The 143,530-nt window shown below is 45.9% G+C and overlaps 4 protein-coding genes, 2 long non-coding RNA genes and 1 other non-coding gene across 8 annotated transcripts; 3 read left to right on the forward strand and 4 right to left on the reverse strand.

Moving 5' to 3' along the window:
- Positions 1-29,419: 29,419 nt before the first annotated feature.
- On the reverse strand, positions 29,420-52,782 carry LOC135545453 (elongation factor 1-gamma-like). Its single transcript, XM_064973081.1, is given in 11 exon segments — positions 29,420-29,776; positions 30,313-30,437; positions 30,761-30,933; positions 34,698-34,908; positions 35,405-35,534; positions 37,280-37,423; positions 41,214-41,368; positions 50,499-50,562; positions 50,987-51,067; positions 51,368-51,445; positions 52,740-52,782. Coding segments are annotated over 11 exon segments (1,332 nt in total). The 5' UTR covers positions 52,752-52,782; the 3' UTR covers positions 29,420-29,617.
- On the reverse strand, positions 50,836-50,910 carry LOC135546762 (small nucleolar RNA SNORD36). Its single transcript, XR_010456623.1, has one exon. It is a non-coding gene; the product is annotated as a small nucleolar RNA SNORD36 (small nucleolar RNA).
- A 320-nt stretch (positions 52,783-53,102) lies between the features above and the next one.
- On the reverse strand, positions 53,103-56,042 carry LOC135545456 (DNA-directed RNA polymerase II subunit RPB7). Its single transcript, XM_064973083.1, has 8 exons — positions 55,876-56,042; positions 55,415-55,524; positions 54,999-55,158; positions 54,065-54,115; positions 53,914-53,979; positions 53,711-53,782; positions 53,531-53,564; positions 53,103-53,444 (listed from the first exon to the last, which is right to left on the reverse strand). The coding sequence occupies exons 1-8, from the start codon at positions 55,885-55,887 to the stop codon at positions 53,431-53,433; spliced, it is 519 nt and encodes a 172-aa protein (XP_064829155.1). The 5' UTR covers positions 55,888-56,042; the 3' UTR covers positions 53,103-53,430.
- Positions 56,043-56,175: 133 nt separating this feature from the next.
- LOC135545394 (uncharacterized) lies at positions 56,176-67,194 on the reverse strand. The gene is made up of 12 exons (XM_064973001.1): positions 66,859-67,194; positions 65,321-65,431; positions 63,602-64,669; positions 63,061-63,249; positions 60,077-60,097; positions 59,642-59,756; positions 58,963-59,090; positions 58,540-58,743; positions 57,867-58,006; positions 57,471-57,636; positions 57,192-57,291; positions 56,176-56,975 (listed from the first exon to the last, which is right to left on the reverse strand). The coding sequence occupies exons 1-12, from the start codon at positions 66,943-66,945 to the stop codon at positions 56,782-56,784; spliced, it is 2,523 nt and encodes an 840-aa protein (XP_064829073.1). The 5' UTR covers positions 66,946-67,194; the 3' UTR covers positions 56,176-56,781.
- Positions 67,195-67,336: 142 nt separating this feature from the next.
- LOC135545455 (dynactin subunit 4-like) lies at positions 67,337-91,229 on the forward strand. Its single transcript, XM_064973082.1, is given in 15 exon segments — positions 67,337-67,566; positions 68,271-68,341; positions 69,452-69,630; positions 70,095-70,138; positions 70,950-71,057; positions 72,321-72,341; positions 73,023-73,096; positions 76,283-76,395; positions 82,340-82,449; positions 82,568-82,641; positions 82,760-82,814; positions 87,573-87,591; positions 87,594-87,673; positions 89,148-89,245; positions 90,613-91,229. Coding segments are annotated over 15 exon segments (1,398 nt in total). The 5' UTR covers positions 67,337-67,431; the 3' UTR covers positions 90,830-91,229.
- Positions 91,230-91,841: 612 nt separating this feature from the next.
- Positions 91,842-93,016, forward strand: LOC135545145 (uncharacterized). 2 transcript variants are annotated; one of them, XR_010456408.1, is made up of 4 exons: positions 91,842-92,149; positions 92,307-92,348; positions 92,467-92,552; positions 92,948-93,016. It is a non-coding gene; the product is annotated as an uncharacterized LOC135545145 (long non-coding RNA). The 2 variants fall into 2 exon arrangements; XR_010456409.1 differs by having other exon boundaries at positions 91,842-92,042.
- Positions 93,017-93,098: 82 nt separating this feature from the next.
- On the forward strand, positions 93,099-94,723 carry LOC135545457 (uncharacterized). The gene is made up of 3 exons (XR_010456466.1): positions 93,099-93,151; positions 93,187-93,449; positions 93,706-94,723. It is a non-coding gene; the product is annotated as an uncharacterized LOC135545457 (long non-coding RNA).
- The last annotated feature ends 48,807 nt before the right edge of the window (positions 94,724-143,530 follow it).

A 143,530-nucleotide genomic window follows, 5' to 3' on the forward strand; every position in this document is an offset into this window, starting at 1 on the left:
TTGTGTTGTCTTCAGTGCAACTTAGTATGTGTTGTTGTCTTCAGTGTAACTTAGTATGTGTTGTTGTCTTCAGTGTAACTTAGTATGTTGTGTTGTTGTCTTCAGTGTAACTTAGTATGTGTTGTTGTCTTCAGTGTAACTTAGTATGTGTTGTTGTCTTCAGTGTAACTTAGTATGTTGTGTTGTCTTCAGTGTAATTTAGTATGTTGTGTTGTTGTCTTCAGTGTAACTTAGTATGTAGCGTTATCTTCAGTATTACCTTAGTATGTTGTGTTGTTGTCTTCAGTATAACCTTAGTATGTTGTTCTTGTCTTCAGTGTAATTTAGTTTGTTGTCTTCAGTGTAACTTAGCATGTTGTGTTGTTGTCTTCAGTGTAACTTAGTATGTTGTGTTATCTTCAGTATAACCTTAGTATTTTGTGTTGTTGTCTTCAGTGTAACTTAGTATGTTGTGTTGTCTTCAGTGTAACTTAGTATGTGTTGTTGTCTTCAGTGTAACTTAGTATGTGTTGTTGTGTTCAGTGTAACTTAGTATGTTGCGTTATCTTCAGTATTACCTTAGTATGTTGTGTTGTTGTCTTCAGTGTAACTTAGTATGTCGTGTTGTTGTTTTCAGTGTAACTTAGTATGTTGTGTTGTTGTCTTCAGTGAAACTTAGTATGTTGTGTGGTTGTCTTCAGTGTAACCTTAGAATGTTGTGTTGTTGTTTTCAGTGTAACTTAGTATGTTGTGTTGTCTTCAGTGTAACCTTAGTATGTTGTGTTGTTGTCTTCATTGTAACTTAGTATGTTGTGTTGTCTTCAGTGTTACTTAGTATGTTGTGTTGTTGTTTTCAGTGTAACTTAGTATGTTGTGTTGTTGTTTTCAGTGTAACTTAGTGTGTTGTCTTCAGTGTAACTTAGTATGTAGTGTTGTTGTCCTCAGTGTAATTTAGTATGTTGTGTTGTCTTCAGTGTAACTTAGTATGTTGGGTTGTTGTCTTCAGTGTAACTTAGTATGTTGTGTTATCTTCAGTATAACCTTAGTATGTTGTGTTGTTTTCTTCAGTGTAACTTAGTATGTTGTGTTGTTGTCTTCAGTGTAACTTAGTATGTTGTGTTATCTTCAGTATAACCTTAGTATGTTGTGTTGTTTTCTTCAGTGTAACTTAGTATGTTGTGTTGTTGTCTCCAGTGTAACTTAGTATGTTGTGTTGTTGTCTTCAGTATAACTAAGTATGTGTTGTTGTCTTCAGTGTAACTTAGTATGTTGTGTTGTTGTTTTCAGTGTAACTTAGTATGTTGTGTTGTTGTTTTCAGTGTAACTTAGTATGTTGTGTTGTTGTTTTCAGTGTAACTTAGTATGTTGGGTTGTTGTCTTCAGTGTAACTTAGTATGTTGTGTTGTTGTTTTCAGTGTAACTTAGTATGTTGTGTTGTTGTTTTCAGTGTAACTTAGTATGTTGGGTTGTTGTTTTCAGTGTAACTTAGTATGTTGGGTTGTGGTCTTCAGTAGAACCTCAGTATGTTGTGCTGTTGTCTCCAGTGTAACTTAGTATGTTGTGTTGTTGTCTCCAGTGTAACTAAGTATGTGTTGTTGTCTCCAGTGTAACTAAGTATGTGTTGTTGTCTCCAGTGTAACTAAGTATGTGTTGTTGTCTTCAGTGTAACCTTATGATTTTGTGTTGGTATTTGTCCTCCAGATATGGAATGAACTCCACGGTAGACTTAAAGTAGGAAAATGTAGTCTCCTACAGTCATATTCAGATTTTAATAGGAACATGGTACAACATGTATATTTATGTATCTCCTATTTTGTATATAGAGCTTTTTTTGTATCCAAGGCTCACTTCTAAAAGATACTTGGGTCTGTTGATTTCCATGTCAAAATAAATGTTCAATAAAAAAATAAAAAAGTCTGGTCTCACATTTCGGAGCTATTAAAGTCATCTTTTAAAAGCAAACTTTTGGGACATTTTGCTTTCATTGAAACTTTAGTTCTAAATGTCTTATTCTCAATGACCAGGGAACCGTGGGTTAACTGCCTTGTTCAGGGGCAGAACGACAGATTTTTACCTTGTCAGCTCAGGGATTCAATCTTGCAACCTTTTGGTAACTAGTCTAACGCTCTAATCACTAGGCTATCTGCCACCTCAACTACTAGGCCACCTGCCACCCCAACTACTAGGCCACCTGCCGCCCCAACTACTAGGCCACCTGCCCCCCCCCCAACCACTAGGCACCTGCCCCCCCAACCACTAGGCCACCTGCCCCCCCCCAACCACTAGACCACCTGCCCCCCAACCATAGGCCACCTGCCCCCCCAACCACTAGGCCACCCGCCCCCCAACCACTAGGCCACCTGCCCCCCCCCCCCCCCCAACCACTCGGCCACCTGCCCCCCCCCAACCACTAGGCCACCTGCCCCCCAACCACTCGGCCGCCTGCCCCCCCCAACCACTAGGCCGCCTGCCCCCCCAACCACTAAGCCACCTGCCCCCCCAACCACTCGGTCACCTGCCCCCCCAACCACTAGGCCACCTGCCCCCCAACCACTCGGCCGCCTGCCCCCCCCCAACCACTAGGCCACCTGCCCCCCCCAACCACTAGGCCACCTGCCCCCCCCCCAACCACTCGGTCACCTTCCCCCCCCCCCCAACTACTAGGCCACCTGCCCCCCCAACCACTCGGCATGAAAACAATGTAAACCATATGCCATGGCCGTCTCAGTCACCAGATCTCAACCTAATTTAATCAGAGCCCTATGGTACCTGGTCAAAACTAGTGCACTTTATATGGAATAGGGTGCCATTTGGGTCACAACCCATGGTAATCATGATATGGGACAAGCAACAGTTACTGTAGGTCAGGACAGCAGTGTTATCAGACACCAAAATATCTCCACGGTTACCACTGACCATGTAGTGTAAAAACTAAACAGACAAACCAGCGAAGACAGCAGGAAATATCTAAGCATCTTGCAACACGCATATCATACAAATCATAACAACAGCCTGATTTCCGTGGTTGCCATAGTTGGGATTTCCCCACCACGCTCTCACATGATTGAGAAAAGTCGGGCAAGCCTTCCCCAGAGCCTCCCCACCCCTATCCCTTCTTCTGATAGGCTACAGAGAAGAGAAGGAAGAAACATGAAAGCAGGGAATGAGAGACAGATTCAATTGTGGTTTACACTGCAAAGTTGTGAGTCACGAACATGGGGGGGGGGGGGGGACAGAGAGGAGGCTGAAAAAAAGAAAAATACTATTCTGGGATGGTTGGTTGCTATAGCAACATAATAAGCAAGGGGGCAGGTTATTGCAGGGATGTTTCCATAGCAATGCCCCGTGTGTACATATAAATATTGGATGCAGAAATGTAGTCGTAAGTGCTGTGACAAAAAATGCAGAAATGAATAGGTAGTCACAAACAGTTTATTTACATTATCATCGCATGGTGAATCGATCATTCGTCTATAGAAGTAAGAATATGTCCCCTACTTTGGGCTTTTTCTGGGATTACCTTCTCACGGCTAACAGCGTTGGCATGTTATGCACTGAACAAATCAAACACTTAGGAAAATAGCGTTACCTCAACACTTTGCTCAACGTGCGTAACCCTCCACCTACAGGTTTCAAACGGCAAGCGCAAAAAAACAAAAAAGTTGATAAACCCCTTCATGTTCTACTTGAAGAATAAAGACAATGATAGTTTGAACTTTATCGGAAGGTGTCATCATCAAGTACGACCTCCTTCCATTCACAGATAACCTGCTTCTCAAATGTGGATGCCCGAGCCATTGTTCTTCGTGTCAGAGGGTTTTCAATAACATTGACCCAGTGTGCGTGTGTTTGAAAGAGTTTGGTGAAGCCCTCGTCGACCCTCCGTTATGTTTTTATTCAGACAAATACCTTCCTGTGAGTTAGTATATTAGTTGGCCGTGTTCCAGGAGTCTAACACACTGCAGTGTGGCAACGAATCGCAGTGAATTCTGCTAAAAGCAGAAGGTGACGATGCATTAAAATCTGTTGAATGAGTGTGTTAAACCAGACTGAGCCGCCGTTATCTAAGCCGAATACCAAAGGAGTCATTTGGACACTACCCCCTTGGTAGCTAGACTCACCTTAAACAAACAAGTCCCAAATACACCAAGAAGGTAACCTGGTTTAACTTGAGTCTGTCTTGAGTGTATTTGGGTTCAATAGTGTGCTCACTACTACTCCTCCTCTCTGCACTCCCTCAGAACTCACCAGAGAAACCTGTATTTTTTATTTTACCTTTATTTAACTAAGCAAGTCAGTTAAGAACAAATTCTTATTTTCAATGACGGCCTAGGAACAGTGGGTTAACTGCTTGTTCAGGGGCAGAACAACAGATTTGTACCTTGTCAGCTTGGGGATTTGAAATTGCAACCTTCCAGTTTCTAGTCCAACGCTCTAACCACTAGGCTACCCTGCGGACCCTACACTCTAACTACTAGGCTACCATGCGGACCCTACACTCTAACCACTAGGCTACCCTGCGGACCCTACACTCTAACCACTAGGCTACCCTGCGGACCCTACAGTCTAACTACTAGGCTACCCTGCGGTCCCTACACTCTAACTACTAGGCTACCATGCGGACCCTACACTCTAACCACTAGGCTACCCTGCGGACCCTACACTCTAACCACTAGGCTACCCTGCGGACCCTACACTCTAACCACTAGGCTACCCTGCGGACCCTACACTCTAACCACTAGGCTACCCTGCGGACCCTACACTCTAACCACTAGGCTACCCTGCGGACCCTACACTCTAACCACTAGGCTACCATGCGGACCCTACACTCTAACCACTAGGCTACCCTGCGGACCCTACACTCTAACTACTAGGCTACCCTGCCACCTCTACACTCTAACCACTAGGCTACCCTGCCACCTCTACACTCTAACCACTAGGCTACCCTGCGGACCCTACACTCTAACCACGAGGCTACCCTGCGGACCCTACACTCTAACCACTATGCTACCCTGCCACCTCTACACTCTAACCACTAGGCTACCCTGCCACCTCTACACTCTAACCACTAGGCTACCCTGCCACCTCTACACTCTAACCACTAGGCTACCCTGCGGACCCTACACTCTAACCACTAGGCTACCCTGCGGACCCTACACTCTAACCACTAGGCTACCCTGCGGACCCTACACTCTAACCACTAGGCTACCCTGCGGACCCTACACTCTAACCACTAGGCTACCCTGCGGACCCTACACTCTAACCACTAGGACCCTACACCTAACCACTAGGCTACCCTGCGGACCACTCTAACCACGACTCTAACCAACCACTAGGCTACCCTGCGGACCCTACACTCTAACCACTAGGCTACCCTGCGGACCCTACACTCTAACCACTAGGCTACCATGGCTACCCTGGGACCCTACACTCTAACCACTAGGCTACCCTGCGGACCCTACACTCTAACTACTAGGCTACCCTGCCACCTCTACACTCTAACCACTAGGCTACCCTGCCACCTCTACACTCTAACCACTAGGCTACCCTGCGGACCCTACACTCTAACCACGAGGCTACCCTGCGGACCCTACACTCTAACCACTATGCTACCCTGCCACCTCTACACTCTAACCACTAGGCTACCCTGCCACCTCTACACTCTAACCACTAGGCTACCCTGCCACCTCTACACTCTAACCACTAGGCTACCCACATCCGGGCCACATCCGGCCCGCGAGAAGGTTTTTTACGGCCCCTGGGATGATCTTGATTTATTATTAGAACCGGCCCGCAGACCGCAGCAAGCCGGCAGCCCGCAGATCTTTTACACGCACCAATACTACATTTCCCACAATGCAACGGTGACGCACCGAGCAGTAGGCTGCTTCATTTCAATATTTATTGGCACAGCAGTCGTCAGCATCACAGTAAAATTAACTTTCAGATACCCATCAAAAATGGCAAAACGGAAGGTGGACACTGAGAACCGGGGTTTCAAACAAGGTGGGAGTCGGAGTATATGTTCACGGAGGTAGCTGGAAAACCTGTGTGTCTTCTGTGTGGAGAAAGTGTGGCGGTACTGAAAGAGTATAATCTGAGACGACATTATGAAACGAAACACGCGGACAAAAACAAGAATATGGACATGGAACAAAGGCTACAAAAGGCAGAGGAATTAAAACGAGGCCAGGCTGCTGTCAAGGCCAGTTTTATTTTGGCAGAAGAGATCGCTAAATCAGCCCGGCCATTTACGGAGGGGGATTTCATCAAAAACTGCATGATTAAAGTTTGTGACCATTTGCCCAGAAAAAAGGCAACTCTTTTTAAATGTGAGTCTGAGCAGAAACACCATTGCCGAGAGAGTAGACCAGTTGTCCATCAATCTAAAAGAGCAGCTTGTGAAAAAGGGAAAAGATTTCATTGCATATTCCTTGGCTGTGGATGAGAGCACCGACATTTCTGACATTGCCCAGTTGTCAATTTTCATCCGCGGAGTGGACTCCAGCCCTAAGCGTGACAGAGGAGTTTTTGGCTTTACGTCCTATGCATGGCACAACTACGGGGCATGATTTGTATGAAGAGGTGTCAAGATGTGTAAATGAGATGGAGCTGCCTTGGGAAAAACTCGTGGGTTTGACAACCGACGGAGCACCTGCGATGTGTGGACACAGGAGCGGACTGGTGGCGAAGATACGGGAAAAGATGCAAGAGGAAAACGCGACAGGTGAGCTGACAGCTTATCATTGTATCATACACCAGGAAGCGTTGTGCGGTAAAGCCTTGAAAATGGAGCATGTAATGAGCATCATCACGCGCACAGTTAACTTTATCAGAGCCAAAGGTTTGAATCACCGCCAGTTCAAGGCATTTCTGACGGAGTTAGAAACGGAGCATGGTGATTTGCCTTATCACACAGAGGTGCGATGGCTAAGCCAGGGAAAGGTGCTTCAAAGATGTTTCGAGCTTCGTGAGGAGATTTGTCTGTTCTTGGACAGCAAAGGGAAAGACACAACACAACTCCGAGACGAAATGTTTCTGTGTGAAATGGCTTTTCTGTGTGACATTACGAGTCATCTGAATGCAATGAACTTGCAGCTGCAGGGTCGGGATCATGTCATCTCTGATATGTACAGTACAGTGAAGGCATTTAAAACCAAACTGACTCTGTGGGAGACGCAGATGCGGAAAGAAAATTTGAGCCACTTTCCCAGCTGCCAGACCATGAAAGAGAAGCTCTCTACCAGTGCGTTCCCGAGCGCACAGTTGGCTGATAAAATAGGTATGCTTGCCGCTGACTTTCGACGCCGATTTGCTGACTTTGAAGCACAAAAAAGCAGGTTGGAACTGCTCGGTAACCCATTTGCTGTTGACGTGGAAAGCTCACCACCAAACCTCCAAATGGAGTTGATTGACCTCCAATGCAATGATGCACTGAGGGCAAAATATGCGGCAGTGGGTGCTGCGGAGTTCGCCCGTTTCCTCCCCGACACAATGCCCCAGCTGCGCATCCAGGCTGCTCAAACGTTGTCTATGTTTGGCAGCACATACCTGTGTGAACAACTTTTTCTTTGATGAACCTGAACAAAACATCACACAGAAGTCGACTTACTGCTGAACACCTCCACTCAATTCTGAGGATTTCCTCAGCTCAGAGCCTTACCCCGAACATTGATGAACTTGTGGAAAAGATGGGACACCACCAAGTATCACCCTCAACCTCAAACAAGTGAACATTACTGTGCAATCACATATTTAGAGTTTTTACTCAGTTCAAGTTTAAAAGTTAAAGTTTAATATTTGTTTTCACTGCATGTTACTTCTCCTTAAACAAAGTGTTGTTTTTGATTAATAGATTTTTGCACTTTATTTTATTGTATTTCAATCCAATTATATTTTAAAAATATTTCAGTTGAGTGGATGATAGAAAATTGCTATTATTGTTTTTTTCTTTGAAGTAAATTTAGCCCACTTTTGCTAAAATAGAAAATATAGGCTACTGATGGTGCCTTGAATACCGGTTTCTTTCATTTAATGTTCATGTTATGGGGATTTTTATATAAAGGAAATTTGTCTTTTGTGTCTGTTGAAAATTAAAGATTACTGACAGAGCCATAAGAAAATATTGCTTTATTTATCTGATCATATTGGAATATATTTGTTAGGTTTTCAGTAGGTTCAATTAGGTTCACTAGACTATATGCGTCATTTAAAAATTTTTCAATGAACATTCGAACAGTCCGGCCCTCGGCTTGTAGCTAAATTTTTTATTTGGCCCTCCGTCCATTTGACTTTGACACCCCTGCTCTAACCACTAGGCTACCCTGCGGACCCTACACTCTAACCACTAGGCTACCCTGCGGACCCTACACTCTAACCACGAGGCTACCCTGCGGACCCTACACTCTAACCACTAGGCTACCCTGCGGACCCTACACTCTAACCACTAGGCTACCCTGCGGACCCTACACTCTAACCACTAGGCTACCCTGCGGACCCTACACTCTAACCACTAGGCTACCCTGCGGACCCTACACTCTAACCACTAGGCTACCCTGCGGACCCTACACTCTAACCACTAGGCTACCCTGCCACCGTATTGAGAAGTATTTAAGTCATTCTATACCTTTGCAGAATGTAAGCTATGGTATTTATCTATATCAAAACAGACACTGAGACACACATGCTATTTGACTGTTGCTAGTGTAACGGATGTGAAACGGCTAGCTTAGTTAGCGGTGGTGCGAGCTCCATAGCGTTTCAATCGGTGACGTCACTTGCTCTGAGACCTTGAAGTAGTAGTTCCCCTTGCTCAGCAAGGGCCGCAGCTTTTGTGGAGCGATGGGTAACGATGCTTCGTGGGTGACTATTGTTGATGTGTGCAGAGGGTCCCTGGTTCGTGCCCGGGTATGGGCGAGGGGACGGTCTAAGGTTATACTGTTACACTCGTTATTTGAGCAATATCAAATCAGAGAGATCTTGTAGATTATCAGAAAACAAGTTTTTATTTATTTTATTTCACCTTTATTTAACCAGGTTAAGAACAAGTTCTCATTTACAACTGCGACCTGGCCAAGATAAAACAAAGCAGTGCGACAACAAACTACAACACAGAGTTACACATGGAGTAAACAACAACACAGAGTTACACATGAAATAAACAACAACACAGAGTTACACATGAATAAACGTACAGTCAAATAACACAATAGTGCCTGTGACTTTAGTGAGCATTGTAGTTATGCTTTGGAAGATGATATGAAGTACAATGCCACACCTCCCAACTTGGGGAAACATGAGCCTCAGGAACTTTGGGGTCTTAAATCCAAAAATGCAGGAGCTGCCTGTCTGTTTCTCTACTCTGTCCCTTTCTCTCTCCCTCTCCCTTTAACTCTCCACATCTCTCCTCTCTCTCTCTCCTTTCCCTCTCTCTCTCCTCAATCCCTCTCTCTCCTTTCCCACTGTCTCTCTCTTCTCCCTCTCCCACTGTCTCTCTCTTCTCCCTCTCTCTCCCTCTCCTCTCCCACGGTCTCTCTCTTCACCCTCTCTCTCCTTTTCCTCTCTCTCCTCTCCCACGGTCTCTCTCTTCTCCTTCTTCCTGGTATGTAGCGATGACATGCAGTGTTCTCTCTTCTGTTCTCTTCTCTTCTCTCTTACACAGTCCTACAGAGCATCTAGAATGATATATGCAGGCTACCAAGAAATTAAATTAAACATTGTTTATGTACAAAATATTTTTGACTATGTTGCCTTGGCTCCCATGCCTGGTGAGTGTTGATGTCAGACAGTGCATCCCAAATGGCACCCTATTCCCTATATAGTGCCCTACTTTTGACCAAAGTCCTTTGAACATGCTCTATTTCCCTGGTCAAAAGTAGGGCACTATATAAAAAACATTGTCTATGCAGACACTGTCTTCTTCCCCAGCCCCATTCAGCTAGTTTACCCATGCCACAGTCATAACCCTTGACCTCTGACCCTCACCATTTCATTCTGATGCAAAACAACTCTGCTGCTGCATTTTAACGCCACGGTAAAACAACACCATATACCCCGTTAAGTGTACCAGCTGACTGGAGGCTGCAGAGAGGGAGACACCAACACTCACCCACCCAGGATTTTGTTTTGTAAAAACAAAAGATTGCAAAATGGAATTTGAAAGGTTAAATTCATATCCCACGGTGGACTAAGTAGGAAACTTAAAAACAACAGTTTGTTAATTTTGCTATTTTTGTTGTTGTTGTTGTTATAAAGCAAAATAAGAGGATTAATGTTGATCAACATTGTATTTATTTTTTAGATAATGTAAAACAATTCTAGAAGAATGTCAATATGTTAGTATATCCTTACCACTGTCTACCACACTAAATATTATCTTCTGTCTCCCATGCAAAATAGTAACATTGGTACTTTTGCAAGATGTGGCCAAAGATAAATATGCAATATATTACTGGGTTGTAGTTCGCTGTCTAATTTCTAAAACTATCTGGTATTAACAATGAAACCAGTATTTCTGGCATGAATATATCAAGACAGAGAAGATCCTAATTTAGACAAAATGTGTCTAAACCCACTTCCTCTAAAGATTCTGATATACATCGGTTGGTCATTCAACCAATGACACACAGCGTTGTGGAGATCCTCCCCCCCCCCCCAAAAAAACTAGAGTAACGGAACTGGCACTCTACCATAGTAACGACACAAACAATAGAACATGTATGACAGTGAAATAAAGTGCGTGAGTTGAAGTGAAAGATTTAGAAAACAGGGAAGTAGAGATTGGGGTGAGGTTGGTTTCTACTTCTGCTGTGTTTGTTCTCTCCAGACCAAACCCAAAACCTTGACTACAACCATCCCACTCTCTCCAGATGAGTGGACAGAAACAGATGCCGAGCACATGCTTACCATGCCTAAACATTCACAAGGGATTGACAGAGAGAAAGAAAAAAACAATGCAGAGCTATTGTTATTTTTCTATTTGTGCCAAAATTTCTTCTTTTACAGCTGCTTTGCAATAGTTTTTTGGGAAAAAAATCCCATAAAGTACAGAAGAAGTTGTAAATGGGGGGGGGTGTTGCTGTTGGCATAAAACAGAGTATTGTCTGTATTGTACAGCCTGGGGAGACGAGGCTTGTACTAGGGAGACCAGGATGGTTCTGGATAGACTAGGATTGTTCTGGGGAGACTAGGCTTGTTCTGGATAGACTGGGCTTGTTCTGTGGAGACTAGGCTTGTTCTGGATACACTAGGCTTGTTCTGGTGAGACTAGGCTTGTTCTGGGGAGACTAGGCTTGTTCTGGGGAGACTAGGCTTGTTCTGGTGAGACTAGGCTTGTTCTGGGGAGACTAGGCTTGTTCTGGGGAGACTAGGCTTGTTCTGGGGAGACTAGGCTTGTTCTGGATAGACTAGGATTGTTCTGGGGAGACTAGGCTTGTTCTGGATAGACTGGGCTTGTTCTGTGGAGACTAGGCTTGTTCTGGATACACTAGGCTTGTTCTGGTGAGACTAGGCTTGTTCTGGGGAGACTAGGCTTGTTCTGGGGAGACTAGGCTTGTTCTGGTGAGACTAGGCTTGTTCTGGGGAGACTAGGCTTGTTCTGGGGAGACTAGGCTTGTTCTGGGGAGACCAGGATGGTTCTGGAGAGACTAGGCTTGTTCTGGATAGACTAGGCTTGTTCTGGAGAGACTAGGCTTGTTCTGGGGAGACTAGGCTTGTTCTGGATAGACTAGGCTTGTTCTGGGGAGACTAGGCTTGTTCTGGATAGACTAGGCTTGTTCTGGATAGACTAGGCTTGTTCTGGAGAGACTAGGCTTGTTCTGGGGAGACCAGGATGGTTCTGGAGAGACTAGGCTTGTTCTGGATAGACTAGGCTTGTTCTGGGGAGACTGGGCTTGTTCTGGGGAGACTAGGCTTGTTCTGGATAGACTAGGCTTGTTCTGGGGAGACTAGGCTTGTTCTGGGGAGACTGGGCTTGTTCTGGGGAGACTAGGCTTGTTCTGGATAGACTAGGCTTGTTCTGGGGAGACTAGGCTTGTTCTGGAGAGACTAGGCTTGTTCTGGAGAGACTAGGCTTGTTCTGGGGTGACTAGGCTTGTTCTGGGGAGACTAGGCTTGTTCTGGAGAGACTAGGCTTGTTCTGGGGAGACTGGGCTTGTTCTGGGGAGACTAGGAGTGTTCTGGGGAGACTAGGCTTGTTCTGGAGAGACTAGGCTTGTTCTGGGGAGACTAGGCTTGTTCTGGAGAGACTAGGCTTGTTCTGGGGAGACTAGGCTTGTTCTGGATAGACTAGGCTTGTTCTGGAGAGACTAGGCTTGTTCTGGAGAGACTAGGCTTGTTCTGGGGAGACTAGGCTTGTTCTGGGGAGACTAGGCTTGTTCTGGGGAGATTAGGAGTGTTCTGGGGAGACTAGGCTTGTTCTGGGGAGACTAGGCTTGTTCTGGAGAGACTAGGCTTGTTCTGGAGAGACTAGGCTTGTTTTGGGGAGACTAGGCTTGTTCTGGAGAGACTAGGCTTGTTCTGGGGAGACTAGGCTTGTTCTGGGGAGACTAGGCTTGTTCTGGGGAGACTAGGCTTGTTCTGGGGAGACTAGGCTTGTTCTGTGGAGACTAGGCTTGTTCTGGGGAGACTAGGCTTGTTCTGGGGAGACTAGGCTTGTTCTGGAGAGACTAGGCTTGTTCTGGGGAGACTAGGCTTGTTCTGTGGAGACTAGGCTTGTTCTGGGGAGACTAGGCTTGTTCTGGGGAGACTAGGCTTGTTCTGTGGAGACTAGGCTTGTTCTGGAGAGACTGGGCTTGTTCTGGATAGACTAGGCTTGTTCTGGGGAGACTAGGCTTGTTCTGGGGAGACTAGGCTTGTTCTGGAGAGACTAGGCTTGTTCTGGGGAGACTAGGCTTGTTCTGGGGAGACTAGGCTTGTTCTGGATAGACTAGGCTTGTTCTTGGGAGACTAGGCTTGTTCTGGAGAGACTGGGCTTGTTCTGGAGAGACTGGGCTTGTTCTGGGGAGACTAGGCTTGTTCTGGGGAGACTAGGAGTGTTCTGGTCTGTGGTGTAGCTTGGTGACTGGCCCAAATAGCACCCTACTCCCTATATAGTGGAACTACTATGGGTCCTGGTCTAAAGTAGTGCACTATATAGGGAACAGCATGCCGTTTGGAATGCGTGCAGTGTTGGAAACTTTGCCATGTCTCAACCCTTAATAGAAATACTGTCTGTTTGTACTCTACAATAAACTGGTTGAACTGTTTTTGTTGTACTTCTTCAGTCCAACGCTCCCTGTAGGTGAGTAGTGAGACATTGTTCTAACTCAAAATATGTGTTTTTCTCATAAATAGAGCGAGGGAGCGGTTCAACAATGCCGGGACTTTTACTGAAGGAATTGAAGAGGTTAGGAATGTGTCTACTTATACTACTCTATTCAAGTCATAATTCCCTGTAGGTCTATGGCTCTACATACCAATATGCTTTATACACAGTTAGAGCAAGGGAGGTGTTCAGTTCAACAATACCAGTCCTTATTGCAGGAACGGGATCAAGGAATAGGTAAGCATGTCGTCTATGTAGGGAACACCCAAATAATTGTTGCTACGGTGACTATCACAATGAATTTGGTGTGAGTAAACAACTTCTTATGTTACTGTAGGCTTTAGCCGGGATGAGTGAGTCATTCATCCGCTGTAGGACTCAGGTCTGGCACCACTGTCATACTCTGTGTGTGTGTGTGTGTGTGTGTGTGTGTGTGTGTGTGTGTGTGTGTGTGTGTGTGTGTGTGTGTGTGTGTGTGTGTGTGTGTGTGTGTGTGTGTGTGTGTGTGTGTGTGTGTGTGTGTGTGTGTGTGTGTGTGTGTGTGTGTGTCACAAGCCACACATCACGTGGGTCTCAGCACACAAGTCAAGTTGAAAAGATTCTAGCATGTTAAACTTGCCTTTTGGGATATTTAACCTTTGGGATATTTAACCTTTGGGATATGTAACCTTTGGGATGTTTAACCTTTGGGATATTTAACCTTTGGGATATTTTCCTTGAGTGTGCATCTACACTCCACTACATATTTATTAGGACGAGTGAAGCTAAAACTTTTAATATGTCTCTATACTTGGGGGGGGCTTTTAGATCAAATGTTTGATCTAAAAATGTTACCTTTTATTTGAGGGTGTTTTCATATATAAATCTGCTTTACTGTTTAGAAATGAAAGCACTATATGTATTTAGTCCCCTCCCCCACCCCCCACCCCCCCCATTTGAAGGTGCCATATATTTGTGAAAAAAACAACCTTTTAATGTTCCATGAACACAACCAGTCATGATGTTTCGATCTGACTGTCAAACAAATAACTCAAATAATAGTCTACCTGAGCATGTTCGGCCACTACAAATGAATTGCAGCATCCAAACAGTGTGCACCCGCCATTTGGTGAAGGGAAAGAGATATCCGTTATAAAACACCCTTTACTCATGAAATATCACATTTACATAATTATTCAGACTCTTTACTCGGTACTTTGTTGAAGCATCTTTGGCATCGATTACAGCCTTGAGTCTTCTTGGGTATGACGCTACAAGCTTGGCACATCTGTATGTTGGGGAGTTTCTGACATTCTTCTCTGCAGATCATATCAAGCTCTGTCAGGTTGGATGGGGAGCGTCGCTGCACAACTATTTTCAGATGTTGTCTTAGCTGTGTGCTTAGGGATGTTGTCCTGTTGGAACGTGAACCTTCGCCCCAGTCTAAGGTCCTGAGTGCTCTGGAGCAGGTTTTCATCAAGGATCTCTCTGTATTTTGCTCCGTTCATCTTTCCCTCGATCTCTTAGTCCCTGCTGGTGAAAAACATCCCCAAGGCATGCTGTTGACACCACCATGCTTCACCGTAGCGGTGGCATTGGTCAGGTGAACATCGGTGGTTGGTTTCCTCCAGACGTGATGCTTGGCATTCAGACCAAGAAGTTCAATCTTGGTTTCGTCAGACCAAAGAATCTTGTTTCTCATTGTCTGAGAGTCCTTTAGGTGCCATTTGGCAAACTCCAAGCGGGCTGTCATGTGCCTTTTACTAAGGAGAGGCTTCCATAAAGGCCTGATTGGTGGATCCTAAGGACCATTCCTTTGACCATTCCTTTGACCTCATGGATTGGTTTTTGCACTGTCAACTGTGGGATCCACCAATCAGGCCTTTGTGGGATCAACTGTGAAATATTAAAAAAAAATAATTATTTAACCAGGTAGGCAAGTTGAGAACAAGTTCTCATTTACAATTGTGACCTGGCCAAGATAAAGCAAAGCAGTTCGACACATACAACGACACAGAGTTACACATGGAGTAAAACAAACATACAGTCAATAATACAGTAGAAACAAGCCTATATACGATGTGAGCAAATGAGGTGAGATAAGGGAGGTAAAGGCCAAAAAAGGCCATGGTGGCAAAGTAAATACAATATAGCAAGTAAAACACTGGAATGGTAGATCTGCAGTGGAATAATGTGCAAAGTAGAAATAAAAATAATGGGGTGCAAAGGAGCTAAATAAAAAAATAAAAATATCCAATCAATTGAATTTACCACAGGTGGACACCAATCAAGTTGGAGAAACATCTCAATGATGATCAACGGAAACATGATACACCTGAGTCTCATAGCAAAGGGTTCTGAAAACTTGTGAAATAAGGTATTTCTATTTTTTAACCTTGAATAAATTTGCAAAAATGTCACTTTGTCATTATGGGGTATTGTGTGTAGATTGATGAGGGAAACAATTTATTTAATACATTTTAGAATGAAGCTGTAACGTCACAACATTTGGAAATAGTCAAAAGGGTCTGAATACCTTCTGAATGCAAAATGGTTGCCAAGATGGGGAGGGGTCTATCCATAATTAAGAGATGCTCTGCTTTTCCAGTGCTGCAAGGAAAGACCTCGTTAAGCTGCAGCTGGCTCAGAACGTTCTGCTCTTCATTGAGGAGAGACTGACTGCACCACTTCTTCTCTTCATAAGAAACAATGTGTTGAAAATTACAAATTGTTTGCATAGTTAACTTATACTCAGCACTGACACACACACACTTATCCTATCAGACATGCCACCAGGGGTCTTTTCACAGTCCCCAAATCCAGAACAAAGTCAAGAAAATGTAGAGTATTATACAGTGCTCTGAAAAAGTATTTGCCCCCTTCCTGATTTCTTCTTTTTTGCACATTTGTCACACTTAAATGTTTCAGATCATCAAACAAATGTTAATATTACACAAAGATAACCCAAGTCAATACAAAACACCATTTTTAAGTGATGATTTGATTTATTACGAGGAGAAAGAAGCTATCTTAACCTTCATGGCCCTATGTGAAAAAGTAATTGCCCCCTAAACCTAATAACTGGTTGTGCCAACCTCAGCAGCAACAACTGCAATCAAGCGTTTGAGATAACTGGAAATGAGTCTTTCACGTCGCTGTGGAGGAATTTTGGCCCACTCTTCTTTGCAGAATTGTTTTAATTCAGCCACATTCGAGCATGAACCGCCTTTTTAAGGTCACACCACAGCATCTCAATTGGATTCAAGTCCGGACATTGACTAGGCCACTCCAAAAGCTTCATTTAGTTTTTTAAAGCCATTCAGAGGTGGACTTGCTGGTGTGTTTTGGATCGTCCTGCTGCAAAACCCAAGTGCGCTTCAGCTTGAGGTCAGGAACTGATGGCCGGACATTCTCCTTCAGGTTTTTTTGGTAGAGAGCAGAATTCACGCTTCAGCTTTGGTAGAGAGCAGAATTCACGCTTCAGCTTGAGGTCACGAACTGATGGCCGGACATTCTCCTTCAGGATATTTTGGTAGAGAGCAGAATTCCTGGTTCCATCGATCACAACAAGTTGTCCAGGTCCTGAAGCAGCAAAGCAGCCCCAGACCATCACACCACCACCATATTGGACTGTTGGTATGATGTTATTTTTCTGAAATGCTGTGTTACTTTTACGCCAGATGTAACGGGACGCACATCTTCCAAAAAGTTCAACTTTTGTCTCGTCAGTCCACAGAATATTTTGCCAAAAGTGAGACAAGCCTTTATGTTATTTTTGGTCAGCAGTGGTTTTCGCCTTGGAACTCTGCCATGGATACCATTTTTTGCCCAGTCTCTTTCTTATGGTTGAGTCATGAACACTGACCTTAACTGAGGCAAGTGAGAACTGCAGTTCTTTAGATGTTGTTGTGGGTTCTTTTGTGACCTCTTGGATGAGTCGTCGCTGCGCTCTTGAGGTAATTTTGGTCGGCCGGCCACTCCTGGGAAGGTTCACCACTGTTCCAAATTTTCTCCATTTGTGGATAATGTATAGAGCCATTATTGCATGGAACCCCCTTCCATCTCATATCGCTCAAATAAACAGCCAACCTGGTTTCAAAAAACAGATAAAGCAACACCTCACAGCAAAACGCCTCTCCCATATTTGCCCAAGATAGTTAGTGTGTATGTATTGATAAAGTTGTAGTCCGAAGTTAATATACACCTTAGCCAAATACATTTAAACTCTAGTTTTTCACAATTCCTGACATTTAAACCTAGTAAAAATGCCCTGTCTTAGGTCAGTTTGGATCACCACTTTATTTTAAGAATATGAAATGTCAGAATAATAGTAGAGAGAATTATTTATTTCAGCTTTTATTTCTTTCATCACATTCCCAGTGGGTCAGAAGTTCACATACACTCAATTAGTATTTGGTAGCATTGCCTTTAAATTGTTTAACTTGGGTCAAACATTTTGGGAAGCCTTCCAAAAGCTTCCCACAATAAGTTGGGTGAATTTTGGCCCATTCCTCCTGACAGAGCTGGTGTAACCAAGTTAGGCTTGTAGGCCTCTTTGCTCGCACATGTTTTTTCAGATCTGCCCATACATTTTCTATAGGATTGAGGTCAGGGCTTTGTGTTGGCCACTCCAATACCTTGACTTTGTTGTCCTTAAGCCATTTTGCCACAACTTTGGAAATATGCTTGGGGTCATTGTCCATTTGGAGACCCATTTGTGACCAAGCTTTAACTTCCTGACTGATGTCTTGAGATGTTGCTTCAATATATACACATAATTTTCCTACCTCATGATGCCATCTATTGTGTGAAGTGCACCAATCCCTTCTGCAGCAAAGCACTCCCACAACATAATGCTGCCACCCCGTGCTTCATGGTTGGGATGGTGTTCTTCAGCTTGCAAGCCTCCCCCTTTTTCCTCCAAACATAATGATGGTCAAAAGTTATATTTTTGTTTCTTCAGACCAGAGGACATTTCTCCAAAAAGTACGATCTTTGTCCCCATGTGCAGTTGCAAACCATAGTCTGTTTTTTTATGGCGGTTTTGGAGCAGTGGCTTCATTGCTGAGCGGCCTTTCAGGTTATGTCGATATAGGACTCGTTTTACTGTTGATATAGATTATTTTGTTCCTGTTTCCTCCAACATCTTTACAAGTTCCTTTGCTGTTGTTCTGGGATTGTTTTGCACTTTTCGCACCAAAGTACGTTCATCTCTAGGAGACAGAACACGTCCCCTTCCTGAGCGGTATGACGACTGCGTGGTCCCATTGTGTTTATACTTGCGTACTATTGTTTGTCCAGATGAATGTGGTACCTTCAGGTGTTTGGAAATTGCTCCCAAGGATGAACCAGACAATTTTTTTTACGAGGTCTTGGCTGATTTCTTTAGATTTTCCCATGATGTCAGGCAAAGAGGCACTGAGTTTGAAGGTAGGCCTTGAAATAGATCCACAGGTACACCTCCAATTGACTCAAATGATGTCAATTAACCTATCAGAAGCTTCTAAAGCCATGATATTTTCTGGAATTTTCCAAGCTGTTTAAAGGCACAGTCAACTTAGTGTATGTAATCATTCTGACCCACTGGTATTGTGATCCTGTGAATTATAAGTGAAATAATCTGTCTGTAAGCAATTGTTGGAAAAATGACTTGTGTCATGCACAAAGTAGATGTCCTAACAGACTTGCCAAAACTATAGTTTGATAGCAAGAAATTTGAGAAGTGGTTGGAAAACGAGTTTTAATGACTCAAACCTAAGTGTATGTAAACTTCCGACTTCAACTGTATGTACGCTGTGTGTGTCATATTTAAATGTATGTAGTTCTGTCCTTGAGCGGATCTTGTCTATAAATGGTCTGTATTATGTCATGTTTCGTGTTTTTGTGTGGAAGAGTAGCTGCTGCTTTCACAGCAGCTAATGAGGATCCTAATAAAATACCCCCCCCCCAAAAAAAAATGTTAGATTTGATCTCAAATCAGCTAATGGGGATCCTAATAAAATACCAACATAGATATACAGTATAATACTAGAGTGGTTATGTGAGTGCCATAGATATACAGTATAATACCAGAGTGGTTATGTGAGTGCCATAGATATACAGTATAATACTAGAGTGGTTATGTGAGTGCCATAGATATACAGTATAATACTAGAGTGGTTATGTGACTGCCATAGATATACAGTATAATAGTGGTTATGTGAGTGCCATAGATATACAGTATAATACTAGAGTGGTTATGTGACTGCCATAGATATACAGTATAATACTAGAGTGGTTATGTGACTGCCATAGATATACAGTATAATACTAGAGTGGTTATGTGACTGCCATAGATATACAGTATAATACTAGAGTGGTTATGTGAGTGCCATAGATATACAGTGTAATACTAGAGTGGTTATGTTTCTATGATGGCTGTTCCCTCTTAATATCGAATAGGGGAAGATAGATATGCTATTTGCTTTAATCTGCATGTAATTCCCTTTACAGTGGGGCAAAAAAGTATTTAGTCAGCCACCAATTGTGCAAGTTCTCCCACTTAAAAAGATGAGAGAGGCCTGTAATTTTCATAATAGGTACACTTCAATTATTATTTTTTTATTTTATTTTACTAGGAAAGTCAGTAAAGAACAAATTCTTATTTTCAATGATGGCCTAGGAACAGTGGGTTAACTGCCTGTTCAGGGGAAGAACGACAGATCTGTACCTTGTCAGCTCGGGGATTCGAACTTGCAACCTTTTGGTTACTAGTCCAATGCTCTAACCACTAGGCTACCCTGCCGCCCCATTATGATAGACAAAATTAGAAAAAAAATTCCAGAAGATCACATTGTAGGATTTTTTATGAATTTATTTGCAAATTATGGTGGAAAATAAATATTAGTTTCCACCCCCATGCTTCACAGTAGGTATGGTGTTCTTTAGATGCAACTCAGCATTCTTTGTCCGCCAAAAACGACGAGTTGAGTTTTTACCAAAAAGTTCTATTTTGGTTTCATCTGACCATATGACACTCTCCCAATCTTCTTCTGGATCATCCAAATGCTCTCTAGCAAACTTCAGATGGGCCTGGACATGTACTGGCTTAAGCAGGGGGACACGTCTGGCACTGCAAGATTTGAATCCCTGGCGTAGTAGTGTGTTACTGATGGTAGGCTTTGTTACTTTGGTCACAGCTCTCTGCAGGTCATTCACTAGGCCCCCTTGTGGTTCTGGGATTTTTGCTCACTGTTCTTGTGATCATTTTGACCCCACGGGGTGAGATCTTGCGTGGAGCCCCAGATTGAGGGAGATTATCAGTGGTCTTGTATGTCTTCCATTTCCTAATAATTGCTCCCATAGTTGATTTCTTCAAACCAACCTGCTTACCTATTGCAGATTCAGTCTTCCCAGCCTGGTGCAGGTCTACAATTTTGTTTCTGGTGTCCTTTGACAGCTCTTTGGTCTTGGCCATAGTGGAGTTTGGAGTGTGATTGTTTGAGGTTGTGGACAGGTGTCTTTTATACTGATAACAAGTTCAAACAGGTGCCATTAATACAGGTAACGAGTGGAGGACAGAGGAGCCTCTTAAAGAAGAAGTTACAGGTCTGTGAGAGCCAGAAATCTTGCTTGTTTGTAGGTGACCAGATACTTATTTTCCACCATAATTTGCAAATAAATTCATTAAAAATCCTACAATGTGATTTTCTGGATTTTTTTTTCTAATTTTGTCTGTCATAGTTGAAGTGTACCTATGATGAAAATTAGAGGCCTCTCTCATCTTTTTAAGTGGGAGAACTTGCACAATTGTATGCAGGCACTGAACTGTTAGCCTACAATTCAGTCCTGTCTTATTCACATTCATTTGTATGATTATTAATTATCTTCGGGGAATAAAGACATTCAATCAATTTAAATCAACATGGATTTGTATAGCTCTTTGCACAGCAATCAATCAATCGCCAAATGTAACCAAGCATAACCCACTACACTGCTAAACGGAACCAGGCATTACCCACTACACTGCCAAACGGAACCAGGCATTACCCACTAAACTGCCAAATGGAACCAGGCATTACCCACTACACTGCCAAACGGTACCAGGCATTACCCACTACACTGCCAAATGTAACCAGGCATTACCCACTACACTGCCAAACGGAACCAGGCATTACCCACTACACTTCATAAAGTGTCAGTCAGTTGTCCTTTGCCGTCCTCAATATAAACTCAGTTCATTCTTCACGGTCCCATTGGGAATTGGGAATTACATTAATGTCAACAGTAGTTTAACTCGCCTCCGAGTCACCAGCCTATTGTAATGAAAGGGGTAAAAGAACTACGGTGGGCCAGTAAGGTTCTGGTCAAAAGGAGTACACTATAACGGGTGTAGGGAGCCATTGGAGACGCAGAATGATTATTGGAGGGGAACTTAATGTGGCTGAGGTTGGCACACAGGACAGAGGTTGCATCAAAGCATCAAAGCAAAGGCAGGTTTGGGCGTGGTGGGGCTCAGAGCCTGTAGCAGGCAGGTATAAGAGCCAGGTTCGGGCAGGGTTCATGTAGTCAACCTGGGTGGTATTCACTAGGCACCAAACTGAGGAAAACAGACAAACGGGGAGGGACTAAGACTAACTTTTTTTGTTGCAAGAGGTTTGCTGTGCACTAATGTATAAGACCCAGGTCAGGTGGAGATCTTGTTTCCTACCAGTACTACCCATTTGGATCCCCATTAGCTTTTGCAGAGGCAGCAGCTATTCATCCTGGAGTCCAAAAAACAAAAAACAAAACATAAAACATGACAAGTAACAAACCGCTGGTACACAGATTTTTATGCAAATATTCTAAAATCCACATAACAAAAAACTGTAAGTGCATTTTCTAAAAAGAGAGGTTTCTGTCAAATTGTCTTGCTGCAGATATAAGGCTGTGCGTGATGACATATACACATACATGATTGTTTTTGTGTGTGTGTGGAGGGGTAAATCCCCATGTACCGAACGAACAATACAAGTTCAATGGGTTTCCATGGTATTTTCAACTCTACTGATGGTAGAATGTTGCGTTATGTAGCGACTGTGCTCTCTGGCATTGGAACCTGTGTTCCAGCAAGCAGTTGGCCAGAACACAGCTATAGCCTACATGATTAGATTATTGTGGATAAGAGCGAGATTATTTACGTCAGTAAAATTAATTATGTGACAAATGGCGGTGGAAACACCTCTATGAGCAAATATTGATATAATGACCATATCCCCAGGACCATGCTTCAGGACTACCTGGCCTGGTGACTCCTTGCTGTCCCCAGTCCACCTGGCCGTGCTGCTGCTCCAGTTTCAACTGTTCTGCCTGCGGCTATGGAATCCTGACCTGTTCACCGGACGTGCTGCCTTGTCCCAGACCTGCTGTTTTCAACTCTCTAGAGACAGCAGGAGAGGTAGAGATACTCTGAATGATCGGCTATGAAAAACCAACTCCCTAGAGACAGCAGGAGAGGTAGAGATACTCTTAATGATCGGCTATGAAAAACCAACTTTCTAGAGACAGCAGGAGAGGTAGAGATACTCTGAATGATCGGCTACCAACTCTCTAGAGACAGCAGGAGAGGTGATACTCTGAATGATCGGCTATGAAAAACCAACTTTCTAGAGACAGCAGGAGAGGTAGAGATACTCTGAATGATCGGCTATGAAAAACCAACTGACATTTACTCCTGAGGTGCTGACTTGCTGCACCCTCGACAACTACTGTGATTATTATTATTTTACCATGCTGGTCATCTATGAGCATTTGAACATCTCGGCCATGTTCTGTTATAATCTCCATCCGGCACGGCCAGAAGAGGACTGGCCATCCCTCATAGCCTGGTTCCTCTATAGGTTTCTTCCTAGGTTTTGGCCTTTAAAGGGAGTTTTTCCTAGCCACCGTGCTTCTACACCTGCATTGCTTGCTTAGATATTTTTTTTGTCCGATGTTACTATGGAATACAAGCATTTCATAAGTGTAAAAGGCAATTATATGAAGTTGATGCAAAGAGTCATTATTTGCAGTGTTGACACTTCTTTTTCAAGACCTCTGCAATCCCCCCTCACATGCTGTCAATTAACTTCTGGGACACACAGCCCATTCTTACATAATCAATGCTTGGAGTTTGTTAGAATTTGTGGATTTTTGTTTGTCCACCTGCCTCTTGAGGATTGACCACATGGGATTAAGGTCTGGGGAGTTTCCTGGCCATGGACCTGGATGGTTGGGAGAAGTTGCTCTCGGAGGATGTGTTGGTACCATTCTTTATTCATGGCTGTGTTCTTAGGCAAAATTGTGAGTGAGCCCACTCTCTTGGCTGAGAAGCAACCCAACACATGAATGGTCTCAGGATGCTTTACTGTTGGCATGACATAGGACTGATGGTAGCGCTCACCTTGTCTTCTCCGGACAAGCTTTTTTACGGATGCCCCAAACAATCGGAAAGGGGATTAATCAGAGAAAATTACTTTAACCCAGTCCTCAGCAGTCCAATCACTGTACCTTTTGCAGAATATCAGTCTGTCCCTGATGTTTTTCTAGGAGAGAAGTGGCTTCTTTGCTGCCCTTCTTGACACCAGGCCCTCCTCCAAAAGTCTTTGCCTCACTGTGTGTGCAAGATGCACTCACACCTGCCTGCTGCCAATCATGAGCAAGCTCTGTACTGGTGGTGCCCCGATCCTGCAGCTGAATCAACTTTAGGAGATGGTCCTGGCACTTGCTGAACTTACTTGAGCACCCTGAAGCTTTCTTCACAACAATTGAACCGCTCTCCTTGAAGTTCTTGATGATCCAATAAATGGTTGATTTAGGTGCAGTCTTACTGGCAGCAATATCCTTGCCTGTGAAGCCCTTTTTGTGCAATGCAATGATGAAGGCACATGTTTCCTTGCAGGTAACCATGGTTGACAGAGGAAGAACAATGATTCCAAGCATCACCCTCCTTTTGAAGCTTCTGGGCTGTTATTTGAATTCAATCAGCCTGACAGAGTGATATGTAGCCGTGTCCACATCAACACTCACACCTGTGTTAATGAGAGAATCGCTGACATGATGTCAGCTGGTCCTTTTGTGGCAGGGCTGAAATGCAGTGGAAATGTTTTTGGGGGATTCAGTTCATTTGCATGGCAAAGAGGGACTTTGCAATTAATTGAAATTCATCTGATCACTCATTATAACATTCTGGAGTACATTCAAATTGCCATCATACAAACTGAGGCAGCAGACTTTGTGAAAGTTAATATTCCGGTCATTTTCAAAAAATTTGGCCACGACTTTGTGCGAGATGTTGGCTACAGCGCACGTGCCAAGACCAGAGTTAAATCAAATTGTATTGGTCACATACACGCGTTTAGAAGATGTTATGGCAGGTGTAACGAAATGCTTGTTTCTAGCTCAGACAGTGCAATAATATCTAAAGTAATCTAACAATTTCACAATATAAACCTAATATACACAAATCTAAGTAAAGGAATGGAATTAAGAATATATCAAATGTATGGACGAGCAATGTCAGAGCGGCAAAACATTCGCTATATAACGCAACAGTTTGAGACAAAACCACCAGTAGAGTTGAAAGTGCGATGGAAACCCAAGTAACTTCTATTTTTCATTCGGTACATGGGAATTTAACCGCAAAAGTTATTGTTATATGCACTACCTCATCACACACAACCTTTGAATCGCCATAAATCAGTTTGATGGAAACACATTTCTGGTTGGAAAATGCGCATATTGTTTTAGAATATCTGCATAAAAATCTGTCCCAAATTGGATGTAAAACCTAGCTAGCGATAGAAAAGGACAGTCACATAAATGTAAAATGCAACAATGTACAAACAATAATGTGTCTGTGCCCTTCTGTCTGTTTGTTTAGCTTGAATAATTGGAGACAGGAGGGAGTTCCTTGCGTTCATGGCTCTGCGTAATACTGTGTGTTGCGGTGAATTCGGGGAAACTGTGGCGACACCGCTGGTGGCATGTCTTGCTGGGTATGTATGTGTAACAGTATAACTTTAAACCGTCCCCTCGCGAACCAGGGACCCTCTGCACACATCAACAACAGTCACCCTCGAAGCATCGCTACCCATCGCTCCACAAAAGCCACGGCCCTTGCTGAGCAAGCGGAACCACTACTTCAAGGTCTCAGAGCAAGTGACGTCACCGATTGAAACGCTATTTAGCGCGCACCGCTAACTCAGCCAGCCGTTTCACATCCGTTACATATGGGTGTCTGCGCTGAATGATATTTAATTATGCAGACTATCTGGAATTTTCATTACAGTAATACTTCTCATAATAACTCGAAGAGCAGTTCAGCTATCAAAAAGGAAAAACTGTCGTTCACTGCCGGTGAAGCCTGAGGTCTTGACAATATGCAACATATGCAAATGATGTTTTGCGTGTTCCTCTTTTCGTGGCCATGTTATAGGAAGCTGGTTAACTAATCAGTGAGTGGTCTGGTTGTGAAGTGGTTATACTTGAGTGTTGACTGATTAACGAAAAAGCCCCCCCCCCCCCATGGACAACAGATACTGTATGCTCAGATGATTGAACGACATGCCTGAGGAATTTGACTGTAGACTATGAGCAGTTAATGCAATAGAGTAGGAAAAAAGCCCCCCCTCCCCCAGTTTAAATGATTTATGCCCCTCTCCCCGGGGGGAATAGGCCATTGATGACTCCTCTCCCTCGCACTCTGTCTTCTCAATCTCGTTCCATCCCATGCTGGTTCTTCTGGTTGCTGCTTTCATCTCCCGTTCTTTGTCATAGTAAACTATTTACATTCAATGTCAGTGACGCGATGGCAGGTAGCCTAGTGGTTAGAGTGTCGGGGTCAATAACCGAAAAGTTGCAAGATCGAATCCCCGAGCTAACGAAGTAAAAATCTGTCGTTCTGCCCCTGAACAGGGCAGTTAACCCACTGTGCCTAGGCCGTCGTTGTAAATAAGAATTTGTTCTTAACTGACTTGCCAAGTTAAAATAAAAGGTCTAGAATACATTCTGAATTACCAAAAGCATTGTTCCTTTCTTCTGGGGAGTTTTTCCTGGCCACTAAGATTTTATTGCTCTTTTGCGTTTGACAACTGTCGATTGTAAAATACAATTGGGAATGTAAACCATAACCCATTTGAGAGCTGGTTTCTCAAACATATTTAAGAAACACTTCCCATGGAGAATCTTCATTGAACATTATTTTTTAGTATAGGACTAGGCTTAAACTGTACCTTGTAAACAGGCCCTGGGTGAAAACATTATCCCATTTGTTGCATGTCTTTGTTTCCTGGAGAACACGAGTCTTTTCCATTCCACCCCTGTTCAGAAATACTGTATCTAATCCAAGGGTGTGTACGTCCCCTGGAGGACAAAGAAAATACTGCACCATCACCATATTCCCCCCCCCCCCCAAAAAAAATAATAATATATTTCTCATTGAAATACCAAAGCTGCCATTTTGTAGGCTTTGTTTTGAAACTAGCTCCAGACTTTACTTGTTCTTATGTTACTCACTAAGAAAATTATTTAACATGGCAAAATCAAAATATTTTACCATTTCATAGAGCACATAAAACGTATACAAATGAAATCATATGCAAATATTCTCATTCATTATGAAAAAGGCTGTTCTAGAGCCCCAAAGTGGGGGTGTCATACCCATAAAACCTAGTGGTCAAACAGGTAAATTGTTCCACTCGTTTTCACCCCACAGGACAGGCTTACCCTGGCGTGATGTTTTGATGGCCGTGTAAATCTCTCGGACAAGCTGATTTATCAATATAATTGGCTCTATTTACACACGGGTTAGAAAATGCTAATTAGCATCAAAAAGTAGACACGTAAAACTACAAATCCCTGCAAGCTCCTTGTACGTCATCTCTAGCGGACACCTTTGCTATCAGATAGTGTCAATTTAAAACTTACGCAAGACAGTTCACAGAATTGTCCATTTATAGACGATGTAACCAATTTATTCATTAGTTAATCCAGAAATTCTTAGTTTTGCCTCAATGGCGACAGTCTCGTCCAGATGAGGCATTGTAGTTCATGACAGCTACCAGAGCAGATAATTGGCATGTCCTTATTGAGAGGGGGGGGGGTAAATATATTGATTACAGTCACCTTGTCTGAGATTTACACGGACATCAAAATGTCACATCAGGGTAAGCCCACAAGAAGCACAGCCCTTAATGTTTTAAATATCCACTATAGGAAAAATGACTGGTGGAAAGACTATTGGAACCATTTCCGTTTGACCGCTAGGTTTTATGGGTATTATGACTCGTACGGTGGTACTCTTATTTACTATGATTATATACAGGACACAATTTACTCACCTTTTAAACGGAATAGTGTACCATTTGGGACACAAGACACTGTATGCACTGACTGAGGGGCGGGGCGCGAGGCTGAGGGAGGGGCGGGAGGGAGGGCAGCGAGGCTGAGGGGAGGCTGGAGGGCAGCGAGGCTGAGGGGGAGGGCAGCGAGGCTGAGGGAGGGCAGCGAGGCTGAGGGAGGGGCGGGAGGGCAGCGAGGCTGAGGGAGGGGCGGGAGGGCAGCGAGGCTGAGGGAGGGGCGGGAGGGCAGCGAGGCTGAGGGAGGGGCGGGAGGGCAGCGAGGCTGAGGGAGGGGCGGGAGGGCAGCGAGGCTGAGGGAGGGGCTGGAGGGAGGGGCGGGAGCAAGGCTGAGGGAGGAGGCGGGGAGGGGCAGCGCGAGGCTGAGGGAGGGGTCTGAAGGGAGGGAGGGGCGGGAGTCGCGAGGCTGAGGGAGGGGCGGGAGGGCAGCGAGGCTGAGGGAGGGGCGGGAGGGCAGCGAGGCTGAGGGAGGGGCGGGAGGGCAGCGAGGCTGAGGGAGGGGCGGGAGAGTCTGAAGGCTGAGGGAGGGGCGGGAGGGCAGCGAGGCTGAGGGAGGGGCTGGAGAGTCGCAAGGCTGAGGGAGGGAGGGGCGGGAGGGCAGCGAGGCTGAGGGAGGGGGGGCGGGAGGGGGGCGAGACTGAGGGAGGGGCTGGAGAGCAGCGAGGCTGAGGGAGGGGCTGGAGAGGCTGGAGGGAGGGGCGGCAAGGCTGAGGGAGGGGCGGGGGCAGAGGGAGGGGCGCAAGGCTGAGGGAGGGGCGGGGGTGGGCAGCGAGGCTGAGGGAGGGGCTGGAGGGCAGCGAGGCTGAGAGTCGCAAGGCTGAGGGAGGGGCGGGAGGGCAGCGAGGCTGAGGGAGGGGGGGCGGGAGAGTCGCAAGGCTGAGGGAGGGGCGGGAGGGCAGCGAGCCTGAGGGAGGGGCGGGGGAGGGCAGCAAGGCTGAGGGAGGGGCGGGAGGGCAGCGAGGCTGAGGGAGGGGGAGGGGCGGGAGGGCAGCGAGGCTGAGGGAGGGGTGGGAGGGGGCAGCGAGACTGAGGGAGAGGGCGCTGGAGGGAGGGGCAGCGAGGCTGAGGGAGGGGGGGCTGGAGGGCAGTCGCAAGGCTGAGGGAGGGGCGGGAGAGTCTGAAGGCTGAGGGAGGGGCGGGAGGGCAGCGAGGCTGAGGGAGGGGCGGGAGGGCAGCGAGGCTGAGGGAGGGGCGGGAGGGCCGCGAGGCTGAGGGAGGGGCGGGAGGGCAGCGAGGCTGAGGGAGGGGCTGGAGGGGAGGGAGGGGCGGGAGGGCAGCGAGGCTGAGGGAGGGGCGGGAGGGCAGCGAGGCTGAGGGAGGGGCTGGAGAGTCGCAAGGCTGAGGGAGGGCAGCAAGGCTGAGGGACTGGAAACTGTAGATGTTTAGACTGTCGATGTTAAATGTATTTATTTTTCACCACATTAAGGCTATAATGTACACAACCAATTATTTAATGGGCAGCCATTTAATTATTTTTTACTCCATGTCCAGATTTCAGCTCCATGATAGATACACCGAAACAATAAAATTACTGAATATTTTAACCGAATTAGCCTGGTCCCAGATCTGTTAGTGCCAATTCCATTGCTCATTGTTCAATCCAAACATGACAATGACTGACAAGGTAGTGGCTCAAACAGACTGGCACTCTGAACTGAGAAGAGATTCAGGCTCAAGAGGTGTGGGGACACAACTCAAGGCCACAAAACAACAAAAAGAGTCATGAAATCTATCACTACATTTTTTTTGGCGGGAATTCTATCACCAAAAACACCCCCCCCCATCCCAAAAAAATTTTGCATTGTGGAAAACATGTTTATTTGTCAACTCAAAACAAGTACTTTTTGTTGAACCATTGCGACACAATCCACTCCAACTGAAGATCAGTCAGAGAAGGTCCAAAGTGCAGTTTTAAGGTGTTTGAATGTCCTTTAGGTTAAGGTGTTGATGTGTAGCGTCGGACGTATAGGGGTCATGGTGCCATCATCCTCCACGCTGCTCACTTGAAGCACTTGCCCTGGCTAAAGGGTTTTCCCACGTGTTTGAACTCTCCCTCCCAAGCAAAGTACTCCTTGACCATGGTCTTGGTTTCGTCGCTGTCGGGGTCCAGTTTGCGCCAGGCGTACGACTCGTAATCAATCTGCCAGTCATCAGACAGCTACACAGGAGGGAGAGATGATAGGTGGTCAACTAAACGCAAGCACACAATCATTGAATTAACAATATCCCCAATATTGGGAAAGAAGAAGCAACGTGTAGGGTTTATCAATGCTTGGTGAGACTATAACAAGATCAACCAAGTCACTCGTATGTATGTATGTATATGTAGTACACACAAAAAAAAATAAAAAAAAATAAAATAAAAATTATATATATATATATATATATATATATATAGACTTGAAAATGTGCTCTTTGAGATCTGTGTGTGTGTGTGCATACAGATCTCCAAGAGCACATTTTCAATTCAACCACAAGGACCAGTTTCCCCAGACACATTAAGTTTAGTCCAGAACTAAAATATATTTTTTGTTGTTGTCCTGGACTATACTTAATCTATGTCTGGGAAACCAGTCCCCCAGTGTCTCTCCAAAAGTGCTCAGTTTAGTCAACTTTATTATCCCCAGGGCGAATAACAGACCAGAATGGCCTAGTAAAAATGTCCTTCCACCCCAAGGGGAAAGAGAAACTCACAGTGAAAGCCAAGTCCTGTCCCCTGAAGATCCAGATTCCAGAAATGCTACTGTCGTTGTTCCCTCCGAACAGGATCACGCTGGCAAAGCCGTTCTTGCGGAGTTTGTCGAGTCGCTGGAACATTCCTGAAAGATGAAGCCGCTCTCAGAACATCGCCATTTTTACACCCTCAAGACTCCAGACATTCAGTTTTTTTTTTTGGGACAATGATCGATACATGTGGAATCCCTGACTCTAAAAACATGGCCGTCACGCTGCGTGTTAATTGAGATGGACTTGAAATTTGCTGTCGAGTCGTCGTCTACATAACTGTACCTTAACAGTATGAAGTACACGTGTCACTACTTTCTAAATTATTAATTTGGGAGTCTGGTGCGTGTGAAGCCTATGGACGGCTGTGTGGATCTGTGGGTGTAGAGCCTATGGACGGCTGTGGTAGCTATCTCACCCATGATGAGGTTGCAGCTCATGAAGGTCATGGTAAGCTCCTCGGGGAATTTGTACTCGCCGTACCAGATGGAGTAGCCCTCCTTGTCAAAGTGTTCCCAGAAGTGGGGCAGGGCTACAGTCAGCGTGTCCTCGTTAGAGTACTTCCTCTTGAACTCATCCATGACAAATGCACTGCAGGAAGAGGAGGAGAGAGAGAAAAAGCAGGAAGAGGAGGAGGAGAGAAAGCAGGAAGAGGAGGAGGAGAGAGAAAGCAGGAAGAGGAGGAGGAGAGAGAAAGCAGGAAGAGGAGGAGGAGAGAGAAAGCAGGAAGAGGAGGAGGAGAGAGAAAGCAGGAAAAGGAGGAGGAGAAAGCAGGAAGAGGAGGAGAAAAGCAGGAAGAGGAGGAGAGAGAAAGCAGGAAGAGGAGGAGGAGGAGGAGGAGGAAGAGGAGGAGGAGAGAGAGGAAGCAAGAAGAGGAGGAGAATAGAGAGGAAGCAGGAAGAGGAGGAGAGAGAAAGCAGGAAGAGGAGGAGGAGAGAGAAAGCAGGAAGAGGAGGAGGAGAGAGAAAAAGCAGGAAGAGGAGGAGGAGAGAGAAAGCAGGAAGAGGAGGAGAGAGAAAGCAGGAAGAGGAGGAGGAGAGAGAAGGCAGGAAGAGGAGGAGAGAGAAAGCAGGAAGAGGAGGAGAGAGAGGAAGCAGGAAGAGAGAGAGAGGAAGCAGGAAGAGGAGAGAGAGGAAGCAGGACACGAGGAGACTGAGTTATTAGATGGTTATGTAGAGTACAGAGGTTGATATAGACTTTGGACCGGTATAGTGAATGAGAGGTATGAGAAGAGAAGATTGCGTTATTAGACCACAATCCGACCACATACACAATAAAATTGACCAGTAGAGAAAAGAGAAGATTGAGTTATGAGCAGATCATGTACAGGACAAAATATACTGGAAAAAATAAATAAAATAAAAACACAACTTCAGAGATTTTACTGAGTTACAGCTCAAAAGGAAATCAGTCAGTCAAAGTGAATAAATTAATTCATGAGGCCCTAATCTATGGATTTCACATGACTGGTCACAGATATATATATATATAAATATAAAAGAGGCGTGGATCAGAAAACCAGTCAGTATCTGGTGTGACCATTTGCCTCATGCAGTGCAACACATCTCCTTCACATAGAGTTGATCAGGCTGTGGAATGTTGTCCCACTTCTCTTCAATGACTGTGTGAAGTTGTTGAATATTGGTGGAAACTGGATCACGCTGCCGTACACACCGATCCAGAGCATCCCAAACATGCTCAACGGGTGACATGTCTGGTGAGTATAAAGGCCATGGAACAACTGGGACATTTTCAGCTTCCAGGAATTGTGTCCAGATCCTTGTGACATGGGGCTGTGAATTATCATGCTGAAACATGAGGTGATGAACGTGGATGAATGGTACGACAAGTGGCCTCAGGATATAATTACGGTATCATTACGTTTTCATTGTCCGTAGTTTATGCCCATACCATAACCCCAACCTGTTGACATCAGAAAACCGCAAGCCCACACACAACGCCACACACGTGGTCTGTGGTTGTGAGACCGATTGGACGTACTGCCAAACTCTTGTCAACAGCTCTGGTAGACATTCCCCGCAGCCAGCATACCAGTTTCTAGCTCCCTCAAAACTCAATCTCTGCCTTTTGGGATACTTTCCAAATGATACTGGGTTCCTTACAACTTCTGACCAGTGCCCTAGGGAGCCATTTGGGACAGCTTGAGTCTCTACACATACGGTTAAATAGTCAAGACAGAATCTTAAGCTCGCCCCTCTCTCCTCTGAAGCCAATTATACACGGAAGAAAAACAAACAAAAAACACAACATGTAAACATTTTGGTCCCATGTTTCACGAGCTGATATAAAATATCACAGAAATGCTTCCATACACAAAAAAAAAACATCTCTACATTGTTATGCACAAATCTGTTTACATCCCATGTCAGTGAGCATTTCTCATTTGCCAAGATAATCCATCCACCTGACCAGGTGTGGCATATCAAGAAGCTGATTAAACAGCACGATCATGACACAGGTGCACCTTGTGCTGGGGACAATAAATGGCACCTAAAAAAAAAAGGTGCAGTTTTGTCACACAACACAACGCCACAGATGTCTCAAGTTTTGAGTGAGCGTGCAATTGGCATGCTGACTGAAGTAATGTCCACCAGAGCTGTTGCCAGGGAATTGGATGTTTAACCTGTCAGGTGGCTTATTATCTTGGCAAAGGAGAAATGCTTACTAACGGGAAGAGAAATAATATGCTTGTGCATCTGGAACATTTCTGTTGCTCTTTTATTTCAGCTCATGAAACACGAGACCAAAACATTCACACGTTACGTTTAGATTTTTGTTCAGTGTACAGTGCATTCGAGAAAGTATTCAGACCCCTTGAATTTTCACATTTCGTTACAGCCTTATCCTAAAATTGATTAACGAAAATGTTTCCTCAATCTACACACAATTCCCCATAATGATGAATCAAAAAACAGGTTTTTAAATTGTTTTGCAAATATAAAACAGAAATACCTTAAATTTAAAAAAAAGTATTCAGACCCTTTGCCCAAGAGACTGGAAATTGAGCTCAGATGGACCCTGTTTCTAATGATCATCCTTGAGAAGTTTCTACAACTTGGACTCCACCTGTGGTACATTCAATTGCTCGGACATGATTTGGAAAGGCACACACCTGTCTAGATAAGGTCCCACAGTTGATAGTGCACGTCAGAGCAAAAACCAAGCCATAAGGTCGAAGGAATTGGCCGTAGAGCTCTGAGACAGGATTGTGTCGAGGCACAGATCTGCGAAGGGTAACCAAAACATGTCTGCAGCATTGAAGGTCCCCAAGAACACAGTGGCGCCTTCATCATTCTTAAAAGGAAGAAGTTTGGAACCACTTAAACACTTCCTAGAGCTGGCCACCCGGCCAAACTGAGCAATAGGAGAAGGGCCTTGGTCAGGGACACGATGGTCACTGACAGAGCTCCAGAGTTCCTCTGTGGAGATGGGAGAACCTTCCAGAAGGACAACCATTTCTGCGGCACTCCACCAATCAGGCCGTTATGGTAGAGTGGCCAGACGGAAGCCGCTGCTCAGTAGAAGGCACATGACAGGTCGATGGGAGTTTTCCAAAAAGGCACCCAAAGGACTGCCTGGTCTGAATAAACCGAGACTGAAGTCTTTGGCCTGAACGCCAAGCATCACACCAGGAAGACATCCGGCACCATCCCTACTGTGAAGCATGGCGATTGGCAGCATGACGCGGTGGGGATGTTTTTCAACAGGCAGGGACTGGGAGACTAGTCAGGATCGAGGTAAAGATGAACGGAGCAAAGTACAGAGATCCTTAATGAAAACCTGCTCTATAGCACTCACGACTGGGGCAAAGGTTTTACCATCCCTATGCACACAGCCAAGACAACACAGGAGTGGCTTTGGGACAAGTCTCTGAATGTCTTTAAGTTGCCCAGCCAGAGCCAGGAATTATACCCAATCGAAGGTCTCCGGGGAGACTTGAAAATAGCACTTGAGAAGATCTGCAGAGAAGAATGGGAGAAACTTCCCAAATTCAAGTGTGCCAAGCTTGGAGTGTCATACCCAAGAAGACTCAACGCTGTAATCGCTTCCAAAGGTGCTTCAACAAAGTACTGAGTAAAGGGTCTGAATACTTATGTAAATGTAATTTCAGTGCAAAGATGTCTGAAAATCTGTTTCCAGACATCTGAAACACACTCAAGAAACACACTCAAGAGTATGTTATTGGTTGTTTCAATAAATTACACCAAGAAAATGTCAAGCTCATCTTCCAAACAAATTAAAATCACAATATTTAGACAAGTTAGTTTGCTAACGCATTGATCCAGATTGCCAGTATAACCCTCAGGTCTGACGTAGGTGGAGATATGATGTACCTCTTTGGCAGATGAGCGAAGGGGTCCTTTGTTTTGGGTTCTGAAGCCAGAGCTGCTTCACACTCGTCCATTTCCTCCTCGGCAGGGGCAGTTTCCTTCTTCTTCTTCTCCTGAGGTTTGCCTCCCTCCTTTCCAGCTTTCTCTTTCTTGGGGGGAGCGTCTTTCTTGGAAGGGCAGTCTTTCTTTGGCTGCATGTCAGAGAACTTCTTGGCTGGAGAATAAAGACATTTCAATAACCATTCCAGTGTAGTGTACCACACTCAGTGTATCCTCGCGTTTGCATCTTTTAACATCAAAATGAAATGCTATTACCATTTGACAACATTAGCACACATCAGTGCTTTAAGTGGAGCGTACCGGCACATCTCATAATATAGTAACTATTGTCCCAGGTCTTCAAGTCAGATTATTGTAGATTGGGTCTACTTTAACCTGTGCCAAAGTCCTGCGTTATTCTCCCAAGGATTAGATTTCACAACGAGGTGGATGCCTCTGTCATGATAGTACGGTCTTGGGTGGGTGACAAATTACTTCATAGAAACACCTTTCAATCTTCTCCATGAAAACAAACTCAAAATATTTGTCATTTAGAAAATCTATCAAAACGTATAAAATGTGCAGAAAATACAACACTATGCTTCACAGAAAACATAATTTTTTGGATCATGGAACAAGAACTTATGCTTAATGCTAAGGTAGGTTCTTACGATCAAACTGAGCCATCTTGTCGCAGAGCTTGACCTCTCCGAGCACGGTCTTGAACTGGGGCTGGTTGACGCAGGTCTGGAACCAGCGGGTCACGTTGGGGAAAGGTTGGCGGAAGGAAGGTTCAAGGACCTACAGGAGGAGGAGAGGGACATTTAAAACCACCGTGGCCACCTCTACTAGCCCAAACCAACCACCGTGGCCACCTCTACTAGCCCAAACCAACCACCGCGGCCACCTCTACTAGCCCAAACCAACCACCGCGGCCACCTCCACTAGCCCAAACCAACCACCGTGGCCAGCTCTACTACCCCAAACCAACCACCGTGGCCAGCTCTACTACCCCAAACCAACCACCGTGGCCAGCTCTACTACCCCAAACCAACCACCGTGGCCAGCTCTACTACCCCAAACCAACCACCGTGGCCAGCTCTACTACCCCAAACCAACCACCGTGGCCACCTCTACTAGCCCAAACCAACCACCGTGGCCACCTCTACTAGCCCAAACCAACCACCGTGGCCACCTCTACTACCCCAAACCAACCACCGTGGCCAGCTCTACTACCCCAAACCAACCACCGTGGCCAGCTCTACTACCCCAAACCAACCACCGTGGCCAGCTCTACTATCCCAAACCAACCACCGTGGCCAGCGCTACTACCCCAAACCAACCACCGTGGCCAGCTCTACTACCCCAAACCAACCACCGTGGCCAGCTCTACTACCCCAAACCAACCACCGTGGCCAGCTCTACTACCCCAAACCAACCACCGTGGCCAGTGTTTCCCAATCCACCGAGCACGTTTGTATCTAGAGCTGATATGTGCAGTCCGAGGAGGTACTCCCTCGAGGAATGGACAGAGAAATACTGACCTCGGCATAGGACATCAAAGCGATATCGTCAGGTTTCCCAGACCCAGATTAAGTCCTGGATTCCAAATCCACCAATGGACTTTCCAATCTCTATTGAAAGTGTGTTGTAGTCCATCACTATGGTTACCGTCTCTGGTAAACCACCCTAAATGGAAGACTAGTGTGTTGTAGTCCATCACTATGGCTACTGTCTCGTAAATCGTCCCTGTGTTGTAGTCCATCACTATGGTTACTGTCTCGTAAATCATCCCTGTGTTGTAGTCCATCACTATGGTTACTGTCTCGTAAATCGTCCCTGTGTTGTAGTCCATCACTATGGTTACTGTCTCGTAAATCGTCCCTGTGTTGTAGTCCATCACTATGGTTACTGTCTCGTAAATCATCCCTGTGTTTTAGTCCATCACTATGGTTACTGTCTCGTTGTCCGTGTTGTAGTCCATCACTATGGTTACTGTCTCGTAAATCATCCCTGTGTTGTAGTCCATCACTATGGTTACTGTCTCGTAAATCGTCCCTGTGTTGTAGTCCATCACTATGGTTACTGTCTCGTAAATCGTCCCTGTGTTGTAGTCCATCACTATGGTTACTGTCTCGTAAATCATCCCTGTGGTTACTGTCTCGTAAATCATCCCTGTGTTGTAGTCCATCACTATGGTTACTGTCTCGTAAATCATCCGTGTTTTAGTCAATCACTATGGTTACTGTCTCGTAAATCATCCCTGTGTTTTAGTCCATCACTATGGTTACGGTCTCGTAAATCGTGCCTGTGTTTTAGTCCCAAAGTGCACTTAATAGGGAGCCAATTTGAGACACATCCTGTTTGTTAATAAACACACAAGGTTCCCCGATTCAACAAACCACTGATCAGTTAACTCAAGCAAAGTGTGTACAGTCCAACAGGTACTTTGAGGAACGCATAGGGAAACACCCACCTAGACTAAGTCAGAGACATGAAGCCCCTAGGCTATTCGCTGTCATAACAGTGAAAGAGAAAAATCAAACCTGTTTATAGAGCCAGATCATGCTACAGGCCACGCTGATATCAGCCAGGCTGACTCTCTCTCCAACCAGGAAGGTCCTGGTGTTGAGGTGATGGTTGAGGACAGACAGGACCTTCTTCATCTCCTCCTTGGCCTGCTCTGTTGCCTGGAGGGAGGGGTGGATGCAATGCATTACAATTACCAATGGATACATTACATTGTACAAGACTAGAGGCTACGGAGCAAGAGACATATGGCATCCAAATTGATCCGAGTAGCAGTTAACTAGAACTGATGAGGTAGCTCCTAAGACACTTCACCACCAAACCGCATTTCAATGAGTTGTTTTACTGCAGCGGGAAATGGAAGGTCACGCTGCACATCTCTCATACATACACATACATACATACACATACATATCACTAGAGCATGTGAATTAACATTCTCCAGGTGGTGTGAGAGATAATCAACAGCAATACTGACAAAATAGGTCCTGCAGTAATAACCCACAGGACTAATGACAGATATGTATTAATGTCCTACAGTAATAACCCACAGGACTAATGACAGATATGTATTAATGTCCTACAGGACTAATGACAGATCTGTATTAATGTCCTACAGGACTAATGACAGATCTGTATTAATGTCCTACAGTAATATCCCACAGGACTAATGACAGATCCCACAGGACTAATGACAGATATGTATTAATGTCCTACAGGACTAATGACTAATGACAGATCTGTATTAATGTCCTACAGTAATATCCCACAGGACTAATGACAGATATGTATTAATGTCCTAATAACCCACAGGACTAATGACAGATCTGTATTAATGTCCTACAGGACTAATATCCCTACAGGACTAATGACAGATATGTATTAATGTCCTACAGTAATAACCCACAGGACTAATGACAGATATGTATTAATGTCCTACGCTATTGAAATAGTTCTATTTTTGTTGACAGATATGTATTAATGTCCTACAGTAATATCCCACAGGACTAATGACAGATATGTATTAATGTCCTACAGTAATAACCCACAGGACTAATGACAGTCGATAAGTGCTATTGAAATAGTTCTATTTTTGTTCAAAGTTAAAGTACACACACACACACACACACACACACACACACACATATATATACATACATATATATACACACACAGAAATGATATGTTTTGGTGTAATAACAAAAATAATCTGAGTGGCTGGTAGATTTTTCTACATGGCTGGTGGAGAAAAAGGTGATTTCCCACCCTGGCTGTAAGATCTGATTATATAAACCAGGCCTGGGCTCCTCGAAGGCCTGGCTGTAAGATCTGATTATATAAACCAGGCCTGGGCTCCTCGAAGGCCTGGCTGTAAGATCTGATTATATAAACCAGGGCTGGGCTCCTCGAAGGCCTGGTTGTAAGATCTGATTATATAAAACCAGGGCTGGGCTCCTCGAAGGCCTGGTTGTAAGATCTGACTATATAAACCAGGCCTGGGCTCCTCGAAGGCCTGGTTGTAAGATCTGATTATATAAACCAGGCCTGGGCTCCTCGAAGGCCTGGTTGTAAGATCTGATTATATAAACCAGGGCTGGGCTCCTCGAAGGCCTGGTTGTAAGATCTCATTATATAAACCAGGGCTGGGCTCCTCGAAGGCCTGGTTGTAAGATCTCATTATATAAACCAGGGCTGGGCTCCTCGAAGGCCTGGCTGTAAGATCTCATTATATAAACCAGGGCTGGGCTCCTCGAAGGCCTGGTTGTAAGATCTCATTATATAAACCAGGGCTGGGCTCCTCGAAGGCCTGGCTGTAAGATCTGATTATATAAACCAGGGCTGGGCTCCTCGAAGGCCTGGCTGTAAGATCTGACTATATAAACCAGGCCTGGGCTCCTCGAAGGCCTGGTTGTAAGATCTGATTATATAAACCAGGCCTGGGCTCCTCGAAGGCCTGGCTGTAAGATCTGATTATATAAACCAGGGCTGGGCTCCTCGAAGGCCTGGCTGTAAGATCTAATCATATAAACCAGGGCTGGGCTCCTCGAAGGCCTGGCTGTAAGATCTGATTATATAAACCAGGCCTGGGCTCCTCGAAGGCCTGGTTGTAAGATCTGATTATATAAACCAGGGCTGGGCTCCTCGAAGGCCTGGTTGTAAGATCTGATTATATAAACCAGGGCTGGGCTCCTCGAAGGCCTGGTTGTAAGATCTCATTATATAAACCAGGTCTGGGCTCCTCGAAGGCCTGGCTGTAAGATCTCATATAAACCAGGGCTGGGCTCCTCGAAGGCCTGGTTGTAAGATCTCATTATATAAACCAGGGCTGGGCTCCTCGAAGGCCTGGTTGTAAGATCTGATTATATAAAACCAGGGCTGGGCTCCTCGAAGGCCTGGTTGTAAGATCTGACTATATAAACCAGGCCTGGGCTCCTCGAAGGCCTGGCTGTAAGATCTGATTATATAAACCAGGGCTGGGCTCCTCGAAGGCCTGGTTGTAAGATCTGATTATATAAAACCAGGGCTGGGCTCCTCGAAGGCCTGGTTGTAAGATCTGACTATATAAACCAGGCCTGGGCTCCTCGAAGGCCTGGTTGTAAAATCTGATTATATAAACCAGGCCTGGGCTCCTCGAAGGCCTGGCTGTAAGATCTGATTATATAAACCAGGGCTGGGCTCCTCGAAGGCCTGGCTGTAAGATCTAATCATATAAACCAGAGCTGGGCTCCTCGAAGGCCTGGTTGTAAGATCTGATTATATAAAACCAGGGCTGGGCTCCTCGAAGGCCTGGTTGTAAGATCTCATTATATAAACCAGGGCTGGGCTCCTCGAAGGCCTGGTTGTAAGATCTCATTATATAAACCAGGGCTGGGCTCCTCGAAGGCCTGGCTGTAAGATCTCATTATATAAACCAGGGCTGGGCTCCTCGAAGGCCTGGTTGTAAGATCTCATTATATAAACCAGGGCTGGGCTCCTCGAAGGCCTGGCTGTAAGATCTGATTATATAAACCAGGCCTGGGCTCCTCGAAGGCCTGGCTGTAAGATCTAACTATATAAACCAGGGCTGGGCTCCTCGAAGGCCTGGCTGTAAGATCTGATTATATAAACCAGGGCTGGGCTCCTCGAAGGCCTGGCTGTAAGATCTGATTATATAAACCAGGCCTGGGCTCCTCGAAGGCCTGGCTGTAAGATCTAACTATATAAACCAGGGCTGGGCTCCTCGAAGGCCTGGTTGTAAGATCTCATTATATAAACCAGGGCTGGGCTCCTCGAAGGCCTGGTTGTAAGATCTGATTATATAAACCAGGCCTGGGCTCCTCGAAGGCCTGGTTGTAAGATCTGATTATATAAACCAGGCCTGGGCTCCTCGAAGGCCTGGTTGTAAGATCTGATTATATAAACCAGGCCTGGGCTCCTCGAAGGCCTGGTTGTAAGATCTGATTATATAAACCAGGCCTGGGCTCCTCGAAGGCCTGGTTGTAAGATCTGACTATATAAACCAGGCCTGGGCTCCTCAAGGCCTGGCTTGTACAGATCTGACCCGGAACAAACCCAGAAATATATAAACCAGGCCTGGGCTCCTCGAAGGCCTGGTTGTAAGATGTGACTATATAAACCAGGCCTGGGCTCCTCGAAATCCAAACGCTTTGGCCTGACTGGAGTCACACTTTTTTTACTCCGCCCCTGAGCAAACACAGCTGAATAATCACACCGCATTCTAAACCCTGTTCCTGGAGAGCCTGAAGATCATGATTAGGTGATTGTGGTGAGTCAGGTGTGTTAGCTGGAGGGTAGGTTTTAACAACAAAACTGTGACACCAATCAGGCCCTCGAGGTTTTAACTCCAACCCTGATTGGGTTAACTTGCCCACCCCTGATCTACAGCATAACTACAATACAGTGGACCCGAAACAAACTCAGAAATAGCATCAGTGATAACCCTGTACATACCTGTTTGTTGAACTGCATGATTCCCAAAGTGGGGAAGACCCACGTAGAGGCTGGAGGGATGATCTCAGCATCAGCCCCTCAATGATTTCAGCTTACCCACTGAAGCACCTGGGCCTGGGCCTGGGGACTGCTGCCACGCAGGGCCTCATTGCTCACTGGAGGAGAAGACAAGACAGACAAGTCCACAAGATGAGAATGTGGCCACAGATCTTAACGAGGTAATGTCGTCCCGAAGGGCTTTGAGAATCCAAACGCTTTGGTGGACCTTTCAGACCAGTGACCTTTCTTAGAAAAGTCCAGTCAGGACTTATATCTCAGATCAAAACCCGCAGATACAGTATGCTACCATGTAGTCATGGCTCTATGTAGTACTGTGGAATAGAGTTCCATGTAGTCACGGCTCTATGTAGTACTGTGGAATAGAGTTCCATGTAGTCATGGCTCTATGTAGTACTGTTGAATAGAGTTCCATGTAGTCATGGCTCTATGTAGTACTGTGGAATAGAGTTCCATGTAGTCATGGCTCTATGTAGTACTGTGGAATAGAGTTCCATGTGGTCACGGCTCTATGTAGTACTGTGGAATAGAGTTCCATGTAGTCATGGCTCTATGTAGTACTGTGGAATAGAGTTCCATGTAGTCATGGCTCTATGTAGTACTGTGGAATAGAGTTCCATGTAGTCATGGCTCTATGTAGTACTGTGGAATAGAGTTCCATGTAGTCATGGCTCTATGTAGTACTGTGGAATAGAGTTCCATGTAGTCATGGCTCTATGTAGTACTGTGGAATAGAGTTCCATGTAGTCATGTCTCTATTCCATGTAGTACTGTGGAATAGAGTTCCATGTAGTCATGGCTCTATGTAGTACTGTGGAATAGAGTTCCATGTAGTCATGGCTCTATGTAGGACTGTGGAATAGAGTTCCATGTAGTCATGGCTCTATGTAGTACTGTGGAATAGAGTTCCATGTAGTCATGGCTCTATGTAGTACTGTGGAATAGAGTTCCATGTAGTCATGGCTCTATGTAGGACTGTGGAATAGAGTTCCATGTAGTCAGGGCTCTATGTAGGACTGTGGAATAGAGTTCCATGTAGTCATGGCTCTATGTAGTACTGTGGAATAGAGTTCCATGTAGTCATGGCTCTATGTAGTACTGTGGAATAGAGTTCCATGTAGTCAGGGCTCTATGTAGGACTGTGGAATAGAGTCCCATGTAGTCATGGCTCTATGTAGTACTGTGGAATAGAGTCCCATGTAGTCATGGCTCTATGTAGTACTGTGGAATAGAGTTCCATGTAGTCATGGCTCTATGTAGTACTGTGGAATAGAGTTCCATGTAGTCATGGCTCTATGTAGTACTGTGGAATAGAGTTCCATGTAGTCATGGCTCTATGTAGTACTGTGGAATAGAGTTCCATGTAGTCATGGCTCTATGTAGTACTGTGGAATAGAGTTCCATGTAGTCATGGCTCTATGTAGTACTGTGGAATAGAGTTCCATGTAGTCATGGCTCTATGTAGTACTGTGGAATAGAGTTCCATGTAGTCATGGCTCTATGTAGGACTGTGGAATAGAGTTCCATGTAGTCATGGCTCTATGTAGTACTGTGGAATAGAGTTCCATGTAGTCATGGCTCTATGTAGTACTGTGGAATAGAGTTCCATGTAGTCAGGGCTCTATGTAGGACTGTGGAATAGAGTTCCATGTAGTCATGGCTCTATGTAGTACTGTGGAATAGAGTCCCATGTAGTCATGGCTCTATGTAGTACTGTGGAATAGAGTTCCATGTCGTAATGGCTCTATGTAGTACTGTGGAATAGAGTTCCATGTAGTCATGTCTCTATGTAGGACTGTGTGCCTCCCATAGTCTGCTCTAAACTTGGGGACTGTGAAGAGACCTCTTGTAGGCATGTCTTGTGGGGTATTCATATGGGATGTCCGAGCTGTGAGCCAGTAGTTTAGACAGACAGCTCTGTGCTTTCAACATGTCAAAACCTCTCATAATTACAACCCATAACCTTGTCACGAAGGAAACACACCAGCGCCTCAAGCCATCTGTTCTCTAGCACACGGTTTTCCTAAACACAGTCATGGGGTTCCCCCCTGGGAGCACGTTTTAGTTTTTGTTCCAGCACTACACAGCTGATTCAAATCATCAAAGCTTGAGGAGCTGGTTATTTGGATCAACTGTGTAGTGCTGAAACCAAAACCAAAAAATGTGGGAACCACAGGGGGGGGGGGGGGAGGATGTAGCGCTAGCGGGAACCACAGGGGGGGACGCTAGCAGGAACCACGGGGGGGAGATTTGGCAGCTGCACAGATCCAGAGATCTTTGACTTCGAAAACAAAGCAGACCCCCCCCCCCCCGTGTCTCCTTATTAAAATCAGCCACTTAGATAACTAACAACAAACAAAATACACAGCTGGAGACTATAGCACATCTTAAGACAGTTATAAGATACGAAACATTTAGTAGTGAATGACCTCACCTCAGGTGCACCACACAACACAGACTCACTGATATGACGAACAACAACTATAGACTCACCAGCTCACGCTGTTCTGGGGGAACTACTGTTCAAAACGACTAATAACGTGACAAGACGAGATCTGTCGTTAATCTCCTTTGCGTATTTCACAAGTTGACTGCAGGTATTTACTCAGCGTCTACAAAATATTCAAATCTATCGAAAAACTCCAAATAAAATTATTTCAACGAAATTTGACGGTTTATGAATTCCATCCTGTTGGTAATTCCAATTATACCCTGGTACACAGCCCAACCCTGCTCTCTAGGTGACACCACAGGGAGAGAGGGGCAGAGCCAGACACCACAGGGAGAGAGGGCAGAGCCAGACACCACAGGGAGAGAGGGCAGAGCCAGACACCACAGGGAGAGAGGGCAGAGCCAGACACCACAGGGAGAGAGGGCAGAGCCAGACACCACAGGGAGAGAGGGGCAGAGCCAGACACCACAGGGAGAGAGGGCAGAGCCAGACACCACAGGGAGAGAGGTCAGAGCCCACAGGGAGAGAGGGCAGAGCCAGACACCACAGGGAGAGAGGGCAGAGCCAGACACCACAGGGAGAGAGGGCAGAGCCAGACACCACAGGGAGAGAGAGGGCAGAGCCAGACACCACAGGGAGAGAGAGGGCAGAGCCAGACACCACAGGGAGAGAGAGGGCAGAGCCAGACACCACAGGGAGAGAGAGGGCAGAGCCAGACACCACAGGGAGAGAGAGGGCAGAGCCAGACACCACAGGGAGAGAGAGGGCAGAGCCAGACACCACAGGGAGAGAGAGGGCAGAGCCAGACACCACAGGGAGAGAGAGGGCAGAGCCAGACACCACAGGGAGAGGCAGACACCACAGGGAGAGAGGGCAGAGCCAGACACCACAGGGAGAGGCAGACACCACAGGGAGAGAGGGCAGAGCCAGACACCACAGGGAGAGAGGGCAGAGCCAGACACCACAGGGCGAGAGAGGGCAGAGCCAGACACCACAGGGAGAGAGAGGGCAGAGCCAGACACCACAGGGAGAGAGAGGGCAGAGCCAGACACCACAGGGAGAGGCAGACACCACAGGGAGAGAGGGCAGAGCCAGACACCACAGGGAGAGGCAGACACCACAGGGAGAGAGGGCAGAGCCAGACACCACAGGGAGAGAGAGGGCAGAGCCAGACACCACAGGGAGAGAGAGGGCAGAGCAGAGCCAGACACCACAGGGAGAGCCAGACACCACAGGGAGAGAGGGGCAGAGCCAGACACCACAGGGAGAGCCCAGACACCACAGGGAGAGAGGGGCAGAGCCAGACACCACAGGGAGAGAGGGGCAGAGCCAGACACCACAGGGAGAGAGGGCAGAGCCAGACACCACAGGGAGAGAGGGCAGAGCCAGACACCACAGGGAGAGAGGGCAGAGCCAGACACCACAGGGAGAGAGGTCAGAGCCAGACACCACAGGGAGAGAGGGCAGAGCCAGACACCACAGGGAGAGGCAGAGCCAGACACCACAGGGCGAGAGAGGGCAGAGCCAGACACCACAGGGAGAGAGAGGGCAGAGCCAGACACCACAGGGAGAGAGGGCAGGCCAGACAGAGCCAGACACCACAGGGAGAGAGGGCAGAGCCAGACACCACAGGGAGAGAGGGCAGAGCCAGACACCACAGGGAGAGGGCAGAGCCAGACAGAGCCAGACACCACAGGGAGAGAGGGCAGAGCCAGACACCACAGGGAGAGAGAGGGCAGAGCCAGACACCACAGGGAGAGAGAGGGCAGAGCCAGACACCACAGGGAGAGAGGGCAGAGCCAGACACCACAGGGAGAGAGGGCAGGCCAGACACCACAGGGAGCCAGACACCACAGGGAGAGAGGGCAGAGCCAGACACCACAGGGAGAGGCAGACACCACAGGGAGAGAGGGCAGAGCCAGACACCACAGGGAGAGGCAGACACCACAGGGAGAGAGGGCAGAGCCAGACACCACAGGGAGACAATGGTCTGTTTCAGAACCACAGGGCGATGAGAAATCATTTTCCAGACACCACAGGGATATTAGATATTGAGATACAGGCAAACAGGGGGCTGAGTCTCAGGGCCAACCTTGAACCACTTGGAAAATATGCAAGTGTACCACAGGGAAGAATGGGGCTGCAGCCAAACACTCAATGCAACCAAACAAGGGATGATTGTCAGCAGAGCCAGACACCATCAGGTGTTCAATTAGGACAGCTGGAAACCAAACCCTGTACAGGGCTGCTAGGAGGAGGGAGAGCCAGACACCACAGGGAGAAGGCAGACACCACAGGGATGAGAGGGCAGAGGGCCAAACACCACAGGGCACTGAAACATGCAGACACCACTAGGGAGAAATGGGTTACCTAATTAAACAAAGACACCATCAGGGATGATTCGGGCAGAGCCAGACACCACAGGGAGAGGCAGACACCACAGGGAGAAAGGACAGAGCCAGACACCACAGGGACAGAGGCAGAGCCAGACACCACAGGGAGATAGGGCAGACCAGACACCATAAGAGAGATGGCAGAGCCAGACACCACAGGGTTAGAGAGATGGCAGAGCCAGACACCATAATAGAGCTGGTTACCGCAGAGCCATAATAGCACAGGCAGAGAGGGCAGAGCCAGACATCACAGGGAGAGAGGGCAGAGCCAGACACCACAGGCATAATAGGGCAGAGCCAGACACCACAGGGAGAGAGGGTTAGAGCCAGACATAATAGGCAGAGAGGGCAGAGCCATACACCACAGGCAGAGAGGGCATAATAGCCAGACACCACAGGCAGAATAGAGGGCAGAGCCAGACACCATAGGCAGAGAGGGTTAGAGCCAGACACCACAGGGAGAGAGGGCAGAGCCAGACACCATAGGGAGAGAGGGCATAATAGAGCCAGACACCATAGGGAGAGGCAGACACCACAGGGAGAGGCAGACACCACAGGGAGAGGCAGACACCACAGGGATAATAGGGCAGAGCCAGACACCATAGGGAGAGAGGTTACCGCAGAGCCATAATAGACACCACAGGCAGAGAGGGTTAGAGCCATACACCACAGGGAGAGAGGGCAGAGCCAGACACCACAGGGAGAGAGGGCAGAGCCAGACACCACAGGGAGAGAGGGTTAGAGCCAGACACCATAATAGTAGGGCAGAGCCAGATAATACCACAGGGAGAGCCAGACACCATAGGGAGAGGCAGACACCATAATAGAGAGGGCAGAGCCAGACACCACAGGGAGAGAGGGCAGAGCCAGACACCACAGGGAGAGCCAGACACCACAGGCATAATAGAGCCAGACACCACAGGCATAATAGGGCAGAGCCAGACACCATAGGGAGAGCCACACACCACAGGCAGAATAGGGCAGAGCCAGACACCATAGGGAGAGAGGGTTACCGCAGAGCCAGACACCACAGGGAGAGGCAGACATCATAGGGAGAGAGGGAGAGCCAGACACCACAGGGATAATAGGGTTACAGAGCCAGACACCACAGGGAGAGCCAGACACCATAGGCAGAGAGGGCAGAGCCAGACACCACAGGGAGAGCCACACACCACAGGCAGAGAGGGCAGAGCCAGATACCACAGGGAGAGAGGGCAGAGCCAGACACCACAGGGAGAGCCAGACACCACAGGCAGAATAGGGCAGAGCCAGACACCATAGGGAGAGCCACACACCACAGGCAGAGAGGGCAGAGCCAGACACCACAGGCAGAGAGGGCAGATAATAGCCAGACACCACAGCCTCACTGACAATGGTCTGTTTCACAACTACCTTTATAAGATGTAATAAATCTCATTTTCATCATAGCAGACCTAGCTATGTATATTAGATATTGAGATACTGGCTAAACAGGCTTGGGCTGAGTCTCAATTATCCAACCTTGTTTAATCCACTTGAGAAAATATGCAAGTGTACACGAGAATAATGGGGCTGCAGCCCTTAAACACTCAATGCAACCAAACAAGTTCATGATTGTCAGCTGATTTATAAAATCAGGTGTTCAATTTATAATAGACAGCTGGAAACCAAACCCTGTATGAGGGCTGCTATGGAGGATAATAGTACTGGCCACCCTTGTCTTAAAAGGCTCAAAACAATTCACAGGGATGGAAACTGCTGAGGGCCCAAATAGTACGGTTACACTTTTTATAATTGCACTGAAACATGCAAAAGAACAAACCCCTGCTAGGGTGAAATGAAGGTTACCTAATTTAAACAAAGAACATAATATAATGATTCGTCTCGGTGTGGAAAATAAAAAATGTTTAGTGTGAATCTGAATCACAGCTAAAAAAAATGTAACGAATTTGTTGCCTAGACTTTCCTGCAAAATGACACTCAAGTCTTGAGAAATAAACAAAACACTGATATTGCAGTTACCATGACAGCCTTTATAATAGTACGCTGGTTACCACGACAGCCTTTATAATAGAACGCTGGTTACCACGACAGCCTTTATAATAGTACGCTGGTTACCACGACAGCCTTTATAATAGTACGCTGGTTACCACGACAGCCTTTATAATAGTACGCTGGTTACCACGACAGCCTTTATAATAGTACGCTGGTTACCACGACAGCCTTTATAATAGTACGCTGGTTACCGCGACAGCCTTTATAATAGTACGCTGGTTACCGCGACAGCCTTTATAATAGTACGCTGGTTACCGCGACAGCCTTTATAATAGTACGCTGGTTACCGCGACAGCCTTTATAATAGTACGCTGGTTACCGCGACAGCCTTTATAATAGTACGCTGGTTACCACGACAGCCTTTATAATAGAACACTTGTTACCACGACAGCCTTTAACAGAACCCTTGTTACCACGACAGCCTTTAGAATAGAACGCTTGTTACAACGACAGCCTTTATAATAGTACGCTGGTTACCACGACAGCCTTTATAATAGAACACTTGTTACCACGACAGCCTTTAACAGAACCCTTGTTACCACGACAGCCTTTAGAATAGAACGCTTGTTACCACGACAGCCTTTATAATAGAATGCTTGTTACCACGACAGCCTTTAACAGAACGCTTGTTACCACGACAGCCTTTATAATAGTACGTTTGTGACCACACACACATACATGTAAATATTGCACTTGGGGAAAAACATCTTAAAGTAGAAATAGAATGAAACAAACGGGGATTCAATTTTTGTTCTATTATAGTGGCCACGATAGTAGACATCGATCAAGTGCACAAGGCTTCATGTGTGGAAAAATAATGGTCACTTAGAATGTAATAATCCTCCACTCTCAGGTGTTACTTTCAAGTTCAACACAACTAAAACCATATCTTTGGGCTACACTGGTTATTATTGTACACTTTCTGCCTGTGGACATCTGTTCTACAATGTGTCAGCAGAGAATTTTTTTATTTTACCTTTATTTAACTAGGCAAGTCAGTTAAGAACAAATTCTTATTTACAATGACGGCCTAGGAACTGTGGGTTAACTGCCTGTTCAGGGGCAGAACAACAGATTTTTACCTTGTCAGCTCAGGGATTCGATCTAGCAACCTCTCAGTTACAGGCCCAACGCTCTAACCACTAGGCTACCCTGTCGCCCCATGAATGAGACCCGTTTGTTGGCATAATTGATCTCTTTCAGGCAGAGTAACACCTGGCATAACTCTGTATTGAGAAAGAGGGAAAGTGTGGGGTGTTTCTTTCACCTCTATAGTGGCCTCCAGTTTAAACCAGGCCCAGCTACACTTCATCCCTGAATCCACCTGTTGAACAAGCAACTAATTTTCACCTAATTCTCTCATTCTGAAAATTAACTACATACTTTAAAGGGAAAACAACAGTTCACAGATAGTAGTTAGTTCGTTAACATTTCACACCGATTTCCAGGGTCCAGTAAGCGACTAACGCGTTATAACTTGATGAACGGCAAGGAGTATACTGTATTGAATTGGTTAGGTTACTAACGTCAGCTCATCTGATGTAACGTTACCAGTCTGACTTCTGACCTACAGTACCTCTTCGTTATGGTTCAGGGGACGCGCTGCTGTAAGTTAACTGGCAAACTGTCTTCCAGAGCGCAGGCTGATGCTGTTACTAGTAAGTTGGTCGTCTCTTCTCTCTCCATTGCGTGCTGCATTCTGTTATGTAAAACGATTGGCTGAGCCCCCCCCTACAGCCAGCAGTGATCCAACCCCCCCCCCCCCTCACAGCCAGCAGTGATCCAATCCCCCCTTAAAGCCAGCAGTGATCCACCCCCCCTTAAAGCCAGTAGTGATCCACCCCCCCCTTAAAGCCAGTAGTGATCCACCCCCCCCCACTTAAAGCCAGTAGTGATCCACCCCCCCCTGAAGCCAGTAGTGATCCACCCCCACCCTTAAAGCCAGTAGTGATCCACCCCCACAGCCAGCAGTGAAAGACAGCCAGCAGTGATCCACCCCCACCCTTAAAGCCAGTAGTGATCCACCCCCCCCCACTTAAAGCCAGTAGTGATCCACCCCCCAAAAAACTTTTCTCATCGGAACTACACAAATCACATAGGTCACCTATTTTGGATTCAAAAGTTTACATTTGGCCAAAAGGGTGACTCGTTTGCATCTCTGAATTCATCTTCGGACACGTTCAGTCCACATAAAATACAGAAGGGCGAGAGTCCATAATGACACCGTATTTCCTATGGTGTGCACTACCCTATGGCCTCCGGTTAAATATAGTGCACTATTGTATGTAGAGGATTGGGTGCCATTTGGGACGAGCCCCTGAAAAAGATGGGGATGTGAAACAGACTTACAGTAGTGAGCAATGGCATTACTCTCGAAAAGACAGAAGCCGTCATCGCCCTGAAAAGCTGGAACCTGTTGAGGGGGACAGCAAAAACAAACAACAAAAATTCAGTCATTTATTTGGATTAGTTTGAGTCTATTTTCAACACCTGTACCTAGACGGGCGACAACAACCATTTTGTTTTCTTTATGGGAAAATCCAGCATTGATAGGAAACCCATGTTTAATCAAGCTTGGGCACCAGTCTGCGCCGTAGTGCCACACCTTGCCGTGTTTGGCATGACGAGGAGTAGATATGACAGCAGATCTGGGATCAGGCTACGTTAAAATAGTCTGTTTACGTCTGATGCTCAGGGTTAAAAAGCTCAATAAAACTTCATTATTATTTCAGGTGAAGAAATTCAAAAATCATCATTGCATCATACAAACTATTTTAGGAATACAAGGTACCCATTTAAGACGCATCACAATTACAAAACGGAATGCTGAAACTCACCTTGCCCAAGGGGAAGTTGTTGAGGAAGGCGGGGGTACGGTTTGTCTGTCCGAAGGTGAAGGCGGGGGCGCTGCTGGCCACCTTAAGAGAGACCAGATGATACTTAATTCATCCTAAAGGGAAAATTAGACTGCGTTTACTCAGGCAGCCCAATTCTGATTTTTTTTCTCTCCCAATTATGGACAAAATAGCTGATTGGTCAAATGATCAATTCGTGGCAAAAGATCAGAATTGGGCTGCCTGTGTAAACAGAGTTAGTTTGTCATCGTTACAGCCGTAGTAAAAAAAAAAAAAAAACTATACAAATACATAATTTAACAACAAATCACAGGACAATAAGAAAAAAGACATATGATAAAGGCAGGTTTAAACGTGTAGTACCTTGAGGCGCGCACCGCTGTACTGGGCTGCAATCTGAGCCTTGAAAGCTCTCCAGTTTTCTGGATACGTGTACAGAGTCTGTGGAAGAGAAAATTGTTTTTTTAAAACCACAACTTTATTACAAAATGGTGGAGGAAAAACCATGTACACAGAAGTGCTTCTAGAGCCAGGTGGTGGTTTAGGCAGGAACTAGTAGAAGTTACACAACTATGGGTTTCTAACAGTAGGCTATGTAGGGTATCCAATCAAAAACACCTTTTAACCAATAGGTCAAAAAATATAACAAAAGTAATTGAGTTTTTACCCTCGTATGATTAGTGTGACTTAAATCAATGCAGGCCAGAGAGAAATAGTGGTCAACAACAAAAATACATCTGGAAAATAGCATAGCGTCAGCAAGGCTGGGCTCGAGTTAACCCACTGTTCCTAGGCCGTCATTGAAAATAAGAATTGTTCTTAACTGACTTGCCTAGTAAAATAAAGGTAAAATAAATTTAAAAAGATTAAATGGTGAGCCTGTCGGTTAGCTTTATAACTCTGTCATCTTTCTTCTCCAATCCCACAAACATAAAAGAGGTAAAATATACTAAACAAAATTGACAATTTAACACAAAACTGGCAACAGCTCTGGTGGATTCCTGTCGTCAGCATGCCAATTTTAATCTCTCTCAAAATTTGAGACATTTGTGGTGTGTATCAAAACAGCACATTTTAGAGTGGACATTATCTTGTCGGCAGCATAAGGTGCACCTATGTAATGATCATGCTGTTTAATCAGCTTCTCGATATGCCACATCTGTCAGCGAAATTGATTATCTTGACAAAGGAGAAATGGCCACCAACAGGAACGTAAACAAATGTGTGCACAAAATTTAAGAGAATTCCGCTTTTTTGGGCGAAAAGAAAATGTCTGGGAACGTTTATTTCAGCTCATGAAACAGGACCAACACGTTACGTTTACATTATTGTTCAGTTTAACGTTAGCCAGCTGGCCACAAGTAAGCTACCAATAGACTCCGGATGGCAATATGTGGATGCTTTGATTAGAACATTAAAGTCCTAAATATGCCATGTATACATACGACTGCGATGAAATATCATTCATTATTCGTCACGGACTCTGAAGAAACCCAACGTGGCATAAGGCACGGAAAGAGGCGTCATTTAACCACCACCCAAGCTATTACACTGCATCGTCAAGAAAGACAGAAAAAGGGGTACAAATAAACACGGCAATGAAGTTTAAAGGGCATAAATATTTCAGATGCACTAAAAGGTAGCGGATAAGTGGATGGATGGGGCTGATATCGTACAGATGGTTGTTTAAACGCAAGTATAAATTCTGTGACAAGCATCTCTCCAGTTCACTCACCCCTGCCGCCATCTTTAGGACGAGAGAAAGAACGTGGACGCGCACCAGTGACGTATTTACTGCCAGTTCGGGCGCGTCGCTGTAACCAGACTGACTGAATATACATCAAATTTTGCCCAATATAAATCAAATTTTGCCCAAATAAGCAAATATGGGTACGAATTTACATTTAAACAATAAAATGTACCTCATTTTTCTAAGTACGTTTCAATTAATTTCTATTGATTGAATGTGATGGATAACTCCGTATCCTATTTGTTGTGTGCATTGTCATTTGAAAAAGCACAACACATACAAAATGGAGCAGACCAAGACAAAGCATAGTTTACAATGACAGAACACTCAAAGGAGACAAGGTACACATTATTTAAAAAAAAACTTTATTTCAGTTCTCAAGTTGTCGAAATACAATATACAACAGCAACTGAAGGGTAACTCAGACGATACAGTAGCGTTTAATATGACAACAACCACCTGCTTATCACCAGGCTCTGTGTTTCAATAGTATGCATGCACACTGTGTCAAAGGATCATTGATCCTTCCCCAATAAGTACAGAACATGACTATGTGCAGCAATACCACATGATCAACTTGGGAAAAATATTTGTATTGACAATACTGTATTGTCGGGGCATTTACATGAAATATAAGAGAAGTATGTTTATAAACCAGCGTAGCACTGCAGGGACATCAGCTGACAAGACCTGAGAGACAGAAAAAAAAACAATTACAGATCAATTCAATCATTTATTTGACACCCAATGAAAGGAGACTAATAACGCCAACATACCCAGGTAATCGTCCATGAGGGATCCAATGGCAAACTGAAACAGAAGAAAGAAATTATTCCAAGTTACAACTTGCAGGTCTCTTCAGATAGCGAGCTGTGGCTTGCAATCGGCGAGGATAATTATTTTTTTTACCTATCAGGTAGCATCCAAAGTTTATGGTGATTTGACAGTGTACTCACAATGTCGTTTTTATCCACTCTTGTCCCCACGATTTTCAACCGAATCTCATCATCCTGTTGGATTACAATGTCCTAATGTGGAGAAGACAGAATCCTTAATAAGAGGACATGTGTCCCTAGAGTTGTATTTACTAAATATTTATTTTCCAAATGACGACAATTTTTTGTTGTTGTGAAGAGCAGGGCTAGTTTTAGTGTCTTACCTCGTCAGTGGTCTTATAACAGGGAGGATTTGAGTTGGGGTCAAACTCCATCTCTGAGGGAATGGACTACAGAAACAGTAAGTCACCACATTGACATTAAGAGTTTATCAATAAAAACATTCAACAACAAGACATTTCCATGAGGACCTACATGACGAGAGATGAAACAGGACATGGGGCCGATCTCTGTGAAAAGGCCAACCTGAAAAGAATAGAACATCTTGTATAAATTTCAACACACCATGAAAACAATAAGATTTTTTCTTGTCAATCCTTATTAAGATGTTAATGAGATCAAAGAAGATTGGTCTGTGTCCCAAATGGCACCCTATTGGCTCTGGTCAAAAGTACAGCACTATAAAACACAGTCTTTGAGTAACTTACCCCTTCCACTCATATTTTGCATAATGCTTCTGATAGTTAAATTAACTATCCCATTCTTTCAGATCGCACAAATTTACTTTTATTTAACTAGGCAAGCCAGTTAAGAAACGATTATTATTTTCAATGACGGCCTAGGAACAGTGGGTTAACTGCCTGTTCAGGGGCAGAACGACTGATTTGTATCTTGTCAGCGCGGGGATTTGATCTAGCAATCTTTTGGTTACTGGCCCTACACTCTAACCACTAGGCTACCTGCCGACCCCACACTCTATCCACTAGGCTTTATTATTAATCGTTGGACATAAGAAATGTAAAAACCAGAAAATCAAGTGATTGTAATTTTGGAAATCTGTTCCAAATTATTCCCTCGCATAAGAGAGGTGTCATGCAATAAAATGCAAATTAATTACTTAAAAATCATACAATGTGATTTTCTGGATTTTTGTTTTAGATTCCGTCTCTCACAGTTGAAGTGTACCGATGAGAAAAATTACAGACCTCTACATGCTTTGTACTTAGGAAAACCTGCAAAATCGGCAGTGTATCAAATACTTGTTCTCCCCACTGTGTGTGTGTGTGTGTGTGTGTGTGTGTGTGTGTGTGTATATACACATTTTAAATCGGTCCACGGCTGAATCGAGCTGCGGATCCCTGATGAAGGGAAGATGTTTCCGTTTGGGACGTAGCCTTCGTTCCCTTACCTTGTTGACCTGGGTAACCACGGCATCGACCACCTCGCCTTTGAATGGACGGAAGACAATAGCCTTGTACTTGACGGGGTAAAGCACGAATCCCCTGCCTGGTTGGATGACACCTGCACCAATGTTGTCAATGGTGGTCACCGCAATGACGAACCCATATCTGGAACAGAGAGTCAAGTGTCATTAAGTGTATGTGTGTATGTGACAAATAAAATTTGATTTGAAGTGAGCAAGCGAATAAACTTGTTACTGGTCAAAACAACCTACCCAGTGTTGTGAAACTGTAAACTGTTTCGTCTTTATTCTACTTTGAAATTTAGCCTGGAGTCCACACTGAATCTCACTACACTCAGCAATACTGATTTATCGGTTCCAGGCTAATGGAAGGAAAGCCGCCCTGGCACAATACCACTCACTTTCCCGTGCATGTTCCCTCCACTTCTGTGAAGAGCTTCTGTTTCACAGTGTTCAGGAGATTGGGACCAAAGTACCGAGGGTGGAGCAGGATCTCATGCTCCAGGGAAATCTGTGAATGATATATGTTAGTGTACAGTTTGTTTTACAATAGTACTAAATTACTGTACCTGAACAGTTGTACTGTTTATTGTTGAGAATGCTAGCACTTTCATTAAGTCTAAGTAACGTAGATATCTGATTCATAGCTGCTTTTAACAAACTAACATCACCAGACAGGTATAAACCCGTTAAATATGCAGAACTGGACGTTGATTTGTTTTCACTTTTGGCAACAGTTAGTTAAGAGAGCAGTTAGCTAGATAGCTATCCAACCGGTTAACAAAGCTAGCACTAGAGATAGCATAGTTAGACATGGTGATGCTTGTTATCGTCACAATATCATACAAATCTAACTACTTACATGATAAAACATTTTCCCGCTCACTCTTCCTTGATTTTCGTCTTCTGTTTAATTTATCAGAAAGGAATGAATCGTCTCTAAATGATTAAATCCAGCAGCAAATCACAGGAAACTGGTGATGTTTTTTCCAGAAGTTAAACGTTTACTTCCGGAGTAGAAGATTTGTGTGACGTCGGATTTCAAAATAAAAGCTCTGTGTATCTTTCATCACCTTAAAACAGACTGGATCATGAACACACTAACTTTTTTGGTCCCAATAATGTGATCACTGATTGTGATAAAAGACAAGGATTTGTTGGCTTAAAAATAATAACAAATATTTAATTTCAAGAATAAGAATGAAGTTGAAACATATTTGGTTGAAAAACAGTATAAACATATGACATAACACAAAAATGCACCTGGCATGACAAAGGTCATCAGTCTTTTCCTTTTTAGACAACACATGCCTTGAGTCACTGACAGCCTCAGTCAGTCAAAGCAAAAGAAATGGATCAAAATCAGAACTTCAAGATTCATTCAATATTGACACTTCCATTCAGAAAGGGGGAAAACAAAAGATACAGCAAATCACTCAAGTAGAAAATATGTTTTCACCAAAAATTGCAAATATATACAGTCAAATGCTGCATGTAACAACAGAATTGTCAAATGGGAGTGGTTTAAAAAAACAAACAACTAAGCAATGCAAGGTAAGCGCATGCTCTTATGATAGGCAGCATTCTGAGCCCCGGTGAAAGTATATGCCAAAACAATTATCTAAAACTAATATGGGTCTGTGTCCCAAAATGGCACCCCACCCTATTCTCTACATTATAGTGCACTATTTTCTCTGGTCAAAAGTAGTGCACTAGATAGGGAATAGGGTGCCATTTGGGATGAAGCCCTGAGTCATCGCCGTTAGCATCATCTACCACAGTGTTTGACATCGTCATTGGAAAGGATCTGGGCGTATTGAGATGTCCAGTCCCTGAGGAACACTTCCTGTAGCTGGACCTGTAAACTCCTCTGGCCCTGTCCCACCACAGAACCGGTCTGGTTCACCACCAGGCCGATACCTGCAGTGTGGGTGAAATAGTTCTCTGACCAGTTGGATGTTCCTGTGATCACACAATACAAGATACAAGTTAGTGTAATGATATGGCAGGTCCGAAACGTTTCTGTATACAACAGAATGCTATGTGCAATGTAATGTTTATATTGTTAAAAAAAACACACAAAAAAAAAAAACAGTAGACATTGGTTTTGCAGCAGAATCAAATCCATAAAAGCAACGGACATTTTGTCCAATGATTAGTGATTGTGATGTACAGTACCAATATAGACGACTCGGTCGGTCACCATGTACTTGGCATGGTTCACTCTTGAGAAAGGGATCTTTTTCTGCTCTGCTGTCGAAGGCACCTCAAACACTTTCTGTAGGACACATCATGGAAATAGGACATGAGTGACAACAACCGAATGCAAAACTAGAAGAAAAAAAGGTACATTTCCTGAAGTAAATTGTGTTCTTGCTTTAGCTGTCTTCAAGTATTTTCATGGTATTCAAATGTTTTGTTTTTTAAAAAGGAGAGAAATTAAAAGAGCAAACGTACCACATTGATGTTGCATCCCAGGGGAGGTCTGTTGAGAACGGTCAGGGACTGTAGAAAGAGGAACATGGAGCCTGGAGAGTGTGACCAGCAGCTCACTAGTAGGTTGACCTCTACCCCTCTAGTACACGCTGCTTCCCGTATGGCCGAGTCAATCGCAGGCCAGAACCTAATACAGAAATGGACCCGATTGGTTAGACGTTTAAAACATATGCACAACATACATCCAATAAAACATCTTTATTAATAAAATCTGACACAAAGTTAGAGAATGATTAAGGAGTGAATCTTAACTTCCACTTAAGTTGAATTTTCACTCCGGCACTGAAGTAAGTCAATGGGAGAAGTGAAAATTCTACTTAAGTGGAAGTTAGGATTCAGCCGAGTACGGACAGTCACCTGAGTGGCTCAGTGAACTGGGACAGCGGAATATAGTCCATGACTGAGATGTGGACATATTTCTGGGCGTCTGCGATGACAGACAGGATGGTGGAAAGATCGTCGGAGCGTCCATAAGCTGATATCTGGGGTGGAGCGCTCTGAAACAATAGTACAGTTAGTTAAAACAAACATTCAGTAGCATTATGCAAAATATGAGTGGAAAGGGTTATTTAGTCAAAGACGGCATCTCAAAGAACACCATTTTTTACCCATAGTGCTCTGTTCAAAAGCACAGCTCTATGTAGAGAATAGTGCTCTGTTCAAAAGCACAGCTCTATGTAGGGAATAGTGCTCTGTTCAAAAGTACAGCTCTATGTAGGGAATAGTGCTCTGTTCAAAAGTAGAGCTCTATGTAGGGAATAGTGCTCTGTTCAAAAGTAGAGCACTAAGCAGGGAATAGTGCTCTGTTCAAAAGTACAACTCTATGTAGGGAATAGTGCTCTGTTCAAAAGTAGAGCTCTATGTAGGGAATAGGGCTCTGTTCAAAAGTACAACTCTATGTAGGGAATAGGGCTCTGTTCAAAAGTAGAGCTCTATGTAGGGAATAGGGCTCTGTTCAAAAGTAGAGCTCTATGTAGGGATACACGTTGCCATTTGGAACGCAGAAAAAACAAAACAAGATCCAACTCACAGAGAGATATACTCGTGCAGGGACTCCATTGAGTTTGAGATTTAAGGGGTGCTTGGAGCTCGAGAGGGCAGAGTATCGGGCAGGCCAGAAGGGGGGTAGGGAGCCATTTTTTTGAGCACCAATGTTCCAGTACACCCCGAATATCCTTGACGCATCCTGTGCCAGGCAGCTGCAGTCCTCCATTGAAACTCCCACCTCCTTCACCTGAGGTGATCAATCAATCGTAAAATCAATCAATCATAGATCAATGCATTGATATATAAATGAGACATATTGTTTAAAAAATAAATTAAATAAAAATGGCTCAACATGCTGTTTCATCAGTTTCCCTGTTCAACAGTTCAGACGATGTTTTCTATAAAAAAATAAAAAAATAAATGAACTAGAGTGGACGGTATTTTATATCAGTACGTTAGGAAATACCTGTGTGAGGGACCGCCAGTCCATGTTGGCACTGCCCAGGTAGAGGTGTTTCTGATCCACGACCCACAGCTTGGTGTGGACGATACCTCCCGTCACTGACTGGAGATCCACCTCCCGTACCTCTGCACCTGGACACAAAAAACGAAGCAGGTTAGACACAGTCAACTAAGGTGGGATAGACAACCACATATCACAGTCAACTAAGGTAGGATAGACACCCACATCAGTCAACTAAGGTGGGATAGACAACCACATATCACAGTCAATTAAGGTGGGACAGACAACCACATATCAGTCAACTAAGGTAGGACAACCACATATCACAGTCAACAACAGACAACCACATATCAGTCAACTAAGGTAGGACAGACAACCACATATCACAGTCAACTAAGGTGGGACAGACAACCACATATCAGTCAACTCAAGGTAGGACAGACAACCACATATCAGTCAACTCAAGGTAGGACAGACAACCACATCATCAGTCAACTAAGGTAGGACAGACAACCACATATCAGTCAACTAAGGTAGGGATAGACAACCACATCAGTCAACTAAGGTGGGACAGACAACCACATACAGTCCATTTGCTAGTCATTTACAGGATACATGCATAACCTGAAGAACAAAAAGCAGGGCCAGCTGTGGTGACAGATGTGCAAGTAGCTGCATGTACCCGTTCTGGCTAAATCAGCCGTGTCTCGATTATCATTCTGAGGACCATTAACAGCAATCTGAAGTTTCACTCCTTTTGCTTCGAGTTCCATCAGCTGCTTGAAGACCTGTTTACCCTGTAAAAAAACACATACAGGTCAAAGTGACAACACATTGAAATAAAATTACCACACATACACACACCAAAATAGAACTGATCAATGTACAAAATAACTCAACGGTACAGCTATCCTAAACATCCACCGGTACACTTGGAATGGGGAAGTCATTTGAGATTTGTGATGATGATTGTAGCTCTGATTCATTTGTATATTATCACCAAAACACAAATTCATAGATTAAAATGTTTTCCTTAAATCTTTTTACATTTTCTTTTTAATTAAATGGTAAACCCCCAGAACGTGTTAAAAATATATCAACCTTTTTCTCCTCCTACCTGTGCAGCACTAGGCTCTGTCAATTAAGGTAGAATCCCTAGGTCCAGTATCACAGTCTCTAAGGTAGGACAGGGTAATATCAGTCAACTAGTAGACAGGCAGTCTATGTCCAGTCAGAGCTGAAGAACAAAAAGCAGGGCCAGCTGTGGCCCTGCTGTCAGATTATCATTCTAGGTTAACAGCAATCTGAAGTCCATGCATCAGAAATCAGCTGCTTGAAGCTGTGGCACATACAGGGACGAGGAACTGATCAATGTATCTCAGTGGGTAAAAACAGGCCTTCATTTGAGGGATGCTTTCCAAAACCAAATTCATAGATAGCTCAAATCTTTTTACTAATTAGTAAACCCCCAGCGTGTAAAAAATATATCTTTTTCTCCTCCTAGAGCAATTCAATTCTCCTATTATACTAGGCTCTGAGTCTCAGGGCGTATTCTCCAGACACATGTCAATTCTATTAGGGCTACACACTACATATACTCCCCTGTCTGTAGCCATGTTATTATCTACTTCCTGTGTGCAGCACTATCTGCCTCAGGTCATTATCTACTTCCTGTCTATAGCCATGTCATTATCTACTCCCTAGAAGGCTATAGCCATGTCATTATCTACTCCCCTGTCTGTAGCCATGTCATTATCTACTATCCTGTATGTAGCCATGTCATTATCTACTTCCTGTCTGTAGCCATGTTATTATCTACTCCCTGTCTATAGCCATGTTATTATCTACTCCCTGTCTATAGCCATGTTATTATCTACTTCCTGTCTATAGCCATGTCATTATCTACTTCCTGTCATTATCTACTTCCTGTCTATAGCCATGTCATTATCTACTTCCTGTCTATAGCCATGTCATTTTCTACTTCCTGTCTATAGCCATGTCATTTTCTACTTCCTGTCTATAGCCATGTCATTTTCTACTTCCTGTCTATAGCCATGTCATTTTCTACTTCCTGTCTATAGCCATGTCATTTTCTACTTCCTGTATATAGCCATGTCATTTTCTACTTCCTGTCGATAGCAATGTTATTTTTCCTCTTTATTCAGTGTCTCTATTTCAATTTTTTTTTATCTTTAACTCTGCCTGGTTGGAAAACGACCGGTCATTAAGCATTTCACTGCAGTGTTCACCGGTTGTCAATTAAGCATATGACAAATAAAATGTGATTGGTTGATAGAACAAAACAGGCAGAGACATTAAATAACACATTGAACAACAAAGTTGATTATTTACCTTGTCAGCTCGGGGGATTCGATCTTGCAACCTTTCGGTTACTCGTCCAACGCTCTAGGCTAGTGGTTAGAGGTTGCAAGATCGAATCCCCCGAGCTGACATGGTAAACATCTGTTGTTCTGCCCCCATGAACAAGGCAGTTAACCCACTGTTCCCCGGTAGGCCGTCATTGTCAATAAGAATTTGTTCTTAACTGACTTGCCTAGTTAAATAAAGGTAAAATTAAATTTAAATTAAAAAACTGGACTGGAGACATTGGATGTGCCCCATTTCCATGAAATACCAAAAGTGTTTGAGATGATTTGATTTGCCTTCAACAGCAGAGCAGAAAAGATCCCTTTATCAGGAGTGAACTATTAAAAAAAAAAAAAAAAAAAAAGTAAAATAAAAAAAACAAATTCTTACTTACAATGCAGGAAAATGAAGCAGGCTATTGACTATTCTTGTGTTGGGTGAACACAGTAATCTCCAACTGCAGACGTCACTGGACTTGCTGGTCCAGGGACACCTTCAACTTCACTGTGCAGACTGTTCAGACATTATGACATGTTCTGCTAGCCTGGGATCAGTTTATACTGGTCAAAATGACCATTGAGTTAGCTGAGATAACAGACCCAGTAATCTTCAGGTTGGGCTGGTAGTCAGACAGGTTCTTAAAGAGAAACTGAACACACCGATTGGCTTGTGTGTTTTTCTGTTGCTTACTAGGAAAAAAAAGCGTGATTTCGGTCATGGAGGAGGTGTTTCCTGATCGATTCTGCTTTTGGTTAATGATTGTCCTCCGTGAGACACTGTAGGAAATCTATTTCACTTCCTATAAAATCCCCAGAATGAATCTAAGATAATAATTTAAAAAAAATTGCTTCCAGATAACTTGAGTTAACATTTTCTTTGTAGAATATGTTTTTGTTGTTGTGCAATTTTACATCCAACTAAAAGGTGTTTGGTGCTGTATTTCTCAAGTAAAAAAACAAAAACACACGTGCCGCGGTGTTTTATGTCTACAGTTAGAGCTACTGGATAGAAAGCAATCACCACAGTTGTTCACCCTGGTAAGTTCATGTTAGAAGTATCCCTATATTTCTGTTATTGCCGGGGGGGGCTATCACTCTGTTATTGCCGGGGGGGGGCTATCACTCTGTTATTGCCAGGGGGCTGCTATCACTCTGTTATTGCCAGGGGGGGGCTATCACTCTGTTATTGGGGGGCCTGCGCAGCAGACTCGTTGTTGATGAACCTGGCCTGAGTTACGAGCTCCGTTTTAGACGAGATTGACATACTGACCAAAATGATCCTTTTACACGTTGTAGTCAATTGTAACACTAGAATAGCTGCTTCTGGCTCATATCAATGCCATTACAGGCGTTTCTCAATGGGATTTGTTGCTTTTTAAAAGCCATCGCTCTTTAAGAGATGAGACATCTCAAAGATGATGTCAATGTGGTAGATGATGCCAACGGTAACAAACCCATGGCTGTGTCCCAAAATGCCACCCTATTCCCTAGAATGTGCTCTGCTTCTTACCAGAACCACCCATAGGGTACATCCCAAATGGTTCTGGTCCAAAGCAGTGCACTAAATATTTTTCACAAAAAAAATAATCTAGATCTGTCCCCCGTCCCAACATCCACCAAAAGCTGTGAAAAAATTAATTACTTATAAATTACATATAAAAACATGTGAATAGATTTAGTGAAGGGTTAAATTTAATATGTAACAATTTATCTTGTTGTCACACTTCTTTTCTTACCGACAATCTGAGTTACAAGGCTCGTGTGGCACCCACAGTCCCTCCAGCCAGTGCAGCTCCAACTGTCCCATCAACTGTGACACCGACAGAGGCATCCCATAGTGCCACACGTGTTGACCGAATCCTCCAATCACAAGCAGAGTGGAGGGAAAAAGGCAGAATAGTGCAAAGCTCCAGCACCATGATGTCTACAAATTTAAGAGATTTAAAACATGAGAAAGAGAACAGATCATGTGAACTATTACAAGAAGGGATTGTCTGTAGGTCATTCAGATTAGGCTGCTAAGACGTTTCTGTCGTTAAGATTAGGCTGCTAAGACGTTTCTGTCATTAAGATTATCTTATGTTGGGACAATGATAATGACTATCTCCATGGGGTCATTGTGTCTGCGACTCTGTGCATAGCCTACAATCAAAACAAAGCAAGACAAAGGAAATGTACAATTGCAGATAAAATAAATACAATACAGCTGATGCTTATGGTGTGGCATACCAAGATGGGTAATATCAAGAGAAAGAACTGGTATCTAGACACCTCACCTTGTTTGACTGACTGGGTTTAGCTGTTCTCCGAGGCACTGCTCTGTTAGAGGGGACTGCTCTGTTAGAGGGGACTGCTCTGTTAGAGGGGACTGCTCTGTTAGAGGGGACTGCTCTGTTAGAGGGGACTGCGGTATCAGCGACGGTTGTATCCTCTGGGGTTTTTGACCATTTCCCAGAAGCCTTCTCTTTGTTGGCAGACTTGTCTTGATTCTCACAAACAACCTCCGATTCACTGAAGCTCTCAGTCTCAACACTGGGCTTCTCAAGCTCCTTCTCCTCCAGCAATGGGGAGGAGTCCAACCCATCTCCATCCTCTTCTAACAGAAACTCAATCTCCATGGCTTCAGCCTGACAGGGAGTTTCCTCGTAGGCTGTTTCTACATCATCATCATCATCAGGCTGATTCAGATCGGTCGCATCTTCCTCACCTTCATCTGTCTCTAGGGATTCCTTTTCGGCATGCCCAGAAGGGACGTCGCCGCCATCCATTCTAACATCAGCCTCAAACTCTTCCTCCGTCGCCTTCTGTGCAGCTCCAGTGGTATGAAGTGGTTCTCCTGGGTCATCGTAGTCCCCTGCTTCAGCCCTGAGGGCCGGTCTGGGGGTTGCTGTCATGGATTGGAGCTGCTCCTGGTCCCCCTCGGGTGGAGTAACATCCAGAGAGCTGGGGCTTTGCTCTGAGGAGCTAACAGCATGAGACAGGGTCTGAGGATTGAGTTTATGTAGACGGACTGTAGGAAGAGGGAGACCTGTTTCTCTAATACTGGGCAGTTTTGATCTTGACATCTCTCCACTGCTGCTTGTTGAAGCTGCAACGGTTAAAGTTGCCTGGTTAGAAGACTCTTTGCTGGTAATAGATGAGGCAGGTGGATCTGAGTGTTGACTGCTGCTGCTGCTGGTGGTGGTAGGGCGTTTTTTGGCTAATGTTTTGTGAAAAGCAGGAATTCGAGACGCATGTTGTTGTTTCCCAGTTTTTCGCGCGTCTTCTTTTTCTTCATCCTCTTTCTTCTCAGAGTCTTCCTCTTGGTCTAACCGGTTCAACATTACAGTCCAATTCTTAGCTCCCTGTTTTACAAAAAAATAATTTCCCCCCAGGGTCAGGAATGGAGAGAATGTCAGAAATTATTATTATTATTATTATTTATTTTTTAACATTTAAACTGGAAAAAAACACAAATCTTAGGTTGCTTGTTGCAAGGTGTGTGAGAATAATTTGAAGAGATCGTAGATAATAAAAAGTGACAGGGGTGAGTGCAATGTACAAGTCTTTTCAATTCAAATGAATCATTTCACAGTGTCCCATCTACAGTTTCATCAAATGCAAAGTAACAGAAAAGAAATTATCAATACGTACGAAAAAGACATTGATGATTTCCTGTGAGGAGTAAATTATACGGGACAAGGCCAACGTTTTTAAAAAGTGTCTCCACTTCCAGTTTCTTTAACACAAACAGTAAGAAACGATAAATCAAGACACGGTCATCATAGAGCTATAAAATGTTTTCATTTCCTGTGAGGAGTAGGCCAAATTATACGTGGTTCTACACCTGCATCGCTTGCTGTTTGGGGGTTTTAGGCTGGGTTTCTGTACAGCACTTTGAGATATCAGCTGATGTACGAAGGGCTTTATAAATACATTTGATTTGATTGAGGGCAATGCCAAGTTGTGTATATGGCAAAAGAAAACAAAACCATAGGTGTACTGTTGAAACCTACCATCACGTCCGGGTGGGAGTCCTCAGACTGCGTCGTGGTGACATCATCTTCTGACAGGGCGGGAGAATGATCACCTTCCATCACAGCTTGGTTCTGAAACTCTTCTGTATCCTAGAACGAGTCACGCAATCAAGTTGGTGGTCAATTTTGCACATGACCCTGCTGCAACTCTTAGTTCCAACAGATACAACTACTTGTTCTGAGCAGGTAGCCTAGTGGTTAGTGTTGGTCTCGGAACCGGAAGGTTGCAAGTTCAAACCCCCGAGCTGACAAGGTAAAAATCTGTTGTTCTACCCCTGAACAGCCAGTTAACCCGCTGTTTCTAGGCCGTCATTGAAAATAAGAATTTGTTCTTAACTGACTTGCCTAGTAAAATAAAGAAAAAATAAAATAAAAATAAATTGTGTATACATGATGCATGTAAAAATCCGAGAGCACTCCATTTAGTGTGACGTGTTACGTTTTCATATGGAATGTGTTAATTTGTGGATGTCCTATGGGCCAACTGTCAGACTACGGACTGGATCCAGACAAGGGTCAATATGGACCGCGGGGTCCAGAATAATAAATATATGTACTACAAATAGATGTATTATTTATTTTTTTACTAAGCCGGGCTTAGTAAAATGTGTAGAATTGTGGGAAATGTGTTTTTAAAACTCCATATGGAGTTTTGACACCTAGGACATTTTATGAACGGACCTTCTCTTCTACGTAAGTACCCTGTTCTATGGTATTGTAGTATATTGTGGATGTCCATCATCCATTTTGTATAATATGAATTGCAATTCGTATATTTTACGAGTTGCCAAAACATAAAAAATATGTTCCCGAATTTGCAAAACGTATGATATGCTACGAATTTGCTAAACGTATTTGTTGTGGCTAACGTTAGCTAAGAGGCTGACGCTAACTAAAGTTAGATGCCTTAAATTAGCTCTAGGGGTTACGGGTAGGGAAAGGGCTTTAGCTAACATGCTAAGTAGTTACAAAGTAACAAAAAACAACAACAACAAAAAAGTAATAATGCCAGTTGTAAAGTTGCTAATAAACTTTAATTGTCTGTGCTGGGATTCGCCCCAGCAACCTTTTGGATAGCTAAACTTCCGCGTTATATACACACCCACCCACCCATCGTCCTTTCGCTTTAACATCAAATATCCTTCCATCTTGTAACCCTTTAACAAACATAATCATAATAATTTGAGTAGCTTTAGTTTACGATGTTACGTCTCGTCTATGAGACCAGTCTGACCCAACAGAAACTCGGAAAAGGGAAACTATGAGCGAGTTTTCAAACCTGGCGTCTAAATATAGTGATTCACCTAAACTTTGAATTTATATTCAAGGATTTTTTTAAACTTACCAGGAGTTTATCGGCAGTCAGCTACAATCAAACCCGCTGAACGTGTTGTACTCTGTCACTCTACAGTGCCAACCTGGTTAGCTACGTGGCTATGAACAAGTCGGATGAGGAAGAGAGAGGAAGGCGGAAAAGCTAACTCACTCAATTCTACAAAAAAAAAATATTCACCCACCTCTAAAAACGTGCTGTTATTTTTCCTGAGACGGATCGACCTTCTGACTTGCATCACAGCTCGACCAGATTTCCTGCGAAGCTCCATCTTCAACTTTTGCTAACTTACAGCCTCAGAAAGAGCCAAGTCACAACAGTTAGCCTAGCATGCTAACGTTAATGTTTTCGCGCAAAAAAAAATACTATTAGAAAGTCAAAAAACAAACTTTTTTGTTTGTAAATTAGCAAAAAATAACTAGTTTGTAAAGTATCCTACTACGCATTGCACCCACCGGTAACTTATTTTTGTTTAACATTTAGGTGTGTTAGCAAAACTTAAGACACCACAAACACACACAAAACATTAAATTGAAATAACCGCGATTTCCTGTCTTTAATGATGGGTTGGTGGTAACCATCACAACACAAAGCATGACATGTCCAGGCATTGGGGGGCAAAGCTGCCCCCTGCTGGTTTAAAATTAAACTGCACCTCACCGAAATGTCCACTATCACATTGCACCACCAGGGGGCGCCGTCGAGCCAACGACAAAAAACCACTGGGTGACGGCGACGCCAGACGATTCAGTCAAAGATGGCGTCTCTTCTGCAACCCGACAGGGTTCTCTACCTTGTTCACGGAGAGAAAAAAATCCGCTCGTCGTTGTCTACACTTTATTTTTGCCGGTATTGCGGTGAATTGCGTTCCTTAGAATGTGTGTCTCACGAGGTATGTCAACATTACCGTGGCTAACTTAGCTATAGTTATAGAGATGTCTAGCAAACGCTAGCGGTACCCCCCCCGTACAACACAAAATATCTATTTGTCATACCGCACGTCAATCAACATTTATTCAACAACCCTGTCGTCTGATTGGCCGGTGTCGTCTTTACTTCCGCCTTACATTCATAATAATGTACGTTTATCAAGCTACCTAAGATTAAGGTTTAGCAACATAATCAATAGTTTTTTATTTTTGGTCGGTGTTCACTTATGAGCTTCTTTTTCGCCAATTAACAGTGACACAAATTCCCACTGGAAATAATCCTAAAACCTAACAACTGTTAAACCTCCTAGTTAGCTAGTCTGCTGTTAGCTGGCTAATGTTCCCTATTCATCACCACACCCAGCCAGAGTGACCACATATCTTATTTAGGTATCTAGCTAACCATTTTTGTTGTTGTTATAGCTATCTAGTTATCATCTATTTTGATACGTGCCACGTCAGACAGCTTTGATTCTTAATTTACACAGCCACACAACGGACAGTGACCCCTTGCCCACAGAAACTCACACTTTTATTACTGAAGCTTGGACCAGTATCTGAAACATAATTACTATCTGCAGTCATAACTACTAGCTAGCTTCGAGGGATAGCTATGCACATTCATGTATTTCCACATGGTTGAATGCTGCCTCTGTTTGGTTTTTAGGTGGACTCCCATTACTGTCCGAGCTGCCTGGAGAATATGCCTTCAGCAGAGGCAAAGCTGAAGAAGAACAGGTGGGAAATATTTGCAACTGAGCATCGGCGTAGACCTGCTGTATACGGTCTATGGCATAGACCTATTCTTTACTGTGTAGCCATGGACAATATTCACTGCATGACTTCTCACTGCATCCAGCCTACATTTCCCAGCACTCTGTTTTGTTCTAGGAAGAGGAAATGCAACCAGCTGAACGAAAACTTCAGGTTAGGCATAGAGGTTAAGCTTAGGGTTATCTATTATTAATGTTTTAATTCTATATTAGGGCTGGGGAATTGCCAGGGACCTCACAATACGATGCTTAGGTGCCGATATGATATGTAATGGCGTTTCTTACAACTCTCACAATTCTCACAATTCCATATGTATTGCGATTCGATACTGAGATTTTATTGCGATTCGATCTTCCTAACATATTGCTCACCGTATGTCTGCTGCAGAGGGACATAGAGAGCCAGGAGAAAAATAGTTTTGATCAGTCGTGGAAATGAAAATGTTAAAAACAAATTGGCTCCCTATTTAAAAAGAAGATGGAGAGCAAGCTATGAAGAAAAAAATGCTGCAGTTTTGGTGCAGGTACAAAAATTATACTGCAATATTGTCAAAACTATATGATATATCGTCAAGATTTGTCCCCCATTACTATTCTATGTAAAATCGATGGGGTTGAAGGTGACATTAAAGTTAGGTGTAGCCTAGTTTACGTGAGGGCAGGGTGATTAGAGTGGTTAGAGTGTAGAGGTAGCCTAGTGGTTAGAGTGGAGTGACGGCAGGTAGCCTAGAGGTTAGAGTGTAGGGGTGGCAGGTAGCCTAGTGGTTAGTGTAGGGGCGGCAGGTAGCCTAGTAGTTAGAGTGTTGGGCCAGTAACCAAAGGGTTGCTGAATCGAATCCCCGAGCTGACAAGCTGAAAATCTGTCGTTCTGCCCCTGAACAAGGCAGTTAACCCACTGTTCTCCGGTAGGCCGTCATTGTAAATAAGAATTTGTTCTTTAACTGACTTTCCTCGTTAAATAAAGGAAAGCCATAAAAGCTAACATTGGGTTAGAGTACTGTGATTGTTTACCCCTAGTTGAAGAACAAAGGTAGTGTTTATAACTAGCTACACATTCTTCCTCGTCATGCCCCAGGTGTGCCAACTGCTTCGACTGCCCGTGCTGCATGCACACCCTGTCCACCCGGGCAACCAACATCCCAGCCCCTCTTCCCGACGACCCCAGCAAGACGACCATGAAGAAGGCCTACTACCTGGCCTGTGGCTTCTGTCGCTGGACATCCAGAGATGTGGGCATGGCTGACAAGTCTGTGGGTGAGTGACAGGCCTACTTTACTGTTGATGATGAGAGTCACCTCATGGTATTTTGTTGGGTAATCTTGGACTATTGACTATTTACTTTTTTTTTTTTTATATTGGGCCATTGTTAGGCATGGCCAACTATTCCCGTAGCTGGGTGAGTGGGAGAAGTAGCTACAACCAAATCAAATAGCAAACCTTGCTAGTGATCGTAATTACTAAGCTATTGAATGAAGTGCCCCCGGCACTGGTACTGAGGGGGAGATATATGGAACTGACTTGTTAATAGACTGTGTTAAAATGCTAAACTAATTCATATCTGTATGTATGGAACTTTGTTTGGAGTTTTTACTCTGAATAGAGATGTGTCCCTTACTTGACTAGTAGCCTATGTGTCTGTTGTGTGATTGACTTGTTCGGTGTTTTATGGAGGATGATGTCACTTCTTTTATATATATATTTTTGTGTCTTCACTTCAGCCAGTGGAGGATGGCAGGAGCCGGACAACCCTCATACTCAACGGGTTTGTTGCCTTCCTTTTGGTCGGATCTATTTTCTCTGTCTCTCAAGTGTTACTCACCTGGGGAAAGCTTCAGTTGAGCTCGACAACCCCCCTTAGGTTGTAGAATGCTGTGACACAGGGAAGTTGTTTATTTTAATTGATTCTGTAATGACAAAAAGCACCGTGTGATCAACAACAAACAGCACACTCCTGATACAAGCTCCAGGCCTAAATGTTGGCTTTATGACTGTGCTTTCTACTATTTATTTTCCTGCTGGTAACATACATGGTATGCTGAATGATACATGCTGTATACATGGTTCTCTGGCCTATAACTTCCCCCTTTCTGTCAGTATAACAGCACTGCAGAATATTGGGGCGGCAGGGTAGCCTAGTGGTTAGAGCGTTGGACTAGTAACCGGAAGGTTGCAAGTTCAAACCCCCGAGCTGACAAGGTACAAATCTGTCTTTCTGCCCCTGATCAGGCAGTTAACCCACTGTTCCCAGGCCGTCATTGAAAATAAGAATTTGCTCTGAACTGACTTGCCTGGTTAAATAAAGGTAAAATAAAAGTAGTTGTCAGTCAGACTCGTGCCATATCTAAAGTTGAAATGTTATGCTTTATATTTTGTTGATGTGATAAGAACATGCTGTATACATGGTTCTCTGTGTAGGCCGATGCTTTCCCCTTCTATATGAATAGTAGCACTGCATGGGGCTAGTCTATGACATTCTGACTCATTTTATGTGCAATCTTCCTCTGGATACTCATAGTATTGTTGGGCAATCTTCCTCTGGATACTCATAGTATTGTTGGGTCATTTTCCTCCAGATCAATAAACTGATAGAGTATTACCAGCAGCTGGCCCAGAGGGAGAAACTGGAGAGGGACAGGAAGAAGCTGGCCAGGAGACGACCCTACATGCCTCTGGCCTTCTCGGTACAAACACACACACACACACACACACACATCTCTCACACACACACTTGGGCAGATAACATGCTAAGCCTGTGCACTTCTCTATGGAACATGTTATTCTCTCTCAATAAGCCCAGCTCCCACCTTTATCATGACACATTATGCTTTTCATATGTGTTTGTTTGTGATGGTTATTGCTGTGTTATTAACCCTGCTGAAATGAACAAGGCAACTAATTTCTGAAATAGTGTACATTTCTATATTTGTACTGTAATATTTTGTTACAGTATGTTGACATTGATTGACATGCATGTATAGTTCATGTGTATAGATGGAAGGATTGGTTTAGATTAGAACCTGGGGCATACTGGAATATTGATTTCAGACCCTGTGATTGATGAAGGGTGTGCTATGCTATTTCAGACCCTAGTGATTGATGAAGGGTGCAGTGTGCTAGCTAGCTATATAGTAGTTACTGTAGCTGAAGAGTCACTGAGCTAGCTGTGTGCTAGCTAGCTATATAGTAGCTACTGCAGCTGAAGAGTCACTGAGCTAGCTGCTAGCGGTGTGCTAGCTAGCTATTACTGTATAGTCAGCTGCTGCTGTGTGCTAGCTAGCTATATAGTAGTTACTGTAGCTGAAGAGTCACTGAGCTAGCTACTGTAGCTGAAGAGTCACTGAGCTAGCTGCTAGCTGTGTGCTAGCTAGCTATATAGTAGTTACTGTAGCTGAAGAGTCACTGAGCTAGCTGCTAGCTGTGTGCTAGCTAGCTATATAGTAGTTACTGTAGCTGAAGAGTCACTGAGCTAGCTGCTAGCTGTGTGCTAGCTAGCTATATAGTAGCTACTGCAGCTGAAGAGTCACTGAGCTAGCTGCTAGCTGTGTGCTAGCTAGCTATATAGTAGCTACTGCAGCTGAAGAGTCACTGAGCTAGCTGCTAGCTGTGTGCTAGATAGCTATATAGTAGCTACTGCAGCTGAAGAGTCACTGAGCTAGCTGCTAGCTGTGTGCTAGCTAGATATATAGTAGCTACTGCAGCTGAATAGTCACTGAGCTAGCTGTGTGCTAGCTAGCTATATATTAGCTACTGCAGCTGAATAGTCACTGAGCTAGCTGCTAGCTGTGTGCTAGCTAGCTATATAGTAGTTACTGTAGCTGAAGAGTCACTATAAGCTAACTGCTAGCTGTTTGCTTTATTAACTGCTTTGGTTTTCCTTGATACGTTCTTCTTTTTCTTTGCTTCTGCACGCTGATATGTTGGTTTCCAACCCCTCCCTCCCCCAGCAACACACTATTCATGTGGTGGTGAGTTGTATTTTTCACAACTTATAGTTCAAACACTCTCTCTGTCTCTCTCTCTCTCTGTCTCTCTCTCTCTCTGTCTCTCTGTCTCTGTCTCTGTCTCTCTCTCTCTATCTGTCTCTCTGTCTGTCTCTCTGTCTCTGTCTCTCTGTCTCTGTCTCTCTCTCCCTTCCTTCCCCCCTTCATCTGTTCTCCGTATCTAATCTGTAACTGAGTGACCTCCCTATTCACATGAGTGTCCCCTCAGGAGAAAGATATTATCAGGAGCACAATAGGATACTTTATGTTGACTGGGGGGGAAGAGAATCAATAGGATGCATTTTATTGCAGTGTACAGTTAATGCTGTTTTAGCCTGTAGTATATAGTAGAGAGTAGTAATTATCCCACTGTTAACATAAATGTTTGTGTTCTCGTTTTTTTAAACCAAATTTTTCTCTAGATTTGGTTTCGAATCCCATTATTTATTTTTTTGCCATTTATGTTCATGTTTACCTAATTAGATTTTTGAAAATGTGTTATTAGGAAAAAATTACCTCTCTTTCCCCAAGTTATAGGAAAAAAACATAAACATTAATCAGTCATCAATAGAAATGCCAGTGTGTCCTCTCCCTTAAGTCTACCACATGGTGGTGTGTCTTGTCTGTGAGTTAGTTGACATTTGTGGATGTGTTGCTCTGTAAAAGGAGAAGTATGGTCTGGGTACCAGACTACATAGACAGAGACCTGGAGCTCCTATCACCAGTCTGGCTGGTCTTTCGTGAGTATGACATGAATATACAAAAACTTTACTGTTCATAAAGTACGAGTATCACATCCTCATATAATACTATACTGTACCCTTTTATTTATTGTACATTTGACGTGACGAATCATGTTGATGTTATTAGCACATCACAAATAACCTATACAAGGACTGAGTTCCCAAATGGCGCCCAATGTCGTGCATTGCTTTTGTATAGGCTATTTGGTCAAAAGTTGTGCACTAATTAGGGAATGGCATGCAGTTTGGGATAAAGTCACTGCCTTGTGTTAGAGTTAACAAATACAACTGTCTCCTATTGTGGCCCTCACTGTGTGTCCCTGTCTCCTATAATGACCCTCACTGTCTGTCCCTGTTTCCTATAATGGCCCTCACTGTGTCTGTCCCTGTCTCCTATAATGGCCCTCACTGTGTCTGTCCCTGTCTCCTATAATGGCCCTCACTGTGTCTGTGTCTGTGTCTGTTTCCTATAATGGCCCTCACTGTGTCTGTCTCCTATAATGGCCCTCACTGTGTCTGTGTCTGTTTCCTATAATGGCCCTCACTGTGTCTGTCTCCTATAATGGCCCTCACTGTGTCTGTCCCTGTCTCCTATAATGGCCCTCACTGTGTCTGTGTCTGTCTCCTATAATGGCCCTCACTGTGTCTGTCTCCTATAATGGCCCTCACTGTGTCTGGCCCTGACTCCTATAGTGGCCCTCACTGTGTCTGTCTCCTATAATGGCCCTCACTGTGTCTGTGTCTGTCTCCTATAATGGCCCTCACTGTGTCTGTCCCTGTCTCCTATAATGGCCCTCACTGTGTCTGTCCCTGTCTCCTATAATGGCCCTCACTGTGTCTGTCCCTGTCTCCTATAATGGCCCTCACTGTGTCTGTGTCTGTTTCCTATAATGGCCCTCACTGTGTCTGTCTCCTATAATGGCCCTCACTGTGTCTGTCTCCTATAATGGCCCTCACTGTGTCTGGCCCTGACTCCTATAATGGCCCTCACTGTGTCTGTCTCCTATAATGGCCCTCACTGTGTCTGTCTCCTATAATGGCCCTCACTGTGTCTGTGTCTGTCTCCTATAATGGCCCTCACTGTGTCTGTCTCCTAAAATGGCCCTCACTGTGTCTGTCCCTGTTTCCTATAATGGCCCTCACTGTGTCTGTCTCCTATAGTGGCCCTCCTGTGTCTGTCCCTGTCTCCTATAGTGGCCCTCGCTGTGTCTGTCCCTGTCTCCTATAGTGGCCCTCACTGTGTCTGTCCCTGTCTCCTATAGTGGCCCTCACTGTGTCTGTCCCTGTCTCCTATAATGGCCCTCACTGTGTGTCCCTGTCTCCTATAATGATCCTCACTGTCCCTGTCCCTGACTATAATGGCCCTCACTGTGTCTGGCCCTCTCCTATAATGGCCCTCACTGTGTCTGGCCCTGACTCCTATAATGGCCCTCACTGTGTCTGTGTCTGTCTCCTATAATGGCCCTCACTGTGTCTGTCTCCTATAATGGCCCAAACTGTGTCTGTCCCTGTCCTATAATGGCCCTCACTGTGTCTGTCTCCTATAATGGCCCTCACTGTGTCTGTGTCTGTCTCCTATAATGGCCCTCACTGTGTCTGTCTCCTATAATGGCCCTCACTGTGTCTGTCTCCTATTATGGCCCTCACTGTGTCTGTCTATAATGGCCCTCACTGTGTCTGTCCATGTCTCCTATAATGGCCCTCACTGTGTCTGTCCCTGTCTCCTATAATGGCCCTCACTGTGTCTGTCTCCTATAATGGCCCTCACTGTGTCTGGCCCTGACTCCTATAATGTGTCTGTTTCCTATAATGGCCCTCACTGTGTCTGTCTCCTATAATGGCCCTCACTGTGTCTGTCTCCTATAATGGCCCTCACTGTGTCTGTCCCTGTCTCCTATAATGGCCCTCACCGTGTCTGTCCCTGTCTCCTATAATGGCCCTCACTGTGTCTGTGTCTGTTTCCTATAATGGCCCTCACTGTGTCTGTCTCCTATAATGGCCCTCACTGTGTCTGGCCCTGACTCCTATAATGGCCCTCACTGTGTCTGTCTCCTATAATGGCCCTCACTGTGTCTGTCTCCTATAATGGCCCTCACTGTGTCTGTGTCTGTCTCCTATAATGGCCCTCACTGTGTCTGTCTCCTATAATGGCCCTCACTGTGTCTGTCCCTGTTTCCTATAATGGCCCTCACTGTGTCTGTCTCCTATAATGGCCCTCACTGTGTCTGTCTCCTATAGTGGCCCTCACTGTGTCTGTCCCTGTCTCCTATAGTGGCCCTCACTGTGTCTGTCCCTGTCTCCTATAGTGGCCCTCACTGTGTCTGTCCCTGTCTCCTATAATGGCCCTCACTGTGTCTGTCCCTGTCTCCTATAATGGCCCTCACTGTGTGTCCCTGTCTCCTATAATGACCCTCACTGTCCCTGTCCCTGACTCCTATAATGGCCCTCACTGTGTCTGGCCCTGACTCCTATAATGGCCCTCACTGTGTCTGTGTCTGTCTCCTATAATGGCCCTCACTGTGTCTGTCTCCTATAATGGCCCTCACTGTGTCTGTCTCCTATAATGGCCCAAACTGTGTCTGTCCCTGTCTCCTATAATGGCCCTCACCGTGTCTGTCTCCTATAATGGCCCAAACTGTGTCTGTCCCTGTCTCCTATAATGGCCCTCACTGTGTCTGTCTCCTATAATGGCCCTCACTGTGTCTGTGTCTGTCTCCTATAATGGCCTTCACTGTGTCTGTCTCCTATAATGGCCCTCACTGTGTCTGTCTCCTATTATGGCCCTCACTGTGTCTGTCTCCTATAATGGCCCTCACTGTGTCTGTCCATGTCTCCTATAATGGCCCTCACTGTGTCTGTCCCTGTCTCCTATAATGGCCCTCACTGTGTCTGTCTCCTATAATGGCCCTCACTGTGCCTGTCTCCTATAATGGCCCTCACTGTGTCTGTCCCCTATAATGGCCCTCACTGTGTCTGTCTCCTATAATGGCCTTCACTGTGTCTGTCTCCTATAATGGCCTTCACTGTGTCTGTCTCCTATAATGGCCCTCACTGTGTCTGTCTCCTATAATGGCCCTCACTGTGTCTGTCTCCTATAATGGCCCTCACTGTGTCTGTCTCCTATAATGGCCCTCACTGTGTCTGTGTCTGTCTCCTATAATGGCCCTCTTTCTGCTATTCCAGTCTGAAGGAAGGTGAAGACCAGAAGGAGATTAACATAGAGCCAGCCCAGGCCTTAGACGAGGTGGAACCACTGCCTGAAGACTACTACACTAGACCCATCAACCTACCTGAGGGTAAGAGATATCCACCCCTAAGCCGAACCACTAACCCTTGACCTCGAACACGACACTAACCCTACACTAGACCCATCAACCTACCTGAGGGAAACAATGATCACTAGTTTTTTTTAAAGCTAGAATCCTTAATTGAAACGATAACAAAACTGTTTTGCTAAGAGAAGGAACTGGAGAAATGTAACCACTGTCAAATTAAATGACAGAGCTATGGATGAAATGACCATCCATGATATCAACATCGTAGTTTTACCCATGTTATGAGGGCTGTACAGTGTTCGCATTTACATAGTTTACAAACATTGTTGTGAAACAAGGTTCTATTTTAGTCTGTGATTGGTAAAGATTGATGAACGAAGCTCATGAGGCATTTACAAGTTATATTCTTCATTAATCACAACTTATAGTTTTTTATTTTTTATTTTACCTTTATTTTAACTAGGTAAGTCAGTTAAGAACAAATTCTTATTTACAATGACGGCCTGGGAACAGTGGGTTAACTGCCTGTTCACATTCATTTCAGTGATTCATAAAAAATACATCTCATTTATAAGTTATATTTTTCATGAATCACTTAACAATTAAATGACTGAGAGAGACCCAGTGATTCATGAAAAATATAAATGGGTGTATCTCATTAATTTATAAGTCCACCATGGATGTAGCAACTAATTATTAGCTCGATACACCACTTTTCCCGAGAGCTATGTTATAACATCGAAGTCTACAGTTATATAGTTATAGACTTGTTTAGGGCCAGTTGTAGACTTGTTTATACTGTATTATTGACTGTATGTTTGTTTTACTCCATGTGTAACTCTGTGTCGTTGTATGTGTCGAACTGCTTTGCTTTATCTTGGCCAGGTCGCAATTGTAAATGAGAACTTGTTCTCAACTTGCCTACCTGGTTAAATAAAGGTGAAATAAATAAATAAAATACAATATCAGGGATATGGTAAACTGGTAAACTTTTTTGTTGTTTAGTTAACTCCCCGTGTTGTCTAGGTAACTCCCCGTGTTGTCTAGTTAACTCCCCGTGTTGTCTAGTTGACTCCCCGTGTTCTCTAGTTGACTCCCCGTGTTGTCTAGTTGACTCCCCGTGTTGTCTAGTTGACTCCCCGTGTTGTCTAGTTGACTCCCCGTGTTGTCTAGTTGACTCCCCGTGTTGTCTAGTTGACTCCCCGTGTTGTCTAGTTCACTCCCGTGTTGTCTAGTTGACTCCCCGTGTTGTCTAGTTCACTCCCGTGTTGTCTAGCTCACTCCCCGTGTTGTCTAGTTCACTCCCCGTGTTGTCTAGTTCACTCCCCGTGTTGTCTAGTTCACTCCCCGTGTTGTCTAGTTCACTCCCCGTGTTGTCTAGTTAACTCCCGTGTGTTTAGTTAACTCCCGTGTTGTCTAGGTAACTACCCGTGTTGTCTAGTTAACTCCCGGGTTGTCTAGTTAACTCCCGGGTTGTCTAGTTAACTCCCGTGTTGTCTAGTTCACTCCCCGTGTTGTCTAGTTCACTCCCGTGTTGTCTAGTTAACTCCCTACTTAACTCCCCGTGTTGTCTAGGCAACTCCCGTGTTGTCTAGGCAACTCCCCGTGTTGTCTAGGCAACTCCCCGTGTTGTCTAGGCAACTCCCCGTGTTGTCTAGGCAACTCCCCGTGTTGTCTAGGTAACTCCCGTGTTGTCTAGGCAACTCCCGTGTTGTCTAGGCAACTCCCCGTGTTGTCTAGGCAACTCCCCGTGTTGTCTAGGCAACTCCCCGTGTTGTCTAGGCAACTCCCCGTGTTGTCTAGGCAACTCCCCGTGTTGTCTAGGCAACTCCCCGTGTTGTCTAGGCAACTCCCCGTGTTGTCTAGGCAACTCCCCGTGTTGTCTAGTTCACCCCCTGCGTTGTGAACTCCCCGTGTTGTCTAGGTCACTCCCCGTGTTGTCTAGGTCACTCCCCGTGTTGTCTAGGTCACTCCCCGTGTTGTCTAGGTTAACTCCCGTGTTGTCTAGTTAACTCCCGTGTTGTCTAAACTCCCCGTGTTGTCTAGTTAACTCCCCGTGTTGTTAGTTAACTCCCCGTGTTGTCTAGTTCACTCCCCGTGTTGTCTAGTTCACTCCCGTGTTGTCGAGTTAACTCCCGTGTTGTCGAGTTAACTCCCGTAGGTTCACTCCCCGTGTTGTCTAGTTCACTCCCTGTGTATCTCATTAATTTATAAGTCCACCATGGATGTAGCAACTAATTATTAGCTAACTTTTCCCTATGTTATAACATCGTCTACAGTTATATAGTTATAGACTTGTTTAGGGCCAGTTGTAGACTTGTTTATACTGTATTATTGACTGTATGTTTGTTTTACTCCATGTGTAACTCTGTGTCGTAAACTGCTTTGCCTTGGCCAGGTCGCAATTGTAAATGAGAACTTGTTCTCAACTTGCCTACCTGGTTAAATAAAGGTGAAATAAATAAATAAAATACAATATCAGGGATATGGTAAACTGGTAAACTTTTTGTTGTTTAGTTAACTCCCGTGTTGTCTAGGTAACTCCCCGTGTTGTCTAGTTAACTCCCCGTTGTCTAGTTGACTCCCCGTGTTCTCTAGTTGACTCCCCGTGTTGTCTAGTTGACTCCCGTGTTGTCTAGTTGACTCCCGTGTTGTCTAGTTGACTCCCCGTGTTGTCTAGTTGACTCCCCGTGTTGTCTAGTTGACTCCCCGTGTTGTCTAGTTGACTCCCGTGTTGTCTAGTTCACTCCCGTGTTGTCTAGTTGACTCCCCGTGTTGTCTAGTTCACTCCCCGTGTTGTCTAGCTCACTCCCCGTGTTGTCTAGTTCACTCCCCGTGTTGTCTAGTTCACTCCCCGTGTTGTCTAGTTCACTCCCCGTGTTGTCTAGTTAACTCCCCGTGTTGTTTAGTTAACTCCCCGTGTTGTCTAGGTAACTACCCGTGTTGTCTAGTTAACTCCCCGGGTTGTCTAGTTAACTCCCCGTGTTGTCTAGTTAACTCCCCGTGTTGTCTAGTTAACTCCCGTGTTGTCTAGTTAACTCCCCGTGTTGTCTAGTTAACTCCCCGTGTTGTCTAGTTAACTCCCCGTGTTGTCTAGTTAACTCCCCGTGTTGTCTAGTTAACTCCCGTGTTGTCTAGTTAACTCCCCGTGTTGTCTAGTTAACTCCCTGCGTTGTGAACTCCCGCGTGTTGTCTAGTTCACTCCCCGTGTTGTCTAGTTAACTCCCCGTGTTGTCTAGTTAACTCCCCGTGTTGATTAGTTAACTCCCCGTGTTGTCTAGTTAACTCCCCGTGTTGTCTAGTTAACTCCCCGTGTTGTCTAGTTGACTCCCGCGTGTTGTCTAGTTCACTCCCGTGTTGTCTAGTTAACTCCCCGTGTTGTCTAGTTAACTCCCGTGTTGTCTAGTTAACTCCCGTGTTGTCTAGTTAACTCCTGTGTTGTCTAGTTAACTCCCTGCGTTGTGAACTCCCCCGTGTTGTCTAGTTAACTCCCCGTGTTGTCTAGTTAACTCCCCGTGTTGTCTAGTTCACTCCCCGTGTTGTCTAGTTCACTCCCCGTGTTGTCTAGTTAACTCCCGTGTTGTCTAGTTAACTCCCCGTGTTGTCTAGTTAACTCCCCGTGTTGTCTAGTTAACTCCCCGTGTTGTCTAGTTGACTCCCGCGTGTTGTCTAGTTCACTCCCCGTGTTGTCTAGTTAACTCCCCGTGTTGTCTAGTTAACTCCCCGTGTTGTCTAGTTAACTCCCCGTGTTGTCTAGTTAACTCCCGTGTTGTCTAGTTAACTCCCGTGTTGTCTAGTTAACTCCCTGCGTTGTGAACTCCCGCGTGTTGTCTAGTTCACTCCCCGTGTTGTCTAGTTAACTCCCCGTGTTGTCTAGTTAACTCCCCGTGTTGATTAGTTAACTCCCCGTGTTGTCTAGTTAACTCCCCGTGTTGTCTAGTTAACTCCCCGTGTTGTCTAGTTGACTCCCGCGTGTTGTCTAGTTCACTCCCCGTGTTGTCTAGTTAACTCCCCGTGTTGTCTAGTTAACTCCCGTGTTGTCTAGTTAACTCCCGTGTTGTCTAGTTAACTCCTGTGTTGTCTAGTTAACTCCCTGCGTTGTGAACTCCCCCGTGTTGTCTAGTTAACTCCCCGTGTTGTCTAGTTCACTCCCCGTGTTGTCTAGTTCACTCCCCGTGTTGTCTAGTTCACTCCCCGTGTTGTCTAGTTAACTCCCGTGTTGTCTAGTTAACTCCCCGTGTTGTCTAGTTAACTCCCCTGTGTTGTCTAGTTAACTCCCCGTGTTGTCTAGTTAACTCCCTGCGTTGTGAACTCCCCCGTGTTGTCTAGTTAACTCCCCGTGTTATCTAGTTAACTCCCCGTGTTGTCTAGTTAACCCCCCGTGTTGTCTAGTTAACCCCCCGTGTTGTCTAGTTAACTCCCGTGTTGTCTAGTTAACTCCCGTGTTGTCTAGTTAACTCCCGTGTTGTCTAGTTAACTCCCGTGTTGTCTAGTTAACTCCCGTGTTGTCTAGTTCACTCCCCGTGTTGTCTAGTTCACTCCCTGTGTTGTCTAGTTCACTCCCGTGTTGTCTAGTTAACTCCCGTGTTATCTAGTTAACTCCCTGCGTTGTGTCGTCTAGTTAACTCCCTGTGTCGTCTAGTTAACTCCCGTGTTGTCTAGTTAACTCCCGTGTTGTCTAGTTAACTCCTGTGTTGTCTAGTTAACTCCCTGCGTTGTGAACTCCCCCGTGTCGTCTAGTTAACTCCCCGTGTTGTCTAGTTAACTCCCCGTGTTGTCTAGTTAACTCCCCGTGTTGTCTAGTTAACTCCCCGTGTTGTCTAGTTAACTCCCTGCGTTGTGAACTCCTGCGTGTTGTCTAGTTCACTCCCCGTGTTGTCTAGTTAACTCCCCGTGTTGTCTAGTTAACTCCCCGTGTTGTCTAGTTAACTCCCCGTGTTGTCTAGTTGACTCCCGCGTGTTGTCTAGTTCACTCCCCGTGTTGTCTAGTTCACTCCCCGTGTTGTCTAGTTCACTCCCCGTGTTGTCTAGTTAACTCCCGTGTTGTCTAGTTAACTCCCGTGTTGTCTAGTTAACTCCTGTGTTGTCTAGTTAACTCCCTGCGTTGTGAACTCCCCCGTGTTGTCTAGTTAACTCCCTGTGTTGTCTAGTTAACTCCCCGTGTTGTCTAGTTCACTCCCTGTGTTGTCTAGTTCACTCCCCGTGTTGCCTAGTTAACTCCCCGTGTTGTCTAGTTAACTCCCCGTGTTGTCTAGTTAACTCCCTGCGTTGTGAACTCCCGCGTGTTGTCTAGTTAACTCCCTGTGTTGTCTAGTTCACTCCCCGTGTTGTCTAGTTAACTCCCCGTGTTGTCTAGTTAACTCCCCGTGTTGTCTAGTTAACTCCCCGTGTTGTCTAGGTAACTCCCCGTGTTGTCTAGGTAACTCCCCGTGTTGTCTAGGTAACTCCCCGTGTTGTCTAGTTCACTCCCCGTGTTGTCTAGTTAACTCCCTGTGTTGTCTAGTTAATTCCCCGTGTTGCCTAGTTAATTCCCCGTGTTGTCTAGTTTACTCCCCGTGTTGCCTAGTTAACTCCCTGTGTTGTCTAGTTAATTCCCCGTGTTGTCTAGTTAACTCCCTGTGTTGTCTAGTTAACTCCCTGTGTTGTCTAGTTCACTCCCCGTGTTGTCTAGTTCACTCCCCGTGTTGTCTAGTTAACTCCCCGTGTTGTCTAGTTAACTCCCCGTGTTGTCTAGGTAACTCCCCGTGTTGTCTAGGTAACTCCCCGTGTTGTCTAGTTCACTCCCCGTGTTGTCTAGTTCACTCCCCGTGTTGTCTAGTTAACTCCCTGTGTTGTCTAGTTAATTCCCCGTGTTGCCTAGTTAATTCCCCGTGTTGTCTAGTTTACTCCCCGTGTTGCCTAGTTAACTCCCTCGTGTTGTCGAGTTGACCCATGTTGTGTTAACTTCCTGGTGTGTGTAATACAGTGACATCCTTGCGTCAGCGGCTGCTCCAGCCTGACTTCCAGCCAGCCGGAGCCTCTCAGCTCCACCCCAAACACAAACACCTGTTGATCAAGCGCTCTCTGCGATGCAGGGTCAGTTTACGACACACAGTGCTTTACACTAATCTTCTCAGGAAGGGCATTTTACTACTGGTTTACTGTTGTTTGTTTCTCTTAATTTCTCGTGATACATTTTTTTTTTTCTTCCTAGAAATGTGAGCACAATCTGAGCAAGCCAGAATTCAACCCAACTTCAATAAAGTTCAAAATCCAGCTGGTGGCTGTGTAAGTATTGCTTAGCATCTCCTCTGTACCGAAACACATTCACCTTTGTTTTCTACTCTTGAATGTTGGTAGTGTTGTATTATTTCTCAGTAAAGTGATGTTATTTTCCATCCTAAAGGAGTTACATCCCTGAGATCAGAATAATGTCCATTCCAAACCTGCGCTTCCAGAAGGCAAGTCAATTATTCAAGTAATGGAACATGTAGGTTAGCAGAATGACTTACAGTATGAGTGGTATCATGTTGTCTGTAGTGGAGCAGAATGACTTACAGTATGAGTGGTATCATGTTGTCTGTAGGGTAGCAGAATGACTTACAGTATGAGTGGTATCATGTTGTCTGTAGGGTAGCAGAATGACTTACAGTATGAGTGGTATCATGTCTGTAGGGTAGCAGAATGACTTACAGTATGAGTGGTATCATGTTGTCTGTAGGGTAGCAGAATGACTTACAGTATGAGTGGTATCATGTTGTCTGTAGGGTAGCAGAATGACTTACGGTATGAGTGGTATCATGTCTGTAGGGTAGCAGAATGACTTACAGTATGAGTGGTATCATGTTGTCTGTAGGGGAGCAGAATGACTTACAGTATGAGTGGTATCATGTTGTCTGTAGGGTAGCAGAATGACTTACGGTATGAGTGGTATCATGTCTGTAGGGTAGCAGAATGACTTACAGTATGAGTGGTATCATGTCTGTAGGGTAGCAGAATGACTTACGGTATGAGTGGTATCATGTTGTCTGTAGGGTAGCAGAATGACTTACAGTATGAGTGGTATCATGTTGTCTGTAGGGTAGCAGAATGACTTACGGTATGAGTGGTATCATGTTGTCTGTAGGGTAGCAGAATGACTTACAGTATGAGTGGTATCATGTCTGTAGGGTAGCAGAATGACTTACGGTATGAGTGGTATCATGTCTGTAGGGTAGCAGAGTGACTTACAGTATGAGTGGTATCATGTCTGTAGGGTAGCAGAATGACTTACAGTATGAGTGGTATCATGTTGTCTGTAGGGTAGCAGAATGACTTACAGTATGAGTGGTATCATGTTGTCTGTAGGGTAGCAGAATGACTTACAGTATGAGTGGTATCATGTCTGTAGGGTAGCAGAATGACTTACAGTATGAGTGGTATCATGTTGTCTGTAGGGGAGCAGAATGACTTACAGTATGAGTGGTATCATGTCTGTAGGGTAGCAGAATGACTTACAGTATGAGTGGTATCATGTTGTCTGTAGGGTAGCAGAATGACTTACAGTATGAGTGGTATCATGTTGTCTGTAGGGGAGCAGAATGACTTACAGTATGACTGGTATCATGTTGTCTGTAGGGTAGCAGAATGACTTACAGTATGAGTGGTATCATGTTGTCTGTAGGGGAGCAGAATGACTTACAGTATGAGTGGTATCATGTCTGTAGGGTAGCAGAATGACTTACAGTATGAGTGGTATCATGTCTGTAGGGTAGCAGAATGACTTACAGTATGAGTGGTATCATGTCTGTAGGGTAGCAGAATGACTTACAGTATGAGTGGTATCATGTCTGTAGGGTAGCAGAATGACTTACAGTTTGAGTGGTATCATGTTGTCTGTAGGGTAGCAGAATGACTTACGGTATGAGTGGTATCATGTCTGTAGGGTAGCAGAATGACTTACAGTATGAGTGGTATCATGTCTGTAGGGTAGCAGAATGACTTACAGTATGAGTGGTATCATGTTGTCTGTAGGGTAGCATAATGACTTACAGTATGAGTGGTATCATGTCTGTAGGGTAGCAGAATGACTTACAGTATGAGTGGTATCATGTTGTCTGTAGGGTAGCAGAATGACTTACAGTATGAGTGGTATCATGTTGTCTGTAGGGTAGCAGAATGACTTACAGTATGAGTGGTATCATGTTGTCTGTAGGGTAGCATAATGACTTACGGTATGAGTGGTATCATGTCTGTAGGGGAGCAGAATGACTTACAGTATGAGTGGTATCATGTCTGTAGGGGAGCAGAATGACTTACAGTATGAGTGGTATCATGTCTGTAGGGTAGCAGAATGACTTACAGTATGAGTGGTATCATGTTGTCTGTAGGGGAGCAGAATGACTTACAGTATGAGTGGTATCATGTTGTCTGTAGGGTAGCAGAATGACTTACAGTATGAGTGGTATCATGTTGTCTGTAGGGTAGCAGAATGACTTACAGTATGAGTGGTATCATGTGTTGTGACTTACTGTGGTATCATGGTCTGTAGGGTAGCAGAATGACTTACGGTATGAGTGTTATCATGTTGTCTGTAGGGTAGCAGAATGACTTACAGTATGAGTGGTATCATGTCTGTAGGGTAGCAGAATGACTTACAGTATGAGTGTTATCATGTTGTCTGTAGGGGAGCAGAATGACTTACAGTATGAGTGGTATCATGTTGTCTGTAGGGTAGCAGAATGACTTACAGTATGAGTGGTATCATGTTGTCTGTAGGGTAGCAGAATGACTTACAGTATGAGTGGGATCATGTCTGTAGGGTAGCAGAATGACTTACAGTATGAGTGGTATCATTTTGTCTGTAGGGTAGCAGAATGACTTACAGTATGAGTGGTATCATGTCTGTAGGGTAGCAGAATGACTTACAGTATGAGTGGTATCATGTCTGTAGTGTAGCAGAATGACTTACGGTATGAGTGGTATCATGTCTGTAGGGTAGCAGAATGACTTACAGTCATGTCTGTAGGGGAGCAGAATGACTTACAGTATGAGTGGTATCATGTTGTCTGTAGGGTAGCAGAATGACTTACAGTATGAGTGGTATCATGTCTGTAGGGTAGCAGAATGACTTACAGTATGAGTGGTATCATGTTGTCTGTAGGGGAGCAGAATGACTTACAGTATGAGTGGTATCATGTTGTCTGTAGGGTAGCAGAATGACTTACAGTATGAGTGGTATCATGTCTGTAGGGTAGCAGAATGACTTACAGTATGAGTGGTATCATGTCTGTAGGGTAGCAGAATGACTTACAGTATGAGTGGTATCATGTTGTCTGTAGGGTAGCAGAATGACTTACAGTATGAGTGGTATCATGTTGTCTGTAGGGTAGCAGAATGACTTACAGTATGAGTGGTATCATGTCTGTAGGGTAGCAGAATGACTTACAGTATGAGTGGTATCATGTCTGTAGGGTAGCAGAATGACTTACAGTATGAGTGGTATCATGTTGTCTGTAGGGTAGCAGAATGACTTACAGTATGAGTGGTATCATGTTGTCCAAAGCATAATGACTTACGGTATGAGTGGTATCATGTCTGTAGGGGAGCAGAATGACTTACAGTATGAGTGGTATCATGTTGTCTGTAGGGTAGCAGAATGACTTACAGTATGAGTGGTATCATGTCTGTAGGGGAGCAGAATGACTTACAGTATGAGTGGTATCATGTCTATAGGGTAGCAGAATGACTTACAGTATGAGTGGTATCATGTCTGTAGGGGAGCAGAATGACTTACAGTATGAGTGGTATCATGTCTGTAGGGTAGCAGAATGACTTACAGTATGAGTGGTATCATGTTGTCTGTAGGGTAGCAGAATGACTTACAGTATGAGTGGTATCATGTCTGTAGGGTAGCAGAATGACTTACAGTATGAGTGGTATCATGTTGTCTGTAGGGTAGCAGAATGACTTACAGTATGAGTGGTATCATGTTGTCTGTAGGGTAGCAGAATGACTTAATAGTATGAGTGGTATCATGTTGTCTGTAGGGGAGCAGAATGACTTACAGTATGAGTGGTATCATGTTGTCTGTAGGGTAGCAGAATGACTTACGGTATGAGTGGTATCATGTTGTCTGTAGGGTAGCAGAATGACTTACAGTATGAGTGGTATCATGTTGTCTGTAGGGTAGCAGAATGACTTACAGTATGAGTGGTATCATGTCTGTAGGGGAGCAGAATGACTTACAGTATGAGTGGTATCATGTTGTCTGTAGGGTAGCAGAATGACTTACGGTATGAGTGGTATCATGTTGTCTGTAGGGTAGCAGAATGACTTACAGTATGAGTGGTATCATGTCTGTAGGGTAGCAGAATGACTTACAGTATGAGTGGTATCATGTTGTCTGTAGGGTAGCAGAATGACTTACAGTATGAGTGGGATCATGTCTGTAGGGGAGCAGAATGACTTACGGTATGAGTGGTATCATGTCTGTAGGGTAGCAGAATGACTTACGGTATGAGTGGTATCATGTTGTCTGTAGGGTAGCAGAATGACTTACAGTAAATCATGTTGTCTGTAGGGGAGCAGAATTATGAGTGGTATCATGTTAGGGTAGCAGAATGACTTACAAAATGTCTGTAGGGTAGCAGAATGACTTACAGTATGAGTGGTATCATGTTGTCTGTAGGGTAGCAGAATGACTTACGGTATGTGGTTCATGTCTGTAGGGTAGCAGAATGACTTACAGTATGAGTGGTATCATGTTGTCTGTAGGGTAGCAGAATGACTTACGGTATGAGTGGTATCATGTTGTCTGTAGGGTAGCAGAATGACTTACAGTATGAGTGGTATCATGTTGTCTGTAGGGTAGCAGAATGACTTACAGTATGAGTGGTATCATGTCTGTAGGGTAGCAGAATGACTTACAGTGTGAGTGGTATCATGTTGTCTGTAGGGTAGCAGAATGACTTACAGTATGAGTGGTATCATGTCTGTAGGGTAGCAGAATGACTTACAGTGTGAGTGGTATCATGTCTATAGGGTAGCAGAATGACTTACAGTATGAGTGGTATCATGTTGTCTGTGGTTAGAGAATGACTTACGGTATGAGGATCATGTCTGTAGGGTAGCAGAATGACTTACAGTGAGTGGTATCATGTTGTCTGTAGAGTGTACGGAGGAGGTTGTCTGTAGGGTAGCAGAATGACTTACAGTATGTGGTATCATGTTGTCTGTAGGAGTGCCAGGTGCTGCTCACCCTAACCCCGTGGAGAGTTTACCCACGACCCTGGTGGGCTGTGAGGTAGGAGACCCAGAGGACATCAACAGCACTGCAAAGGTACTACTGACTATGTTTACGAAGCTGCCGCTAATTTACCAAAGATACCAGAATCTGCAGTCATTATTGTAATGAACAGATTGCTATAGATTTTCTCACACAACTTTGGTAATTTATACTTGAATAACTAATGTATTCTAATATATATTTGTGTTATTTTTTTTGTGTTACACGTTTCTAGTAGATAGACCATATGGTTCAACAGAAAATAGTGTATTTTAGAAAAAGCATTTTAAGTCAACAGTTAAATTATTTTCTCTCAGCATCTCTTCCGACTACTGACTTTGTTTCACAACTTCGTTTGGCCAGACAACTGCAAATGAGCATGTAAATAAAATGTTAAACACTGATGTTATTCACTCAGTAAATGTTTTATATTTTGATGTTTTGTATCTTTGTCATTCGGCAGGGTATCCTAATGGTTAGAGAGTAGAGGCAGCAGGGTAGCCTAGTGGTTAGAGTGTAGAGGAGGTAGGGTAGCCTAGTGGTTAGAGTGTAGAGGAGGTAGGGTAGCCTAGTGGTTAGAGTGTAGGGTCCGCAGGGTAGCCTAGTGGTTAGAGTGTAGAGGAGGTAGGGTAGCCTAGTGGTTAGAGTGTAGAGGAGGTAGGGTAGCCTAGTGGTTAGAGTGTAGGGTCCGCAGGGTAGCCTAGTGGTTAGAGTGTAGAGGAGGTAGGGTAGCCTAGTGGTTAGAGCAGATCTGTCGTTCTGCCCCTGAACAAGGCAGTTAACCCACTGTTCCTAGGCCGTCATTGTAAATAAAAATTTGTTCTTAACTGACTTGCCAAGTTAAATAAAGGTCAAATACAGTTAAAAAAAAGTTTTCTTCCTTTTTTTAAATCATCTTATTTAATCATATTGTGATTAAGCCACACGGAGGGAATAGACATCTACCCAAAAGTGCCACTTGATGTCTTGTTATAGATGACAGAAAATCCTGTGAACGATACCAACGTTCTGGTAGTTTACTGGAACATTTAAGACGTTTCCAGGAATATACCCTTCCTTTGTAACCCTACTGCTGACCTCTCACCCCTGACCTCTGTTGATGATGATGATGATGTTTATAGGTGATGGTTCCTACCAAGGAGTTGGTCCTGGCAGGGAAGGATTCACCCCTGACCTCTGTTGTTGATGATGATGATGATGTGTTATAGGTGATGGTTCCTACCAAGGAGTTGGTCCTGGCAGGGAAGGATTCACCCCTGACCTCTGTTGTTGATGATGATGATGATGATGGTGATGGTTCCTATGGTCCTGTTCACCCCTGATGATGATGATGATGATGATGATGTTTATAGGTGATGGTTCCTACCAAGGAGTTGGTCCTGGCAGGGAAGGATTCACCCCTGACCTCTGTTGTTGATGATGATGATGATGTTTATAGGTGATGGTTCCTACCAAGGAGTTGGTCCTGGCAGGGAAGGATTCACCCCTGACCTCTGTTGTTGATGATGATGATGATGATGTGTTATAGGTGATGGTTCCTACCAAGGAGTTGGTCCTGGCAGGGAAGGATGCTGCAGCAGATTACGACGAGTTGGCCGAGCCACAGGACTTCCAGGACGACCCAGAGTAAGACACACACACACACACACACACACACACACACACACACGCGCTGGAACACACACTCACACGCGCTGGAACACACACTCACACACGCTGGTACACACACACACACACACGCTGGTACACACACACACACACACACACACACACACACACACACACACACACACACACACACACGCTGGTACACACACACACACACACACTCTGGTACACACACACACACACACACACACTCTGGTACACACACACACACACACACACACGCTGGTACACACACACACACACGCTGGTACACACACACACACACGCTGGTACACACACACACACATTCACACACACACACACACTCTGGTACACACACACACACACGCTGGTACACACACACACACACACACACACACACACACACGCTGGTACACACACACACACACACACACACACACACACACACACACACACACGCTGGTAGACACACACACACACACACACACTCGCTGGTACACACACACACGCTGGTACACACACATACACACACCGTTATAGGGTGACGATATGGTCAGAACTGAGGAGAAATGACATTAGCTCTAAAACAAATGTACTTCATAGGGAATATAAGGAGATGGGGGGGGAGCTCTGGCCCTCGTCTCCTAACCTTCCCTCTCTGCCACTTATCTCCTAACCTTCCCTCTCTGCCCTGGTCTCCCTAACCTTCCCTCTGCCACTTATCTCATCTCCTAACCTTCCCTCTCTGCCACTTATCTCCTATCCCTCCTAACCTTCCCTCTCTGCCACTTATCTCCTAACCTTCCCTCTCTGCCTTATCTCCTAACCTTCCCTCTCTGCCACTCATCTCCTAACCTTCCTCTCTCCACTTCCCTCTCTGCCATCTCCTAACCTTCCCTCTCTGCCACTCATCTCCTAACCTTCCCTCTCTGCCACTTATCTCCTAACCTTCCCTCTCTGCCACTCATCTCCTAACCTTCCCTCTCTGCCCTGGTCTCCTAACCTTCCCTCTCTGCCCTGGTCTCCTAACCTTCCCTCTCTGGCCCTCATCTCCTAACCTTCCCTCTCTGGCTCTGGTCTCCTAACCTTCCCTCTCTGCCCATCTCCTAACCTTCCCTCTCTGCCACTCATCTCCTAACCTTCCCTCTCTGTCATCTCCTAACCTTCCCTCTCCACTGGCCCTGGTCTCCTAACCTTCCCTCTCTGGCCCTGGTCTCCTAACCTTCCCTCTCTGGCCCTGGTCTCCTAACCTTCCCTCTCTGGCCCTGGTCTCCTAACCTTCCCTCTCTGGCCCTGGTCTCCTAACCTTCCCTCTCTGGCCCTCGTCCCCTAACTTTCAATCTCTGGCCTTGTCTCCCCTCCAGCGTGGTGGCCTTCAGAAAATCCAATAAGATCGGTTTCTTCATCAAGGTGGTCCCTCAGCGTGAGGAGGACGGGGATGTCACGGTGTCCTTTAAGATCCGCCACGACTTCCGCAACTTGGCGGCTCCCATAAGGCCGAGCGAGGAGGACGATGCCCCAACCGAGGCAATATGGCTCACACACCACGTAGAGCTCAGCCTGGGGCCGCTCGTAGCGTGAAGTTACACACACGTTAACAGAAACACAAAGTACATATATACACTGAGTGTACAAAACATTAAGAACACCTGCGCTTTCCATGACAGACTGACCAGGTGAACCCAGGTGAAAGCGATGATCCCTTATTGAAGTCACCTGATAAAGCCACTTCAATCTTGAGAGAATTTGAGACATGGATTGTGTATGTGTGTCATTCAGTGGATGAATCGGCAAGACAAAATATTTGAGTGCCTTTTTAACAGGGTCTGGTAGTAGGTGCCTTTAAACAGGGTATGGTAGTAGAAGCCTTTAAACAGGGTATGGTAGTAGGTGCCTTTAAACAGGGTCTGGTAGTAGGTGCCTTTAAACAGGGTATGGTAGTAGGTGCCTTTAAACAGGGTATGGTAGTAGAAGCCTTTAAACAGGGTCTGGTAACAGGGTATGGTAGTAGGTGCCTTTGAACAGGGTCTGGTAGTAGGTGCCTTTAAACAGGGTCTGGTAGTAGGTGCCTTTAAACAGGGTCTGGTAGTAGGTGCCTTTAAACAGGGTCTGGTAGTAGGTGCCTTTAAACAGGGTCTGGTAGTAGGTGCCTTTAAACAGGGTCTGGTAGTAGGTGCCTTTAAACAGGGTCTGGTAGTAGGTGCCTTTAAACAGGGTATGGTAGTAGATGCCAGGCGCACCAGTTTGAGTCAAGAACTGCAACGCTGCTGGGTTTTTCCAGGTTTCCCGTGGTAAGAAGAGTCTGACACCCAATGAACATCCAGCCAACTTGACACAACTGTGAGAATGGAGTCAACTGTGGAGGTCATGACCTGACAAATTGAGGCTGTTCTGGGGGTGGGGGTGCACCTCAGGCTCCTAATGTTTGGTATGCTCATTATATATAGCGAGCAGTGTTGAGTCAAGAGAAACACACCTAACAGACAAACACACACACGCCGTGCATTGGATCACATATCTCTGGGTTTTCTGTACCACCAAGCAGTTCCAGAGACCCATTCCTGCTTCACGCTCAACAGGCACTATTCTTCATCATCCTCCTCCGAAGGATGAAGAGTATTTACCTGCATGCCATGCCAGGCTACGTCTACCTACTAATAAATGTCTCTTAGATGCTGTCATTACTGTTTCTCCTCTCTGGGTTGAAGGTAGGATGAGACTGTCATTACTGTTTCTCCTCTCTGGGTTGAAGGTAGGGTGAGACTGTCATTACTGTTTCTCCTCTGGGTTGAAGGTAGGGTGATCTCTCTGGGTTGAAGGTAGGGTGAGACTGTAATGACAGTTTCTCTCTGGGTTGAAGTAGGATGAGACTGTCATTACTGTTTCTCCTCTGGGTTGAAGGTAGGGCGAGACTGTCATTACTGTTTCTCTCTCTGGGTTGAAGGTAGGGTGAGACTGTCATTACTGTATGGTACATCCAGACTGTCATTACTGTTTCTCCTCTCTGGGTTGAAGGTAGGGCGAGACTGTCATTACTTTTCTCCTCTCTGGGTTGAAGGTAGGGTGAGACTGTCATTACTGTTTCTCCTCTGGGTTGAAGGTATGAGACTGTCATTACTGTTTCTCCTCTCTGGGTTGAAGGTATGAGACTGTCATTACTGTTTCTCCTCTAAGGTAGGGTGAGACTGTCATTACTGTTTCTCCTCTCTGGGCTGAAGGTAGGGTGAGACTGTCATTACTGTTTCTCCTCTGGGTTGAAGGTAGGGTGAGACTGTCATTACTGTTTCTCCTCTCTGGGTTGAAGGTAGGTGAGACTGTCATTACTGTTTCTCCTCTCTGGGCTGAAGGTGGGTGAGACTGTCATTACTGTTTCTCCTCTCTGGGTTGAAGGTAGGTGAGACTGTCATTACTGTTTCTCCTCTCTGGGTTGAAGGTAGGGTGAGACTGTCTTACTGTTTCTCCTCTCTGGGTTGAAGGTAGGATGAGACTTTACTGTTTCCACCATTGAAGGTAGGGAGACTGTCATTACTGTAGCTCCTCTGGGTTGAAGGTAGGGTGAGACTGTCATTACTGTTTCTCCTCTTGACACTGTCAACTGTTTCTCCTCTCTGTGAAGGTAATGAGACTGTCATTACTGTTTCTCCTCTCTGGAGTTCAAGGTTGAGACTGTCATTACTGTTTCTCCTCTCTGGGTTGAAGGTAGGGTGAGACTGTCATTACTGTTTCTCCTCTCTGGGTTGAAGGTAGGGTGAGACTGTCATTACTGTTTCTCCTCTATAAGGTAGGGTGTTGAGACTGTCATTACTGTTTCTCAAGGTAGGGTGAGACTGTCATTACTGTTTCTCCTCATGGGTTGAAGGTAGGGTGAGACTGTCATTACTGTTTCTCCTCTCTGGGTTGAAGGTAGGGTGAGACTGGATCACATATGTTTCTCCAAGGTAGGGTGAGACTGTCATTACTGTTTCTCCTCTCTGGGTTGAAGGTAGGGTGAGACTGTCATTACTGTATCTCTCTCTGGGTTGAAGGTAGGGTGAGACTGTCATTACTGTTTCTCCTCTCTGGGTTGAAGGTAGGGTGAGACTGTCATTACTGTTTCTCCTCTCTGGGTTGAAGGTAGGGTGAGACTGTCATTACTGTTTCTCCTCTCTGGGTTGAAGGTAGGGTGAGACTGTCATTACTGTTTCTCCTCTCTGGGTTGAAGGTAGGGTGAGACTGTCATTACTGTTTCTTCTCTGGGTTGAAGGTAGGGTGAGACTGTCATTACTGTTTCTCCTCTCTGGGTTGAAGCTGTCATTACTCCTCTCTGTTTCTCCTCTCTGGGTTGAAGGTAGGGTGAGACTGTCATTTACTGTTTCTCCTCTCTGGGTTGAAGGTAGGGTGAGACTGTCATTACTGTTTCCTCTAAGGTAAATCTGGGTTGAAGGTCAGACTGTCTGTATCTCCTCTCTGGGTTGAAGGTAGGGTGAGACTGTCATTACTGTATCTCCTCTCTGGGTTGAAGGTAGGGTGAGACTCATTACTGTTTCTCCTCTCTGGGTTGAAGGTAGGGTGAGACTGTCATTACTGTCTCCTCTCTGGGTTGAAGGTAGGGTGAGACTGTCATTACTGTCTCCTCTCTGGGTTGAAGGTAGGGCGAGACTGTCATTACTGTTTCTCCTCTCTGGGTTGAAGGTAGGGTGAGACTGTCATTACTGTTTCTCCTCTCTGGGTTGAAGGTAGGGTGAGACTGTCATTACTGTTTCTCCTCTCTGGGTTGAAGGTAGGGTGAGACTGTCATTACTGTTTCTCCTCTGGGTTGAAGGTAGGGTGAGACTGTCATTACTGTTTCTCCTCTCTGGGTTGAAGGTAGGGTGAGACTGTCATTACTGTTTCTCCTCTCTGGGTTGAAGGTAGAGTGAGACTGTCATTACTGTATCTCCTCTCTGGGTTGAAGGTAGGGTGAGACTGTCATTACTGTTTCTCCTCTCTGGGTTGAAGGTAGGGTGAGACTGTCATTACTGTTTCTCCTCTCTGGGTTGAAGGTAGGGTGAGACTGTCATTACTGTTTCTCCTCTCTGGGTTGAAGGTAGGGTGAGACTGTCATTACTGTTTCTTCTCTCTGGGTTGAAGGTAGGGTGAGACTAAGGAGTTGGGAGTTATTTTTGCTGTTGTCTTCAGTACTGAAGTCAGTCAGTTCTATTAGCAGTATAGAAGTAGTGAGACCTGTAAACGTGTCTTTGAGGTAAGATACATGACCTAAAAACACTATCGATCAATCGTACATTTTCATAAAATGTAAAGTGTATTATATCTATTCATTGGATGGTTTCTGCTGAAGATCTGACCAATAGTGGCTGGTTGCTGTTTTTTATGGTTCACTGGCACTCGTTTTAATTTGTTGTCTCTGTGTGATGTCTGGAAGGAGTTCCTCGGGTTCTGTTAGTCTCACAACACGGTTAACCTGTTACTGGCTAATAAAATAATGTCAGAAAAACACCTTGTGTTTGAATGTGTTATTGGAGAGACATCGAAGGCACCAGCGCTCAACCCCCCCCCCACACACACACACACACAACGAGAGACGAGGACCAACCAACCAACCAAAAAAATCACAAGATCACAACTCTCACTCACAATTTAAAAACGTGATACTTTATTTCTCCTATTTGAGTTAAAATCATTGTTTTTTTGGCCGTCAATGGCCTTTCACAGAAGCATTCTATTGTGTTTTTAACTTTTTGATTCGTACATTTTATTGTTTTTCTTCCAAGAATCTCGTCATCAATTTGCCTGTGTCATTTAGTGCATGTAGACAATGCCACCACAAGGTGGAGCTGTGGGCTTTTTATTTTATTTCATGGTGTAACTGCACGCTACATCCTGTAGGTGGCAGCCTCGAGTCACTGTCGACAGTGACTGGTGTGCTGACAGTGAAACAGGTATATCAACTGTAACTGTTTTGACAACTACATTAGAGGGACAGTTGTCTCGGGGGTAAAGTGGGGACTCCAGTTTCCTTTTCACCTCATTTTGACAACTGATTGACTTTGATAGTGACCTTTAACCCTTTATTTTTGAAGCGAAGAGGGAGGTCGATGACATAATTATAACTGATTCCCATCAGACAAACTCCTTGAATGTCCTACTCTAAGTTTGCAGATTGTGTGTGTAATTTATTTATATTTGGAATATTGCTTATTTTAAGGATGTTTTAAGTGAAAGGAACAATTTTATATTTTGAGTCATTTAGCAGGTTCTCTATATTCAGAGCAATTAGGGTTTAGTGCCTTGCTCAAGAGTACATCAACAGATTTTTCTCTTCGTCGCTTCGTCGGCTCGGGGATCCTAACCGGTAATTATTTGGTTACTGGCCCATCACTAGGCAACCTGCCGACCAATGTAGGTATCCTCCACGATGTAAGTATCCATTCTCTCTTGCTTCTCAAAAAATAAACTGAAAATATTATGATTACAAGTCTTCTTAGAAGAAAATAGTCCCCACGGAGAGATTAAACATGAATCATTACCGAAAAAGGAATTGAGGTCGGTGCTGTTTGTAAGTGGAACACACTTTACGTTTTTGTGGCAAAAGACACTTTGGAGGAGGAGCTGTTGCTTCACTAGAAGATAAACATCCAACTAACACACACACACAGAGAGAGAGAGCTGCTGATGATAGAGGCCGTTGTATCCCTACTGTAAATAATGGCCTAACGATCTCACATCTGGTAGGGTAAATGTTCTGTAAACTCATTTCAGTAAATGGAGCCAGACCGAGCCAGGAAGGCAGGCAGGTTAACATGTGGGTGGCTGAGCTGTGTGGTAGTTGTGTTTTTAAGACTCAGTAGTTAAACTACTATATTATATGACTACTGTTACTGTTCTGATACTATAGAACTACTTAAAGGCTGTGTGGAATAGTGATCTGTCAACATCAGGCAAACGTCAGTCAACAAACTCACATCAGCCAGCGTCTAGACTACAGAGAGACATGAGAAAACCCCAGAGACGACTGCTAACCCAAAACAGGAAGCTGAATGTTGTGGGTGTGTCCCAAATGGCACCCTATTCCCTTTACAGAGCACTACTGTTGACCAGGGCCAATAGGGACACACCTGTGGCTGAGTCTGTATCCTATCAACAGATCCTCTTGACCGGAGCTTAAGACATTCCTCTACATGTTCCTTTCCACATCATTCCTACCTTCACCCCCTTTTTACTCAGTCAACCCCTGACACCTCTCTTCCTCTTCCTCTCCTACTCTTCTCCTCTGTCCTTCTCTCCATCTCCCCTCCAGTTGTAGAGGGTAAGGGTGAGGGGGGCATCGAGGGCGAGGGCTGGGGGGGGGGTCAGAGTTCCTTTTCACTCCAAGGTCCAAAGTCAACATTGGAAATAGAGGGGAAAAGAGGCAGAGAAAGAAAGGATGACAAGAGAAAGAGAGATGGAAAAAAAGGTTGATTTATGCCAGAGGTTTCTCAGGTTGGGCCAGGTTCTAGTCAGAACAGGAGACCCTGAGGACTGTCTATTCATCCATCTGACCCAGACATCATCTATTACCTGTAATTAGCCTGGTGATGGTCCGCTGAGCAGAGAACGATGTGCGGTGATTAATCACACCCTCCACTCAACCTGAAGGGGTTGTGTATAAAAAGGTACCCTGGTATTTTGTGTAACCCCCCCCCCCCCTCTCTCCTCCTCTCTGGTTGGTTGGCCCTGGAGGTAAGGTGATGTATCAGACCCCCCCCCCTCCCCCTCTCTCTGGTTGGGATGGTGTTCTTTTTCCTCCAAACTTGCAATTTTCTCCTCAGAGTTTTCTGACCTTCAAACATAACAACATCCTTCTTAAAACCGGTTTTAGCAGGATTCCTAGGACCTTTTCTGAGATGTTTTGTGGATACGGGCCCTGGTTCACAGGTCATTGATGCAGGACAAAGCGCCTGAGACCCTGCAACCGCTAACACACCACAGTCAGATACGATGCAGGCCAGGTCTTCTCTAGCTGTCTCAATGAGCCGAGATGTTGACAAGACTGAAATATCAAGTCTGTAGAAAAGTCAGTAACTTTGTCATGTACATACACATAGCTATAGGACATAGTCTACAAAGATCAGGAATACATTGCAGCATCTGTGGTGGTACTGAATCTGTGGTGGAGGTTGCGTATCTTTGGTGGTACTGGGTCTGTCCTGGAGGTTGATGGTCTGTGGTGGACGTTGAGGGTCTGTGGTGGAGGTTGAGGCTCTGTGGTGGTACTGAATCTGTGGTGGAGGTTGCGTGTCTTTGGTGGTACTGGGTCTGTCCTGGAGGTTGACGGTCTATGGTGGAGGTTGCGTGTCTTTGGTGGTACTGGGTCTGTGGTGGACGTTGAGGGTCTGTGGTGGAGGTTGAGGCTCTGTGGTGGTACTGGGTCTGTCCTGGAGGTTGAGGGTCTGTGGTGGTGCTGGGTCTGTGGTGGAGGTTGAGGGTCTGGTGGTACTGGGTCTGTCCTGGAGGTTGAGGGTCTGTGGTGGATGTTGAGGGTCTGTGGTGGTGCTGGGTCTGTGGTGGAGGTTGAGGTTCTGGTGGTACTGGGTCTGTCCTGGAGGTTGAGGGTCTGTGGTGGACGTTGAGGGTCTGTGGTGGAGGTTGAGGCTCTGTGGTGATTCTGGGTCTCTGGTGGTCCTGGGTCTGTCCTGAAGGTTGAGGGTCTGTGGTGGTACTGGGTCTGTGGTGTGGTGTGGTTTCAACCTTCCCCGTGTGTGTTCTTTATTACATGACTCGATTACCAGTTTAATACTACTGCGATACTACACACTCCCAGCAGACAGCCATGCTACCAGACTAAACATACATTAGTTGTTTGTCAGAGAGGTCTGTGGGTCTCTGTCTGGTTTCCTTCTCTCAGCCTTCCCCAGGCCTTCATCCAAACCCCACAACACAACTTATTATACCAGGTTTATTCTCATGGAAACTGGTCGTCTCTTTTTTGAGAGAGACCTGACCAAAAATAACAACAAACATTACAAGTGGTGAAAGCCACAGAGGGGGGGGGGTGAAGTGGACCCCATGTTTATTTTACTAAAGCATGGAACACAGAGAATCTGACTGCTGATAGGCTCCCTATAGGTACTGATCACAGTAGGAGGCCGTTCCTTCTCTTGCTAGAACAATAAGTGGTTCCTGCTGCGGAACCGGAGAACCTGTCGTTGTAGAAGCGCAATGCTCCTCTGTGGCCGACAACTTGACTATGAGCTAATCAGAGAGGGAGGGAGGGGGGGAGGCAGGGTAGCCTAGTGGTTAGAGCGTTGGACTAGCAACCAGAAGGCTGCAAGTTCAAACCCCCGAGCTGACAAGGTACAAATCTGTCGTTCTGCCCCTGAACAGGCAGTTAACCCACTGTTCCTAGGCCGTCATTGAAAATAAGAATTTGTTCTTAACTGACTTGCCTGGTTAAATGAAAGGTAAAAAGAGAGAGCACGAACCTCCAAGTGGGGATAGCCAACAGGAGTGACTACAAAAATCCAACCCCTTTTCATCAAAGAACGCAAAGAGAGAAGATTAGCGGGAACTTTCCAGTACGCAGTATTGAAATGGACAGAGAGAGTGCTAGATGGTTAACCGGCTGATTTAATTAACTTGGCCTCCGTGGATCCTCCACATGCCGGAAACTACAAAGACCATCCTTAAAGACCACTCACCTCTCCCACCACAGCCCCAGGGTTATGACATAGTTTATTTAGTCTCAATATCAAACGTCAATACAACAGCACTTATTTACAGGGGCTGTGACTAACTAAACTTCACTCACCTTGGAGCTACCATTTTAAAGCATGGTTAGCAAAAAGTCACAGGATAGCCACTGTCTGTTAGAGAGAGAGATAGATAGAGAGAGATAGATAGAGAGATAGATAGAGAGAGATAGATAGATAGAGATAGAGAGAGATAGATAGAGAGAGATAGATAGAGAGATAGATAGAGAGAGATAGATAGAGAGAGATAGAGAGAGATAGATAGAGAGAGATAGAGAGAGATAGATAGAGAGAGATAGATAGAGAGAGAGAGAGAGAGATAGATAGAGAGAGATAGATAGAGAGAGAGAGAGAGAGAGATAGATAGAGAGAGATAGATAGAGAGAGATAGATAGAGAGAGAGAGATAGAGAGAGATAGATAGATAGAGATAGATAGAGAGAGATAGAGAGATAGATAGAGATAGATAGATAGATAGAGATAGATAGATAGAGATAGATAGAGAGAGAGATAGAGAGAGAGAGAGAGAGATAGATAGAGAGAGATAGATAGAGAGAGATAGATAGAGAGAGATAGATAGAGAGAGATAGAGATAGATAGAGAGATAGATAGAGATAGATAGAGAGATAGATAGAGAGATAGATAGAGAGAGATAGAGAGAGATAGATAGATAGAGATAGATAGAGAGAGAGATAGAGAGAGAGAGAGAGAGAGAGATAGATAGAGAGAGATAGATAGAGATAGATAGAGAGAGATAGATAGAGAGAGATAGATAGAGAGAGATAGAGAGAGAGAGATAGATAGAGAGAGATAGAGAGAGAGAGAGAGATAGATAGAGAGAGATAGAGAGAGATAGATATAGAGAGAGAGAGATAGAGAGAGATAGATAGAGAGAGATAGATAGAGAGAGATAGAGAGATAGATAGAGAGAGATAGATATAGAGAGAGAGAGATAGAGAGAGATAGATAGAGAGAGATAGATAGAGAGAGATAGAGAGAGAGATAGAGAGAGATAGATAGAGAGAGATAGAGAGATAGATAGAGATAGAGAGATAGATAGAGATAGAGAGATAGATAGAGATAGAGAGATAGATAGAGATAGAGAGAGAGAGAGAGATAGAGAGAGAGAGAGAGAGAGATAGATAGATAGATGCACACTGCCCTCAAAATGAGGTGGAAACTGAGCTGCAATTCCTAACCTCCTGCCAAATGTATGACCATATTAGAGACACATTTCATTCAGATTACACAGACCCACAAAGACTTTGAAAACAAATCCAATTTTTATAAACACATATCTATTGGGAGAGACATTACAGTGTGTCATCACAGCAGCAAGGTTACTTGCTTGATTACTGACTGCGGTCCTTGCACACACTAAACTATAAACCCCATCCCCATGGGGTTAATGTGGGGTGTTGGTGGTTGTGAATTAGTGTGTGAACAGTGTCTGTGTGTGTGTGTGTGTGTGCGTGCCAGCAAAGCTGTAGATGCTAATTGGAGAGTCAAAGCTAAAAACCAGCTGCTTGTGGCAGAGGAGACGGATGTGAGTTGCCACAGGATATATGGCAGAGAGAGAGATGCCCAAAGAATGCTAGAAAGATTATATATTGCTGTAAAGTCATCAGAAATGGTTGGTGTAAAAAATACTTTAAATAACCAGAAAGTTAAAAAAAAAAAAAAACATTATGTGAAGCATTATGGATCTGATTTGAAGCAGGCATTATGGATCTGATTTGAAGCAGGCATTATGGATCTTATTTGAAGCAGGCATTATGGATCTGATTTGAAGCAGGCATTATGGATCTGATTTGAAGCAGGCATTATGGATCTGATTTGAAGCAGGCATTATGGATCTGATTTGAAGCAGGCATTATGGATCTGATTTGAAGCAGGCATTATGGATCTGATTTGAAGCCAGTATTATGGATCTGATTTGAAGCAGGCATTATGGATCTGATTTGAAGCAGGTACTATTGTATCATTAGCATCGTTACCCTTCACTCCATAGATCCTTCCTACGGTTTGGATTTGGGGTCTTCGAGGAGGGAGGGCTGGGAATCAAATGTACTGAAGTGCATCCTATTCCTCTATAGTGTGCTACTTTTCAAAGGGGGCTGTGAGGCTTTATGTAGGGAACAGTGTTCCATTTGGGAACGAGACAGAGCACAGGACACATCGCTCATAAGAAGACCAGCTTTGGACAGCAGTCCTAGGTTCAAATAGTATTTGTTCTCCTTTCGAATATTTTTATGCGTTGGATTGAGACTGCATATGGTGCCAGATGGGCAAAAGGTTTGAACATGTCAGTCTATCCCATTGGTTGTACTGCAACCAGGCAAAAGCTCGATCAAGCGCAGCAAAAGCATTTGAAAAAAATACTACCTGAACCCATGTCCGTTGGACAGATGCTTCGGCCGGCTGGGGACAAAACTCCTCGCCAGTCAACTGAAAACAAGGATCAGTATGCAGCGACTGGGGGGTTTCGTTCCGTTCCCTCGTCTGAACAGACACTCTTAAGTTACTTTCTCATGCCAGCCAAGACTCCAACAATGTCATTCGAACATCAGTAAGACAAAACTGACCATTTTAGCATGTTTGGCCGTTTTACATATTTTCAAAAACAACATGAGGTATCAATAAAGGACTGGAAGATGATGCTGAGGGGGGAAGATGGGAGACATCGGGATACAGGAGTCTAGCAGCATCATACAATGGCCTCTATGACTCTAAATCATATATGTACTGTTGCAATGAAATGTTGTGCTCAAGGGCACATCGACAGATTTTTCACCTTGTCAGCTCGGGTATTCGAATGTGTGTGTGCGTGCAAGAACGTCCCGTGGCGGTGTTGCCAGGCTGGGCCCTTAGTGGACGTTGGCTCTCAGACTCCCTGTGTTGCCAGGCTGGGCCCTTAGTGGACGTTGGTTCTCAGACTCCCTGTGTTGCCAGTCTGGGTCCTTAGTGGACGCTGGCTGGGAGACTCCCTGTGTTGCCAGGCTGGAACGTTGGCTGGGAGACTCCCTGTGTTGCCAGGCTGGAACGTTAGTGGACGTTGGCTGGGAGACTCCCTGTGTTGCCAGGCTGGAACGTTAGTGGACGTTGGCTGGGAGACTCCGTGTTGCCAGGCTGAAACCTTAGTGGACGTTGGCTGGGAGACTCTGTGTTGCCAGGCTGGAACGTTAGTGGACGCTGGCTCTCAGACTCCCTGTGTTGCCAGGCTGGGCCCTTAGTGGACATTGGCTCTCAGACTGTGTTGCCAGGCTGGAACCTTAGTGGTCTTTGGCTCTCAGACTGTGTTGTTAGGCTTGGCCCTTAGTGGACGCTGGCTGGGAGACTCCCTGTGTTGCCAGGCTGGAACCTTAGTGGACGCTGGCTGGGAGACTCCCTGTGTTGCCAGGCTGGAACCTTAGTGGACGCTGGCTGGGAGACTCCCTGTGTTGCCAGGCTGGAACCTTTGTGGACGCTGGCTGGGAGACTCCCTGTGTTGCCAGGCTGGAACCTTAGTGGACGTTGGCTGGGAGACTCTGTGTTGCCAGGCTGGAACCTTAGTGGACGCTGGCTGAGAGACTCCCTGTCTTGCCAGGCTGGAACCTTAGTGGACGTTGGCTGGGAGACTCCGTGTTGCCAGGCTGGAACCTTAGTGGACGTTGGCTGAGAGACTGTGTTGCCAGGCTGGAACCTTAGTGGACGCTGGCTGGGAGACTCTGAGAAAAACTCTGGGAGAGGAATTCTGAGCATGGTTCTGGTTGTCCATGGGCTTTTATCTAAACCATGTTGTTATCTTTGATTTCTTGTTGAGGTGGCTGGCTGGAGGGCTGATTTCCTGTTGAGGTGGCTGGCTGGAGGGCTGATTTCTTGTTGAGGTGGCTGGCTGGAGGGCTGATTTCTTGTTGAGGTGGCTGGCTAGAGGTTTGATTTCCTGTTGAGGTAGCTGGCTGGAGGTCTGATTTCCTGTCTGTGAAAAATGATCTTGGCATCAATCTACCGACCAGGGGTAGAATTTCTCTCTGTTGAGCTAGCCTGTTCACCCTCCTCCTCTTCCTCCTTCCAATGGATTCTTGCCACTTTGGATTTTCTTGCATGAAAGTTTGAAATTTCATTTTGGAAGAGGAGAGGGGTGGTTAGGGAGGGAAACAGAGAGAGAGATGGAGGACTCTGCCATGTGTTGGAGTAGTGGAGGACTCTGCCATGTGTTGGAGGAGTGGAGGACTCTGCATGTGTTGGAGGAGTGGAGGACTCTGCCATGTGTTGGAGTAGTGGAGGACTCAGCCATGTGTTGGAGGAGTGGAGGACTCAGCCATGTGTTGGAGGAGTGGAGGACTCAGCCATGTGTTGGAGGAGTGGAGGACTCTGCCATGTGTTGGAGGAGTGGAGGACTCTGCCACGTGTTGGAGGAGTGGAGGACTCTGCCACGTGTTGGAGGAGTGGAGGACTCTGCCATGTGTTGGAGGAGTGGAGGACTCTTCCATGTGTTGGAGGAGTGGAGGACTCTGCCATGTGTTGGAGGAGTGGAGGACTCTGCCATGTGTTGGAGGAGTGGAGGACTCTGCCATGTGTTGGAGGAGTGGAGGACTCTGCCATGTGTTGGAGGAGTGGAGGACTCTGCCATGTGTTGGAGGAGTGGAGGACTCTGCCATGTGTTGGAGGAGTGGAGGACTCTGCCATGTGTTGGAGGAGTGGAGGACTCTGCCATGTGTTGGAGGAGTGGAGGACTCTGCCATGTGTTGGAGGAGTGGAGGACTCAGCCATGTGTTGGAGGAGTGGAGGACTCTGCCATGTGTTGGAGGAGTGGAGGACTCTGCCACGTGTTGGAGGAGTGGAGGACTCTTCCACGTGTTGGAGGAGTGGAGGACTCTGTCACGTGTTGGAGGAGTGGAGGACTCTGTCACGTGTTGGAGTGGAGGACTCTGCCACGTGTTGGAGGAGTGGAGGACTCTGCCACGTGTTGGAGGAGTGGAGGACTCTGCCATGTGTTGGAGGAGTGGAGGACTCTGCCATGTGTTGGAGGAGTGGAGGACTCTGCCATGTGTTGGAGGAGTGGAGGACTCTGCCATGTGTTGGAGGAGTGGAGGACTCTGCCATGTGTTGGAGGAGTGGAGGACTCTGCCATGTGTTGGAGGAGTGGAGGACTCTGCCATGTGTTGGAGGAGTGGAGGACTCTGCCATGTGTTGGAGGAGTGGAGGACTCTGCCATGTGTTGGAGGAGTGGAGGACTCTGCCATGTGTTGGAGGAGTGGAGGACTCTGCCATGTGTTGGAGGAGTGGAGGACTCTGCCATGTGTTGGAGGAGTGGAGGACTCTGCCATGTGTTGGAGGAGTGGAGGACTCTGCCATGTGTTGGAGGAGTGGAGGACTCTGACATGTGTTGGAGGAGTGGAGGACTCTGCCATGTGTTGGAGTAGTGGAGGACTCTGCCATGTGTTGGAGGAGTGGAGGACTCTGCCATGTGTTGGAGGAGTGGAGGACTCTGCCATGTGTTGGAGGAGTGGAGGACTCTGCCATGTGTTGGAGGAGTGGAGGACTCTGCCATGTGTTGGAGGAGTGGAGGACTCTGCCATGTGTTGGAGGAGTGGAGGACTCTGCCATGTGTTGGAGGAGTGGAGGACTCTGCCATGTGTTGGAGGACTCTGCCATGGAGGACTCTTCCATGTGTTGGAGGAGTGGAGGACTCTGCCATGTGTTGGAGGAGTGGAGGACTCTGCCATGTGTTGGAGGAGTGGAGGACTCTGCCAGGTGTTGGAGGAGTGGAGGACTCTGCCACGTGTTGGAGGAGTGGAGGACTCTTCCACGTGTTGGAGGAGTGGAGGACTCTGCCACATGTTGGAGTAGTGGAGGACTCTGCCACGTGTTGGAGGAGTGGAGGACTCTGCCATGTGTTGGAGGAGTGGAGGACTCTTCCATGTGTTGGAGGAGTGGAGGACTCTTCCATGTGTTGGAGGAGTGGAGGACTCTGCCATGTGTTGGAGGAGTGGAGGACTCTGCCATGTGTTGGCGGAGTGGAGGACTCTGCCATGTGTTGGAGGAGTGGAGGACTCTTCCATGTGTTGGAGGAGTGGAGGACTCTGCCATGTGTTGGAGGAGTGGAGGACTCTGCCATGTGTTGGAGGAGTGGAGGACTCTGCCATGTGTTGGAGGAGTGGAGGACTCTGCCATGTGTTGGAGGAGTGGAGGACTCTGCCATGTGTTGGAGGAGTGGAGGACTCTGCCATGTGTTGGAGGAGTGGAGGACTCTGCCATGTGTTGGAGGAGTGGAGGACTCTGCCATGTGTTGGAGGAGTGGAGGACTCTGCCATGTGTTCTTTCTCTTTTTGAAGTAGGAAGTAGGTCAGAGAAGGAAATAAATGGCAACAGAGGGAAGGAGGGATGAAAAGACCTGTGCTGACGAAGGGGGTGGAATATTTTGGTCTGGGACCAATTCAGAAGTATGGCAGCTCCTTCCTGTAACTTACTCTTTAACAGAGGAGAGCGATGGGAAGACAGAGAGAGAGGAGAGAGAGCCGGAGCGATAGAGAGTTGGGAGAGTGTAGGGGGGGGTAGTGTGAGAGGAGTCGTACAGAGATATACAGCATATTCCCTTTCACTGTTCCTGTCCTGACAGTAGCCTGGTTTCATGACAGTAGCCTGGTTTCATGTGAAGTCTGCAATTTACCATTCAGCCATTTTGCAGACGTTGTTATCCAGAACAATTTACTGTACAGTGGGTTACATTAAATACAAATCACAGACACCTCTGCCTTTTAATTAATGCCAGAACAGTTATACTTCAGGAAAAACCTGAAACCAAGTCATATCTATAGTAAACATTCAGAACGATTTACTGTGCTGTACATTCAATCAATCAAAGTTGCAGAGCCATACATACTGTACTGACCTAATATCTAACAGTTATACAATGGGTCCTGTGTGGCTCAGTTGGTAGAGCATGGCGCTTGCAACGCCAAGCGTCATGGGTTCGATTCCCGCTGGGACCACCCATATGTAAAAGTAGTGGCCCCAGCCGACTTGTAAGTCGCTTTGGACAAAAGCGTCTGCTAAATGGGATATATTTATTTTTATTTACTTCAGGAAGAACCTGATACCCAGCCGTATCTATAGTAAACATGCAGACGTTCTTGTAGGGACCGACTCTCTGACTGTAGTAGTACTGTATGTACACTACCGTTCAAAAGTTTGGAAAGTTTTATAAATGTCCTTGTGATAGTCCGGTGGTCATTCGATGACTTGGGAGTCTGGAGTCTCTGACAGTTTTATGGGCTTTCCTCTGACACGTCTATTATATAGGTCCTTGATGGCAGGAAGCTTGACCCCAGTGATGTAGTGGGCCGTACGCACTACCCTCTGTAGCGCCTTACAGTCAGATGTCAAGCAGTTGCCATACCAGGCGGTGATGCAACCGGTCAGGATGCTCCCGATGGTGCAGCTGTAGAACGTTTTGAGGATCTGGGGACCCATGACAAATCTTTTCAGTCTCTCTTCAGTCTCCTGAGGGGGAAAAGGTTTTGAGGTGCCCGCTTAACGACTGTCTTGGTGTGTTTGGACCATGATAGATCGTTGGTGATGTGGACACCAAGGAACTTGAAACTCTCGACTCGCTCCACTACATCCCGTTGATGTTAATGGGGGGCCTGTTCGGCACGTCTTTTCCTGTAGTCCACGATCAGCTCCTTTGTCTTGCTCACATTGAGGTTGTTGTCTTGGCACCACACTCCCAGTTCTCTGACCTCCTTCCTATAGGCTGTCTCATCGTTGTCGGTGATCAGGCCTACCACTGTTGTGTCGTCGGCAAACTTAATGATGATGTTGGAGTCGTGTTTGGCCATTCAGTCGTGGGTGAACAGGGAGTACAGGCGACTAGTCATGCACCCCTGAGTGGCCCCAGTGTTGAGGATCAGCATGGCAGACGTGTTGTTGCCTACCCTTACCACTTGGGGAAGGTCTGTCAGGACGTCCAGGGTCCAGTTGCAGAGGGAGGTGTTTAGTCCCAGGGTCCTTAGCTTAGTGATGAGCTTCATGGGCACCATGGTGAACGCTGAGCTGTAGTCAATGAACAGCATTCTCACATAGGTGTTCCTTTTGTCCAGGTGGGAAAGGGCAGTGTGTAGTGCGATTGAGATAGTGTCATCTGTGGATCAGTTGGGGCGGTATGCAAATTGGAGTGGGTCTAGTGTTTCTAGGATACTGGTGTTGATGTGAGCCATTACCAGCCTTTCAAAGCACTTCATGGCTACAGACGTGAGTGCTACAGAGCCGTAATCATTTAGGAAGATTACCTTTGCTTCCTTGGCACAGGGACTATGGTGGTCTGCTTAAAACATGTAGGTATTACAGACTCAGTCAGGGAGAGGTTTGAATCAGTGAAGACACTTGCCAGTTGGTCTGCGCATGCTTTGAGTACACGTCCTGGTAATCCATCTGGCCCCGCGGCTTTGTGAACGTTGATCTGTTTAAATGTCTTGCTCACATTGGCTACCAAGAGTGTTATCACACAGTCACCCAGAAGCGAACATAAAACGCATTTAGCTCGTCTAGTAGGGTCGCGTCACTGGGCAGCTCGCATCTGGGTTTCCCTTTGAGTCCGTAATAGTTTTCAAGCCCTGCCACATCCGACAAGCATCAGAGCCGGTGTAGTAGGTGTCCGGATTAGTGTCCTGCTCCTTGAAAGTGGCAGCTCCAGCCTTTAGCTCGATGCAGATGTTGCCTGTAATCCATGGCTTCTGGTTGGGATATGTACGTACGGTCACTGTGGGGACGTCGTCGTCGATGCACTTATTGACGAAGCCGATGACTGAGGTGTTAAACTCCTCACTGCCATTGGATGAATCGCAGAACATATTCCAGTCTGTGCTAGAAAAACAGTCCTGTAGTGTAGCATCCGTGTCATCTGACCACTTCCGTATTGAGCGAGTCACTGGTACTTCCTGCTTTAGTTTTGGCTTGTAAGCAAGAATCAGGAGGATAGAGTTATGGTCAGTTTCGCCAAATGGAGGGCGAGGGAGAGCTTTGTACGCATCTCTGTGTGTGGAGTAAAGGTTGTCCAGAGTTTTTTTCCCCTCTGGTTGCACACGTGACATGCTGGTAGAAAAGAGGTAAAACGGATTTAAGTTTCCCTGCATTAAAGTCCCCGGCCACTAGGAGCGCCGCCTCTGGGTGAGCGTTTTGTTGTTTGCTTATGGCCTTATACAGCTCATTGAGTGTGGTCTTAGTGCCAGCGTCGGTTTGTGGTGGTAAATAGATCACTATGAATAATATAGATGAGAACTCAGTTGTGCACCGGGGCCTCTCACTCCTCTTTCTATTCTGATCTACAGCTTATCATGAGGTATTCAGGCAAGCAATAACTCAAGACTTCTTTATTATTAGACACACCCCCCTGCCCCTCTTCTTACCAAACGTAGCTGCTCTGTCCTGCCGATGCACAGAGAAGCCAGCCAGCTCTATATTATCTGTGTCGTCATCCAGCCACGTCTTGGTGAAACATAAGATATTACAGATTTTAATGTCCCTTTGGTAGGATAGTCTTAATAGTAGATCGTCCAGTTTGTTTTCCAATGATTGAAGTTGGCAAATAAAATAAAAGTAGAAGCTCGAATTGTTTGGGCACAGACCTGGATAGCATGACAGAACTCTGCAGGCTATCTCTGCAGTAGATTGCAACTGCGCCCCCTTTGGCAGTTCTATCTTGTCTGAAAATGTTGTATTTGGGGATTGAAATTTCTGAATTTTTGGTGGACTTCCTAAGCCAGGATTCAGACATGGCTAGGACATCATGGTTTGTGGAGTGTGCTGAAGCAGTGAATAAAACCAATTTAGGGAGGAGGCTTCTGATGTTAACATGCATGAAATCAAGGCTTTTACAGTCACAGAAGTAAACAAATGAGAGCGCCTGGGGAATAGGTGTGGTGCTGGAGGCTACAGGGCCTGGGTTAACCTCTACATCACCAGAGGAACAGAGGAGGAGTAGGATAAGGGTACGGCTAAAAGATATAAGAACTGGTCGCCTAGTGCATTGGGAACAGAGAATAAAAGGAACAGATTTCTGTGTGTGGTAGAATAGATTCAGGGCATAATGTACAGACGAGGGTATGGTAGGATGTGAGTACAGTGGAGGTAAACCTAGGCATTGAGTGATGATGAGAGAGGTTTCATCTCTAGAGGCACCAGTTAATTAAGCCAGGTGAGGTCTCCGCATGTGTGGAGGGTGGAACAAAAGGGCTATCTAAGGCATGTTGGGCGGGGCTGGGGGCTCTACAGTGAAATAAAACAATAATCACTTACCAAAACAGCAGTAGATAAGGCATATTGACATTAGGGAGAGGCATGTGTAGCCGAGTGATCATAGGGTCCAATGAGCAGCAATAAGTGTGTCAGAGAGCCGTTCAGTAGTCGCTACTACGCTAGGCAAGCTGGAGACACGGCGATTCAGAAAGCTAGCAGGCCGGGGCCTGCAGACGGGTCTTCGGCAACGTCACAACGGAAAAACCTGTTGAAACCACCTCGGATGATTACGTCGGCAGACCAACCGTGATGGATCGGCGAGGCTCCGTGCCGGCAATAAACGATCCAGGCCAATTGACTAAAGAGGTATTGTAGCCCAAGAATTAGCTGGTAGACCTCTTCGGCTAGCCGGGAGATGGGCCTAGCTCAAGGCTAGCTCAAGGCTAACTGGTGCTTGCTTAGAATTCTAGAATTCTAGACATAGACACTAGAATTCTAGACACTAGAATTCTAGACATTCTAGACACTAGAATTCTAGACACTAGAATTCTAGACATTCTAGACACTAGAATTCTAGACACTAGAATTCTAGACATTCTAGACACATGGTTTTCCTCATACCTTTTATAACACACTATATTGTACAGGGTTTTGTAAGATACGTTGAGTGAAATGGATATTAAAAAAACACGTCTCTATCGGACTGTAAAATCCCAGGTTATTTCCAGCGTTGACTCAGAATGTGTTTGGCAGATTTAGGGAACCTTAGGTCACTGCTTTTCACCAATACAGCCTGTAGCCTTGGACATGCCTGAGTGGAACAATGACTCAGAGAGAGAGAGGCAGGGAGGGAGGGAGTGGGAGGGAAAAAGAGAGAGCATGAGAGAGAGAGGGAGGGAGAGAGGCACAACAGGAGGGAGAGAGGGAGTGGGATAGAGAGCGAGAGAGGGGGGAGAGAGGCACAACAGGAGGGAGAGAGGGAGTGGGATAGAGAGCGAGAGAGCAGGAGAGAGGGGGGAGAGAGGCACAACAGGAGGGAGAGAGACAGAGTAGGAGAGAGGGAGGGAGAGAGGCACAACAGGAGGGAGAGAGGGAGTGGGATAGAGAGCGAGAGAGCAGGAGAGAGGGAGAGACAGAGCAGGAGAGAGGCACAACAGGAGGGAGAGAGGGAGTGGGATAGAGAGCGAGAGAGGGGGGAGAGAGGCACAACAGGAGGGAGAGAGGGAGTGGGATAGAGAGCGAGAGAGCAGGAGAGAGGGGGAGAGGGCACAACAGGAGGGAGAGAGACAGAGCAGGAGAGAGGGAGGGAGAGAGGCACAACAGGAGGGAGAGAGGGAGTGGGATAGAGAGCGAGAGAGCAGGAGAGAGGGAGAGACAGAGCAGGAGAGAGGGAGAACAGGAGGGAGAGAGGGAGTGGGATAGAGAGCGAGAGAGCAGGAGAGAGGGAGAGACAGAGCAGGAGAGAGGGAGAACAGGAGGGAGAGAGGGAGTGGGATAGAGAGCGAGAGAGCAGGAGAGAGGGAGAGAGAGCAGGAGAGAGGGAGAACAGGAGGGAGAGAGGGAGTGGGATAGAGAGCGAGAGAGCAGGAGAGAGGGAGAGACAGAGCAGGAGAGAGGGAGAGACAGAGCAGGAGAGAGGGAGAGACAGAGCAGGAGAGAGGGAGAACAGGAGGGAGAGAGGGAGTGGGATAGAGAGCAGGAGAGAGGGAGAGACAGAGCAGGAGAGAGGGAGAGACAGAGCAGGAGAGAGGGAGAACAGGAGGGAGAGAGGGAGCGGGATAGAGAGCGAGAGAGCAGGAGAGAGGGAGAGACAGAGCAGGAGAGAGGGGGGAGAGAGGGAGAACAAGGGATTTCCCCTGAAACACAGGACAGAACAGCTCTTTGCTGCAGTATTCACACTAAAACAACATGTCTGGGAGCAGAGGGTAAAGGAAATCTCCATGTACTGCCAAGCTCCTATACACACACACACACACACACACACACACACACACACACACACACACACACACACACACTTACTTCTCTTCATAGTCCATCTATTCTGTGTCCTCACATCATTCCCTACCACCAAGGGACTAGAGAGTCATCTGTCCAGATCATTCATCCACCTACTGTATCCAGCCAACTATTCTGCCTCAGTTGTATCATCCATCCTACCTTTATCCACCCACTCCAACAGCTAAAGCGGAATGGAGCAGTATAGAGCAGTAGACTACATTATGGAGCAGTATACTACAGTATAGAGCAGTAGACTACAGTATAGAGCAGTAGACTACAGTATAGAGCAGTAGACTACAGTATAGGGCAGCATAGAGATGTAGACTACAGCATGGAGCAGTAGACTACAGTATAGAGTAGTATAGAGCAGTAGACTACAGTATAGAGCAGTAGACTACAGTATAGAGCAGTAGACTACAGTATAGAGCAGTAGACTACAGTATAGGGCAGCATAGAGATGTAGACTACAGCATGGAGCAGTAGACTACAGTATAGAGCAACATAGAGCAGTAGACTACAGTATAGGGCAGCATAGAGATGTAGACTACAGTATGGAGTAGTAGACTACAGTATAGAGCAACATAGAGCAGTAGACTACAGTATAGGGCAGCATAGAGATGTAGACTACAGTATGGAGCAGTAGACTACAGTATAGAGCAGTATAGAGCAGTAGACTACAGTATAGAGCAGTGTACTACAGTATAGAGCAGCATAGAGCAGTAGACTACAGTATAGAGCAGTAGACTACAGTATAGAGCAGCATAGAGCAGTAAACTACAGTATAGAGCAGTAGACTACAGTATGGAGCAGTAGACTACAGTAGAGAGCAGTAGACTGCAGTATAGAGCAGCATAGAGCAGTAGACTACGGTAGAGAGCAATAGACTACAGTAGAGAGCAGAGGACTACAGTATAGAGCAGCATAGAGCAGTAGACTACAGTAGAGAGCAGTAGACTACAGTATGGAGCAGTAGACTACAGTATAGAGCAGTATAGAGCAGTAGACTACAGTAGAGAGCAGTAGACTACAGTATAGAGCAGCATAGAGCAGTAGACTACAGTATAGAGCAGTAGACTACAGTATAGAGCAGCACACTACAGTATAGAGCAGCATAGAGCAGTAGACTACAGTATAGAGCAGTAGACTACAGTATGGAGCAGTAGACTACAGTATAGAGCAGCATAGAGCAGTAGACTACAGTATAGAGCAGCATAGAGCAGTAGACTACAGTATAGAGAAGTAGTCTACAGTATGGAGCAGTAGTCTACAGTATGGAGCAGTAGACTACAGTATGGAGCAGTAGACTACAGTATGGAGCAGTAGGCTACAGTATAGAGCAGTAGACTACAGTATAGAGCAGTAGACTACAATATAGAGCAGCATAGAATAGTAGACTACAGTATAGAGTAGTAGACTACAGTATAGAGCAGTAGACTACAGTATAGAGCAGCATAGAGCAGTAGACTACAGTATAGAGCAGTAGACTACAGTATAGAGCAGCATAGAGCAGTAGACTACAGTATAGGGCAGCATAGAGATGTAGACTACAGTATAGAGCAGTAGACTACAGCATAGAGCAGCATAGAGCAGTTGACTACAGTATAGAGCAGCATAGAGCAGTAGACTACAGTACAGAGCAGTAGACTACAGTATAGAGCAGTCGACTACAGTATAGAGCAGCATAGAGCAGTAGACTACAGTATAGAGCAGTAGACTACTGTATAGAGCAGCATAGAGCAGTAGACTACAGTATGGAGCAGTATAGAGCAGTAGACTACAGTATAGAGCAGTAGACTACAGTATAGAGCAGTAGACTACAGTATAGAGCAGTAGACTACAGTATGGAGCAGTAGACTACAGTATAGAGCAGCATAGAGCAGTAACTACAGTATAGAGCAGTAGACTACAGTATGGAGCAGTAGACTACAGTAGAGAGCAGTAGATTATAGAGCAGCATAGAGCAGTAGACTACAGTATGAGAATAGACTAGTATAGAGCAGTTGACTACAGTATAGAGCAGCATAGAGCAGTAGACTACAGTATAGAGCAGCATAGAGCAGTAGACTACAGTATGGAGCAGTATAGAGCAGTAGACTACAGTATAGAGCAGTAGACTACAGTATAGAGCAGTAGACTACAGTATAGAGCAGTAGACTATATGAGCAGTTGACTACAGTATAGAGCAGCATAGAGCAGTAGACTACAGTAGAGAGCAGTAGACTACAGTATGGAGCAGTAGACTACTGTATAGAGCAGCATAGAGCAGTAGACTACAGTATGGAGCAGCATAGAGCAGTAGACTACAGTAGAGAGCAGTAGACTACAGTATAGAGCAGTATACTACAGTATAGAGCAGCATAGAGCAGTAGACTACAGTATACAGGGAGCAGTATAGAGCAGTAGACTACAGTATAGAGCAGTAGACTACAGCATAGAGCAGTAGACTAGTATAGAGCAGTAGACTACAGTATGGAGCAGTAGACTACAGTATAGAGCAGCATAGAGCAGTAGACTACAGTAGAGAGCAGTAGACTACAGTATGGAGCAGTAGACTACTGTATAGAGCAGCATAGAGCAGTAGACTACAGTATGGAGCAGCATAGAGCAGTAGACTACAGTATAGAGCAGTAGACTACAGTATGGAGCAGTATACTACAGTATAGAGCAGCATAGAGCAGTAGACTACAGTATAGAGCAGTAGACTACAGTATAGAGCAGCATAGAGCAGTAAACTACAGTATAGAGCAGTAGACTACAGTATGGAGCAGTAGACTACAGTATGGAGTAGTAGACTGCAGTATAGAGCAACATAGAGCAGTAGACTACAGTATAGACTACAGTAGAGCAGTAGACTACAGTATAGAGCAGTAGACTACAGTAGAGAGCAGTAGACTACAGTAGAGAGCAGTAGACTACAGTATAGAGCAGTAGACTACAGTATAGAGCAGCATAGAGCAGTAGACTACAGTATAGAGCAGTAGACTACAGTATAGAGCAGCATAGAGCAGTAAACTACAGTATAGAGCAGTAGACTACAGTATGAGCAGTAGACTACAGTAGAGAGCAGTAGAGCAGTAGACTACAGTATAGAGCAGCATAGAGCAGTAGACTACAGTAGAGAGCAGTATAGACTACAGTAGAGAGCTAGAGGACTAGAGCAGTAGACTACAGCATAGAGCAGTAGACTACAGTATAGAGCAGTAGACTACAGTATGGAGCAGTAGACTACAGTATAGAGCAGCATAGAGCAGTAGACTACAGTAGAGAGCAGTAGACTACAGTATGGAGCAGTAGACTACTGTATAGAGCAGCATAGAGCAGTAGACTACAGTATGGAGCAGCATAGAGCAGTAGACTACAGTATAGAGCAGTAGACTACAGTATAGAGCAGTAGACTACAGTATAGAGCAGCATAGAGCAGTAGACTACAGTATAGAGCAGTAGACTACTGTATGGAGCAGTATAGAGCAGTAGACTACAGTATAGAGCAGTAGACTACAGCATAGAGCAGTAGACTACAGTATAGAGCAGTAGACTACAGTATGGAGCAGTAGACTACAGTATAGAGCAGCATATGAGCAGTAGACTACAGTAGAGAGCAGTAGACTACAGTATGGAGCAGTAGACTACTGTATAGAGCAGCATAGAGCAGTAGACTACAGTATGGAGCAGCATAGAGCAGTAGACTACAGTATAGAGCAGTAGACTACAGTATAGAGCAGTATACTACAGTATAGAGCAGCATAGAGCAGTAGACTACAGTATAGAGCAGTAGACTACAGTATAGAGCAGCATAGAGCAGTAAACTACAGTATAGAGCAGTAGACTACAGTATGGAGCAGTAGACTACAGTAGAGAGCAGTAGACTGACAGTATAGAGCAGCATAGAGCAGTAGACTACAGTAGAGAGCAATAGACTACAGTATAGAGCAGAAGACTACAGTATAGAGCAGTAGACTACAGTAGAGAGCAGTAGACTACTGTAGAGAGCAGTAGACTACAGTATGGAGCAGTAGACTACAGTATAGAGCAGTATAGAGCAGTAGACTACAGTAGAGAGCAGTAGACTACAGTATAGAGCAGCATAGAGCAGTAGACTACAGTATAGAGCAGTAGACTACAGTATAGAGCAGACACTACAGTATAGAGCAGCATAGAGCAGTAGACTACAGTATAGAGCAGCACACTACAGTATAGAGCAGTAGACTACAGTATGGAGCAGTAGACTACAGTGTAGAGCAGCATAGAGCAGTAGACTACAGTGTAGAGCAGCATAGAGCAGTAGACTACAGTATAGAGCAGTAGTCTACAGTATGGAGCAGTAGACTACAGTATGGAGCAGTAGACTACAGTATAGGGCAGCATAGAGATGTAGACTACAGTATGGAGCAGTAGACTACAGTATAGAGCAGTAGACTACAGTATAGAGCAGTAGACTACAATATAGAGCAGCATAGAATAGTAGACTACAGTATAGAGCAGTAGACTACAGTATAGAGCAGTAGACTACAGTATAGAGCAGCATAGAGCAGTAGACTACAGTATAGAGCAGTAGACTACAGTATAGAGCAGCATAGAGCAGTAGACTACAGTATAGGGCAGCATAGAGATGTAGACTACAGTATGGAGCAGTAGACTACAGTATAGAGCAGTAGACTACAGCATAGAGCAGCATAGAGCAGTTGACTACAGTATAGAGCAGCATAGAGCAGTAGACTACAGTATAGAGTAGTAGACTACTGTATAGAGCAGCATAGAGCAGTAGACTACAGTATGGAGCAGTATAGAGCAGTAGACTACAGTATAGAGCAGTAGACTACAGCATAGAGCAGTAGACTACAGTATAGAGCAGTAGACTACAGTATGGAGCAGTAGACTACAGTATAGAGCAGCATAGAGCAGTAGACTACAGTAGAGAGCAGTAGACTATAGTATGGAGCAGTAGACTACTGTATAGAGCAGCATAGAGCAGTAGACTACAGTATGGAGCAGCATAGAGCAGTAGACTACAGTATAGAGCAGTAGACTACAGTATGGAGCATAGAGCAGTAGACTACAGTAGAGAGCAGTAGACTACAGTATAGAGCAGCATAGAGCAGTAAACTACAGTATAGAGCAGTAGACTACAGTATGGAGCAGTAGACTACAGTAGAGAGCAGAAGACTGCAGTAAAGAGCAGCATAGAGCAGTAGACTACAGTAGAGAGCAATAGACTACAGTAGAGAGCAGAAGACTACAGTATAGAGCAGCATAGAGCAGTAGACTACAGTAGAGAGCAGTAGACTACAGTAGCAGTAGACTACAGTATGGAGCAGTAGACTACAGTATAGAGCAGTATAGAGCAGTAGACTACAGTAGAGAGCAGTAGACTACAGTATAGAGCAGCATAGAGCAGTAGACTACAGTATAGAGCAGTAGACTACAGTATAGAGCAGCACACTACAGTATAGAGCAGTAGACTACAGTATGGAGCAGTAGACTACAGTGTAGAGCAGCATAGAGCAGTAGACTACAGTGTAGAGCAGCATAGAGCAGTAGACTACAGTATAGAGCAGTAGTCTACAGTATGGAGCAGTAGACTACAGTATGGAGCAGTAGACTACAGTATAGAGCAGTAGACTACAGTATGGAGCAGTAGGCTACAGTATAGAGCAGTAGACTACAGTATAGAGCAGTAGACTACAATATAGAGCAGCATAGAATAGTAGACTACAGTATAGAGTAGTAGACTACAGTATAGAGCAGTAGACTACAGTATAGAGCAGCATAGAGCAGTAGACTACAGTATAGAGCAGTAGACTACAGTATAGAGCAGCATAGAGCAGTAGACTACAGTATAGGGCAGCATAGAGATGTAGACTACAGTATGGAGCAGTAGACTACAGTATAGAGCAGTAGACTACAGCATAGAGCAGCATAGAGCAGTTGACTACAGTATAGAGCAGCATAGAGCAGTAGACTACAGTATAGAGCAGTAGACTACTGTATAGAGCAGCATAGAGCAGTAGACTACAGTATGGAGCAGTATAGAGCAGTAGACTACAGTATAGAGCAGTAGACTACAGCATAGAGCAGTAGACTACAGTATAGAGCAGTAGACTACAGTATGGAGCAGTAGACTACAGTATAGAGCAGCATAGAGCAGTAGACTACAGTAGAGAGCAGTAGACTACAGTATGGAGCAGTAGACTACTGTATAGAGCAGCATAGAGCAGTAGACTACAGTATGGAGCAGCATAGAGCAGTAGACTACAGTATAGAGCAGTAGACTACAGTATAGAGCAGTAGACTACAGTATAGAGCAGTAGACTACAGTATGGAGCAGTAGACTACAGTATAGAGCAGCATAGAGCAGTAGACTACAGTAGAGAGCAGTAGACTACAGTATGGAGCAGTAGACTACAGTATGGAGCAGTATAGAGCAGTAGACTACAGTAGAGAGCAGTAGACTACAGTAGAGAGCAGTAGACAGTATATGGAGCAGTATACTACAGAGCAGTAGACTACAGTATAGAGCAGTAGACTACAGTATGGAGCAGTAGACTACAGTATGGAGCAGTAGACTACAGTATAGAGCAGTAGACTACAGTATGGAGCAGTAGACTACAGTATGGAGCAGTAGACTACAGCATAGACAGTAGACTACAGTATAGACTACAGTATGGAGCAGTAGACTACAGTAGAGAGCAATAGACTACAGCATAGAGCAGAAGACTACAGTATAGAGCAGTAGACATATGGAGCAGTAGACTACAGTATGGAGCAGTAGACTACAGTATAGAGCAGTAGACTACAGTATGGAGCAGTAGACTACAGTATAGAGCAGTATAGAGCAGTAGACTACAGTATAGAGCAGTAGACTACAGTATGGAGCAGTAGACTACAGCATAGAGCAGTAGACTACAGTATGGAGCAGTAGACTACAGTATAGAGCAGTAGACTACAGCATACAGGATACAGCATAGAGCAGTGTTACAGTATAGTTAGCAGTAGACTACAGTATAGAGCAGTACACTACAGTATAGAGACAGTAGACTACAGTATGGAGCAGTAGACTACAGTGTAGAGCAGCATAGAGCAGTAGACTACAGTGTAGAGCAGTAGACATATAGAGCAGTAGACTACAGTATGGAGCAGTAGACTACAGTATAGAGCAGTAGACTACAGTATGGAGCAGTAGACTACAGTATGGAGCAGTAGGCTACAGTATGGAGCAGTAGACTACAGTATAGAGCAGTAGACTACAGTATGGAGCAGTAGACTACAGTATGGAGCAGTAGACTACAGTATGGAGCAGTAGACTACAGTATGGAGCAGTAGACTACAGTATAGAGCAGTAGACTACAGTATAGAGCAGTAGACTACAGTATGGAGAGTAGACAGCATAGAGCAGTAGACTACAGTATAGAGCAGTAGACTACAGTATGGAGATGTAGACTACAGTATGCAGCAGTAGACTACAGTATGGAGCAGTAGACTACTGTTACAGAGAGTAGTCTGTCTATGTCCCAAATGGCACCCTATTCCTATTTAGTATGGAGGGTTCTGTATAAAGCAGTAGACTACAGTATAGAGCAGTAGACTACAGCATGGTCAAAAGTAGACCACTATATAGAGCAGTGAAATACAGGGCTCTGGAGCAGTAGACTATCTAGTATAGAGCCATTTGGAACAAAATGTCAGATAGACTACATTCACTCTGAGAGCAGTTTCAGACTCCTCCAGTTGATCCCAGATGCAGAGAATCAAATGAAACCGTGTCTGGGGTGTTGGATGAGATGCAGGGATGTGAGGCAAACATAGAGACAGTAGACTACAGTATGGAGCAGTGACCATCAATGGATTGAGCTGTAGACCACAAGAAAACTCCCATGGCAACAACATACTGCTGCTAGCAGTAGACTACAGTATAGAGCACACACAGACACACACACACTACACACAGAGACACAGTAGACTACAGTATGGAGCAGTAGACTACAGTATAGAGCACATAGAGCAGTACACTACAGTACAGAGCAGTAGACTACAGTACTCATCAGCAGTATCTACAGTATCCCAGAGCCCCCCATTACATATAGAGCAGTAGACTACAGTATCAAGCAGTAGATTATCTGTCCTGTTTTAAACGATTATACTCCACATCCATAATGACAGTATGACTACAGTCATTGAGAGCAGTAGACTAGAGAGAGGAGCAGAGACTACAGTATGAGAGCAGTAGACTACAGAGATAGAGCAGAGACAGACAGAGAGAGAGTAGAGAGAGACAGAGAGAGAGACATATGTGGAGTTCAGTAGACTATTCATCGTGGCTTGTTTGAAGAGTTGTAGACTACAGCGGAGAAAGAGCAGTCAAAATACTTTTGACAGAGCCCTATTCCCTATACAGTAGACTACAGACCAGAGCCCTAGACCCTACAGCAGTGCAGTAGACTACAGCCCTATTCCCTAGCAGTGACTACTTTAGACCAGAGCCCTATTCCCTATACAGTGACTACAGTTAGAGCAGTAGACCTATTCCCTATACAGTGCAGTACTTTAGACCAGTAGCCCTATTCCCTATACAGTGCAGCACTTTAGACCAGAGACTACAGTATTCCCTAGACTATAGTGCAGTAGACTACAGCCTATTCCCAATATAGTGCACTACTTTAGACCAGGGCCCTATTCCATATAGAGCAGTAGACTACACTTTTGAGCAGGGCCCTATTCCATATATAGTGCACTACTTTTGACCAGAGCCCTATTCCCAATATAGTGCACTACTTTTGACCAGAGCCCTATGGGCCTTGTTCAAAAGAAGTGCATATGAATAGAGTTGATTTAGGAAGTAGACTACAGAACAGAGAGAATAGAGCAGTAGACATCACAGTATAGAGCAGTAGACTACATCAGGATAGAGAGGAATCAGTAGACATCAGGAGATATAGGAATCAGGAAGTCAACATCAGGAAGATAGAGAGGAATCAGGAAGTCAACATCACAAGATATGGAGCAGTAGACTACATCATGAAGAGTAGACTAGGAGTCATGGAAGTAGACTCAGGAAGATAGAGAGAATGTAATCAGTCTATGTCAACATCAGGAAGATAGAGCAGTCATTTAGAAGTCAACATCAGGAAGATAGAGAGGAATCAGGAAGTCAACATCAGGAAGATAAAGGAGTCAGGAAGTCAACATCAGGAAGATGTAATCTGGTCCCAAGAGAGGAATCAGGAAGTCAACATCAGGAAGATAGAGAAATCAGGAAGTCAACATCAGGAAGATAGAGAGGAATCAGGAAGTCAACATCAGGAAGATAGAGAGGAGTCAGGAAGTCAACATCTAGGGAGTCAGGAAGTCCATTTGGAAGATAGAATGTCAGAAGTCAACATCAGGAAGATAGAGAGGAGTCAGGAAGTCAACATCAGGAAGTTGGAGAGGAGTCATGTTCCATCCTGGAGAGGAGTGATCCCAGGAAGATAGAGAAGTCAGGAAGTGAACATCATGAAGATGGAGGAGTTGGAAGTCAACATCAGGAAGATAGAGAGGCCAAACCAACATCAGGAAGATGGAGCCCAATCAGGAAGTCAACATGGAAGATCACAGAGGATCAGAAGTCAACATCAGGAAGATTGTTGCTGTTTCAGGAAGTCAACATCAGGAAGATAGAGAGGAGTCAGGAAGTCAACATCAGGAAGATAACATTTTGTCAGGATGTCACATCAGGAAGATAGAGAGGAGTCAGGAAGTCAACATCAGGAAGATGGAGAGAGAGTCAGGAAGTCAACATCAGGAAGATGGAGAGGAGTCAGGAAGTCAACATCAGGAAGATACAGAGGAGTCACAAGTCAACATCAGGAAGATAGAGAGGACACAAGTCAACATCAGGAAGATAGTGGTCTCGTCTCCCAGGCCCCCATGGACATAATCTAGCAGCATTGTAAGCCCCAGGAAGTCACCATCATCAAATTCAACTACATTATCTGTCCTGTGTTAAACGATTATACTCCACAATGACTGTCATGACTAGTTTGTCATTGAGGAAGAGAGAGAGGAATAAGGAAGAACATCAGGAAGATAGAGAGGAGTCAGGAAGTCAACATCAGGAAGATGGAGAGGAGTCAGGAAGTCAACATCAGGAAGATGGAGAGGAGTCAGGAAGTCAACATCAGGAAGATAGAGAGGAGTCAGGAAGTCAACATCAGAAGATAGAGAGGAGTCCAGGAAGTCAACATCAGGAAGATATAGTCAGTGCAAGTCAACATCAGGAAGATGGACCAGGAGTCCTAAGTCAACATCAGGAAGATTTAGAGAGGAGTCCTATTCAACATCAGGAAGATTTTGACCAGAGTCCTATTCAACATCAGGAACTATTTAGACCAGGAGTCCTATTCCCATACAGGAAGACTTTAGACCAGGAAGTCCTATTCCCTATACAGTGCACTACTTTAGACCAGGAAGCCCTATTCCCCATACAGTGCACTACTTTAGACCAGGAGTCCTATTCCCATACAGTGAAGATACTTTAGACCAGAGCCCTATTCCCATACAGTGCACTACTTTAGACCAGGAATCCCATATAGTGCACTACTTTTGACCAGGAAGTCAACATCAGGAAGATAGAGTGCAATCTACATTAGACCAGGGCCCTATTCCAATATCAGTGAACTACTTTTGACCAGGAAGCCCTATTCCCTATATAGTGCAATCTCAACATCAGGAAGATGACCAGAGCCCTATTCCCATATAGTGCACTACTTTTGACCAGAGCCCATTCCCTAAGATAGTGCACTACTTTAGAAGTCAACATTCAGGAAGATACAGAGGAATACTTTAGGAAGATAGAGAGCCCTATTCCCTATACAGTGCACTACTTTAGACCAGGAATCTATTCCACATACAGTGCACTACTTTAGACCAGGAGCCCTATTCCCCATACAGTGCACTACTTTAGACCAGAGTCCTATTCCCATACAGTGAACTACTTTAGACCAGGAAGTCCCATCCCTAAGATACAGTGCACTCACTTTTCAACCAGGAAGATATTCCCTCAGGAAGTCAACATCAGGAAGATGGAGAGGAGTCAGGAAGTCCACATTCAAATATGGAGTGCACTACTTTTCAACATCAGGAAGATATTCCATATAAGTGCACATCACTTTTGACCAGGGCCCTATTCCACATCATAAGTGGACTAGGACCAGAGCCCTATTCCCATCATAAGTGCACTACTTTTGACCAGAGCCCTATTCCCAATATAGTGCACTAACATCAGGTAGACCAGAGGCCCTATTCAATATAGTGCACTATTTAGACCAGGAAGTCCTATTCCCAATATAGTGCACTCAACATTAGGAAGATGGAGGGCCCTATTCAACATCAGGAAGATAGTGCACTACATCAGAAGATAGAGGCCCTCATTCCCATACAGTGAAGATACTTTTGACCAGAGTCCTATCAGGAAGATGGTGGAATCAGGAAGTCAACTCAGGAAGATAGAGCCCTATGGGCAACATCAGGAAGATAGAGAGGAGTCATATGGAATAGAGGAATTTATTTAGGAAGCCTTGATTCTACATCAACAGATAGAGAGGAATCAGGAAGTCCACATCAGGAAGATGGAGAGGAGTCAGGAAGTCAACATCAGGAAGATAGAGAGGAGTCAGGAAGTCAACATCAGGAAGATGGAGAGGAATCAGGAAGTCAACATCAGGAAGATAGAGAGGAATCAGGAAGTCAACATCAGGAAGATAGAGAGGAGTCAGGAAGTCAACATCAGGAAGATAGAGAGGAGTCAGGAAGTCAACATCAGGAAGATAGAGAGGAATCAGGAAGTCAACATCAGGAAGATAGAGAGGAGTCAGGAAGTCCACATCAACACTTGGCTGACTGCCTGATACACAATAACTATAGTTCTTATATTTCATTACATCCAGATTACAGTCTTATAACGCTTTATCATCGACTTCATGAAGATGTATCTGTATGTATCTGGGGACCTGTTCTGTTGATTACTGCAGCATCATTTGATAATCAACTGTGGTATTCACAACAACCCAACAGGCCTCAATGATCACAATGAATTGTCTCTGTTGGTTTGCTGTAGCATCTATGCTAGCTCGACTGGGAGAGTGATCTGATGTTACGGCCAGGCGGGGTGGTTGGGTGTAAACCAAGTTGTTGAAAGTGTTAGATTTCGTATCCTGCATCCAATAAGTCACCCTCCCATACCAACACTCTCTACCCCTCCCAAAGTCTCCTTCACTGCTCTCTCTCCCCCTTTCTCCTCCGCTTCTCTCTCCCTCCCTCCTCCTCCTCCGCTCCTCTCTCTCCCTCCTCTCTCCTCCGCTTCTCTCTCCCTCCCTCTCTCCCCTCTCTCCCCCCCCTCCGCTTCTCTCTCCCCTCTCTCCTCCTCCCCCCTCTCTCCTCCCGCTTCTCTCTCCCCCTCCCCCTCCCTCTCTCTCGCCCCCTCTCTCTCCTCCGCTTCTCTCCCCCTCCCCCTCTCTCTCCTCCGCCTCTCCCCCTCTCCCCCTTTCCTCCGCTCTCCTCCCCTCTCTCCTCCGCTTCTCTCTCCCCCTCTCTCCCTCTTCCTCCGCTTCTCCTCTCCTCCTCCGCTTCTCTCTCCCCCTCTCTCCTCCGCTTCTCTCTCCCCCCCTCCTCTCTCCTCCGCTCCTCTCTCTCCCCCCTCTCTCCCTCTCCCCCTCTCTCCCCCTCCGCTCTCTCTCTCCCCCTCTCTCCTCCGCTTCCTCCCCCCCCTCTCTCCTCCGCTTCTCTCTCCCCCCCCTCCTCTCTTCCTCCCCCTCTCTCCTCCGCTCTCTCTCCCCCTCTCTCCTCCGCTTCTCTCTCCCCCTCTCTCCCCCTCTCTCCTCCTCCTCCGCTTCTCTCTCCCCCTCTCTCCTCCGCTTCTCCTCCCCCTCTCTCCCTCCCCTCTCTCCCCTTCCCTCCGCTTCTCTCTCCCCCTCTCTCCCCGCTTCTCTCTCCCCCTCTCTCCACTTCCGCTCCCCCTCTCTCTCCCCTCTCTCTCCCCCTTCTCTCTCCCCCTCCCTCCTCCTCTCTCCCCCTCTCTCCTCCGCTTCTCTCTCTCCCCCTCCCCCTCCGCTTCTCTCTCCCCCCTCTCTCCTCCGCTTCTCTCTCCCCCTCCCCCTCTCTCCCCCCTCCCTCCTCTCTCCCCCTCTCTCCTCCGCTTCTCTCTCCCCCTCTCTCCTCCGCTCTCTCCCCCCTCTCCCCCTCTCTCTCCCCCGCCCTCCTCGGCTTCTCTCTCCCCCTCTCTCCTCCGCTTCTCTCTCCCCCTCTCTCCTCCGCTTCTCTCTCCCCCTCTCTCCCCCTCTCTCCCCCCTCTCCCTTCCGCTTCTCTCTCCCCCCCTCTCTCCTCCGCTCTCTCTCCCCCCTTCCCTCCCTCGCTTCTCTCTCCCCCTCTCTCCTCCTCCGCTTCTCTCTCCCCCTTCCCCCTCGGCTTCTCTCTCCCCCTCCCTCCTCCGGCTTCTCTCTCCCCCTCTCTCCTCCGCTCTCTCTCCCCCTTCCCTCCCCTCTCCCCCTCCCTCCTCCTCTCTCCCCCCCTCTCTCCCCCTCTCTCTCCCCCTCCTCCTCCTCCGCTCTCCCCCCCTCCCTCCTCCAATTCTCTCTCCCCCTCCCTCCTCTGCTTCTCTCTCCCCCTCTCTCCCCCTCTCTCCTCCACTTCTCTCTCCCCCTCTCTCCCTGCCCATTCTTCACTGCATACATCTGTAACCGCTCAGGGTCCAGTGGGTTGGATCTGCTTTGTAAAAAGGCCCTGAACACTATGACCAGAAAAGAAAGAGCTGGACTGAGTCATAGACTGTTAGAGTGTAGCAGACCAGAGTAGGGCAGAGTGCATCTCTCTAACCCACAGCTCTGTCAGGGCAGCAGGTGGTCTGGCTAGTGGGACACTTTTAGTAAAAAGAAAAAGGTTACACAAGTGTTCTTCGGCTGTCCCGACATGAGACCTCTTTTTGGCTCCAGTTAGAACCCTTTTGGGTTCCATGTAGAACCCTCTGTGGAAAGGGTTCTACACGGAACCCAAAAGGGTTCTACCTGGAGCAAAATAGGGTTATTCAAAGGGTTCTCAAACGAGCACAGCAAAATAACCTTTTTAGGTTCTAGATAGCAAAAATGTTTCTAAGAGTGTAGTGTAGGATTGTTGTCTGGTTCTGTTCACTTCAGAAGGCCTGAATGTGTGATTTATCTGTGTGTGCTGACGAGTAGAATCAACAGCATCAACAACAATGCCCCTCCTATCCTAAATCAAATCTCATTTTATTGGTCACATACACGTGTTTAGCAGATGTTATTGCGGGTGTAGCGAAATGCTTGTGTTTCTAGCCTCGACAGTGCGGTAATATCTAACAAATTACACAACATTTACCCAATACACGCACATCTAAGTAGGAATGAACTAGGACTATATACATATATGGACGAGAGATGTCAGAGAGGAACGGACTAAGATACAGTAGAATAATATAGAATACTGTATATACATAAGATGAGTAATGCATAGACCAGGTATGTAATACATATGAAAGTGACTAAGATACAGTAGAATAATATAGAATACAGTATATACATATGAATAAATATAGACTATACAGTAGAATATATACAGTATATACATATGAGATGATAATGCATAGACTAAGATACAGTAGAATAGTATAGAATACAGTATATACATATGAGATGAGTAATGCATAGACTAAGATACAGTAGAATAATATAGAATACAGTATATACATATGAGATGAGTAATGCATAGACTAAGATACAGTAGAATAGTATAGAATACAGTATATACATATGAGATGAGTAATGCATAGACTAAGATACAGTAGAATAGTATAGAATACAGTATATACATATGAGATGAGTAATGCATAGACTAAGATACAGTAGAATAGAATAGAATACAGTATATACATATGAGATGAGTAATGCATAGACTAAGATACAGTAGAATAGAATATAGAGATGACATAGACTATACAGTAGAATAGAATAGAATACAGTATATACATATGAGATGAGTAATGCATAGACTAAGATACAGTAGAATAATATAGAATACAGTATATACATATGAGATGAGTAATGCATAGACTAAGATACAGTAGAATAATATAGAATACAGTATATACATATGAGATGAGTAATGCATAGACTAAGATACAGTAGAATAGAATAGAATACAGTATATACATATGAGATGAGTAATGCATAGACTAAGATACAGTAGAATAATATAGAATACAGTATATACATATGAGATGAGTAATGCATAGACTAAGATATAGAATATATAGAATACAGTATATACATATGAGATGAGTAATGCATAGACTAAGATACAGTAGAATAGAATAGAATACAGTATATACATATGAGATGAGTAATGCATAGACTATACAGTAGAATAATATAGATGAGTATAATATGAGATGAGAATGCATAACTAAGATACAGTAGAATAATATAGAATACATATGTATATACTAAGATACAGTAGAGATACAGTATATACATATGTAAATGCATAGACTAAGATACAGTAGAATAATATAGAATACAGTATATACATATGAGATGAGTAATGCATAGACTAAGATACAGTAGAATAGAATAGAATACAGTATATACATATGAGATGAGTAATGCATAGACTAAGATACAGTAGAATAATATAGAATACAGTATATACATATGAGATGAGTAATGCATAGACTAAGATACTAGAATAGATACAGTATATACATATGAATGAGTAATGCATAGACTAAGATACAGTAGAATAATATAGAATACATATATACATATGAGATGAGTAATGTACATAGACTAATATACAGTAGAATAGTATAGAATACAGTATATACATATGAGATGAGTAATGCATAGACTAAGATACAGTAGAATAATATAGTATAGAATACAGTATATACATATGAGATGAGTAATGCATAGACTAAGATACAGTAGAATAATATAGAATACAGTATATACATATGAGATGAGTAATGCATAGACTAAGATACAGTAGAATAATATAGAATACAGTATATACATATGAGATGAGTAATGCATAGACTAAGATACAGTAGAATAGAATAGAATACAGTATATACATATGAGATGAGTAATGCATAGACTAAGATACAGTAGAATAATATAGAATACAGTATATACATATGAGATGAGTAATGCATAGACTAAGATACAGTAGAATAGAATAGAATACAGTAGAATAATGCATAGAAAGATACAGTATATACATATATACATATGAGATGAGTAATGCATAGACTAAGAAGAATACAGTAGAATAGTATGCATAGAAAGATACAGTAGAATATATACATATATACATATGAGATGAGTAATGCATAGACTAAGATACAGTAGAATAATATAGAATACAGTATATACATATGAGATGAGTAATGCATAGACTAAGATACAGTAGAATAGAATAGAATACAGTATATACATATGAGATGAGTAATGCATAGACTAAGATACAGTAGAATAATATAGAATACAGTATATACATATGAGATGGTAATGTAATACATAGAATACTAAGATACAGTAGAATAGTATAGAATACAGTATATACATATGAGATGAGTAATGCTAATGTTGAATAGCATAGACTAATACAAAGATGACAGTAGTAAACATTATTAAAGTGACTAAGATACCGTAGAATGATATAGAATACAGTATATACATATGTGACATATAAGATACAGTATAGAATAGAATACATATATACATATGAGATGAGTAATGCCTAGATACAGTATAGTAAACAGTATATTAAATGTGACTATTAAAGTGACTAGTGTTCCATTCCTTAAAGTGGCCAGTGATTTCTAGTTTATGTCTATAGGCAGCAGCCTCTAATGTGCTGGAGATGTCTGTTTAACAGTCTGATGGCCTTGAGATGGAAGCTGTTTTTCAGTCTCTTGGTCAAAGTTTTGATGCACCTCTACTGGCCTTGCCTTCAGGATTATAGGGGGTGAACATGCAGTGGCTCGGGTGGTTGATGACCTTGATGATCTTTTTGGCCTTCCCGTGACATCAGATGCTGTAGGTGTCCTGGAGGGCGGGTAGTTTGCCCTTTTCTATTGGTTCCCTTGAGTTTTCCAAAGTTCTAGAAGCATTGAGGAAGGCATAGAAAATAGGCATTAGTTTGCTGTTAATCACAAAAGTGGTTTTCAAACCCCTTTCTCCATCTCCCAGAGTACATCTTGATGTCCCTCCGTTTCTCTGCCAGTGTGCGTCTCTGTCAGAAACTCTGTGAAACAGTTGAAAAATATTTGGAAAATAAATCAAAACTAAGATGGGAGGGGTTGAGTGGAGCTGAAGGCTGGGACTGGATGGTGTTCAGAGATAGATGGGATTGATGGGATGGGGGATGGTGTTCAGGGATGGGAGGGGTTGAGGGTAGCTGAAGGCTGGGACTGGATGGTGTTCAGAGATGGGAGGGTTGAGGGTAGATGGGAGGATGGTTGTGATAGGGGAGCTGAAGGCTGGGATTGGATGGTGTTCAGAGATAGATGGGAGGGGTTGAGGGGAGCTGGATGGTGTTCAGAGATAGATGGGATTGGATGGTGGTTGGATGGTGTTCAGAGATAGATGGGAGGGGTTGAGGGGAGCTGAATGGTGGGACTGGATGGTGTTCAGAGATAGATGGGAGGGGTTGAGGGGGAGCTGAAGGCTGGGATTGGATGGTGTTCAGTGATAGATGGGAGGGATTGAGGGAGCTGAAGGCTGGGATTGGATGGTGTTCAGAGATAGATGGGAGGGGTTGAGGGAGCTGAAGGATGGGACTGGATGGTGTTCAGAGATAGATGGGAGGGGTTGAGGGTAGCTGAAGGGTGGGACTGGATGGTGTTCAGAGATAGATGGGAGGGGTTGAGGGTGAAGCTGGATGGTGTTCAGAGATAGGGGATTGGATGGTGTTCAGAGATAGATGGGAGGGGTTGAGGGTAGCTGAAGGATGGGGATTGGATGGTGGGACTGGATGGTGTTCAGAGATAGATGGGAGGGGTTGAGGGTAGCTGAAGGGTGGGACTGGATGGTGTTCAGAGATAGATGGGAGGGGTTGAGGGGAGCTGAAGGGTGGGACCAGATGGTGTTCAGAGATAGATGGGAGGGGTTGAGGGGAGCTGAAGGGTGGGACTGAAAATAAACCAATATACTATGTCTGTAAATGTATACAGTGCCTTCGGAAACTATTTTAGACTCCTTGACTTTGCCCACAGTATTTCTTCATCAATTTACACACTTTACCGCATAATGACAAAGCAGGCTATACTTTTTTTGCAAATGTGTTACAAATAAAACACGGAAATATCACATTTACATAAGTATTCAGACCCTTTACTCGGTACTTTGTTGAAGCACCTTTGGCAGCGATTACATCCTCGGATCTTCTTGGGTATGAAGCTACAAGCATGAATGTAACAAAATATGGAAAAAGTCAAGGGGTCTGAATACTTTCCCAAAGGCTCTGTATAGTATGTATAAGCTGTAAGTAGATGCCTAAGTGTTGTTGTTTATTAGTTTACACCAATTAGGGGAGTGGTGGTAAGGGTTAGGGGACAATAATAAAGGAAAATATAGTTTAAAAATACAAAACATATTTGTGGCTTCCATCAATCTGCAATATTAAAGCTGATCTAATCCATAACAACATCAAAATATTATTGTTATCTGGTGTTCTTGTTGTCTTGGTTTGATATTGTGTTTCATAAAATGTTGATAATTGAGGCTGATGAAAGATAAGGGAAAATGGATATTGATGTATTTTTGAAAAGTAAAGTTCATTTTGCAATAGACACGTGTTGCTTTCCACTCTCTTGTCAAGTCGTTTGGCCTGGAATTCTTCCCTCTGATTCTGTCACACTAAAAGGTTATTGTGGTTTATGGTTGTTCTGTGAAGTACATTTTTGGGACATCATATTTACGTCCCTTAGTGTCAGTTGTCAGAGGATCCTAAACGCCTGGCTGTCGCATGCGCACGCACACACACACACACACACACACACACACACACACACACACACACACACACACACACACACACACACACACACACACACACACACACACACACACACACACACACACACACACACACACACACACACACACACACACACAGCGTGCAAAGATGTCATCAAGGCAAATGGTGGCTACATTGAAGAATCTCATGTCTAAAATATATTTTGATTTGTTTAACTTTTTTTTTTTGGTTACTACATGATTCCATATGTGTTATTTCATAGTTTTGATGTCTTCACTATTATTCTACAATGCAGAAAATAGTAAAAATAAAGGAAAAACCCTTGAATGAGTAGGTGTGTCCAAACTTTTGACTGGTACATTATATTGACAAAAAAAAAACCTTCCTCACCTGATGTCATGCTTGTTATCCCACCCCAGTGTACACAGCAACCTGTCAGACAAACAGAAGGCCCCATGTTGTATTCCCCTCCTCTCCTGGCTTCACTCTCGGCAGCAACACTTTAGAGAAGGACACACACAACTCTCTGAAAGGATGTAAGCTGCAGATTTTTGTTTATTGGCAGAACCAGGACAATGTTGGCAAACGTGCTGGAATGACAACATGACTGGGGCAGCTGGACACACACACGCTCCACTGATCAGAGTCTAACCAGCCCAGCACCAAGGACAGAGTGGTGTCAACAGCTGGGGGCAGCCAGGAGACAGCCAGGATGTGGTGTCATTGTGACTTCCTGTTCATCAAAGTTAATCACAGCTAGTTACATACTCCACTGCTGTCTGGTCCATGCGATCTACTGTGACACACAACACAATACTCACTTATAGAACTGGCCTGAACAGAACAGACTGTATACTGGCCTGGACAGGACAGACTGAATACTGGCCTGGACAGGACAGACTGAATACTGGCCTGGACAGGACAGACTGAATACTGGCCTGGACAGAACAGACTGTATACTGGCCTGGACAGGACAGACTGAGCACTGGCCTGGACAGGACAGACTGAATACTGGCCTGGACAGAACAGGACAGACAGACTCATATTGAACACTGGACCTGGACAGGACAGACAGGACAGACTCATATTGAACACTGGACAGGACAGGACAGAACAGGACAGACTCATACTGAACACTGGACAGGACAGGACAGGACAGACTCATATTGAACACTGGACAGGACAGGACAGGACAGACTCATATTGAACACTGGACAGGACAGGACAGACTCCTACTGAACACTGGACAGGACAGGACAGGACAAGACTGACTCATACTGAACTGGACAGTCCAGGGCTGTTCTCTCTGTGTTTATTGGTCCTGGTTGGCCCTGGTTGGTTGGGCCTTGTTGGTTGGTCCTGGTTGGTTGGTCCAGGTTGGTTGTACCATTGGCAGCACATGTACCGTTTGAATCTTAGTCATGAAGGTGATGTGTTTTGGCTCAGTTTATTTCCTTGTTTTTTAGAGGACGATTCTGGAATAAAAGAGGTTGAGTGAGGATATGGCTGCTTGTCCTTCCTTTCTCTGGTCTTTCTCCAGGTCTTCCCCAGGTCTTCCCAGGTCTTTCCCAGGTCTTCCCAGGTCTTTCCCAAGGTCTTTCCCAGGTCTTCCCAGGTCTTCCCAGGTCTTTCTCAGGTCTTTCCCAGGTCTTTCCCAGGTCTTCCCCAGGTCTTTCCCAGGTCTTTCTTCCCAGGTCTTTCTCTGGTCTTTCCCAGGTCTTCCCCAGGTCTTTGGTCTTTCCCAGGTCTTTCCCAGGTCTTTCCCAGGTCTTTCCCAGGTCTTTCCGAGGTCTTTCTCAGGTCTTTTCCCAGGTCTTCCCAGGTCTTTCCCAGGTCTTCCCAGGTCTTTCCCAGGTCTTTCCCAGGTCTTCCCAGGTCTTCCCAGGTCTTTCTCAGGTCTTTCCCAGGTCTTTCCCAGGTCTTCCCCAGGTCTTTCCCAGGTCTTCCAGGTCTTCCCAGGTCTTTCTCAGGTCTTTCCCAGGTCTTTCTCAGGTCTTCCCCAGGTCTTCCCAGGTCTTTCCCAGGTCTTCCCCAGGTCTTCCCAGGTCTTTCCCAGGTCTTTCCCAGGTCTTCCCAGGTCTTCCCAGGTCTTCCCAGGTCTTCCCAGGTCTTTCTCAGGTCTTTCCCAGGTCTTTCTCAGGTCTTTCCCAGGTCTTCCCAGGTCTTCCCAGGTCTTTCCCAGGTCTTTCTCTGGTCTTTCTCAGGTCTTCCCCAGGTCTTCCCAGGTCTTTCCCAGGTCTTTCCCAGGTCTTTCCCAGGTCTTCCCAGGTCTTTCCCAGGTCTTTCTCACTTTCCCAGGTCTTTCCCTGGTCTTTCCCAGGTTTCTTTTCCCAGATCTTTCCAAGGTCTTTCCCAGATCTTTCCAAGGTCTTTCCCAGGCCTTTCTCAGGTCTTTCTCTGGTCTTTCCCAAGGTCTTTCCCAGGTCTTTCCCAGGTCTTTCCCAGGTCTTTCTCTGGTCTTTCCCAGGTCTTTCTCTGGTCTTTCTCAGGTCTTTCTCTGGTCTTTCCCAGGTCTTTCTCTGGTCTTTCCCAGGTTTCTTTCCCCAGGCTTTCTCTGGTCTTTCTCAGGTCTTACCAAGGTCTTTCCCAGATCTTTCCAAGGTCTTTCCAGGTCTTTCCCAGATCTTTCCCAGGTCTTTCCCAGGCCTTTCTCTGGTCTTTCCCAGGTCTTTCCCAGGTCTTTCCCAGGTCTTTCCCAGGTCTTTCCCAGGTCTTTCTCAGGTCTTTCTCTGGTCTTTCCCAGGTCTTTCCCAGGCCTTTCCCTGGTCTTTCCCAGGTCTTTCCCAGGTCTTTCCCAGGTCTTTCCCAGGTCTTTCTCCAGGTCTTTCTCTGGTCTTTCCCAGGTCTTTCCCTTTCTCTGGTCTTTCTCAGGTCTTTCCCAGGTCTTTCCCAGATTTTCCAGGTCTTTCTCTTCCCCAGGTCTTCCCAAGGTCTTTCTCAGGTCTTTCCCAGGTCTTTCTTTCAGGTCTTTCCCAGGTCTTTCCCAGGCCTTTCTCAGGTCTTTCCCAGGTCTTTCCCAGGTCTTTCCCTTTCTCAGGTCTTTCTCTGGTCTTTCCCAGGTCTTTCCAAAGTCTTTCTCTGGTCTTTCTCAGGTCTTTCCAAGGTCTTTCCCAGATCTTTCCAAGGTCTTCCCCAGGTCTTTCCCCAAGGTCTTTCTCAGGTCTTTCCCAGGTCTTTCCAAGGCCTTTCCCAGGTCTTTCCCAGGTCTTTCTTTCCAGGTCTTTCCCAGGTCTTTCTCAGGTCTTTCCCAGGTCTTTCCCAGGTCTTTCTCCCAGGTCTTTCTCAGGTCTTTCCCAGGTCTTTCTCAGGTCTTTCTCAGGTCTTTCCCAGGTGGTCTTTCTCAGGTCTTTCCCAGGTCTTTCCCAGGTCTTTCTCAGGTCTTTCCCAGGTCTTTCTCAGGTCTTTCTCAGGTCTTTCCCAGGTCTTCCCCAGGTCTTCCCCAGGTTTTCCCAGGTCTTTCTCAGGTCTTTCTCAGGTCTTTCTCAGGTCTTTCCCAGGCCTTGAAACACATAAGGAGTTGTTGCTATTGTTATGGCTACTACATTAAATCTAAAGACAAATATATTTTAAAACGTTACATAAGATGTTCTCTTCATCCCGTTTCCTTGGCAATTAATACCTATCGATACCATCTGTTATGTCTTATTATGACAGTGTTCTGTAGGCCTCATGACAGAGACTTTGAGTATCCTACTGTTTTTTACTAATCAAATCAAGTCAAATTGTAAACTATTGTCCTGTACAGGGGGAGTACTTGGACATCAAAGCTGCCTGACACTACAGAAACAGGAGATATGCTCCTGCCCCATGGTCCATTCTGGCTTGGACATGGCTTACTGCTGTTACCATGTGTTTGAAAGAACCCACATCTTCAACAGCATCATCACCGTACCAGTGTTACCTCCTCCTCCTCCTCTTCTTCACTCCAATCTCTCCAATCTCCACTCACAGACAGACACTTATAGCTACTGTGATGTCCTCTCTGTCCTCTCTATCCTAACTCCTCTTTCTATCCTCTCTATCCTAACTCCTCTCTCTGTCCTCCTCTATCCTAACTCCTCTCTCTGTCCTCTCACCTCTGTCTGTCCTCTGTCCTCTCTCTATCCTCTCTCCTCTCTCTGTCCTCTCTATCCTACCTCCTCTCTCTGTCCTCTCTCCTCTCTCTGTCCTCTGTCCTCTCTCTATACTCTCTCCTCTCTCTGTCCTCTCTATCCTACCTCCTCTTTCTGTCCTCTCTCTGTCTTCTCTCCTCTCTCTTTCCTCTTTATCTTCTCTATCGTCTCTCCTCTCTCTGTCCTCTATACTATCTCCTCTTTCTGTCCTCTCTCTGTCATCTCTATCCTATCTCCTCTCTCTCCTATCTCTTCTCTCTCTGTCCTCTCTATCCTACCTCCTCTTTCTGTCCTCTCTCTGTCCTATCTCCTCTCTCTGTCCTCTCTTCTCTCTCTCTCTCCTCTCTCTGTCCTCTCTCCTCTCTCTCTGTCCTCTCTCCTCTCTCTCCTCTCTCCTCTCTCTGTCCTCTCTGTCCCTCTCTCCTCTCTGTCCTCTCTCCTCTCTCTCCCTCTCCTCTCTCTGTCCTCTCTCTTCTCTCTCTCCTCTCTCTGTCCTCTCTCCTCTCTCTGTCCTCTGTCCTCTCTCTGTCCTCTGTCCTCTCTCTCTCCTCTCTCTGTGTTTTGATATGAGGCTGTTGGTCTGCTCTCCACAGTGGGCTCTGCTCTGACTACAGGGACTGCATTCCAAATAGCATCCTATTCCCTAAATAGGGAATTCCCTTTGACCGGAACCCTATGAGTCGTGGTCAAAGTTAGTGACCAATGTAGGGAATAGGGTTCCGTTTGGGACGTAACCTGTGACTGCAGCTCAGCAGTATTTTGTGAAGCAGAGGCACTATGCTGTTAATACCAGGCGGTGGTCTTCCTGTCTGTCTAACAATGACATACCACTCTCTCTCTCTCTCTCTCTCTCTCTCTGCCTCTCTCTGCCTCTCTCTTTGCCTCTCTCTCTCTCTGCCTCTCTCTCTGCCTCTCTCTCTGCCTCTCTCTCTCTCTGCCTCTCTCTGTCTCTCTCTCTGCCTCTCTCTCTCTCTCTCTCTCTGCCTCTCTCTCTCTCTGCCTCTCTCTCTGCCTCTCTCTCTGCCTCTCTCTCTCTCTCTGCCTCTCTCTCTGCCTCTCTCTCTCTCTGCCTCTCTCTCTGCCTCTCTCTCTCTCTCTGCCTCTCTCTCTGCCTCTCTCTCTCTGTCTCTCTCTGTCTCTCTCTCTCTCTGTCTCTCTCTCTCTCTCTCTCTCTGCCTCTCTCTCGCTCTGCCTCTCTCTCTGCCTCTCTCTCTCTGCCTCTCTCTCTGCCTCTCTCTCTCCACACAAACAATACTATTTCTACAGCTTGTTCCTACACATCTGTCATTGCTTCGATGTTGTTGAATCTTACAGAAATGTCAAATGTGTGAGTGAAGAAAGTATAAAAACTAAATATCCCTTACAGTGTCATTAGGTGTTATGTAGCAGAGGATACACCATCCTATTCTGTTGATACAAGCACCTCGTCATGCCCAGTAAGAGCCAGCGCCAGCTAATTGTGTGCTAACGGAACCATGATGTCAGAGAGGGATTCACGCTCACCAAAGAGGAACAAACTTAGGCTGTGTTTATCTCCTTTTTCAGACCTCAAGCCCCTTTCTGCTGGTAGAGGAAGACTATACACACACAAAACACAAACGTTTTAGAACATCCATTCATTCAAGGGTTTATCTTCATTTTTTACTATTTTCTACATTGTAGAATAATAGTGAAGACATCAAAACTATGAAATAACACATATGGGAATCATGTGGTAACCAAAATCAAAACACATAAAATCTCTGAACAAATAGTTTCTTGTTCATACCAGATTTGAATTTCTTATTCATTTAAGCAAATGTGGTGGGGGTGGTGTTAGGGGGTGCTGGTGGTGATGGGGTGGAGGTGGTGGTGGTGCTGGTAATGTTAGGTGGTGGTGTTAGGGGTAATGGGGTGGTAGTGGTGGTGTTAGTGGGTGGTGGTGGTGGTGTTAGTGGGTGGTGGTGGTGTTAGTGGGTGGTGGTGTTGGTGGTGGTTGTGGTGTTAGTGGGTGGTGGTAGTGGTGGTGTTGGTGGTGTTAGTTGTGTTTGTGGTGGTGTATGTGGTGGTGGTGGTGTTGGTGGTGGTGGTATTTGTGATGGTGTGGGTGGTGGTGGTGTTGGTGATGGTGATAGTGGTGGTGGTGTTGGGGTTGGTGGTGGTGACGGTGGTGGTGGGGGTGTTGGTGGTGGTTGTGGTGTTAGTGGATGGTGGTAGTGGTGGTGTTGGTGGTGTTTGTGGTGGTGGTGGTGTTGGTGGTGGTGGTATTTGTGGTGGTGGTGGTATTTGTGTTGGTGGGGGTGGTGGTGGTGTTGGTGATAGTGGTGGTGGTGTTGGGGGTGGTGGTGGTGGTAGTGGGGGTGGTGTTAGGGGTGGTGGTGGTGGTGGAGGTGGTGGTGGTGTTAGGTGGTGGTGTTGTTAGGGGGTGGTGGTGGTGTTAGGGGGGTGGTGGTGTTAGGTGGTGGTGTTGTTAGGGGGTGGTGGTGGTGTTAGGGGGGTGGTGGTGTTAGGGGGTGGTGGTGGTGTTAGGGGTGGTGGTGGTGTTAGGGGGTGGTGGTGGTGTTAGCGGTGGTGGGGGGTGGTGGTGGTGTTAGGGAGTGGTGGTGGTGTTAGGGGGTGGTGGTGGAGGTAGTGGTGGTGGTGTTAGCGGTGGTGGGGGTGGGGGTGGTGGTGTTAGTGGGTGGTGGTGGTGTTAGTGAGTGGTAGTGGTATTAGGTAATGGGGGTGCTGGTGGTGATGGGGTGGTGGTGATGGTGATGGGGGTGGTGGTGGTGGTGTTAGGGGTGGGGGTGGTAATGTTAGGTGGTGGTGTTAGGAGGTGGTGGTGGTGGTGTAATGGGGTGGTGGTGGTGTTAGTGGGTGGTGGTGGTGTTAGTGGGTGGTGGTGGTGGTGTTAGTTGGTGGTGTTAGTGGTGTTAGTGGGTGGTTGTGGTGTTAGGAAGTGGTGGTTGTGGTGGATAGTGGTGGGGGTGGTGGTGACAGTGGCGGTGCTGTTGGGGGTGGGGTAGTGGTGGTGGTGGTAGTAGTGGTGGTGGTGGGGGTGGTGGTGGTGGGGGTGGTGGTGGTGTTGGTGGTAGTGGTGGTGGTGGTTGTGGGGGTGGTGTTAGGAGGTGGTGGTGGTGTTAGCGGGTGGTGGTGGTGTTAGGGGAGGTGGTGTTAGGGAGTGGTGGTGGTGTTAGGGGGTGGTGGTGGTGTTAGAGGGGGTGGTGGTGGTGTTAAGGGGGTGGTGGTGGTGTTAGGGGGTGGTGGTGGTGTTAGGGGGAGTGGTGGTGGTGTTAGGGGGTGGTGGTGGTGTTAGGGGTGGTGATGGTGTTAGGGGTGGTGGTGGAGGTAGTGGTGGTGGTGTTAGCGGTGGTGGGGGTGGGGGTGGTGGTGTTAGTGGGTGGTGGTGGTGTTAGTGAGTGGTAGTGGTATTAGGTAGTGGGGGTGCTGGTGGTGATGGGGGTGGAGGTGGTGGTGGTGATGGTGATGGTGATGGGGGTGGTGGTGGTGGTGTTAGGGGGTGGGGGTGGGGGTGGTAATGTTAGGTGGTGGTGTTAGGAGGTGGTGGTGGTGGTGTAATGGGGTGGTGGTGGTGTTAGCGGGTGGTGGTGGTGTTAGGGGAGGTGGTGGTGGTGTTAGGGGAGGTGGTGGTGGTGTTAGGGGGGTGGTGGTGGTGTAATGGGGTGGTGGTGGTGTTAGCGGGTGGTGGTGGTGTTAGGGGAGGTGGTGGTGGTGTTAGGGGGTGGTGGTGGTGTTAGGGGGGTGGTGGTGTTGGGTGGTGGTGGTGGTGTTAGGGGGTGGTGGTGGTGTTAGGGGGGTGGTGGTGGTGTTAGGGGGGTGGTGGTGGTGTTAGGGGTGGTGATGGTGGTGTTAGGGGGGTGGTGTTGGTGTTAGGGGGTTGGTGGTGGTGTTAGGGGGTGGTGGTGGGGTTAGGGGGGTGGTGTTGGTGGTGGTGGTATTTGTGGTGGTGGTATTTGTGGTGGTGGGGGTGGTGGTGTGGTTGGTGATGGTGATAGAGGTGGGGGTGGTGGTGGTAGTGGTGATGGTGGTGGTGGGGGTGTTGGTGGTGGTGGTAGTGGGGGTGGTGTTAGGTGGTGGTGGTGGTTGTGGTGTTGTTAGGGTGTGGGGGTGGTGGTGTGGTGTTAGGGGTGGTGGTGGTGTTAGGGGGTGGTGGTGGTGGTGATGGTGTTAGGGAGTGGTGGTGGTGTTAGGGGTGGTGGTGGGGGTGGTGGTGGTGTTAGGGAGTGGTGGTGGTGTTAGGGGGTGGTGGTAGAGGTAGTGGTGGTGGTGTTAGCGGTGGTGGGGGTGGGGGTGGTGGTGTTAGTGGATGGTGGTGGTGTTAGTGAGTGGTGGTGGTATTAGGTAGTGGGGGTGCTGGTGGTGATGGGGGTGGAGGTGGTGGTGGTATGGTGATGGGGGTGGAGGTGGTGGTGGTGGTGTTAGGGGGTGGGGGTGGGGGTGGTAATGTTAGGTGGTGGTGTTAGGAGGTGGTGGTGGTGTTAGTGGGTGGTGGTGATGTTAGTGGGTGGTGGTGGTGATGTTAGTTGGTGTTAGTGGGTGGTGGTGGTGTTAGTTGGTGGTGGTGGTGTTAGTGGGTGGTTGTGGTGTTAGGAGGTGGTGGTTGTGGTGGATATTGGTGGGGGTGGTGGTGGCAGTGGCGGTGCTGTTGGGGGTGGGGGTAGTGGTGGTGGTGGTAGTGGTAGTGGTGGTGGTGGTGGGGGTGGTGGTGGGGGTGGTGGTAGTGGTGGTGGTGGTTGTGGGGGTGGTGTTAGGAGGTGGTGGTGGTGTTATGGGGTGGTGGTGGTGTTAGGGGAGGTGGTGGTGGTGTTAAGGAGTGGTGGTGGTGTTAGGGGTGGTGGTGGTGTTAGGGGGGTGGTGGTGTTGGGTGGTGGTGGTGGTGTTAGGGGGTGGTGGTGGTGTTAGGGGGGGGGTGGTGGTGGTGGTGTTAGGGGGTGGTGGTGGTGTTAGGGGGTGGTGGTGTTAGGGGGGTGGTGGTGGTGTTAGGGGTGGTGGTGGTGGTGTTAGGGGGGTGGTGGTGGTGTTAGGGTGGTGGTGGTGGTGTTAGGGTGGTGGTGGTGGTGGTGTTAGGGGGTGGTGGTGGTGTTAGGGGGTGGTGGTGGTGGTGTTAGGGAGTGGTGGTGGTGTTAGGGGGTGGTGGTGGTGTTAGGGGGGTGGTGGTGGTGTTAGGGGGGTGGTGGTGGTGTTAGGGGGTGGTGATGGTGTTAGGGTGGTGGTGGTGTTAGGGGTGGTGGTGGTGGTGTTAGGGAGTGGTGGTGGTGTTTGTGGTGGTGGGGTGGTGGTAGTGTTGGTGTTGGTAGTGGTGATGGTGTTGGTGTTTTGTGTTGATGGTGGTGGTGGTGTTTTTGGTGGTGGGGGTGGTGGTAGTGGTGGTGGTAGTGGTGTTGATAGTAGGGGTGGTGGTGGTGGGGGTGGTGTTAGGAGGTGGTGGTGGTGTTAGGGGGTGGTGGTGGTGTTAGGGGGTGGTGTTAGGGTGTGGTGTGTGGTGGTGTGGCTGGTGTTAGGGGGTGGTGGTGGTGGTGTTAGGGGTGGTGGTGGTGGTGTTAGGGGTGGTGGTGTTAGGGAGTGGTGGTGGTGCCCCGGGTGGTGGTGGTGGTGGTGGTAGTTTTGGTGGTGGTGTTGGTGGTAGTGGGGGTGGTGTTAGGAGGTGGTAGTGATGGTGATGTTGTTAGGGGTGGTGGTGGTGGTGTTAGGGGGTGGTGGTGGTGTTAGGGTGGTGGTGGTGGTGTTAGGGTGGTGGTGGTGGTGGTGTTAGGGGTGGTGGTGGTGTTAGGGGGTGGTGGTGGTGGTGTTAGGGAGTGGTGGTGGTGTTAGGGGGTGGTGGTGGTGTTAGGGGGTGGTGGTGGTGATGTTAGGGGGTGGTGATGGTGTTAGGGTGGTGGTGGTGTTAGGGGTGGTGGTGGTGGTGGTGGTGTTAGGGAGTGGTGGTGGTGTTTGTGGTGGTGGGGGTGGTGGTAGTGTTGGTGTTGGTAGTGGTGATGGTGTTGGTGTTTGTGTTGATGGTGGTGGTGGTGTTTTTGGTGGTGGGAGTGGTGGGAGTGGTGGTGGTAGTGGTGTTGATGGTAGCGGTGGTGGTGGTGGGGGTGGTGTTAGGAGGTGGTGGTGGTGTTAGGGGGTGATGGTGGTGTTAGGGGTGGTGTTAGGGTGTGGTGTGTGGTGGTGTGGCTGGTGTTAGGGGTGGTGGTGGTGGTGTTAGGGGTGGTGGTGGTGGTGTTAGGGGGTGGTGGTGTTAGGGAGTGGTGGTGGTGCCCCCGGGTGGTGGTGGTGGTGGTGGTAGTTTTGGTGGTGGTGTTGGTGGTAGTGGGGGTGGTGTTAGGAGGTGGTAGTGATGGTGATGTTGTTAGGGGGTGGTGGTGGTGGTGTTAGGGGTTTGGTGGTGGTGATGGTGGTACTGGTGGGGGGGGGTAGTGGTGGTGGGGGTGGTAGTGGTAGTGGTGGCGGTGGTAGTGGTTAATGGGGGTGGTGGCGGTGGTGTTTGTGTTGATGGTGGTGGTGGTGTTGGTAGTGATGGTGGTGGTGTTTGTGTTGATGGTGCTGGTGGTGGCGGTGGTGGTGTTTGTGGTGGTGGGGGTGGTGGTAGTGATGGTGGTGGTGGTAGTGGTAGTGGTGGTGGTGGTGGTAGTGGTGATGGGGGTGGTGGTGGTAGTGGTGATGGGGGTGGTGGTAGTGGTGGTGGTGGTGTTCGGGCGGTGGTGGTGGTGTTAGGGGGGTGGTGGTGGTGGTGTTAGGGGTGGTGGTGATGTTAGAGGGGTGGTGGTGGTGTTAGGGAGTGGTGGTGGTGTTTGTGGTGGTGGGGGTGGTGGTAGTGTTGGTGTTGGTAGTGGTGATGGTGTTGGTGTTTGTGTTGATGGTGGTGGTGGTGTTTTTGGTGGTGGGGGTGGTGGTAGTGGTGGTGGTAGTGGTGTTGATGGTAGGGGTGGTGGTGGTGGGGGTGGTGTTAGGAGGTGGTGGTGGTGTTAGGGGGTGGTGGTGGTGTTAGGGGGTGGTGTTAGGGTGTGGTGTGTGGTGGTGTGGCTGGTGTTAGGGGGTGGTGGTGGTGGTGTTAGGGGTGGTGGTGGTGGTGTTAGGGGGGTGGTGGTGTTAGGGAGTGGTGGTGGTGCCCCGGGTGGTGGTGGTGGTGGTGGTAGTTTTGGTGGTGGTGTTGGTGGTAGTGGGGGTGGTGTTAGGAGGTGGTAGTGATGGTGATGTTGTTAGGGGTGGTGGTGGTGGTGTTAGGGGTGGTGGTGGTGTTAGGGTGGTGGTGGTGGTGTTAGGGTGGTGGTGGTGGTGGTGTTAGGGGTGGTGGTGGTGTTAGGGGGTGGTGGTGGTAGTGTTAGGGAGTGGTGGTGGTGTTAGGGGTGGTGGTGGAGTTAGGGGGTGGTGGTGGTGGTGTTAGGGGGGGTGGTGGTGGTGTTAGGGGTGGTGATGGTGTTAGGGGTGGTGGTGGTGGTGGTGGTGTTAGGGAGTGGTGGTGGTGTTTGTGGTGGTGGGGGTGGTGGTAGTGTTGGTGTTGGTAGTGGTGATGGTGTTGGTGTTGTGTTGATGGTGGTGGTGGTGTTTTTGGTGGTGGGGGTGGTGGTAGTGGTGGTGGTAGTGGTGTTGATGGTAGGGGTGGTGGTGGTGGGGGTGGTGTTAGGAGGTGGTGGTGGTGTTAGGGGTGGTGGTGGTGTTAGGGGGTGGTGTGTGGTGGTGTGGCTGGTGTTAGGGGGTGGTGGTGGTGGTGTTAGGGGTGGTGGTGGTGGTGTTAGGGGGGTGGTGGTGTTAGGGAGTGGTGGTGGTGCCCCGGGTGTTGGTGGTGGTGGTGGTAGTTTTGGTGGTGGTGTTGGTGGTAGTGGGGGTGGTGTTAGGAGGTGGTAGTGATGGTGATGTTGTTAGGGGTGGTGGTGGTGGTGTTAGGGGTTTTGGTGGTGGTGATGGTGGTACTGGTGGGGGTGGGGGTAGTGGTGGTGGGGGGTGGTAGTGGTAGTGGTGGCGGTGGTAGTGGTTAATGGGGGTGGTGGTGGTGGTGTTTGTGTTGATGGTGGTGGTGGTGTTGGTAGTGATGGTGGTGGTGTTTGTGTTGATGGTGGCGGTGGTGGTGTTTGTGGTGGTGGGGGTGGTGGTAGTGATGGTGGTGGTGGTAGTGGTAGTGGTGGTGGTGGTGGTAGTGGTGATGGGGGTGGTGGTAGTGGTGGTGGTAGTGGTGATGGGGGTGGTGGTAGTGGTGGTGGTGGTGTTCGGGCGGTGGTGGTGGTGTTAGGGGGGTGGTGGTGGTGGTGTTAGGGGGGTGGTGGTGATGTTAGAGGGGGTGGTGGTGGTGTTAGGGGTGTGTGGTGGTGGTGTTAGGGGTGGTGGTGGTGGTGTTAGGGGGGTGGTGGTGGTGGTGTTAGGGGGTGGTGGTGGTGTTAGGGGGGTTGTGGTGGTGTTAGGGGGTGGTGGTGGTGTTAGGGAGTGGTGGTGGTGTTAGGGGTTGGTGGTGGTGTTAGGGGGGTGGTGGTGGTGGTGTTAGGGGTGGTGGTGGTGTTAGGGGTGGTGGTGGTGTTAGGGAGTGTTGGTGGTGTTAGGGGGTGGTGTTGGTGGTGTTAGGGGTGGTGGTGGTGTTAGGGAGTGGTGGTGGTGTTAGGGGGGTTGGTGGTGGTGTTAGGGGGTGGTGGTGGTGGTGTTAGGAGGTGGTGGTGTTGTTAAGGGGTGGTGGTGGTGTTAGGGGTGGTGGTGGTGGTGTTAGGGGTGGTGGTGGTGGTGTTAGGAGGTGGTGATGGTGTTAGGGAGTGTTGGTGGTGTTAGGGGTGGTGGTGGTGGTGTTAGGGGGTGGTGGTGGTGGTGTTAGTGGGGGTGGTGGTGGTGGTGTTAGGGGGTGGTGGTGGTGTTAGGGGGGTTGTGGTGGTGTTAGGGGGTGGTGGTGGTGTTAGGGAGTGGTGGTGGTGTTAGGGGGTGGTGGTGGTGTTAGGGGGGTTGGTGGTGGTGTTAGGGGGTGGTGGTTGTGGTGTTAGGAGGTGGTGGTGTTATTAGGGGGTGGTGGTGGTGTTAGGGGGTGGTGGTGGTGTTAGGGGGGTGGTGGTGTTGGGTGGTGGTGGTGGTGTTAGGGGGGTGGTGGTGGTGTTAGGGGGTGGTGGTGGTGGTGTTAGGGGTGGTGGTGGTGTTAGGGGGGTGGTGGTGTTAGGGGGGTGGTGGTGGTGGTGGTGTTAGGGAGTGGTGGTGGTGTTTGTGGTGGTGGGGGTGGTGGTAGTGTTGGTGTTGGTAGTGGTGATGGTGTTGGTGTTTGTGTTGATGGTGGTGGTGGT

Source organism: Oncorhynchus masou, chromosome 9 (assembly GCF_036934945.1).
Source record: "Oncorhynchus masou masou isolate Uvic2021 chromosome 9, UVic_Omas_1.1, whole genome shotgun sequence".
Taxonomy (NCBI): Eukaryota; Metazoa; Chordata; class Actinopteri; order Salmoniformes; family Salmonidae; genus Oncorhynchus; species Oncorhynchus masou.

Excerpts from the sequence above, each read along its gene's own strand:
- LOC135545456 (XM_064973083.1), bottom strand. Across the intron at positions 55,159-55,414 it reads GAGGGAACATGCACGGGAAA|ATATGGGTTCGTCATTGCGG; the intron begins GTGAGTGGTATT and ends TCTCTGTTCCAG. Across the intron at positions 53,565-53,710 it reads GAGTGGATAAAAACGACATT|TTTGCCATTGGATCCCTCAT; the intron begins GTGAGTACACTG and ends CTTCTGTTTCAG.
- LOC135545394 (XM_064973001.1), bottom strand. The coding sequence starts at position 66,945 with ATGGAGCTTCGCAGGAAATCTGGTCGAGCTGTGATGCAAGTCAGAAGG. Across the intron at positions 65,432-66,858 it reads ATAACAGCACGTTTTTAGAG|GATACAGAAGAGTTTCAGAA; the intron begins GTGGGTGAATAT and ends GACTCGTTCTAG. Across the intron at positions 60,098-63,060 it reads CTTGTAACTCAGATTGTCGG|ACAGAGCCTAGTGCTGCACA; the intron begins TAAGAAAAGAAG and ends CTACCTTAATTG.